Genomic DNA, 144,179 nt, shown 5'->3' with positions numbered 1-144,179 from the left:
TTTGATTTATCACTTGTACTGTCATCACACTAAACATTCAGCAACTTATACAATATCCACAAATTATTAATTTTTTTAAAATTATTAGTTAGGTTATCTTGACCATTTTCTTCATTGAGTGTTAAATAGTTTACCATAGCTTCACTCAACATTGCTGGTTTTTGTGTGATTTTCTGACATACATCAAGAAAGTTACTTAGCTAACACGTAATTTATCAATCAGCCTTCAAAATAGTTTATTAGAGTTCAACAGTTACTCTGGTCATAATAGTTTATTACAGTTCAACAGTTACTCTGGTCACAATAATTTATTACAGTTCAGCAGTTACTCTGGTCAAAATAGTTTATTACAGTTCAACAGTTACTCTGGTCAAAATAATTTATTACAATTCAACAGTTACTCTGGTCAGAATAATTTATTACAATTCAACAGTTACTCTGGTCACAATAATTTATTACAGTTCAACAGTTACTCTGGTCACAATAATTTATTACAGTTCAGCAGTTACTCTGGTCAAAATAGTTTATTACAGTTCAACAGTTACTCTGGTCAAAATAATTTATTACAATTCAACAGTTACTCTGGTCACAATAATTTATTACAGTTCAACAGTTACTCTGGTCAGAATAATTTATTACAGTTCAGCAGTTACTCTGGTCAAAATAGTTTATTACAGTTCAACAGTTACTCTGGTCAGAATAATTTATTACAGTTCAACAGTTACTGTGGTCACAATAATTTATTACAGTTCAGCAGTTACTCTGGTCAGAATAATTTATTACAGTTCAACAGTTACTCTGGTCACAATAATTTATTACAATTCAACAGTTACTCTGGTCAGAATAATTTATTACAGTTCAACAGTTACTCTGGTCACAATAATTTATTACAGTTCAGCAGTTACTCTGCTCAAAATAGTTTATTACAGTTCAACAGTTACTCTGGTCAAAATAATTTATTACAATTCAACAGTTACTCTGGTCACAATAATTTATTACAGTTCAACAGTTACTCTGGTCAAAATAATTTATTACAATTCAACAGTTACTCTGGTCAAAATAGTTTATTACAGTTCAACAGTTAATCTGGTCAAAATAATTTATTACAATTCAACAGTTACTCTGGTCACAATAATTTATTACAGTTCAACAGTTACTCTGGTCAAAATAATTTATTACAATTCAACAGTTACTCTGGTCAAAATACATGACAGTGGAACTGTCTCCTATTTTATTTCATTGATAAAAAAATATATATATGGCTGTATTAATACTGACCATCAAACTGGATGTTTTTCATTTCTGAAAAATGGTCATCTTAACCTTAAATCCTTCCAGCAACAACCAATCCTTTTCTGAATTTCCTGTTGTGTTATCTCCAGGATTAACCTGAGCAGATTATATCAGATCACTAAAGGCATTTTTTGTTTGTTTGTTTTGTTTTTGTTTTTGTTGTTGTTTTACTTTAATGCACACATGTCCTCTGTGAACTGCAACCCAAATTAACCACATGCTCATACAACGTTACCATTCAGCACACCGAGCTGAGTGCTGCAGGAAATGTCAAAGAGGTTCATGGTGATATTAAGGGTAAAGCAGGTTATTAATGATAAATGTTGACAAGAAAAATAAAATATAGCATACTGATACAGCATGGAGTGGTGGACTTACCTGTTAGTGGACTGCTGGCAGTTGTAAGGGACAGAACTGCCCCCTCGGAGGGCATAGGTCTCTTTTATTCCCTGACACTTCTTACGTCATCATCACTGGGCATGTTGATGTTGTGTGTAGTGCACACACACACACACACACACACACAGAGTCTGTATAAGCACTTGTTCACCCTCTTTCTTTCAAGATTTATTTTATGTTGAAATAGAGAGATTCCACATTGCTGAATGACAAGTCTGCACAAATATAGTTTGACAGAATTGTCATCCCACAATGAGCGTCAAATTGAATTTCTGATCAAGTCAAATACGTACATGCCGTTTATGAGTGGGTGTCCAATGAAAGTCAAGTGGATTTAAGAATAGAGCAAACAAATTCCTAAAAATATATACTCATGTAGTGGGGATGTAATCTGCGATGAGCTGAAGTCCTGTCTGTCAGGATACTTTAGCTGGGATGGCTGGAGACAAATGCGAGACTGGACACAGAAGTTCTGGTTCAATAAGACATTTACTGAAGTAATCAGTGGGGTCCGGTACACAAAGAGGCAGTCCAAGAATAGCAAACAGATCAAAATCATCAGGCGAGTAGCGTGGTCGAGAAAAACAGGCAGAGGATCAAAAACACACATGGCAACAGGACTTGAACAATACAAAGAACAGAGCTGGAAGCGAGGGCACAAGGCGCAACGATCAGGCAAATTATCAGTGCAACCAGTGAACCTTAAATACACCAAGTAGTGAGCTACAGATTAGGAACACCTGTGGAAAGAACCGGAGCAGGGTGTGGCCTAGACAGAGTGTGATGCCCCGCCACCAAGCACCAAGTGAGACAGACAAGAGAAATAGGGACAGAGAAGCCCAAGCAGGAAACACCCAGCAAGAGAAATCACACATACAGTACAAACCAATATCTCCCCAATCAGACCATAAAAACAATGCAGGAACTACACAGAAAAAGAAACAGAACCCCAATCAAGGCATGACCACACAGTACATGACAGTATCCACTAGGTGTCACACTCTCATCCACCTCCAGCCCAGTCTCACGTTTTTGTTTTATTGGTTTTTTTGTGCTCCTGTCACGAAATGAGTCAAATTTTTGTGAAGGAGCTTTTATAACTCACTATTCCTAACCCTACTCCCACCCCCCACCCTAACCTTAACCATAACCTCATACTGCTCCTTCCCCCAACCCTACCCATAACCACCCCCCCCACCCACCCCCCGCTTCACTTTTAATTTCATGCAGCCATCACGGAATGAATGAGAATGAATTTGTGCTGCCGTGACGAAAAGGAGACACTTATTTTTTTATTAGTTGTCACAGTCCTGTGACCTGTGTTGTGTGGGCCGCTGAAGAGGAGGTACTGCTGGCCCACCACCACCAGAGGGCACCCTGCCTGGAGTGCGGGCTCCAGGCACCAGAGGGCGCTGCCACCTCACAGGAGCAGCCGAGGTGACAGCTGTCACCTACGACAGCTGTTACCAATCATCTGATCCGCAGCGGTATATCTGCAAGACGTCATCTCTACTTCTTTGCCGAGATATCGCTCTACCGAGGAGGTAACGTATCCAGCCAATCATATTGTCTTTTGACCATAAATACTTTTTTGCCTTCACGCAGAGAGTGAGTAGAACAGCAGGAGACTGTATTGGACCCCTTTTGGATAAGTACTCACATTCCTGCACTAACAGTGTTTTCTTGACGAGAGGTGGAGGTGGTTTTTCCACCATACGTGTTGCTGGGTGCAGGCGCACCCACATCTGACTGTTTCTGTTCCTCGCCAGCAGTACCAGATCCGACAAGCGGAGGCAGTGGCCACCTGGGAGTTCGGGACTTGGCGGCTCCAGTATTCCCGGGGTTCGGTGGCGGAGGAAATCGTGTGGTTCCGGTTCTGCTTGGGACAGACGTCTCCTATCTTCGAGCCTGCCCACATGACACCTTTGTGATTCGACTTTATTGTCTATTGTTGTAATCGGTTGTGTTTGTTGTGCTTATTTCACAACAGTAAAAGTGCTATTTGACTTCCTCCATTGTCCGTTCATTTGCGCCCCCTGTTGTGGGTCCGTGTACCTACACTTTCCCAACAGGATATCTCGGCCACGTCATGGATCCCGAGGGGCGTCAACCGGCTGTTGAACGGCCAATGGAAGAACAGGGCGCACAGGCGTCCGCAGGAGGAATGATCGGTGAGTTGCAGCGAATCCTCACCGCTTTCACGGCTCGGTTGGATCTAATGACCAAGCAGAACGTCCTCCTTAACCGCAGGGTGGAGGCTCTCGCCGCGCAGGTGGAAGCGTGCCCTCAGGGCGCTGCTGCGGCTCTCCCTCCTGTCGACCCTGTGCGTAACAGTGACATTCCACAGGTCGTTCAACGACCCCTCCCACCTTCCCCGGAAGCATACATAAGCCCTCCAGAGCCGTACGGAGGTTGTGTGGAGACGTGCGCGGACTTTCTTATGCAGTGTTCGCTCGTCTTCGCACAACGTCCCGTCATGTACGCGACTGATGCCAGCAAAACAGCCTATGTGATAAATCTGCTTCGTGGTGAGGCACGCGCTTGGGCTACAGCGCTCTGGGAGCAAAATTCACGGCTCCTTCAGACATATGATGGGTTTGTGAGGGAGTTCAGAACAGTGTTCGATCACCCAAATAGAGGAGAGACCGCTTCAGCCGTGCTGCTGTCAATGAGACAGGGGCGCCGGAGCGCAGCTGCTTATGCAGTCGACTTCTGCATCGCGGCGCCGCCTTCGTAAACGGACTGTCGTTGGTCCTAAAGGAGCACCTGGTGGCTAAGGACGAACCGCGGGATTTAGATGGGCTTATTGATCTCGTTATACGATTAGACAATCGGTTAGAAGAATGCCGTCGGGAAGGAGACGAAGGGCGTGGCCGAGCACGCGCCGTCCCTCTCCCTTCCAGCTCCGACCGAGCTCTGCCCTCCCCACACTCCACGGCCCCTACGCTCCGTGTGGTTACAGCTCCCCCTGCTGATGAAGCTATGGACACGAGCAGGGCCACATTTAGACCCCCGGATAGACAGAGGAGGCTGGTCCGCGGAGCGTGCTTTGTTTGTGGCTCGATAGAGCATCAGGTGAGGGACTGCCCCGAGCGGTTAAACACCAATGCCCGCCCCTAGAAACTGGGCTAGGGGTGGGCCAAGACATTCACGTGGGACACACCCATATTGCCACACGACTCCCGGTTACAATCCTTTATGAGGATTTAACCCTTCAGGCCCCAGCACTGGTGGACACGGGCTCTGAAGGGAATTTGCTAGACAACAAATGGGCCAGGGAGGCAGGGCTCCCTCTGGTGGCACTTACTTCTCCTGTGCAAGTACGGGCACTAGATGGCTCCCTACTCCCTTTAATCACACATAAGACACCTCCAGTAACTCTGGTGGTGTCAGGGAACCACCGGGAGGAGATCGAGTTTTTTGTGACTCCTGCCACCTCCCGCGTGATTCTCGGGTTCCCCGGGATGTTAAAACACAATCCCCGGATCGATTGGCCGTCCGGGGTAGTGGTTCAGTGGAGTGAGACCTGCCATCGGGTATGTTTAGGTTCCTCGGTTCCTCCCGGTTCCCAGGCTAAGGAGGAGGTCAGAGTCCCGCCCAATCTCGGGACAGTGCCGGTGGAGTACCATGACCTTGTGGACGTGTTCAGCAAGGATCTGGCGCTCACCCTTCCCCCGCACCGCCCGTACGATTGTGCCATTGATTTGGTTCCAGGCTTTGAGTTTCCGTCCAGCAGGCTGTACAACCTCTCACGACCTGAGCGCGAATCAATGGAGACCTACATCCAGGACTCTTTAGCTGCTGGGTTGATCCGGAATTCCACCTCCCCGATGGGTGCAGGTTTCTTTTTTGTGGGGAAAAAGGATGGCGGACTACATCCATGCATTGATTACAGGGGGCTGAACGAAATCACGGTTCGTAACCGATACCCATTGCCCTTGTTGGATTCAGTGTTCACGCCCCTGCATGGAGCCCAAATGTTCACTAAGCTAGATCTTAGAAATGCGTATCACCTGGTTCGGATCCGGAAGGGAGACGAGTGGAAGATGGCATTTAACACCCCCTTAGGTCACTTTGAGTACCTGGTCATGCCGTTCGGTCTTACAAACGCCCCTGCAACGTTCCAAGCATTGGTTAATGATGTCTTGCGGGATTTCCTGCACCGATTCGTCTTCGTATATCTGGACGATATACTCATCTTTTCTCCGGCTCCTGAGACCCATGTCCGGCATGTACGTCAGGTCCTGCAGCGGTTGTTGGAGAACCGGCTGTTTGTGAAGGGCGAGAAGTGCGAGTTCCACCGCACTTCTTTGTCCTTCCTGGGGTTTATCATCTCCCCTAACTCCGTCGCTCCTGATCCGGCCAACGTCATGGCGGTGAGAGACTGGCCCCAACCCACCAGCCGTAGGAAGCTGCAACAGTTCCTCGGCTTTGCTAATTTCTACAGGAGGTTCATTAAGGGCTACAGTCAGGTAGTTAGCCCCCTGACAGCCCTGACCTCACCAAAAGTCCCCTTCACCTGGTCGGATCGTTGCGATGCCGCGTTCAAGGAGTTGAAACGGCGCTTCTCGTCTGCACCCGTTCTGGTGCAGCCCGATCCTAGTCGCCAGTTAGTGGTTGAAGTGGACGCCTCGGACTCAGGGATAGGAGCTGTGCTTTCCCAGAGCGGGAAGACCGATAAGGTCCTTCACCCGTGTGCCTATTTTTCCCACAGGTTGACCCCGGCCGAACAGAACTATGACGTCGGCAATCGAGAACTCCTTGCGGTGAAAGAGGCTCTTGAAGAGTGGAGACATCTGTTGGAGGGAACGTCCGTGCCATTCACGGTTTTCACTGACCACCGGAACCTGGAGTATATCAGGACCGCCAAGCGGCTGAAGCCCAGGCAAGCCCGCTGGTCACTGTTCTTCGGCCGTTTTGACTTCCGGATCACCTACTGTCCCGGGACCAAAAACCAGAGATCGGATGCCTTGACCCGGGTACATGAAGATGAAGTCAAAGCGGAGTTGTCGGATCCACCGGAACCCATCATCCCGGAGTCCGCTATCGTGGCCACCCTCACCTGGGACGTAGAGAGAACCGTCCGGGAGGCCCTGGCACGAAGCCCGGACCCCGGAACTGGGCCGAAGAACAGACTCTACGTCCCACCAATCAATCAATCAATTTTTTTATATAGCGCCAAATCACAACAAACAGTTGCCCCAAGGCGCTTTATATTGTAAGGCAAGGCCATACAATAATTATGTAAAACCCCAACGGTCAAAACGACCCCCTGTGAGCAAGCACTTGGCTACAGTGGGAAGGAAAAACTCCCTTTTAACAGGAAGAAACCTCCAGCAGAACCAGGCTCAGGGAGGGGCAGTCTTCTGCTGGGACTGGTTGGGGCTGAGGGAGAGAACCAGGAAAAAGACATGCTGTGGAGGGGAGCAGAGATCGATCACTAATGATTAAATGCAGAGTGGTGCATACAGAGCAAAAAGAGAAAGAAACAGTGCATCATGGGAACCCCCCAGCAGTCTACATCTATAGCAGCATAACTAAGGGATGGTTCAGGGTCACCTGATCCAGCCCTAACTATAAGCTTTAGCAAAAAGGAAAGTTTTAAGCCTAATCTTAAAAGTAGAGAGGGTGTCTGTCTCCCTGATCTGAATTGGGAGCTGGTTCCACAGGAGAGGAGCCTGAAAGCTGAAGGCTCTGCCTCCCATTCTACTCTTACAAACCCTAGGAACTACAAGTAAGCCTGCAGTCTGAGAGCGAAGCGCTCTATTGGGGTGATATGGTACTACGAGGTCCCTAAGACAAGATGGGACCTGATTATTCAAAACCTTATAAGTAAGAAGAAGAATTTTAAATTCTATTCTAGAATTAACAGGAAGCCAATGAAGAGAGGCCAATATGGGTGAGATATGCTCTCTCCTTCTAGTCCCCGTCAGTACTCTAGCTGCAGCATTTTGAATTAACTGAAGGCTTTTTAGGGAACTTTTAGGACAACCTGATAATAATGAATTACAATAGTCCAGCCTAGAGGAAATAAATGCATGAATTAGTTTTTCAGCATCACTCTGAGACAAGACCTTTCTGATTTTAGAGATATTGCGTAAATGCAAAAAAGCAGTCCTACATATTTGTTTAATATGCGCTTTGAATGACATATCCTGATCAAAGATGACTCCAAGATTTCTCACAGTATTACTAGAGGTCAGGGTAATGCCATCCAGAGTAAGGATCTGGTTAGACACCATGTTTCTAAGATTTGTGAGGCCAAGTACAATAACTTCAGTTTTATCTGAGTTTAAAAGCAGGAAATTAGAGGTCATCCATGTCTTTATGTCTGTAGGACAATCCTGCAGTTTAGCTAATTGGTGTGTGTCCTCTGGCTTCATGGATAGATAAAGCTGGGTATCATCTGCATAACAATGAAAATTTAAGCAATACCGTCTAATAATACTGCCTAAGGGAAGCATGTATAAAGTGAATAAAATTGGTCCTAGCACAGAACCTTGTGGAACTCCATAATTAACTTTAGTCTGTGAAGAAGATTCCCCATTTACATGAACAAATTGTAATCTATTAGACAAATATGATTCAAACCACCGCAGCGCAGTGCCTTTAATACCTATGGCATGCTCTAATCTCTGTAATAAAATTTTATGGTCAACAGTATCAAAAGCAGCACTGAGGTCTAACAGAACAAGCACAGAGATGAGTCCACTGTCCGAGGCCATAAGAAGATCATTTGTAACCTTCACTAATGCTGTTTCTGTACTATGATGAATTCTAAAACCTGACTGAAACTCTTCAAATAGACCATTCCTCTGCAGATGATCAGTTAGCTGTTAGGGCTGCAGTCCTGGACTTCTGTCACGGCTCCAAGCTCTCCTGTCATCCAGGGGTGCGAAGAACCGTGGCAGTTGTCTGGTGGGCGTCCCTAGAGGCCGACGTCCGGGATTATATCCAGGCCTGCACCACCTGCGCCAGGGGCAAGGCTGATCATCGCAGGGCTTCGGGACTGCTCCAGCCGCTGCCCGTGCCTCATCGCCCCTGGTCCCACATCGGCCTGGATTTTGTCACGGGCCTCCCGCCGTCCCGCCGATTCTCCAAGGCGGCCCACTTTGTGGCCCTCCCGAAGCTCCCGACGGCCCAGGAGACAGCGGACCTCCTGGTCCACCACGTCGTCCGGCTGCATGGGATTCCAACAGACATCGTCTCCGATCGCGGTCCCCAGTTCTCCTCGCAAGTCTGGAGGAGCTTCTGCCGGGAACTGGGGGCCACGGTGAGTCTCTCATCCGGGTATCATCCCCAGACCAACGGGCAAGCAGAACGGGCCAATCAGGAGGTGGAACAGGCCCTGTGTTGCGTGACGGCCGCGTACCCGGCAGCCTGGAGTACCCATTTGGCCTGGATCGAGTATGCCCATAACAGCCAGGTGTCGTCAGCCACCGGCCTCTCCCCTTTTGAGGTGTGTCTGGGGTACCAGCCTCCTTTGTTTCCGGTGGTTGAGGGAGAGGTCAGTGTGCCCTCGGTCCAGGCCCACCTGCGGAAGTGCCGTCGGGTGTGGCGTGCCGCCCGTTCTGCTTTACTGAGGGCCCGGATGAGGACGACAGCCCATGCAGACCGTCGGCGGACCCCGGCTCCTACGTATCGGCCAGGGCAGGAGGTGTGGTTGTCAACAAAGGACATTCCCCTCCAAGTGGTCTCACCTAAACTGCAGGATCGGTACATCGGTCCATTTAAAATCCTCAAGGTCATCAGTCCAGCCGCGGTGAGGCTTCAGCTTCCGGCCTCACTGCGGATCCATCCCGTTTTCCATGTGTCCCGGATTAAGCCACATCACACCTCACCCCTCTGTACTCCGGGTCCGGCACCACCTCCTGCCCGGATCATCGATGGCGAGCCGGCTTGGACTGTGCGCCGGCTCTTGGATGTCCGTAGGATGGGCCGGGGCTTCCAGTATTTGGTGGACTGGGAGGGGTACGGCCCCGAAGAACGCTCCTGGGTGAAGAGGAGCTTCATCCTGGACCTGGCCCTCCTGGCCGATTTCTACCGCCGCCACCCGGACAAGCCTGGTCGGGCGCCAGGAGGCGCCCGTTGAGGGGGGGGTCCTGTTGTGTGGGCCGCTGAAGAGGAGGTACTGCTGGCCCACCACCACCAGAGGGCACCCTGCCTGGAGTGCGGGCTCCAGGCACCAGAGGGCGCTGCCACCTCACAGGAGCAGCCGGGGTGACAGCTGTCACCTACGACAGCTGTTACCAATCATCTGATCCGCAGCGGTATATCTGCAAGACGTCATCTCCACTTCTTTGCCGAGATATCGCTCTACCGAGGAGGTAACGTATCCAGCCAATCATATTGTCTTTTGACCATAAATACTTTTTTGCCTTCACGCAGAGAGTGAGTAGAACAGCAGGAGACTGTATTGGACCCCTTTTGGATAAGTACTCACATTCCTGCACTAACAGTGTTTTCTTGACGAGAGGTGGAGGTGGTTTTTTCCACCATACGTGTTGCTGGGTGCAGGCGCACCCACATCTGACTGTTTCTGTTCCTCGCCAGCAGTACCAGATCCGACAAGCGGAGGCAGTGGCCACCTGGGAGTTCGGGACTTGGCGGCTCCAGTATTCCCGGGGTTTGGTGGCGGAGGAAATCGTGTGGTTCCGGTTCTGCTTGGGACAGACGTCTCCTATCTTCGAGCCTGCCCACATGACACCTTTGTGATTCGACTTTATTGTCTATTGTTGTAATCGGTTGTGTTTGTTGTGCTTATTTCACAACAGTAAAAGTGCTATTTGACTTCCTCCATTGTCCGTTCATTTGCGCCCCCTGTTGTGGGTCCGTGTACCTACACTTTCCCAACAACCTGCAGAAGTTTCCAGATGCTCACTTTATAGTCGCCTTTCTTGACTTCAGTGAACATAAATACATTGTTTAAAGATGTAACGATTAAATAACTAAGTAATGCGTTACCAGTATCACTGATCGGCAGTGGCCAGGAGGCTGACTACAGGAGTGAGGTGGACAGGTTTGTGGAGTGGTGTGGACTCAGCCACTTGCAGCTTAATGTATCTAAGACGAAGGAGCCGGTGGTGGACTTCAGAAGATGGAAGATCCGTCTGAACCCAGTTACCATCAATGGAACAGAAGTGGACATTGTGGACTACTACAGGTGTCTGGGTGTCCACATAGACAACAAACTAGACTGGACTGTAAACACAGATGCTGTGTATAAGAAAGGTCAGAGATGACTGTACTTCCTCAGGAGGCTCAGATGTTTCAATGTCTGCAGAAATATGTTGCAGATGTTTTATCTGTCGGTGGTCTCCAGCGTCACTGTCTACGCTGTGTGTAGTGTGTTGGGGCAGCAGGCTGAAGGCAGCTGACACAAACAGACTCAATAAGCTCACCAGGAGAGCTGGCTCTGTCCTGGGGGTGGAGCTGTCAGAGAGGAGGATGCTGAGGAAGCTGCTCAGCATCCTGGACAACACCTCCCACATTGCGTGCACGTTGACCTCCTGTCAGAGCTCCTTCAGTCGTAGACCACCAAGTTGCACCACAGAACACCACAGGAGGTCTTTCCTACCTGTGGCAATCAGACTGTATAATTCCTCCCCCTTATTCAGAGTTATGTGCAATATTGTCAAACATCTTGTGCGATATATCTTCCAATCATTTTGAATAAATTTGTTGTACTTATTGTAAAAAAAAAAGAAAAATTGATTGATTGATTTCTATTTAATACTAACACTTTCTGTAATTGTATATTTAACTAATCATTATTTATTATTTACCGTTTCTGTACTAATAATTTCCTTTGGGATAAATAAAGTTGATTTTTATCTTTACTTGGTCTCTTTGGATCCTTGGATATCACTGGGATGATTTTGCCAAATAAATGGAATCTAAACACATTTTTGTTCAGGGAACCTTTTTGTGTATGCATGATTTTTTTTTTTTTTCTACTCTGCAGAGTAGATAACACACAAGCTAAAGAGTGGAGATGAACTGCGCCTCAGTCAGATTTTCATGACGGAACAATTTGAGGCCATCCACAAGCCGGAATGACCATATGATTGACATGCCGAAGCAGCTAACTGCAGAGGAGAAGCAACTGCACCAGGAAGTCCCACAGCTGCTCATTCTGCTCAGCTGATTCACACTTGTCTGACCAAACAGAACACTCCCGTGATTCCTCAGTGTTTTGGTTTGCCCCCCGCCAGTGCCCCATTAAGTATCATTATATTCAGTATGTGTTCTCTTTTATGGCCCCTTCACACATAACATGAATGTGGCTAAATCAGGCCAAATTAGGCCAAATCAGGCTGAATGAGCCACACCCGAAAAAGTCAAGCCTCATTCGGGAGGGACAGATAGTGTTGAGGAAAAACAACCTTTTCTTAAAACACAGAAAATCTCAGGTTTCCCCCTGTGAGTCAGTAGGCAGTGCAAGAGAACACAGAACAACAATAATTTGAATTCAACTTAATCCTACCAGGTTTATTAAAACAGCAGAGCAGATCATTCATCAAAAATCATTCATCTTTGTGCAAAAATGGGTTCGGAATGCATACACGTTTAATAATGCCACAAAACCAATACCCACAGCATTGTGCAGCAAAATGAACAATCTTCTTTTCAAAAACAGAGTTTTTAAACTTGCAGTCCAGAAATCTGTCCAGGTGGGGCTCCCAGTCCCACACATCCTCGGTCTGAGCACAAACATGTAATAATGTAACTCCATGGTAGAAATGCAATCCATAATGCAGGCATTGTTGTTAATCCTTAATCGTCCAATGTCGTGATAGAAACTGATCTGATAATCACCCTGGGTGCAGAGGTTGCCAGCACATACACCCCCACTCTGTCTTCGCAGCGAGTGTAACTAATTAATTAATGTAGATTAGTTGTTAAAGAATCACTCTCTTCTTGTTACTTTCAGCTTTGTATGAGAACAGGTACACGAGTTCAGTTCACAACCAAGTTATTGTATTCTCCAGACACTTTCAAGGTTGGCTTCTGATAAGAAATAACCCAGTCATTGTTTTCCCTCTGGAAGCAAAATTCTTTCACACAGTCAAAATATGAAATCAGTCACATTTTACAGAATACAGAAGCAGCAATTAATTTTGAACAGTACAATCATTCAACTGTACATTATTGATCAGCATCCAGGGTTTTCACGCATCCCATAATCCCTCACGCGCCAGAGAGGCAATTGTAGCGCCGCACTCAAGCTAACATGGAATCTGCACCAGATGTGCTGGTAAGTTCACACAGTTTACAGCCTCATAACTGTTTTTGTTTGTTTGTTTGTTTGTTTGTTTTTGTGAAACTAACCAATTGTGTAATGTATGAATTTTGTGTCTAACACATCTGTCAAACCACGGAAGTGTACAATTACTCTGTACACGGATTTCAGGCATATTTTGCACTGGTTGTTTGTGTTGCAAACATTGATCACTGACATTGGCAGTTTGTTGTGTCATTTGTGATTGCATGATGAATGCAAGAGCCAATGTACATGAACATGTTCGACTTATGTTTTGTTAAGATTATTTTGAAATTCTGAAACCCTTGACCTACCCAAGGATGTTGCAAGCTGTCAAGTTCAGACCAGTTCAACTTAGAAATTTCTTAGATAATAATGTGTATATTCTCCATGTCACACAAGTTCACGCCTTTCACAGTGCCACTTGAAGGAATAGTCCTTCAACCACAATCAGTGTCAATGTCTGCCCTAGACCCCTGTTTTGCACAATAGCTATACAAGTAAACATAAACTTAAAATGCCATAGATACTGTAAATATAAATGTAAGATGTTTAATGGTGTATCTGTATGATGTTCATTAATCAGCTTTTCTTATGCTTTTCTTCAGGCGAAGAAGAGGTACAATGGCTCATTTTGCATTGTGCCAGAATGCAGTAACAGTGTTGGGAAGGACAAGGAGACGGGAGTCAAGAGCTTACTTCACCTTCCCCCAGAATGACACACGCTGAAAGCGATCTTGGCTCAACTCCATACCAAGAGACAAGTGGGTCCCCAGTGCCTACAGTAGGATCTGCTCAGATCATTTTGTTGGAGGTGTGGTTTTCACCTTAATGGCTGTTACTAATTGATCACACACTGACTAATTCATGTTTTTTCACCTGTTTGCTGGCTTATCTTGCTTCCATTGTGACAACTTGTTGCATTGTTATCATGGTTATCATCATCATCATCAAACTTTATTTCAGACACAAGGTCCATAGTAACACAAAAGAACATGCAAAAAAAAAAAAACAAACAAACAACAACAATAAAAAGACTAATTTCATCCATGGCCATATAAACTGATACGCCAATGTTTCCACAGCCTAGAAGAAAACCTGACCGAGCTCTGTACAGGACTGGTCAGGATATGAATGATACTGTTTACACAATCTGTAAATCTGCACATACAGCTGTACATGAAGTTTCTGAGCACAGCAGCACAAGTTGGAACACTAACATTTACAAACATCTGACTGGCACTACTCCATCTCGGCACCTTAAGCAGTATTCTCATGCCATCATTGTATGCAACCTGAAGTTTGTGCATACTGCTTTGTTTGAAATGCCGCCACAAATGGGCAGTGTACATTGAAGTGCAATATGCTTTAAAGAGTTAAATTTTAACAGATACAGAGCACATAGAGAACTTACGAGCAAGCATATTTGCTTGTGCATATTGAATACACCGCTGCCTGTACATATCTCTATCATCAGACAGGTCAGCAGTTATGTAATGTCCCAAGTATTTTACTTAATCACACACTTGGAGAATGCTGCCTGACAGAAAGAAAGCAGGAAAACACGATTTCGAGTCCTCCTTACTTCTGACAATCATGATGTCAGAAGTAAGGAACCTCTGGTTATGTTCTGACTGTAGAACAATTCTGTTTCAGGTGTGAAGACCAGCATGCCAGGAAGTGCTGGGTACATACCCACACTCTTCCCAAACAAAAAGTCGCACCACGAACGAGTAGGACAGCAGCAGAAACTGGCAAGCTGGTACTACATGAAAAATCCAGGAAGAGGCCAAAAAAGACAAGTGGTCAAGAGAAGCCAGCACCAGGACGGCCAAAGATAGTCAAGCCAGCAGATGACTGCAGGGACTACAAGAACCCAGTGTAGTTCTCTGACCATGACTATGTCAAGACAATGTCCTTGGCTGGCCCATCCACCGAACTGGATTTGCTTAGGCAGGAGTGCAGACTGCTGGAGGAGAAGATCAGGTCACTGGAGGGGAGGATCCTCAGTGTCAAGTCCTTGGAGAGCCATGAATTTCCCCTCTGGACTGGCCTTGATAACAAGGATGTCTTCATGTGCCTGTCACTCTACTTGGAAAGGAGGGGAGTAGACAAGGTAATGCAGTTGGTAGCTTGAAAAATGACGCATATTCATGAAATATCTGTGATTTGTCATCAATGATAGTAAAACATGAGATGTGCATTATATGTGTATAATGGTTGCAGGTACAAGTGTGGAAGGGACCAAATACGCCTCTGACAGAAGTTGACGTGGATCACAAACGAGGACCAGAACGATTGCTGAGCAGCAGGGAGGAGTTGTTCCTGGTTCTCTTGACGCTGAGGACAGGCTTCAGCAGCCTGGAGCTGGAGCGTTTGTTCCAGGTCAGCGACACCTACATCAGTAGAGTATTCACAAAGTATGTGACTGTCCTGGCAATTGAGCTCCGCCTATTCTCAGTACTTCAAGTGCAGCCAGACCAGGGCATCCCAGAATGCCTTAAGAACTACCCTGATCTCTTCATAGTCCTGGACTGTACTGAACTCTGGGTGGAGCAGGCAGCAAACTTACAAGCACGTAAGGAGATGTTCTCTCATTATAAAGGGTGTGAAACCCTAAAATTCCTGGTTGGCCTGTCACTGTACCAGACAGTGAGCTATGTCTCTAATGCGTGGGGTGGCCATGCCTCTGATAAACTGATAACACTAGCCTCTGAGGATCTGATGAAGTCACTGCCAAGTGGCTCATCTGTCATGACTGATAGAGGATTCAGCATTTCGGAGGAGCTGAAGGAGCTGGGTGTTGAACTCATTATACCAGTGTTCAAGGGCAGAGGCAGACCACAGCTGTCACAAGAAGTGCTGCTACATTCTGAGCAAGTTGCAATATGGAGAGGATAATCAGGAGGATCCACACCTTCAAGATACTGGACAGCAGGGTGAAGCTTTCAATGCAGGACATTTTAGAACAGATTTTCATTAGTTGTGCTTACCTTGTCAATTTGGCGTACGGATTGATGATCCTCCACCTGTTGTGAGAAGCTGCTCATTTACATAAAGCTTAAATTCAGACCTGAATGTGTTGCTGATAGTGTGTGCCTCTGAAGGATATTTGTTGTAGCTCTGTTGACTTACCTCACCTTTTCCATCCTTCACAGAGTCAGTTTGTCGTATCCACCTGGGGGGTGTTCGGCGGTGAGTCTGGGTCCAGAAGCGCCGAGCTTTGATCCATTTGGGCGCTGGAGAGCGCGCCGTCCTTCACCTCGCCAGACAACTGCACATTTATGTTGTACACAAATTATTGCACAGGAGGGAATAAAATGTGTTTTGTTTCTGGAACCGCTTTCTGGTTATTTAGCGCTGGGTTCAGTCAGACGCTGGTCCGCTCCTCAACCCGCGTCTGCACATAACAGTAGTTCCCGGCCATTCCAAAATGGACCCAGCGGCAGAAGCGGTTCCTTTTGCTGAAAAAGTTCAAGAATACTTGGAGAAGATATGGGAGCAATTATGGCCTCTCGCAAATCAAATTAAACAAACAGATGCTCGCATTATGGAGCTTGCAGCGCAAGCCGTTCTGCTTCCTGCTGCTCCAGCTGCGGCACTATCGATACCGGTGCAGATAAGTGCGGCGGATTATTTCGTGGATTTCCGAATTTTTTCTGCTCAGTCTGGTTGGGATGCCGCAGCTTTGAGAGGAGTGTTTGTGGATGGTTTGAACGATTCATTAAAAGACGAGCTAGCAGTCCATGAAGAACCAACAGATTTAGATGAGCTGATATCTTTGGCTATTCGTCTAGATGATCGGATAAAGGAGCGTGGACGCGAGAGAGGGCGGACATCAGAGCGGGTCTTTTCGTCTCTGGGTTTTCCCCGACACAGATCAGGGCTGCTTCTTCTTCGCCCCACTGAGACTCCTCCGACGGGACCTCTGGCTCCTCTTGCGGATGAGCCCATGCAGCTCAGACGAGCTGAAGCCGCCATATTGCCCCGGTCACATAAGCGTCAAGAAAGAGAACAATGACGTATCTCCAGGTGTTCTTAGACAGGCATAATAATGGACACAAAAAAAAGGGGCAGATCTTTGGTTGCTTAGTTATTTGGGTTGTTTTTGTTTTCATGTAAGGGGTTATAAATTTTTTGGGGACTTGGCAGTTCGGAGCTCGGCTGGACTCAGGTGATCATAGGTTTTCATTTTTTGGACTTAGGTAATTTCTGTTTAAGGATTGGGTCGTTTTGTTTTGTTGTGTTTTATTTCCCTGCTTCCCTAACCCCAACCTCACATGCTCTAAGACCAATTGTCTTGTGGGTTGTGGGGTGGTGCAGGTTGGTTACGCTGAGCGTATCTCAGAAAACCTCTGCACCTAGGGGGGGGGGGGGGGTGTCAGGGGCGTTTTTTTGGATTTGGTTGATGCCCGGTTCCACTCCAGCCCCGGTGGGCCTTTGACCGTTCGTCATTGGTGTTACCGGGGTGTGGTGCAGCGGGAACGTACCTCAGTCGGAGTGGTGGGCCGATCTGTGCCGTTCGCCATTTCGGTAGTTCCACCCCTCCCGATGGGCTGGTGGTATGGTCGGTTTGGGGCACCGGATGTATTTCCGGTTTTCCGCTGCGCTTAGGGGATGGGACTGGGTTAGTTTTTCCTGTTTCCTTCCCCAGCTTGGTAGTTTTGTGCCATTCGCCAAAATTGAGCTGACGGTAGGCTCTGGGAGTGATCTGGGGTCTTTCGGTGTGCTGGGGGGGGGGTAACAGGGTTTGCCGGTTGTTTTATTTGCCCCCGGGGTGGTTTAATAAAGTCCGCCGGGGGTTGGATTTTTGTTTTTTTTATGTTTCCTTCCAGGTTCCACCTCCAGGGTTGATGGGACGGTCCTCTGCGGGGGAATTGGCTTGTGGGGCCGACTAGCCAAGTGTGGCCGGGTCTGGGGTTCCTGGGTTGTGGGGAGGGTGCCTCCTGGGGTTGATGGTACGGTCCTCTGGGTGGCGCTTTTGCTCCATGAATACCTGGGGACCTCTGTGGGATTCCGGCTTTGGCTGTTACTCCTGGAACTGGCGGTAAAGGTCTTCTGGGGGGTGTTGGGCTCTGCACGTCGTTCTGGGGGGGTTGTTTGTTATTTTTCTTTGTGAATTTATGTTGGTATTGTGTTGTTGGGGCTATGTTGGGTTATTGGATTTGGGAGTTTTTCTTTTCTTCCCGGGGTTGGATGGGACGGTCCCCTGGGGAGGGTTTGGGTGGGTTTTGTGTTTTTTCTTGTATGATGGGTTGTATATGGGACTTTTTGGGGTTTTTTGTTGATGCCAGCCGGCCTTCCAGCCACGGTGCCCTGTCCTGCTGTCTGCAATAGACCTTGGGAGCGTTACGCCATCTGCTTCCTGACGAGGACCCCGGAGGGAGGTGCTGTTCTCGGGCCTGGTCTGTTCGGTCGCCAGGAGGCTTCCCGTTGATGGGGGGTACTGTTGTGTGTTGGGGGGTTTGGCTGGACATTTTGGTGTTGTTTTCTTTTCTTTGCTCTTCAGGTGGTATGCAAACTGTTTTTTTGTCTGTGGAGAAGGTGCTGGCAGAAGAGTCCTTCACCCTCATCAGCATTATTAGCAGCACCTGTGGATGATGCTCACGTGCAAACTTAAAGACTTTCAGCTGAAGCAGATAATGAGATGGCATTCTGCATTTAAGCCATGAGTGATTCGAGCAGAATTGCCAGGAACTCGACCTTGTGACATTCGTTTGTGAGACGCTGAGGACCGCGCCTGGGTTTGACACATTGTGCCTGTGAAGGAGGACAGGTGAGGGACACATGCTGTCAGCACACATCAGAGGTGATGATTGTCTGAATAAGTGTTAACAGTAATTTGGTATTTTGTTACGCAGTATATTTGAACATTGATGAGAATTGTGCAGTTTGCTTCTCACTGCCGTGGCGTACGGATTGATGATCCTCCACCTGTTGTGAGAAGCTGCTCATTTACATAAAGCTTAAATTCAGACCTGAATGTGTTGCTGATAGTGTGTGCCTCTGAAGGATATTTGTTGTAGCTCTGTTGACTTACCTCACCTTTTCCATCCTTCACAGACTCAGTTTGTTGTATCCACCTGGGGGGTGTTCGGCGGTGAGTCTGGGTCCAGAAGCACCGAGCTTTGATCCATTTGGGCGCTGGAGAGCGCGCCGTCCTTCACCTCGCCAGACAACCGCACATTTATGTTGTACACAAATTATTGCACAGGAGGGAATAAAATTTGTTTTGTTTCTGGAACCGCTTTCTGGTTATGTAGCGCTGGGTTCAGTCAGACGCTGGTCTGCTCCTCAACCTGCGTCTGCACATAACAGTTCTGTGTACAAAAGTACAGACAACTTGAACTATTTTGCAAATAATAGCTACATTATAATTAATAAAACAAATTTTACAATGAAATATGCACATAGCAAGGCAGTTGCTACTATGCCCATGACAGTATGGGCATAGTAGCAGTATATAGTGCACAGTGACCATAAAAGTTTATATAAGAGAACACGCAGAAAGTACTGATATTCAGGTCATTATCTGCAATTACTGTGGAGTTGGCTACAAGCTTCAAAACTGTTCCACATAAAGAGTTATTAATACATACAACAAATTACAGTTATAGTTCTTGAAATATTACATTTTTCTAGAAATAACATTCATGAAGGCTTCTACACTTTATTTGTCAGACTCTAGCATCAGAAATTACACGAGTTGGGCATAGCGAGCAAACATTACAATTGTCCATGAAAATGTCCATGAACAACTTCCAAGTGTCATACACCACTCACGTTTGCTGATATGAAACCATGTTTGGCCTACATGACACCTTCTTTATGGCACTGCTGCACTGGTCATAGTTCCAAAAGTTCAGTGACATTTCTTAGCACACAACGAACAGATGAATGACAGTGTACTGGACAGTGGAACACATGAAGCACAGTACCACTTGGGACAGTCACAATGACGTGCAGGGAATGGCTTGGACTGTGTCATGCTTGGAGAAATCTCTGCGGCACTTCCTCTCAGAACAGAAAGATGCTTTTGGAAGGGTCTTTTTCTTAGCTTGGCTTGTACGTGTCTTCTGCAAATGAAATAACATAGAAGCAATGGTCAGGTGGAAACAGAGACCTGGAATGGACGTCACATGACTAGCGGCGTGCTGCACGGTGGCCATTACTAAGGGTGGAGAGAGCACCTTGAGCCTGTTAAACAGAAGCGAAATGCGGAGAAAAAAGGCAGCCAGTGCTTCACCATCAACTGCACCAACTACAAAAACAAATTCTCCAATACTAAAATGAACTGTACAAGAGCCTTAATGTAATTATGTAAAACAAATTATTTTAAAGTCGTTATGTTGCAATCTAATATCGATATACTGAGACTATAACTCAACGCCATATGTTCTTTTCAATAAGTTGCATTCACATGCATACAAATACAGAAACAAAAATGTTTATATATATATATATATATATATATATATATATATATATATATACTTGCAGTTGTTGTTTAATATGATATGAAAATTCAGTAAGGTATATCTTATATATTATATTCCAATTGTAAGGTGGAACTATGCTAGTATATAAAGGTATATCTAAATATCTAAAAAGGAAGAGTAAAATAGGAGAGTAGAAAAGAGTAGAGCAGAGCCACTTCGGTGCCTGCTCTTGAGAACCAGGGATGGTGAATGGCTTTATATCTACTTGTAATAAAATGCTAGTAAAAATCATATATATGTTGTTGTCATTAAAAGACTAGCAGTAATATTACTGTGGAAAAAACAGCAAGGTAAAGGACCACAATGGCAAGGCATACTTAAGAGTTATATTTTAATACATAAGGATTTTTTTAATCCGAGCTTTTAATCATCTTGAGTACAATTTACAAGGCTTCATTTATAAAAAATCCTGTGAGAAATACTGTGAGAAATCTTGGAGTCATTTTTGATCAGGATATGTCATTCAGTGCGCATATTAAGCAAATATGTAGGACTGCTTTTTTGCATTTGCGCAATATCTCTAAAATTAGAAAGGTCTTGTCTCAGAGTGATGCTGAAAAACTAATTCATGCATTTATTTCCTCTAGGCTGGACTATTGTAATTCATTATTATCAGGTTGTCCTAAAAGTTCCCACAGTTAATTCAAAATGCTGCAGCTAGAGTACTGACGGGGACTAGAAGGAGAGAGCATATCTCACCCATATTGGCTTCCTGTTAATTCTAGAATAGAATTTAAAATTCTTCTTCTTACTTATGAGGTTTTGAATAATCAGTTCCAGTTCTTATCTTAGGGACCTCATACCATATCACCCCAATAGAGCGCTTCGCTCTCAGACTGCAGGCTTACTTGTAGTTCCTAGGGTTTTTAAGAGTAGAATGGGAGGCAGAGCCTTCAGCTTTCAGGCTCCTCTCCTGTGGAACCAGCTCCCAATTCGGATCAGGGAGACAGACACCCTCTCTACTTTTAAGATTAGGCTTAAAACTTTCCTTTTTGCTAAAGCTTATAGTTAGGGCTGGATCAGGTGACCCTGAACAATCTCTTAGTTATGCTGCTATAGACTTAGACTGCTGGGGGCTTCCCATGATGCACTGAGTGTTTCTTTCTCTTTTTGCTCTGTATGCACCACTCTGCATTTAATCATTAGTGATTGATCTCTGCTCCCCTCCACAGCATGTCTTTTTCCTGGTTCTCTCCCTCAGCCCCAACCAGTCCCAGCAGAAGACTTGATCAAACTTGATCTGAGGAATTCCTCCTACCTCAACATCCATGTTTGCTTCCTGCCGAGCTGATGCTTGCGTGGGACCCAAGATTGCTGGACGGATGTCACCTCTGAAGAAGGAGCAGAGGAAGTCTCGCACCTGTATCCAGTACTGTTCGTCAAAGGGCACAACCGCAGTAGCATCATCCAGTGGTGACCATACATAAAAGTCACAGGACTTGAGTCCAGTGATCGCCATTGTCATTTGAACTTGAGTGTAATAACCTCTCTGAGTCTTTGAGAGGGACCATGTCCCATCCTGGAGCTTTTCTAAATAGTCAATTGACCTAGCATCAACCGCATCTTGAATGTTCAGATGTTCTGCAGAACTAGGACATTTTATCTCCAGGAGACGGGGTGGATAGCAGGAGCAATGGAGCATACCATCAGGACCCGCTCGTAGAAATGCTGCTTCTGGGGAAACACAAAGACCAGTTGTCTGCACAATGGCATTGTCATGTGTCTCTTGCATCTGCTTCTCGTATTGTTCCTTGGTGCGTGGCTCATTCTCAATGCCATACTTTAGGGAAGCAGCAGTTACCTTTGGTGGTTCTGTCAGTGCGGCATATTCCCTACCCAATCATTTCCTTATCAGTCTGTCTCTGGAGGCCTTGCTCTGGCAGTGGTACAAACGGAAGATGTCATGGGCACCAGAAGCAGTGATGCAGCCCATCCTCTGATGGAACCACTTGATGTTGCTAGATTGACCTTGGGTTGCTTTTTCGATCAGCCAACAATCTTCTGAAGCCAAAGTGAGGTTCATCATCACTCTTGCCGCAAGACTGGGTTGCTAATCTTGATTTCTGAATTCCTTAGTTTAGGTAGAAGGAGAACTGGAGGAGGTGGTCTGGTGTCCACTTCTACCCGGGCACAGGGAACCAGAACCTCATCAAGTTCCATCGCAGAGGCTGGCAAGTCCTCTCTCCCAACAACATTTGGAGCTTCACGAAATCTTGATGCCTGAGCCATGTAAAGTCCACAGGGGATGGCTGGCACATCAAGCACTCTACGTACTGCCCGTAGTCATCTAGTGTTCTCCTGTGCTGTGCTGTTTCTTTTCTGATCTGGATGTTCGACAGCTTCTGTGGTTCTACTGCTGATCCTGAAATGATAACATCATAACCAAGTTTAGTTGTAGGTACATACTAGCCAAGATGCGATCTCAATTAATTTTGATGTGTCTTTGTTACCTTTGGGCTCTGCCCGGTAGCACGGCTGCTCTGTCACTGTGGGAGCACAGCTCCTGAAGCAATGCTATCAACTAGAAAGAACAAGAGAGCCCCGACGTGTCCACATGATTGCCATTGCCTGAAATGTATCCATCCATCCATCCATCCATCCATCCATCCATCCATTTTCTTCCGCTTTATCCGGAGTCGGGTCGCGGGGGCAGCAGCTCAAGCAAAGCTGCCCAGACCTCCTGATCCACACACACCTCTCCCAGCTCCTCCAGGGGAACCCTAAGGCGTTCCCAAGCCAGCCGATTGATGTAGTCCCTCCAGCATGTCCTGGGTCTTCCCCGGGGCCTCCTCCCAATGGGACGTGCCCGGAACACCTCTCCAGCGAGGCGTCCAGGGGACATCCGGAAAAGATGCCCAAGCCACCTCAACTGACTCCTTTCGATGTGGAGGAGCAGCAGCTCGATTCCGAGCTCCTCCCGAGTGACCGAGCTCCTCACCCTATCTCTAAGGGAGCGCCCAGCCACCCTGCGGAGGAAACTCATTTCGGCTGCTTGTACTCGCGATCTCGTTCTTTCGGCCATGAGCCAAATCTCATGACCATAGGTGAGGATCGGAACATAGATCGATCGGTAAATCAAGAGCTTTGCCGCCTGAAATATAATTCACCAAAAAACATTTCTTATTCATCTATACAAAAAACTGCTTTAACACTACAATTAAAATCACCACTATGTAAATTTCAGCATTAGGGCAAGTAATTAGAAAAAAAGCATACATTAAATCATTATTACCTAACCATAGCAAACTGAATTTCTGTGGACTGGACACCAGTCCACAGAATCAAAAGCATTCCCTGCAAGCATAGTGATGGTTATGCGAAAATCAGCAGGCATGACAGCAGCAAGCATAGGTGCACCAGTAAATATACAAAATTTTATGTACCCAACCACCATATATGTCATTATTCAGAATATATATAGTTTTTAGGGTTACATATTATAGTTTGGGAGTTTATCCCAGACAGACAGACAGACAGACATAGCCCTTTATGTATATAGATGGATAGTGCACTAGTTTTACTGACTGCATCTTTGTTGTAATAATATGTTAAATGTTTATTCTCTGGGTTTTAACTTACTGTTCACCCCTGTGTTTTGAACTTGTGTGCTTTTAACTGGGTCCTAGTCCCTTCATTAGGTGGCATTGTCTGCAGGATTTAAATCTATTTTTTCCCTTTGCTCTTAATTATTCTTAATACCTCACTCAGCCACAAGGTGACTAAATGTGTACGCAGGTGGGCAGGCCTTATTTAAGGGGAGGACAGCTGTAGGTTTAAGCCAGGTTTCACATAACCCAATCATATCTAAATGATGATCCATAATTAGATCATTACTCATGACAGGGTTTTTCTCTATATTGTCAATATATGTATTATCAAATATTAATGTCTTCACTTTGATGTACTCTCTGTAATCATATATTTGATTCTGTTCTCTATTTTTCAAATATACGTATATGCATGTGTGAAAGTTCATGTACCATTATTCCTTTAAATAATTACTTAGTGTCAAAAGCAATCATATACGCTGAATGGTTCAAGTGATCATTAAGACTGTCAAATGAGAAAAGAGAGCAGATGATTTTTGACCATTCAATGTGCAGATTGTTTTACCAGAATGTCAAACTGGTTGGCTAGGGTCATGTTTGGCTAATCGCAAATGTGTACTTTTGATAAATGGTTCAGCCTTGAAGAAGAGCATTGTAACTGGAACACGGTTCTATGGCTGGACATTGTTATGGAAAGCTTAGGAGACTGAGGGCTCAAAAGCCATAACAGTTTTCATATCAATGTGAGACCAGACTTTGTGTCTTTCCATTGTTTTGTGATATTGTCACTCCTATATGCTGTATGTAACAATTTTCAATAAAAGGAGAAGCAAATGGGCGGGACCTTTAGGACGGACGACAGTTCTTTCTGAAGGAGCTTCTCGTTGGTCCTCTCCTGTACAGGACAAAGAAATTCAGTGTCTCTTGCGTGATCATTTCTGTGTGTAAACAGTTGTTCTCTTCAGGTCCAACTCTGAACAACTCTGACATCTTGGTCCTTCGAACCGGGTGCCAACAGACCGGAAACTCATCGGCCCGTGACGGAGAATGCCCGTGGAGTCTGCGGCCGCAGCGCGGGAACCAGTTCCTGCAGACCCTTTCTGGGTGATGGCTCTCCTCCCTAATGGGTCGACGCTTACCGGGGTGAAGGCATACGGACTGCAGCAGTGGTGACGGAGTGTGATCACGGGTGACACTGTTTTTCTTTACATGTGCGTGAGCGCGTGTGGCTGGGACCATCGCAGAGGAAAAAACCCTGTAATGTCTTTCTTGATTCGTCTCTTGGCTTAAACACTGTAAGGTGTGAGGCTAAGGCCTGGTTGTAAAGCGTTAAATTTTACTCTCTGATAAAAGTCAGGTGGCGCAGCTGTTAAAGACCATCTGTTACGGAGCCGTGTGCACGCGCTGCATTTCCCGCTGTATCAGACACCTGATGTGGATGTTGGCTCCAGACTGAGCCGCAGCGGTTACAATTGGCAATTAATAAAGCAAGAGACAACGGAAGACCACTTTCGTGTCCGGTATAGCGCATAAAAAAAACTGTACAGTATCGGGTCGGTGAAACCTTTGGTGAGTGGGCTGTAAAATTCTGATATATTATCTAAATATATTATATAAATTCTGATATAAAAACCGGTTGGAGCAGAAGTGTGATAACAGCGGAGCTAAAACGTGATAATAGCTGAAGAGCAGCGGTGTGAATGTGTTTGAATGTGTTTATGTTTTTATGACTGAGGACATACACAACTGAAGCACGGGGGCCTGTCACCAGTATTAACCCACTGGCAGAAACGAAGCCCTGTCTGTGAAGTAGGTTGGGTTGTAAGCATTCTATACGCACCACACCTGTTTGTGAAACTACGAGTCTGGAAAGAAGCCCTAAGCAAGGTCACCCACCTCCCAGAGGTCGAAGTGGTGACACTTTTCAGACTGATCGGTGACCAAACAGTGAAAAAAAGAACAGCCTGTTCGTTTAGATCTCCCTATGAGATAACCCCACGAACAGCTAAAATGGGTAACCGTTGTTGTTCTCACAGCCAACATGACACACAGTCAAATGATGTTAGGTACATGGAGACAAAAGATCCAGCATCACCTGAATACTTAAAAATGTGGAGAGAGACAGTTAATTTCTCTGGAAAATTACAGTTAAATTCCACAACAAAGTCATTTGACACCATAAACGAGAACACCAGTGATTTTACAAAAAGGCAAGAGAGACGTGGAGTGAAAAATACACTAGACCATGCTTTTGTACCAAACACAGCAGTTCTTAAACCTGCTGGAGCAGTCATAATGATGTGTGAGAAACAAGTGTATTTTGTAGGAAAGGGCAAAGGTCAGCGCTGCAGAGTTGCCAGAGGTAAATCCCGTGGCCGTGTGATAAAGAGGAATTTGACATGTTGGAAGTGTGGAAAGAAGGGACACTTTGCGCGTGAATGTACACACTCGCAAAGATAAGGAGTTCTCCGTTTTCAACATGAATTTTGTTTATGTACATAAGGTTGCAGATTTTTTTTTTCTAGCAGATTATAGTTGTCAGTTTTTCCTTACTTTTGTTCTGTTGTCGCTATATAGACAGATTGTGTGTAATTATTGTGAATTGTTTTAGATAAAACTGTCAAGGTCACAGTTGTTGGCGCTCCAACATTTTAAAGTGTGGAGTTAAGAAACTGAGAAATAAGTGCACATTAATCAATTTTGTACCTGTATATAAGTGTGAGTTGGTGTCCAGGGTAAAAGATAGAGTATTTTGAGGGACAATTCTGAAATAGATCTGTTGATGAAATAAAACTTTTCAGCTTGGGTTGATGATAACTCAAAGACAATAAATACTATCATCTTCCTACTTTCCATATTGAATGATCATGTAACTAGGATGAAGTGGTTAAAATATGGTTGATTTTTGTACACTGGATAAGGTGTAAAAGTTGATTAGTTTCACCTATAAGAAGCAGGATAAGAAAGATAAGAAGCAGACGTACTACAAGCTTGAAATAAGAGCACTGACGTGACCAGACCAGGAGAAAAGAAGCAGACGAAACTGTATCTTTGAGAATGGGAGACAATCCTGTTCTATTCCGGTGTACCTGTGTTTAAAGAAAACGTCAAGAACAGGGCACAGGACAGAGTACATGACACATTATTTTAATTCCACTTGCAACATGCTTTACACATACTGATGATAGTACAGATTTATGCACTACAGCTGAAGGGAACTAACATAAAAAGAGTTCCAGATTCCCTCAGTCTCTTGCTGAACAGAACTGAGACTGTGAACTGTCACCTTCAGCCCCTGAGCCCAGACAAACTGAACCTTTTGAACTGTCACCAAAGAAAGAAGACATCTTCAAGACCAGAACTGTTGTCTCTCTCTCTCTGTCCCTAGGAAAAAAAAGAGAAAACCTCATGATAGGGGGAGTGAGAGAGGCATAGCAATAGGTTATTCAAAATATTGTTTTAGCTATGGAGAGCTTTGCTGCCAGGCTGCAAATTACGCACCCTGATAATGATTTTGACAATTATTGCTGTGATTGTGGCATTTACTGTGTGGTGGTATGAAAAAATATATGAACCACGTTACAATTCAGACCAGAAGGAAGGGATACATTTATTCAAATTTGGTGACAAGTATCTTTACTAACTATATGCATATGTCTTCTCAAAAACAGCAGAAAAACTTTGCAATAACAGATTATTGTACAACGCAACCTGCTTAATGATAGTCAATATAGGTTAAGGGGCAATAGAAGCGATTAATAAACACAGAGTTTGTGTCATTTATGGAGTTCCTCAGGGTTCTGTGTAGGGACCAAAGTTATAAGTTATGCATATTGTATATCAGTGATTTATGTAAAGTCTCAGATCTGTTTAGAGTGAATTTGCAGATGATACAAACTTATTTTGTTCAGGAGATAATTCGTAACGATTATTAGATGATCTGGGGTCGAAGATGATACAGTTGAAGACTTGGTTCAATTCGATATGAACAAACTGTCACTAAGTTGGTCTAAAAAAACTAAAATAATGTTATTTGGAAACTATAAAAAGGATGAACAAATACAGTTAAACATACAGGGAGTAAATGTAGAACCTGTCAGAACAAGTCGTTAGCGGTGGTCATCGATGTCAGGATCAACTAGACAGCACATATCAAACATAGTCAAGAGAAAGCACTACATACTCTGTGTTGCACACTGATTGCACCTTACTTGACTTGTGGTGCTGAAGTATAAGGCAATAACTACAACACTGCAGTACAACCATTATTCAACCTTAGACAGAGAGAAAAAAAAGAAAGAGGATTAAGAATAATTCATAATGCAGGTTATTGGGATCATACCAATCCACTGTTTATTAATCAAAGATTTTAAAACTCATGACATGATTTAATTTAAGACTGTTCGATTGATGTATAAAGTAAAACATAAGCAAGTACCTTTCAGAATTAAAGGATATTTTATGCAAAGAGAAGGAATATGCAATTTAAGGGATTTGTATCATTTTAAAGTTGTGGGTGCAAGAACGACCATGAAATGCTTCTATGTCTCTGTCTGTGGCCTAAACAATTGGAATAACCTACCTGAGAAACTCCAATGATGTCCAAATATCAATCAGTTTAAATATTTATACAAACAAATGGTGTTCAACGGGTATGTATCTGATGGAAACCACTGAATTGACTTACTACGTGTTATGATTTGTTGTATGATTCCTCTTGCTTGATCAATGGCTCAACGGATGATTTCCACCACAGTTGATGGCTTATTGCTGGACCATTACTACACTCAACAAAAATATAAACGCAACACTTTTGGTTTTGCTCCCATTTTGTATGAGATGAACTCAAAGATCTAAAACTTTTTCCACATACACAATATCACCATTTCCCTCAAATATTGTTCACAAACCAGTCTAAATCTGTGATAGTGAGCACTTCTCCTTTGCTGAGATAATCCATCCCACCTCACAGGTGTGCCATACCAAGATGCTGATTAGACACCATGATTAGTGCACAGGTGTGCCTTAGACTGTCCACAATAAAAGGCCACTCTGAAAGTTGCAGTTTTATCACACAGCACAATGCCACAGATGTTGCAAGATTTGAGGGAGCGTGCAATTGGCATGCTGACAGCAGGAATGTCAACCAGAGCTGTTGCTCGTGTATTGAATGTTCATTTCTCTACCATAAGCCATCTCCAAAGGTGTTTCAGAGAATTTGGCAGTACATCCAACCAGCCTCACAACTGCAGACCACGTGTAACCACACCAGCCCAGGACCTCCACATCCAGCATGTTCACCTCCAAGATCGTCTGAGACCAGCCACTCGGACAGCTGCTGAAACAATCGGTTTGCATAACCAAAGAATTTCTGCACAAACTGTCAGAAACCGTCTCAGGGAAGCTCATCTGCATGCTCGTCGTCCTCATCGGGGTTTCGACCTGACGCCAGTTCGTCGTCGTAACCGACTTGAGTGGGCAAATGCTCACATTTGCTGGCATTTGACACGTTGGAGAGGTGTTCTCTTCACGGATGATGCGAAGGAGATGTGTTGCACTGCATGAGGCAAATGGTGGTCACACCAGATACTGACTGGTATCCCCCCAATAAAACAAAACTGCACCTTTCAGAGTGGCCTTTTATTGTGGGCAGTCTAAGGCACACCTGTGCACTAATCATGGTGTCTAATCAGCATCTTGGTATGGCACACCTGTGAGGTGGGTTGGATTATCTCAGCAAAGGAGAAGTGCTCACTATCACAGATTTAGACTGGTTTGTGAACAATATTTGAGGGAAATGGTGATATTGTGTATGTGGAAAAAGTTTTAGATCTTTGAGTTCATCTCATACAAAATGGGAGCAAAACCAAAAGTGTTGCGTTTATATTTTTGTTGAGTATATGTTGCATTATTGCTATCGGAGACTGAATTATGTCACCCCGTCCCGACAGGGAAAACTGGTGGTTAAGTACACTGTTTGTACGTTTTTGATATTTCTACAATGATAATGATAGACGTGTAGATATTAAATTCGATAAACAGGGGGGAAGAATGACAGGGTTTTTCTCTATATTGTCAATATATGTATTATCAAATATTAATGTCTTCACTTTGATGTACTCTCTGTAATCATGTCTCTATTTTTCATATATACATATATGCATGTGTGAAAGTTCATGTACCATTATTCCTTTAAATAATTACTCAGTGTCAAAAGCAATCATATATGCTGAATGGTTCAAGTGATCATTAAAGTTGTTCTAGAATTTCCCATGCTACTATGCAGCATATATAACTAGAATATGTGTTTAGAGATTTCCGGTGTTCATTTTGCCATGAAAATGTTAAATAGTCTGAAAAAAAACAGCTTTGAAATCACTCTTTGTAACAGCGGACGAGAAAACCCGATAGATGGCGCCAAAGTGCAGTTATGACGTACTGGGTTGACACAAGTCGACTCCGAACAATGTCCACGCCCACTTGGAGCACTGAGTTCAGTGATTCTGGGCAAGAATCAGAGCTTTCACAGTCATCTGAACAAGGTACATTTATATGTTTTGATCAGGCCTGTACAGAATAGTGAGTAGCTCTTTTAAATAGTGTGATGCGTGAGTGTCAAGCTCAATAAACAACGGTTGAAATACCTAAACGTGGTATCTGTATTTATTTACTTTACTTGGGCTAATGGTCACCAGTGTTGGGCAAATTACTTGAAAATTGTACAACAATCCATATTACCACAGTTACAACCTAAAAAATGTGTAATATTCAGAGGTATAATTGAAAAAAAAAACATATATCATATTACTGTGTAACATGTTACTGTAATTAGTTACTTTTATGAGTTACTCCCAACACTGATAGTCACTGTTACACTGCCTGTCATGCTATAAAGCTATCACTACTGAAATTTTTTGATGATCCTTATCTTATTTTTACTCTATAGGAAGTGACCACAGCCCTGTATCTGATTGCCAAAGTGATTCAGATTCTGAACATCAGCTTGATCCTTACTCATTTGAACCTCTAGCAACAACACAGTCACTTGATGGGAATAATGAAGAGAGTGATTCAGAAAATAGGGAAACTGAAAGAGTGGGAAACAACAACTGGTAATTTTAAAAACATTGATTTTTATGACAAAAATCATCAAAATCATCATGGTTGAATTGCAAAGTTTTGTCTTATATTTTACAATTGATGATGATGATATAAATGATGAGAAAAATATATCAAAATTTGATATCTTGAGCAGTCTATTGATATAATTTACAGGTGTCAATGCGGAAACTGTGCTATCATGGCTCAGGTTGAGGAGAGTTATTGCTGCCAGGAGAAACACCTAGTTTTTGCCAAGATGGAGCAATTCAACACAGAGAATGGACAGGACATCAATTGCATCACAGAGCATGAGGGGTTTGAGTCAATCTGTTTAAACCCATGGTCTTTGGAGATGGCGTATATGTACTTAAAAGCTGATGGGTACATTGAACCCAATATGCCAAATCAAGCGTAAGTAACCATTTTTGAGCATTTACGACTATATACATTTCTACAAATTGTGGCTTTTAGCTAATAGAGGATCCATTTTAAATTTCAGAAAATTCAGGTACACAGGGTATCGGAGATTTGTTCAGTGGTGCCATGGAATTTTGGGAAAAAAGAAGAGAGTACCATTACCATCGTGTGTTGTCAGCCGAATACGAAGTGCATATCCTGATGCAAGAGACACATGTTGGGGCTTTAAATTACCAACCCTAAATTAGGTCTTTTACATTATAACCAAGTAAAGAATAAGAAATACATTTTCATTTATTTTATAACATTTAAGCCTTTTCATCACTGTGAAAAACATTTTGTATTTCCTTCAATAATATCAGTGTGATATTATTACACAATGTTCATTAAAGTTTGAATCTTGTCTTGTGCTGTTTGATAGCGTCTTCATTGGTGACTTTGTTGGATCCACTGGTCAGAGGCAGTGGTTTTGACCTATCAGCTAAGTACTTCTTGCCAGCCAGTAAACACGTACATACACAGGCCATCAGGGGGTCGATGTAGTCTACAAGTAAAATAACAATATTTTCATGACTGAAACCATCTATAAGTACTAACTGGAGAATGTTGAAAACTTACTGTAAGTGGCTTCCTCAAATATTTTGCATAGAGTGTGGCTCCCTTTCTTGAATTTAGGGTAAACCAAATTGTATCTATCCTGCCCATCCTTAGTTTTTGCCTGACCTCTGCTTGCATTTTCATTTTCATGGTGCAAGATAGCCAGATGATACCTATGAAAAAGGTCAGAAGAAGGAATCACAATACTGATAATGATAATTGGTTGAGAAAACAATCAGAAACTGAGATCAGACTTTACCTTGCCTCAATACCATGGTAGCTGAAATGAAGCATCTTTGGGGCAAAGTGATTGAAGAGTGAGTGGAAGGATTCCACACCTGATGTGACACTATTGGGAGACAGCTGTCTTATATCCTTCATAACATGTTATTGAAGACTGTTTCTGTGAGTCTGTGAGTCTAGTGTAGTAGAGTATCCAATAATAGATCTTGTGCACAGCAGATTTTATGCACATCATGTGATTCAATCAAGAACTATTATGAAATATTTGTGTTCAATTACACTATGTAACAAATTTTTATTTTTGTTTTGTTCCTGGGTACACAGTGTGTTTTCCTAACCTGTTATGCCTTAAGTAAATAGAAAATAGCTGTTATTCCACAGAATCTTTGCTTCTGTGATCAGGACAATGATATTTTGAAATTTGTCTGTATTCAAGAATATTCTCGATTCGCCTTCACTACTACTGAGTAGTCTTCTAGAATATTCTTGAACTGCTAGAACTGTCCAGAATTTTCTAAAAGTTTCCAGAATTATCTAGAAATGTCAAGAAACTTTTAGAACTTTCTAGAATGTTAAAAAAAAATAAAATCAAAGTTTGTGCTGAATGTAGTCATTTTTCCATAGACTTTAGACATAAGCAGTTGAAATATAACACTTAGAAGCCAGGAACAAAAATTGTGTTACATAGTGTTATATATTAACATTGACCCACAGCCCTATACAGACCACACACAGACTATTAACAAATAGTTTACCATATTTTTTACTTGTCATCTGAAATGTACACAAACAATAGGATAATCACAATGGTCAAAATTTAAGATGGATATGTACACATTCATTTATATATACTTACGGCTTTGAAAATACTTTCTTTCCTCAATTTCACCGTGCAAACAAGTTGGAAACAGTGGGTTCTCATGTTTGTCGACACCTTTTATATGGTTTCCCAAACCTCTCCATATGGCTTCATTAACATCAGGATTACCATCACCTTTATTAGCACACCAATAGATGTGCTTTGAGATGGACTGTTTCCATTCATTCACAAGACCACAGTTTCTTTCTTTACTGACTGTAAGAAGCTTCTTTCCTAAACCTGTAAAAGTAAATTACACATGACTTAATTCTGCATAAAAATCTTATATGACTGATGACGTATGACACACCTTTGTCAAGATGCCAGACATCAATACTGTGCTTTATATCTGGCTTTGTTTCTCTCATCATTTTGCGAATTGATGAATGCCTATCTGTAACCAATTCCTTGATGGTAACATCATTTCTTTTGAGCTCATCTAATGCTCTGACTAAACCTTCTTTCTCCATCGCGGTGCTTGAGGTAACCTCGTTTGACTGAAAAACAATGCATAATTAAAATATTTCATATTAGACTTCATAGCGTTTGACACATGTATAATTATGAAATATAAGCTGTCACCTGTACAAGCTGGGAAGCAATTATTTTTTTGCTTTTTCTTTCTATGATTGTGTAGGTACCATATTTTGCAGAATGACCTAATTAAGTATGAAATGACATTGTAAAAAATCACATTATCCACAGACTATATACATACATACATACAATTACAGCATCATCAAATCATCTACTTGGACTGTCTGCTCTTCCATCACCACTTGCAATAATTCCACTCGGATTTGACATCTTCACCTTTTGCAAAAGTTCCTTTTCTTGATTAGTAAATACCTCATTGATAGATGGAATCAGATATTGAGCTTGGTGTTTCATAAATGTATCATAGCTGATGCATTGAACATTCATGTGATGAAGCATGCGACGTGCCTTTGCTGGGGCTAAGCCAGCAAATAGGATTGCTGCACTGAGGGAAACATTCCCAACTTTAGTTTGAGACAACTTGGGTTGGCTGTCCCATATTCTGCTAAACCTGCATAAGCCAGACTAGCATTCCTGCTTGATAGTAATTGCAGTTCTGATGACTGAATTTATAGAGCAGTCAGTTTCTGTTGAACACAGTGGGCACATCTTAAAAAGTGACATAAGGCAGCTCTCCTGTTGTGGCTGGCGTGCCTGGCTGGCTTTTGTGTGTCTTTTGTTTCTGTCTTTTGGTTTTCCTCCCAGGTGGTGCGCATTTGGGACTGAGTGGCTGTGTAGCTGAGTTTATCAGGACCTCACCCTGATCACCTGAGGCTGATCACCTGCGGCTCGTCAGGACTCACAGCTGTGGTGCATCTACATGGATTGGAACATGGTGGCATTTAAGACTGGAGTACACAGTGTGTATTTGCCAGAGACTCGACCTTGTGACCAGACGGGTGAGATCGTCGTCTCGAGAGCCATCTCATCATCAGTGGATGCAGAGAACATCCAGGTTTGATGCATGGTCTGTGAAAGAGGAGGGGGTGAGGTCTCACTCTCGTCAGCACACTTCCTGAGGTACGTTAGATTTTGTGACTAACATTTATACAGTCAGTAAATGTGGTGTCCCTCACACCTTATTGTATTGAGCTGTTATGTTGGTCGTTTTAATTAGCTTCCACTGCAGTGAGTTTGTGAACAGGATGTTCCATGCCTGCAGGGTGGGAAGCTGACTAGTAATTAAGCCAGGAAGTGTTTGCTGTTTGTACACCTTTCAGCGGTCTCTCTGTGTGTTGAGTGTGGACTCACAAGATGATTTCTTCATTCACAGACTCGGTTTGTCGCGGCCACCTGGGGGGTGTCGGCGGGGTCCTGGGGTCCGAACTGGTTCTGGCTCCGGACCGTTAGCGCTGCTGGAAGTGCACCGCAATCCACCACGCCAGACCGCGCACTTTTATATTTATCACATCACTGTTATGTTTATTAAACTCTGTTATCCTTTGTACCGTGCTCTGCTTATTTTATACTGGGTCCTTCAAACGCTGGTCGGTTCTCCGGGCTGCGTCCGAAACATAACAGTAGTCTCTGGCCAAACATCACGGACCCAGCGGTAGCAGAGACGGTAAGCAGACGTTCAGAAGTTATCCGGATCAGTTGCGGGTGCTCTCCGCCCGGATGGTGCGTGTTTGAGAACCCATTACTGAATACTGATTCGTGCTCTCTTGCAGCCGTGTTTCCTGTGTTTGTGCCTTATCCGTGGGTCGTGGTGGAGTGTGACTGGCGACGGCTTCGCGTCACGCTCCGACCGGATAAGAGGTTTAAACGGGAGCTGCAAGAGTGTGTCTGTAATGGGTGAACGCGCACGGCGGAGCTCTGTGGCACGGGTCGCTGAGCTTCCTGTGTTACAGTTGTAGCCCCGTTTCCCCGGGTAAAGATAGCTACTGCGTCTGTTGTTTAGCTCCGGTGTTATTTAGTTGAGCACGTTTTTGGTTGTGTGTTACACACAGCTGCTCACAGGAAAAGCAGCATGAATTATTTTCTGTCACCAAAGGGGGTTTTTCATTTTTAGCACTCTGGCTCCCTCTGTTGGTGACTGAGTCACATTACCGTTAAGCTCTTAAGTTGGAACAGGTGTGTTCCATTTGTTTGAGCTTAACGGTATACGTCACTTATTTGTTTTGTGTTGGTTCATTTTGTGTGGGTGTTTTTTGAGTTGGTTTTTGTGGGGGATTTTTTTTACACTATTAGTGTCTGGGGTCGTGACCCTGCAGTTCTGTTTGGAGCATGAAAAGGACCCAAGCAACTTTATGTTAGTCTGTTAGTCTTTCTTTTTATTTCTTTTGGTTTCACCTCCCAGGGTTTGATGGGACGGTCCCCTGGGGGGTGATGGGGGGGTAATTGGGTTGTTTTTTCTTTTTTCTTTTTTTTTGTTTTGTTTTTTGTTATGCCCTCTCTTCTCCTCTGACTCCAGCCGGGTGAGCCGTAGAGTCGGCGTTGCTGGAGTGGTGCAGTTTGGTTATGCTGGGCGTTTCCCAGGTAACCTCTGCACCTGGGAGGGGAGGGGGGGTTTGGGGTATTTTCTTTTTATTCCCTCTCTTCTCCTCTGGCTCCAGCCGTGTGAGCCATAGGTTGTCGGCGTTGCTGGAGTGGTGCAGTTTGGTTATGCTGGGCGTTTCCCAGATAACCTCTGCACCTGGGGGGGGGGGGGGGGTGTTTTTGTTTGTTGATTCCCTGTTCCACCTCCGGCTTCAGCGCGCCTTTGAGCCGTCTGCCATCGGCGTGGCTGAGGTTTGGGGCAGTGGGATATACCCGCAGCTGGTGGCTGGTTTGGAAGTCGGAGGAGTGGCGCCGTTTTGTGCCGTCTGCCATAACCGCTGTTCCCCTCCTACCGGTTGGCTTCTGGGGTATAGTCACGGTTGGTGATGCTGGACGTGCTTCCAGTTTCCACTGCGCCAAGGGGGTGGGGTTGGGGTTGTTTTGTTTGTATGTTTTTTTTTCTTTCCTTTTGTTTTTCCCCCCAGTTTCCGCCCTCAGGGTGTGACTGTGGTGTCCTCTGGGGGGGAAAGGGCTGTGGGCCCATCTAGCCATAGACGGCCAGGGCTGGGTCCGTTGGTCATGAGGGGAGGCGTCTCCTGGGGTTGATGGAATGGTCCTCTGGGAGGCGCTGGGAGTCCCCGTGGGTGACGTTGGATCCCAGAGGGACCTCGGCTGTGGTTATTACTCCTGGAGCTGGCGGGATGTCCTCTGGGGGGTGTTGGTCCCTACATGTTGTTAGGGGGGGGGGGGGGTTAGCATTTTTATTTGCAAGCTTAAGTTTGGGTTTTTCTTTTCTCCCCTTCCCGCGGTTTGATGGAACGGTCCTCTGGGGAGGGGGGGGGGTGTTAGCATTTTTATTTGCAAGCTTAAGTTTGGGTTGTTTTTCTTTTCTCCCCTTCCCCGGGGTTTGATGGAACGGTCCTCTGGGGAGGGGGGGGGGGTGTTAGTATTGTTATTTGCAAGCTTAAGTTTGGATTGTTTTTCTTTTCTCCCCTTCCCGGGGTTTGATGGGACGGTCCTCTGGGAGGGGGGGGTGGTTTGGTTGTTTGTGTTTATCTTTTTTGTTTTATGACTAATCAGACTGAACATGGTTGGACAAAGGCTGACCGCACAGGTTTAAGAACTCCTGGCCACACCTGTGCTAAGTGACTGACAGAAACAAAGGCAAAGATGCAGCCAGAGGAGAAGACATCAACCGTTCTGTTAAATGAAGATTCTGTTGGAAGACGAATGCAGATACGGTTTCCAGCCATGGTCCCTGGAGGGGGGTGTTTCTCCTGGGCCAGGTTTGTGTGGTCACCGGGAGGCTTCCCGTGAGGGTGGGGTGCTGTTGTGGCTGGCGTGCCTGGCTGGCTTTTGTGTGTCTTTTGTTTCTGTCTTTTGGTTTTCCTCCCAGGTGGTGCGCATTTGGGACTGAGTGGCTGTGTAGCTGAGTTTATCAGGACCTCACCCTGATCACCTGAGGCTGATCACCTGCGGCTCGTCAGGACTCACAGCTGTGGTGCATCTACATGGATTGGAACATGGTGGCATTTAAGACTGGAGTACACAGTGTGTATTTGCCAGAGACTCGACCTTGTGACCAGACGGGTGAGATCGTCGTCTCGAGAGCCATCTCATCATCAGTGGATGCAGAGAATGTCCAGGTTTGATGCATGGTCTGTGAAAGAGGAGGGGGTGAGGTCTCACGCTCGTCAGCACACTTCCTGAGGTACGTTAGATTTTGTGACTAACATTTATACAGTCAGTAAATGTGGTGTCCCTCACACCTTATTGTATTGAGCTGTTATGTTGGTCGTTTTAATTAGCTTCCACTGCAGTGAGTTTGTGAACAGGATGTTCCATGCCTGCAGGGTGGGAAGCTGATTAGTAATTAAGCCAGGAAGTGTTTGCTGTTTGTACACCTTTGAGCGGTCTCTCTGTGTGTTGAGTGTGGACTCACAAGATGATTTCTTCATTCACAGACTCGGTTTGTCGCGGCCACCTGGGGGGTGTCGGCGGGGTCCTGGGGTCTGAACTGGTTCTGGCTCCGGACTGTTAGCGCTGCTGGGAGCGCACCGCAATCCACCACGCCAGACCGCACTTTTATATTAATCACATCACTGTTATGTTTATTAAACTCTGTTATCCTTTGTACCATGCTCTGCTTATTTTATACTGGGTCCTTCAAACGCTGGTCGGTTCTCCGGGCTGCGTCCGAAACATAACATCTCCGACACCATGTAAAACTTTTCTCCGGGCTTCCACGATTCCGTCCTGAAAAAGATAAGTACGTTTATTGTGTCTTGACAGTTGGACGGTTTGGATTTAGGGGTGGTTCCAGAGTGGCATATATAAGATGCCTGGAAGTAGGTTTCAGTTTGAGACATTCCACGTGGGTTGTGGGTAGCAGACACAAAATATTTGATATTGCTTGAACAGCCACAGGCCATCCTCAATTTCATCCATCTGTCTGTGTTCAGCATAAGTCCAGTCCAGAGTCTTCAAATACACAGGGAACATTCTTGAGATACAGACCTTGGACAAGTTCAAAGATGGCTAAGCTTGACTAATTTTAAGAGGTTAAAAAGTCAGATTCTGTTTCAATTTGTTCTGTTTTTTGTTTTGAGTGGCAAGGGTGAGAGCCAATCAGAGTAGAGCAGTGCCAGAACATCAGCAGTGGCGGCACCAGGAAAATTTTTGTTGGGGGAGCCGAGGGGGGCCTGGGGTAAAAGTTGGAGGGGCTCCACAAAATGTCATTGAAATGAACAATATATAGTAAATTGCTTTATAAATACCAAGGTGTATGTTTTAGTCACCCGTGCTCCTCTAAAATGTGGTATCAGTGCACACACACATCACTTAGAATGATTGCAAGTTCAATAAACTTGGGTATAAATAAAGATAAGTGAAGTTTTAAGAGTGACCGTAATAAATATTTAGGAAACCTAAATTTTTGGAGTATGGAGTTAAATTTGTCTCATTAATACTTGCAAATGCACAGAGGGTGATTTACAAATATCCTTTGATTTGTACAAATTTCTGATTTGTAACTTGTGTGTGGGTTTTTACAAATAAATGTTTATTTGCAAAACTGAAACTTCTGTTTGTGAAGGGTGATTCAGCATTGGTGGATCACCGAACACACACATTCATCACTTTGCTCAGTTACGCAATATTGAGATATTCTCAGCGCAAAACTGCAGTTAAGATCCACAAATATGTCAGTCACTATTCACATTACTGGGGGGCTGAGGGGGGCTTGGCTCATTACTGGGTGGGCTTAAGTCCCCCAAGCCCCCTCTTGGCGCCACTGAACATCAGTGGCAGGTCTCTCAAAACAAATGCTTCATTTATGTGTTTATATAATGTTTCTCATATATTCTGTAAAAGCTAGCAAGAACTAAACACTTCTAAAGCTGAAACTGCTGTTTTTGGAACTTAATAACATCTCTGAAGTGATTTACAAGACATTTAGCAGGCGTTAGCGTGGTGACATCACAGGCTGGTAGCTAGCTGCAAACTCTGTTTCATTTGTGTGTAAATATAACTGCTTTATTATATATTATGTAGAAGCTAGGGAGAAATAAACACTTCTAAAACTGAAAATGCAGTTTTTGTAACCTGATAACACCTGATTTACAAGACATTTTGTGGACATCAGCATGCACGCTAACGTGCGCGAACTCAAAGCTAAATTCCACTCCTGTCAAAAGCTCATAAACGTAAAATATGGTTTATGATTGACTGACAGAGGAACTTTATTAAACATGTACAAATTGTAAGACAATTATTTATATACAGTGTGTATATATATATATATATATATATATATATATATATATATATATATATATATATATATATATATATATATATATATATATATATATATATATATATATATAATGGCTGAGCCTTTTGGGGATGCTCCTTTTATACCCAATCATGACACTCACCTGTTTCCAATTGCCCTGTTCACCTGTGGAATATTCCAAACAGGTGTTCTGTCCCAGCTTTTTGAAACATGTTGCAGGCATCCATTTCAAAATGAGCAAATATTTACACAAAAACAAAAACGTCTATCAGTTTGAACATTAAATATCTTGTCTTTGTGGTGTATTCAATTGAATATACAGTAGTGTTCAGAATAATAGTAGTGCTATGTGACTAAAAAGATTAATCCAGGTTTTGAGTATATTTCTTATTGTTACATGGGAAACAAGGTACCAGTAGATTCAGTAGATTCTCACAAATCCAACAAGACCAAGCATTCATGATATGCACACTCTTAAGGCTATGAAATTGGGCTATTAGTAAAAAAAAAGTAGAAAAGGGGGTGTTCACGATAATAGTAGTGTGGCATTCAGTCAGTGAGTTCATCAATTTTGTGGAACAAACAGGTGTGAATCAGGTGTCCCCTATTTAAGGATGAAGCCAGCACCTGTTGAACATGCTTTTCTCTTTGAAAGCCTGAGGAAAATGGGACATTCAAGACATTGTTCAGACGAACAGCGTAGTTTGATTAAAAAGTTGATTGGAGAGGGGAAAACTTATACGCTGGTGCAAAAAATTATAGGCTGTTCATCTACAATGATCTCCAATGCTTTAAAATGGACAAAAAAAAAACAGAGATGCGTGGAAGAAAACAGAAAACAACCATCATAATGGATAGAAGAATAATCAGAATGACAAAGGCTCACCCATTGATCAGCTCCAGGATGATCAAAGACAGTCTGGAGTTACCTGTAAGTGGTGTGACAGTTAGAAGACGCCTGTGTGAAGCTAATTTATTTGCAAGAATCCCGCGCAAAATCCCTCTGTTAAATAAAAGACATGTGCAGAAGAGGTTACAGTTTGCCAAAGAACACATCAACTGGCCTAAAGAGAAATGGAGGAATATTTTGTGGACTGATGAGAGTAAAATTGTTCTTTTTGGGTCCAAGGGCCGCAGACAGTTTGTGAGACAACCCCCAAACTCTGAATTCAAGCCACAGTTCACAGTGAAGACAGTGAAGCATGGTGGTGCAAGCATCATGATATGGGCATGTTTCTCCTACTATGGTGTTGGGCCTATATATCGCATACCAGGTATCATGGATCAGTTTGGATATGTCAAAATACTTGAAGAGGTCATGTTGCCTTGTGCTGAAGAGGACATGCCCTTGAAATGGGTGTTTCAACAAGACAATGACCCCAAGCACACTAGTAAATGAGCAAAATCTTGGTTCCAAACCAACAAAATTAATGTCTTGCAGATGTGAAGAAATCATGAAAAACTGAGTTTATACAACTAAATACTAGTTTAGTGATTCACAGGATTGCTAAAAAAAAAAAAAGCAGTTTGAACATAATAGTTTTGAGTTTGTAGCATCAACAGCAGATGCTACTATTATTGTGAACACCCCCTTTTCTACTTTTTTTACTAATAGCCCAATTTCATAGCCTTAAGAGTGTGCATATCATGAATGCTTGGTCTTGTTGGATTTGTGAGAACCTACTGAATCTACTGGTACCTTGTTTCCCATGTAACAATAAGAAATATATTCAAAACCTGGATTAATCTTTTTAGTCACATAGCACTACTATTATTCTGAACACTACTGTAGGTTGAAGAGGATTTGCAAATCACTGTATTCTGTTAGTATTTACATTTCACACAGCATCCCAACTTCATTGGAATTGGGGTTGTAATAGTGTGTATATGATTAGGGGAGGTGATGGTCTAGTGCAGGGGTGGCCAAGTTCGGTCCTCGAGAGCCACATTCCTGACACTCTTAGTTGTCTCCCCGCTCCAACACACCTGAACCCAATGAAAGACTCGTTAGCAGACTTTTAATGAGCCTTTCATTGGATTCAGGTGTGTTGGAGTGGGGAGACAACTAAGAGTGTCAGGAATGTGGCTCTCGAGGACCGAACTTGGCCACCCCTGGTCTAGTGGTTAAGAAGTTGGGGTTGAGACCAGAAGATCCTCAGTTCCAGCCTGACTGGAAAATCACTAAGGGCCCTGTGTGTAGCGAATACCTGGTATGGCAGCACTGTCACATTGGGGTGAATGTGAGGCATCATTTGTAAAGCACTTTGAGCGTCTGATGCAGATGGAAAAGCGCTATATAAATGCAGTCCATTTACCATTTTATCCAATCTAGATCCTATGGATCCCCATGGACAACACACCTATTATGTAAATAAATGTGTAAATATTATGCCAGTGGTTTTCTTGTGACCAGTTGAAGACAGTTGTTTGGTCAATTGTATCTAGAATTTGTGACATTCAGATCACAAACTGATTAATATTGATTAACCTGATGTCCTGCATGTCTGATAAATATGTAGGTGCCAGGTTTTCATGGTTTAATTAAATTTCACATTTAATTAAATATTGCTTAACATATTATCTACAATAGTTCATTGTGCGCGCATTGAGGGTGACTCAACAGTGATTGCATTCCATTTTCTTACATATATTTTGGTGCACCGTGTGAGGCTACCCAATATTAAAATTGTTAATTATTAAATTCTTTACATTTTATGGAGTCCAGTGTGGTGCAAATGCAATATAAATGTATTTAATATTCGCCACATTTAATGGTGCTTCAGTGTGAGGCATATTAACGGTTAATACTAATATTTGTGATGGCTTGACCCAAACAGAGATGGTGGACAGAAATGCAGGGAGCACAAAGGAATGAATGCATGAACAGATTTATTGTACAACAGAAAATATTGCAAATCTGCGAACAGGATTTGGAAATAGTTAGGAAGCCTGGAGTGTGAAGATGCAGCCCGTGCTGCCCTGGAGACAGGGAGCCGCAGTCCCACTGAACCAGAACCAGGATGACAGTTGGATGTGAAAACCAGAACCAGGAATCAAAGAGGTGGAGTGATGTGGACCAGAGTCAGATGGCCGCCTGTGGAGCTGTTGAGGAGGTTTGCTGTAGACAGGGAACAACAGGTGAGTTGGCGTGCTGGGGCAAGCAACAGAAATGAGCAGTGGAATGGTCACAATCAACACTGACTACAAGTGTAGGAATACTGGCAGGTGCAGTAGAAAAACACAAGGCAAAAACTCAAAATGAGGTGTAGGAATGCACAAAACTCTGACTTAGGAGAAACAGAGAGGCCAGGTTATCAGGTAGGAATAAATGTGTTTCTGGTGAAAATGGAAGGTGCAATGGTGTGTCACTTAGCTCCGCGGTGCACCACCTAGAAACACAGGAAAAAGAAAGGCAGAACTAGGCTGGGACCAAGGCAGCTCACAACAAATATTAATAATGTTTAAATTCGCTACATAACCATCAGAATCTAATTTATTGGTAAGTAAGTTCTCACATACAAGGAATCTGATCTGGTGTCATTGGTGCACAAACAACAATAAAAAGAAAGTGAAAAATATTCCTGTAAGAAGTGAAGGAGTCAAATAGACAAATGGGTAAAACTATGTTCACTGTCAAATGAATATAGTGGAATGGGGCTGTGCAAAGGCGTGCAGATGTACAGTACCTTTCAGTGCAGGATGATCAATCTATACTTATTGTGTGTGTGTGTGGGGGGGGGGGGGTAAATGGGGGTCTCTGAAATGATTTGTAATGCCATTATCTATAACCCCATAACCTCACAGTGCTCTCATCATTAAACACCAAATTTTGTCTGTGTGTGCCCTATTTTCTTCCCTATTGATAAAAAAAAAAGATATTGCATCGCCAAACCCCTCTGTCCGGTGACATCATGACTCTATGAACTCTTCGCAGGTGCCGCTTGTTCTTTCAGGCCGATGACCCAGAGACATGTCTGTCTCTGCTGAGGTAAGTGAATTTCCCTACAAGTTCAACACATTCACCACATGCAGATATGCAGATGAGTCCAGGAAGCAAAAGCCTGAATCTTCATCTTGATCCTGGATCATCTCAAACTCAGACACTCTGATTCCTCACTCAGCTTCTCAAGTGCTGCAATCAGAGTATCAATTGATTCCACAACGATCACAGCATCGTCCATGAAGTCAAGAATTTCCTTGCCAGCAAAAGCACCCAAGTCACTGGTTTCCACATCCCTACCCAACACCCAGTCCATTGAAGCACTGGACAGTGAGAGAATCCTTTGTCAGAAATCATGAATACCATGAATACCATGAACTGAATTGTGGTGATAACATATTTGACATGTCAATGACACGAGCAGCATCAGGTGAACAGAACAAGCTGACAGAGTGAAAGACAAACAGTACTCTGCTTTGGCAACTGTTCGAAAATGTTCAAAGAGTTGGCAGCTGCACTCTTCAGCCCTGAATCTGGGCAGCGGCACACGTGCTTTTCTAGTTCAACAAAATGAAGAAGGAGAAAACTAAGGTGTGTACCAGAGAGTCGACCACGGTGATCTGTCTCCAGGTGCTGCCTTCTTACCTGCTGGCCGGTCTGGGCATGGTGACAGCCGGCATGCTGCTGGACCAGGTGCAGGTCAGTCCCATAGTTCTGCTTTACCAGCACAGAGGACACAATGTGTCACTGAAGTTCCAGTAGGTTTGAGTTTATCTGACTAGTACAAACATCACATACAAAAGCAAACATGGGGACAACTTAATTTACTATGATAATCTCAACACATGGATTCTTTTAAAAAAAGGTTCAGAAAGGCTTATAAGTACAGTACCTGGAAACCTGGTCTGAGAAGATAAATACATGTATTCCACCATGCTGTCTCCATTTATTCATATCAGTGTTTCTGCACATCTCTCTGAGGGGAGGGGAGCTGTGAGTGTGTAGTGTGTGTCACTGTGGAGGTCACAGTGACACAGTGCTTCTGATAAAGTTTTTTTTTCACTATGAAACTATGTAAATTACAAATAAAACTGTTCCAGCTGCTTTTAAACATGCTGCTTTTAAACATGCTGTGGTTCGACCTCTTCTTAAAAAAACCTCACCTGGACTCATCAGTTTTATCCAATTTTAGACCTGTGTCTCATCTGCCATTTCTATCTAAGGTTTTAGAAAAGGTTGTCTTTTTACAGTTACAATCATTTTTAGAAGACAATCTCATCCTTGAAAAATTCCAGTCTGGGTTTAGATCGCGACACAGCACTGAGTCAGCACTTTTAAAAGTTCATAATGATATTACTCTGTCGGTGGATGCAGGGAATCCTGCTGTGCTGGTTCTGGTGGACCTCACAGCAGCCTTTGATACTGTGGATCACACAGTACTTGTTTCTCGGTTGGAACATTTTATTGGCATTCATGGTACTGCACTTAAGTGGTTTAGATCATATTTGGCTGAAAGGAGCTTTTCTGTCATGATTGGGGACCTTTCCTCATCAACTGCTCCTCTGTGCTGTGGAGTGCCGCAGGGATCTGTCCTTGGGCTGATTCTATTTTCTTTGTACATTCTGCCATTGGGGTCAATTATAACCCAGCACAACCTGTCCTTTCATTGTTATGCAGATGATCTGCAAATCTATCTGCCTGTGAGGACTAATGGGAGTGATGCTTTGTCATCATTATTTAATTGTATTCGTGATGTAAAGCAGAGGCTGTCCCAAAACTTCCTTTACCTGAATGATGGTAAAACTGAGATCATGGTGTTTGAGCGCACTGGCATACCAAATGTGGTAACACCAAATTTTGGTGCTTTGGCTAACTATGTAAAACCAGCTGTCAAGAATTTGGGAGTGATATTTGACAGCTGTTTGAGGTTCGATCAACAGATAAATTCTGTTGTCAAAGCTAGTTTTTTCCAACTTCGCCTTTTGGCTAAAATAAAGCACTTTCTCAGTAGACGTGATCTTGAGACGGCCATTCATGCTTTCATCAGCTCCAGACTTGATTATTGTAATGCACTTTATTCGGGCATTAATCAGTCGTCTCTTGCACGTCTCCAGTTGGTGCAGAATGCTGCTGCTCGTCTTTTGACAAACACTTTTAGACGTTGTTGGGAAAGTGTAAGTACACGGACCCACAACAGGGGGCGCAAATGAACGGACAATGGAATAGGTCAAATAACAACACTTTACTGTTGCGAACGTGCACAACAAACACAACAGATTACACAATAGATCAGAGGTCAAATTACAAGGTGTCGTGTGGGCAGGCTCGAAGATAGGAGACGCCTGTCCAAAGCAGAACCGGAACCACACGATTTCCTCCGCCACCAGACCCCGGGAATACTGGAGCCGCCAAGTCCCGAACTCCCAGGTGGCCACTGCCTCCGCGTGTCGGACCTGGTACTGCTGGCGAGGAACAAAAACACAATTAAACGTGGGTGCGTCTGCACCCAGCAATCTGCACGGCAGGGAAGCTACCTCCACCTCTCGTTGGAGAAAAAGTCTGTTATCACTCACAAAAATCACAAAAAGGGCTTTCTATCAAGCAGTCAGGCTGAGGATATTACCTTTCAGGTAGAACGATATCTCGGCAAAGAGGTGGAGATGACGTCTTGCTGATATACCGATGCAGATCAGATGAGTGGTGACAGCTGTCACAGGTGATGAGTGTCAGCTGTCACCCAGGCTGCTCCTGTGAGGCGGCAGCGCCCTCTGGTGCCTGGAGCCCACACTCCAGGCAGGGTGCCCTCTGGTGGTGGTGGGCCAGCAGTACCTCCTCTTCAGCGGCCCACACTACAGGACCCCCCCCTCAACGGGCGCCTCCTGGCGCCCGACCAGGCTTGTCCGGGTGGCGGCGGTAGAAATCGGCCAGGAGGGCCGGGTCCAGAATGAAGCTCCTCTTCACCCAGGAGCGTTCTTCAGGTCCGTACCCCTCCCAGTCCACCAAATACTGGAAGCCCCGGCCCATCCTACGGACATCCAAAAGCCGGCGCACAGTCCAAGCCGGCTCGCCATCGATGATCCGCGCAGGAGGCGGTGCCGGACCCGGAGTACAGAGGGGTGAGGTATGATGTGGTTTGATTCGGGACACGTGAAATACAGGATGGATCCGCAGTGAGGCCGGCAGCTGAAGCCTCACTGCGGCTGGACTGATGACCTTCTGGATTTTGAAGGGACCGATGTAACGGTCCTGTAACTTGGGGGAGTCCACTTTGAGGGGGATGTCCTTTGTCAACAACCACACCTCCTGCCCTGGCCGATACGCAGGGGCCGGGGTCCGCCGACGGTCTGCATGGGCCTTTGACCTCATCCGGGCCCTCAGCAAGGCAGAACGGGCGGCACGCCACACCCGACGGCACTTCCGTAGGTGGGCCTGGACCGAGGGCACACCGACCTCTCCCTCAACCACTGGAAACAAAGGCGGTTGGTACCCCAGACATACCTCGAAAGGGGAGAGGCCGGTGGCTGACGACACCTGGCTGTTATGGGCATACTCGATCCAGGCCAGATGGGTACTCCAGGCCGCCGGGTGCGCGGCTGTCACGCAACGCAGGGCCTGCTCCATCTCCTGATTGGCCCGTTCTGCTTGCCCGTTGGTCTGGGGATGGTACCCGGATGAGAGACTCACCGTGGCCCCCAGTTCCCGGCAGAAGCTCCTCCAGATGTGCGAGAAGAACTGGGGACCGCGATCTGAGACAATGTCTGTTGGGATCCCATGCAGCCGGACGACGTGGTGAACCAGGAGGTCCGCTGTCTCCTGGGCCGTCGGGAGCTTCGGGAGGGCCACGAAGTGGGCCGCCTTGGAGAATCGGTCCACTATCATGAAGATGGTGGTGTTGCCCTGGGACGGCGGGAGACCCGTGACAAAATCCAGGCCGATGTGGGACCAGGGGCGATGGGGCACGGGCAGCGGCTGGAGCAGACCCGAAGCCCTACGATGGTCAGCCTTGCCCCTGGCGCAGGTGGTGCAGGCCTGGATATAATCCCGGACGTCGGCCTCTAGGGACGCCCACCAGAAGCGCTGCCGGACAACTGCCACGGTTCTTCGCACCCCTGGATGACAGGAGAGCTTAGAGCCGTGACAGAATTCCAGGACTGCAGCCCTAGCTTCTGGTGGGACGTAAAGTCTGTTCTTCGGCCCAGTTCCGGGGTCCGGGCTTCGTGCCAGGGCCTCCCGGATGGTTCTCTCTACGTCCCAGGTGAGGGTGGCCACGATAGTGGACTCCGGGATGATGGGTTCCGGTGGATCCGACAACTCCGTTTTGACTTCATCTTCATGTACCCGGGACAAGGCATCCGATCTCTGGTTCTTGGTCCCGGGACGGTAGGTGATCCGGAAGTCAAAATGGCCGAAGAACAGTGACCAGCGGGCTTGCCTGGGATTCAGCCGCTTGGCGGTCCTGATATACTCCAGGTTCCGGTGGTCAGTGAAAACCGTGAATGGCACGGACGTTCCCTCCAACAGATGTCTCCACTCTTCAAGAGCCTCTTTCACCGCAAGGAGTTCTCGATTGCCGACGTCATAGTTCCGTTCGGCCGGGGTCAACCTGCGGGAAAAATAGGCACACGGGTGAAGGACCTTATCGGTCTTCCCGCTCTGGGAAAGCACAGCTCCTATCCCTGAGTCCGAGGCGTCCACTTCAACCACTAACTGGCGACTAGGATCGGGCTGCACCAGAACGGGTGCAGACGAGAAGCGCCGTTTCAACTCCTTGAACGCGGCATCGCAACGATCCGACCAGGTGAAGGGAACTTTTGGTGAGGTCAGGGCTGTCAGGGGGCTAACTACCTGACTGTAGCCCTTAATGAACCTCCTGTAGAAATTAGCAAAGCCGAGGAACTGTTGCAGCTTCCTACGGCTAGTGGGTTGGGGCCAGTCTCTCACCGCCGCAACCTTGGCCGGATCAGGAGCGACGGAGTTGGGGGAGATGATAAACCCCAGGAAGGACAAAGAGGTGCGGTGGAACTCACACTTCTCGCCCTTCACAAACAGTCGGTTCTCCAACAACCGCTGCAGGACCTGACGTACATGCCGGACATGAGTCTCAGGATCCGGAGAAAAGATGAGTATATCGTCTAGATATACGAAGACGAATCGGTGCAGGAAATCCCGCAAGACATCATTAACTAATGCTTGGAACGTCGCGGGGGCGTTTGTGAGGCCGAACGGCATGACCAGGTACTCAAAGTGACCTAATGGGTGTTGAATGCCGTCTTCCATTCGTCTCCCTTCCGGATCCGAACCAGGTGATACGCATTTCTAAGATCCAGTTTAGTAAAGATTTTGGCTCCATGCAGGGGGGTGAACACGGAATCTAATAATGGCAATGGGTATCGGTTGCGAACCGTAATCTCATTCAGCCCCCTGTAATCAATACATGGACGAAGTCCACCATCTTTCTTGCCCACAAAAAAGAAACCTGTCCCCATCGGGGAGGTGGAGTTCCGGATCAGCCCGGCAGCTAATGAGTCCCGGATGTAGGTCTCCATTGATTCGCGCTCAGGTCGTGAGAGGTTGTACAGCCTGCTGGATGGGAACTCAGCGCCTGGAACCAAATCAATGGCACAATCGTACGGACGGTGCGGGGGAAGGGTGAGTGCCAGATCCTTGCTGAAGACGTCAGAAAGATCATGGTACTCAACCGGCACTGCCGTCAGATTGGGCGGGACTTTGACCTCCTCCTTAGCAGGGGAACCGGGAGGAACCGAGGATCCTAAACACACCCGATGGCAGGTTTCGCTCCACTGAACCACCACCCCAGACGGCCAATCGATCCGGGGATTGTGCTTTAACATCCATGGGATGCCCAAAATCACGCGGGAGGTGGCAGGAGTTACAAAAAACTCAATCTCCTCCCGGTGGTTTCCAGACACCACCAGAGTTACTGGTGGTGTCTTGTGTGTGAGTAAAGGGAGGAGGGTGCCATCTAGTGCCCGCACCTGCAATGGCGTAGGAAGCGCCACCAGAGGGAGCCCTACCTCCTTTGCCCATCTGCTGTCTAGCAGATTCCCTTCTGACCCCGTGTCCACCAGTGCTCGGGCTTGAAGGGTTAAATCCCCGCTCAGGATTGTGACTGGGAGTCGTGTGGCAATTTGTGTGTGTCTCACTTGAATGTCTTGACCCCCCCTTAGCCCAGTCTCTAAGGGCGAGTGTTGACGTTTTGGCCGTTTGGGGCAGTCTCTCTGTGTGTGCTCTGTTGAGCTGCAGAGAAAACACTCTCCACGGATCAGCCTTCCCATTTTGGCCCTGTGCGTCTCCCTAACAACGTCAACAGGGGGAGCTGTTGCCACACAAAGCGCTGCGGCTGTGGAGCGTGGGGAGGGCGGCCCCTTTTCGAACCCGGAAGGGAGAGGGGCGGCGCGTATCCGGTCACGTCCTTCGCCTCGCTCCCGACGGCGTTCCTCTAACCGATTGTCTAATCGTATAACGAGATCAATAAGCCCGTCTAAATCCCGCGGTTCGTCCTTAGCCACCAGGAGCTCCTTTAGGACCAACGACATATTACGCCCATCCTGTACTCACTCCACTGGCTTCCAGTTCGTTTTAGAATTGATTTTAAAATTTTAATGTTTGTTTTTAAAGCTATTTATGGCCTTGCACCTCCCTACTTGTCTCAAATTTTAACTTTGCGCACCTACAGTAGGACATTAAGGGCGTCTGGCCAGCTTCACTTAGATGTTCCAAGGTCAAGATATAAACACTGGGGTGGTCATGCTTTCGCGGTAGCTGGCCCCAGACTGTGGAATGAGCTACCTCTTGAGTTACGTACTATTCCTGACCTAGCACTTTTTAAATCTAAGTTAAAGACTTATTTATTTAAACTGGCTTTTAACACTTAGTGGGGAGGTGACATGTTCTGTTATTTTTATGTTCTTTTTTTATGTGTTGTTTTAAAATTTTATTTTATATGTGTTTTATTTTTGTAAATTTGTGTTTTTAATGTTAAGCACTTTGGACACCAGTCGGTGCTGTAAAGCGCTTTATAAATAAATGTTGATTGATTGATTGATTGATTGATAAAACTGGAAGGGTACCCAGAGTGCATACCTCCATCATGGACCAACAACAGTGCTCCATTCACATTATCTGTAATATTTTAATCTTTGATCCTGAAAAATTAGCTTTGATGCTAATCACTAATCTTTGATCCTGATTACTGAGTTTTGATCACGTTTACTGACCTTTGATCCTGATCATCAGCCTTTGATACTATTTGTTGACCTTTGATCCTGATCACTGAGCTTTGATACTCTTTACTGACCTTTGATCCAGATTATCACACTTTGATCTTGACCACTCATCTTTGATCATATGGAGGTTATGTTTTCCTACAAGATCTTTGATTGACCAGTTATGGTATGTCTTTGGCAAAGCACTGAATGTTGGTGAGATCAAAAAGACTGTCAGTATGTATGAATATTAGCAATATTTCTTTACAGCCTATGTTGGTTTTTGCATCGTGTTTAATGTTCTTGTTGAGGCTGCACTCTGGAACACCCTAACAATTTTCAAAATCCTCAACAATTGCTGGAGAACATATCCAGTCAATATACAGGTACTGTGAGTGTTGAGGGGACTTGGGGCAGAATCTATGATTTTTCCATCACTCATGTACTGTACAGTGGACTGACTGGGTGTTGAGTACATTTGCAGAAAACAGTTGCTTTGGTACTTTTATTGGCACCTCGACTTTGCGCACAGTGCTGTAATACTTGCTGAATTAATGGATAGCACTTGAGAAGCTGAGTGGGGAATTTGAGTGTCTTGGTTTGCGATTTTCCTGGAACAAGACTAAAGTTCAGAGTTTCAATTACTTCCTGGACCTAGCCATCAGAAGTGTATCTGGATGGAGTGAAAGTGTCAAATTTTTAGAGACATTTGATTACTTCATTGGTGACTTTTATGTCTCTGGGTCAAAAGACTGAGCGATGTCTGGGTAGGCCCAACAGCAGCAGGCCTTAATCATAGTGTAAGCTCTGGATTGTCATGTTCACTGCACACATGGTAACTGATAAATGGACTGCATTTCTAAAGTCCTTTTCCATCTGAAGCAGACACCCTTTACCATGATGAGTCATATTAATACCCCGTCACACGAGATCTGGAATGAGCTGGAAAGCCGTCTGGATGACAATTCGTCACATATTCCGGAACAAAGTGCATTCCAAAACCTCTGCATTCTGAGTGCATTCCAAACATTCAGAGCCATTCCGGACATCAAGGAGAGCTTCTTTTGCCATCTACTGCCAGTAGAAGGCTGTTTTTATGGCAGTGTGAGCAGCCACACATTTGCTAAAATTGATGAAGGACTTAAACAGAATTTTCAGTTTTCAAATTGCATTTTTTCCTTTTACAAATGAAAAAAAAAAGATATATTTACAAATACAGATTTATTTGTAAAACCCACCACAAGTTTCAGTAACTGTGTTATACCGACCAGCCAACCACTGACGTCAGGAAACTAATGTACCCATAATGCAATGTGGCATGTGTGTCTAAATACTAAAACCTTCAAAATTAGTACTTTAAAACTAAAACATATAGCTGGTATTTTCACTTTGTAAAACGACAGACGTGACATTAATTTCAATAACTTGTCTGCAATTAGTTTGTTTAAAATTATAACCATAAGTCAAAACTGTCTACCTGTGCAAGACTCCAGTGAAATAACTGGCAGGTCTGTATGGTGTGAAGAGAAATGATCTTTTTTTGTTTTTAACTCCTCTTCCTTTCGCTCAGATAGTCAGTGCTCTCCTGCCTACAGAGGATAGAGCTCTACCATTCATAGCTGTCTGTCTGCTACAAACCATGTAACAGATAGGCGCTAAAATATTTGATTTCAGACTTTACAAATGTTTTTAACTGTTAAGCTTTATTCATTATGCCTGCAAAAATATGTTAGCGGTCTAAAAGTTAGCAGAACTAAATTTAGCGGAAACGAATTGGTCTGCTGATGGTTTTCAAAGGTATCTGGAAAGCTAATCTGCTAATGAAAACGTGAGCTTTGATAATTACCAATTAGCGGAACTGTGCCCACCACTGCTTGTGTGTACTCATGATGCACCATCCCACAGAAGTAAAAAGAAAATGGCCAACGTGACTGACATTGGTGCTTTCTTTGGCCTCGGTGATGTTGGATGTTTCCATTGCAATAACTAAAATTTGGTTTCTGGGTCATACCCATAAACCCCTGTCTCACCACCAGTAATGATGATGCTCAGGAATTCTGGGTCACTGTTTGCACATTCCAGCATGTTGTGCGATACGTCCAGAGGCAGTTGCAGTTGAATGCAGTTGCTTCTGAAATAATTAATGTTATCATTACCTGACAAAATACACTTGCTAAATAACTGAAGGTTTGTGGTGTTTTCCCCGTTATTTTAAATCTACAAGGCAATTAGATGCAATTAGACATTCGGTTTTCTTGTGAGTCTCAAGATATTTAAAATGGGACAACACATGATACACATATCCACAATAATACACACACACACACACACACACACACACACACACACACACACACACACACACACACACACACACACACACACACACACACACACACACACACACACATACATGTCAGGGACTGGGCCAGGTCAGGGCGCTGAGCCCTTGTTTTTCCCCTTTTCATGGTCTCCCATCTGCTGCGGCCTTGATTTATTAGTAATTATTTTCATCATGTTTTTTCTGCCATGTTTTGTTGTCACTTTGTTCTTGTTACGATTCACTAGTTATATTATTTTCATCGTGGTGTTTATTTCTACGTTTTAATTTTGCTTTGTCACTTTCTTTCCTTGTTACTTTTATATTCTGACCATGTCTCAGTTCCATTCTATTAATCTGTGTTTTCATGGTTGATCATTTAGTTATTGTTTGCCTATTTTTTGCTGTTCTCTTTTCTGTCTGCACTTTGTCAGATTTTGTTTCTTTTCTACTTAGAGCTTATGTCTGCCTGTTCCAGTTTAGTTTTGTCATGGTGTTTAATTTCTTATTATTCTCTGAGCAGTTTTATCTAGTTTAACTCCGGTCTGCTTTTCTGTCCTGTTAAGTCCATCTCGCCAGTTCATGTTTAGTCTAGTTCTCATGTTCATGTCTGATTTCTGTTCTCAGTAATATTATTCAGTTGTAGCTCAGTTTTGTTTTTGCCTCTTGTTCCCACTCCACATCCTGCACCTGCTTTCATGTCCTCCCTCATCTCACGCCCAGTAATTTATGTTCACTTCACGTCCTACACCTGCCATGTTTTTCTCTTTCTTTAAGTCTGTCTGCTTTGTGTTTTTCTCTCACTCACGCTCTGTGCACCTGTTCACATATCTTTGTCTTTTCTTCACTCTACCTTGTGTTGTCCTCCCTCATTGTCTTGCACAATGTAGTATCTTCGTTCACTAGCCACGCCCCCTTCCTGATTGTTCCTCACTTGCACCTTGTTAACTCCTGTCTTATTTAATCTCCACCGAGCCATCACACCCTTGCTCATTTGTTGTCCTTGTACACTAACCAGTGCTTTGTCTAGTGCTGTTTTTGCCATGTATCCAGATCCTGCTTTGTGTTTTTTGACTGCACCTTTTGCCTCGCCCATGATGTCTGTGTCTGCTCGTGCCTTTGAACCCTGCTTGCCCATGACTGCGATTTTGCCTGACCCTGTTTGTGCTTCTGCCTCGCCGACTAATCACCTGTGTACTGAACCAGAGCCTGAATTAAAGACCATGATTTCTTCTACATCCAAGCCTGGTCCGAGAGTTTGCATTTTGGGTCCAAACACCTCGGGTGCCTGGCACCCGCCGTGCCTGATACATATATATATATATATATATGGTGTGTGTGTGTGTGTGTGTGTGTGTGTGTGTGTGTGTGTGTGTGTGTGTGTGTGTGTGTGTGTGTGTTAGAATTGTTATTATTATGGTTTCACTACTATGATACTACCCTTAGTTCATGTTGTGCTCTTAGAAAGTTTATTTTGAAAATGTTAACTTTGTGAAGTAAGTATATGTCACCAAATGGATTTTTTTTAATGTTCTTGGAATTTCTGTGAATTATGGGTTTATACACAAATCTGTATTTCAAACATTTGCCTTCTGCTTTGAGTTGTTTTTACAATCCAATTTACAACCACCATCAGAAGGGGCGCTGCAGAGAAGAGATCAGTCTCCTGTTTCAGGTCACGCTCAGCTCAGTCTGTGTTTACGTCTCTGAGTGGACACTAATTCTTCTTTACAGGTTTATGTGGTTACAGTATATTTATTATGTGCAGTCTGAGTGAGACGGACAGGCAGAAACCAAAGACGAGGAAAGTTAAAGTGCTGTGATTTTTATCACTGCGCCAAACATGTGCGTTAGATTATATTTGATAATGACGCATGACTGACAATGAAAAAGTTAGAGGGCGCACAGTGACCTGAGTGTTTCCTCCCCTTGTGGAGGATACACTGTCCATGTGTAGGTGACACCTGCTGCTGCTGTGGCTCAGAGAGCGCCACCTACAGTGAGAACGTGAACGAGCAGAAAATGTGCCGTGGAAGTGGCAGAACTGCAGTGTTACATACAAAGAAACCAGGAGCAGGGAGGCAGAGTGGCCACAGACACCTGCATCACTGGCTGTTCCCCCTCCATGGCCACACACACCACACACACACACACACACACACACAACACACACACACACACACACCCGAGCCTCCCTGTCGTCACTCCCTCCACCACAGATATCTGTCTGGAATCAGAGAAGCAGTGACACAGCAGCTCCTTCAGAAGGGTCATCACTGCCATCGTCCACGCACAGCTCACAGCCTGGACACACACCCAGGTAGTCCCCTGATCAAAATGAGGAAGGTGAGCCAGAGAGGTCATGACCTCTCAGGAGCTCAACACAGCGAGGAGGAGAAGAAGGATGAAGAGGAGATGAAAGAGCAGGAGCAGTGCCACCACAGAAAGGCTGAGAAGAAGCTTCTGGATGTCCTTGTCCCACAGGACCTGCACTTTCATCAGATCCTGCAATAAACCAGGCTTTCAGCGTTCCGCCTCAGCCACCCGCCTGCTGAAGAGTGAGGCGTAATGAGTGTGTGTGTGTGAGTGTGTGTGTGTGTGTGTGTGTCCATTCAAGCAGATGAGAGCAGCTGGTTCCTTTGCTCCATCGCGCATCTCATTTGTAAAACTTGTGTGTTGCGGGTGGGACAGGTGAAGGACAAAATAAGCTTCTTGAAGGTTCCATTAGTGGAGAACTGTTTTCAGAAGTAGATGGTCACGTGTCTGATTTGTTTTGCTTTGAGTGACGCAAGGACTATGTGGAAACCAACAACGTAGGAAATATTCCTCTCTGACTGTCTGGTGTCCTTCAGTCGAGCTGGAATGTGACATCTTTTTCAGATCACACTGATCTGACTGACCCAGATCTGCCTGACCGACAGCTTGGACCTGACTCACTTCTGTCAGGTGATGAATCTGGCAAAGTTCAGGACCAACATCTTCTCCCAAACCTGATCTTACTTTAATAAACTGAGCACAAAGCTTGTCTCGCCTCTACATCCCAACTTTCCAGGCAGAAGATGTCCAGGCAGGAATGGATTAAAGACCATTCATGGTGGTCATGGTGGTGATGCATCTAGTTTTGGAGCTCTGTTTCACTAGCAGACTGATCCAGTCAGTCCACAGCATTTCCCAGAGAGCTCATGGATCATCACAGCTCAGGTTCTGCTGCCGTACCTGGGCTGGGCATGGTGGTGGTGGTGGCAGTGATTGTGATGCTACAGTGCAAGTATTCAGAAAAGTGTGTATGTGCAAACAGGGTGTGAGTGTGATGGAGTGTTTGTTTTCCTAATCTCTACGTAGCTTTGACAAATGAGTCTTTTGCCAGAGTTTCTTCCATACAGTGCATCTGGAAAGTATTCACAGCACTTCATTTTATCCACATTTTGTTATGTTACAGCCTTATTCCAGAATGGATAAAATTATTTTTCGTATACCTAGCATATTAGCATATTATGTTACTATGCTTTTTACTTTTTTACTGTTTTACTGTGCTTTTTAAAATCTTTTAATTCATTTTACATTGTTTCTTGAATTGTTTTGTGTGAAGCATGGGGGGGTATCCCAGCAGTCATAGGGCGTAAGGCAGTGTACACCCTAGACAGGACTCCAGTCTATCACAGGGCCACATATGGACACACAAACCCACTCACATCTACCACCAATTTAAAGTTTCCAATTCACCTAGTGTGCATGTCTTTGGAAGTGGGAGAAGCCCGAGCAAATAGAACACAAACAAGGGGAGAACATCCAAACTCCACACAGAAAGGCCCCAAGTGGGAAGTGATCCCACAACCTTCTTGCTGTGAGGCAACAATTCCAACCATGAAGCCACCCTGCTGCCAAATTATTATGAAATTAACTTTAAGAACTGCAGTTGTTTCTGATAAAAGTACGTGGGCTGTCCGTAAAGTATCAGTCCTTTTTATTTTTTTTAAACTATATGGATTTCATTCATATGTTTTTACGTCAGGCAAGTTTGAACCCTCGTGCGCATGCGTGAGGTTTTCCATGCCTGTCGGTGACGTCATTTGCCTGTGAGCACGCCTTGGGAAGGAGTGGTCCCGCCCCCTCATCGGAATTTTATTGTCTGGAAATGGCGGAATGAAAAGGAGTTTTTTTCCATCAGAATTTTTTCAGAAGCTGTTAGAGACTGGCACCTGGAGGCCACAGGTGGCCACAGGTGGGAATTGATCCCATGACCTTCTTGCTGTGAGGCAACAGTGCAAACCACTAAGCCACTGTGCTGCCCCTATTGAAAGTGCATTTCTGACTAATTATTAACTGTAAATCTGCATTTTTGTAGGTCATATTGTAGAATAATGCATGTTGTGATTATCTAGAGTTGGCTCATATGATGGAGAGGAGAAAGGCAGACATACTGAGCCTGATTTAAGGCCCCCTGGCACTTCCACAACTTTGATGCACGCACTTGCACGCCCTGTGTCATGCAGGAGAGTAAACTTGTGCTTAATGGGTGTAGATTCAATGTGAGAGGGGTGCCAGTGCTTGCAATTGCGCAAAGAGAATATTGAAATGTTCAAAAAATCTTTCATGCATAAATGTCATGCAACGTTGCACAATCTACTTGCCAACACTTCATGCAGCTCGTCAAGTTGAGTAAACAAGAAGTGAACAGTGTAAGTGGTTGCGTCAGCGCACCACATCACAACGCAGCTCCTCTGAATGATTTTAACAAGATGTTAAATCTATCACAAACATACTTTTACAGCTGCAAACAAGAAGGAAAGAACATGCAACTGTTTTACCAAGCCATCACAATGTAAACATGACAAATACTTACCTTTTAAGATGGCTCCAAATGCTTTCTCCACGTCGTTCTGCGCACGTGAGTATAGCTGCAGCTGGAGGTCCTCTGTGATTCAAGAAGAGATTAGAGTCGTTTTCAACAGCCAACTCACAGAGAAAATGATTAATCCGCTACAAAATAATTATTTTATATATGCAGCATCCAGCGCACAATGCGTGGCAGCCAGTGGAACAAAGCACGACATCCAGCTGGGAACACATCTGGTGGGATCATCACGACCAGAGCCGGCCCAAGGCATACACCAACTATGCGGTCGCTTAGGGCCTCCACGCCACCAGGGGGCCCCGAGAGCACCGAGACGTTGTGATAAAAAAGTAAATATATACATGAAATTAAATAATATTGAATAATTTAAACAAATTGTATTACACCAGAAAAAAATAATTCATTTTGCAAAATACCAATACTAGGTTAATTGATGCCTCTTGTTGGCTGCTGCCACCGTTGGGCAAATTTAGATGCATCGCTTGGGTCAGGTGGTGGATGACTGTTCGTGAGGAATGAAGTGAGTGCAAGTCACGTCTCAGAAAAGAAATTATCCCTCTGGAGCGGAGAAAAGAAAAAAGAAGAAGTTGGAAGACGAGAAAAAAAACAAGACAAAGGTGGGTTTGCATGTCCAATATTACAATTTTTGTTATTATTTGCGAAATGCTCCGTTCGTTTAGTGTAAAGTGCTTTAGGTGTCTTAAAGTCAGAGGCGATTGCTCTAAGACTGCAAGGGAAGCTCAGCTTCCCTTAAAATGTCAAAAAATAAGTGATCAAATATATACTGTTGTGTGTACATGTCACTGACTAAATATGCGCTACAACGCGCTCAACTTTTGTTCAGAATCAGCTTCTTATCACTGTAACGAGCGGGCTTTCCTCTCACTCACACTCGCAGCTTCACAGTGCTGGGAGAGGGGGGATCATTCACAACGTTTGGCGAGGAGTTGTCGAATGGAGTAAGACATAATCATGGATAGGAAACGATCAAAGCCATCAGTGCCCATTCGAAAGAAAAAAGAAAGAAGACGGAGAAACGAGCAAAGGAAAAAGATATGTATTGATTTATGTATTCCGCAGCTTCACAGTGTTTTTAAACAGTGTGGACGCTCAGCGTCCACAGACTTCAATAGCGACACAAAGCAGCAGCGAAACGAGACGAGTCATTGGATAAATACTGGGCTTTGTCCCGCCCATCGGATGCTCAGCGTGTCTGGGGGTCTATGGGGCAGTGGGCTGGCCCGGACACTCAGCTTCTGCATGATGATTGGATGATCTGTCTTAGGCTGATCCCTTTTGATTGACAGCGAAATGAGCGAATCAGCGATCTTTTGGTGTAAACATCCGTGGGAACCATTTTTTAATTTTCATTCTAGGTAGCAAGCTGCACATAATGGCAGGACAATTTGAATGTTGTGGGCCGGATTTTGGCAAAGCCATTTGATAGTCTCCTTACGAAGAAAAACTTAGAGTTAAACAGCAGACAGATCAACTCCTCAGATTAATTTGGTTGCCAAAAGGTGGGGAAAAGTAGCTCAGCTCTCAATGGTTTGCAGGCCAAAGTTAAAGCAATAACCCCCAGTGCAATGTTTGTGCATTGCTATGCACCCACATTGCTGTTTAGTTGTGGATTTCTATGTTCATTTTGGAGATTAAGTATTGTATTATTATTTAAGTATTAATTTTGATCTACAACTTTATTTTTTCTGTAAGATAATGTGAATGTCATTTGATTCTATTTTGTATTTGGATATTGAACATTTTGCACACCATTGCACATCTGAAAGAAATTAAACTATTTAACGTGTTTACTATAAATGCAGTCCTCCTGCCTGCTGATGTTACTTTCAAATAGTTAAATTAATGAGCCATACTTATACATCACTCTGTATGTAGAAGTTAATTAAAACATGAGTTATTATCCTCTTAAGGTTAAAAACAAGAATGACACCTGTATGATGTAAGATAATTACAAATAATGCTAATGATTGTGGGTAGTACACACATAACAGTGTAGCCTATGGAATAATGAGGACTCTGGTGCTGAGGTGATGGTAGGGGGCCCCCAAATGAAATTCTGCTTAAGGCCCCATAAAGGCTTGGGCCGGCCCTGATCACGACAATGTGCGTGCAAGTGCGTGCATCCAAGTCGTGCAAGTGTCAGTGGCCTTTACTTAGATCCCAGATAATGAGTACTAAATTATGTGGGCAATCCAATCTTTTGCATGTTGGAGTGGAGACAGTTTTGCTGGCGATTTACGAGTAAATGCACAACTGATAGAGGGTGGTAATGTGATGTAGACAGCACTATGTAAATGAGGATTTTCATTGTGTAAAGGATCTTACCGCATGGGCTCAGGAACACTTCAGAAAACCATTGACAGTTAACACAGTTCATCGTTACATCTACAAGTGCAAGTTAAAACTATACCATGCAAAGCGAAAGCCATACATCAACAACATCCAGAAACGCCGCCACCTTTTCTGGGCCCGAGCTCATTTGAAATGGACAGATGCAAAGTGGAAAAGTGTGCTGTCTGATGAGTCCACATTACAAATGTTTTTAGAAATCATGGACGTCATGTTCTCCAGAGAAAAGAGGAAAGAGACCATGCAGATTGTTACTAGCGCAAAGTTCAAAAGCCAGCATCTGTGATGGTATGGGGATGTGTTAGTGCCCACGACATGGGCAACTTACACATCTGTGATGGCACCATCAATGCTGAAAGGTACATCCAGGTTTTGGCGCAACACATGCTGTCATCCAAGCAACGTCTTTTTCAGGGATGTCCCTGCTTATTTCAGCAAGACAATGCCAAGCCACATTCTGCACGTGTTATAACAGCGTGGCTTCATAGTAAAAGAGTGCGGGTACTAGAATGACCTGCCTGCAGTCCAGATCTGTTGCCCATTGAAACTGTGTGGCGCATTATGAAGCGCAAAATATGACAATGGAGACCCTGGACTGTTGAACAACTGAAGTCATACATCAAGCAAGAGGAAAGAATTCCACCTACAAACCTTCAATAATTAGTGTCCTCAGTTCCCAAACACTTATTGAGTGTTGTTAGAAGGAAAGGTGATGTAACAAAGTGGTAAACATACCACTGTCCCAGCTTTTTTGAAACGTGTTGCAGGCATCCATTTCAAAATGAGCAAATATTTGCACAAAACAATAAAGTTTATCAGTTTGAATATTAAATATCTTGTCTTTGTGGTGTATTCAATTGAATATAGGTTGAAGAAGATTTGCAAATCATTGTATTCTGTTTTTATTTACATTTTACACAACGTCCCAACTTCATTGAAATTGGGGTTATACTACATCCTCTGGCAAGCTGTTCCATGTATCTTCCACTCTTACTGTGAATGAGAATTTCCTCAAGTCCAGACATGATCTTTGAAATTTTACAGTGGATATTGTGGCCATTTTTGATAGGAAACAAGAGCAATCAGAGATTTCTGATGTCCACTAATCCAGATCCGGATCACCTTGAAAATTCAGTGGAGTCTTCCATGCCCTAAAATCTATGTGAGGTGCAAATCTGGTGAGAATCTGTGAAGTAGTTTTGAAGTAATCCTTCAAAGCCCATATAAAGGGAAATCTTGATCTAGAATCTGGATCCAGTTGTGGATCACCTCCAAAATTCATTTGAGTCTTCCATGGCCTCATATCTATCTGTGGTGCAAATTTGGTGAGAATCTGTGAAGCAGTTTTGACATAATCCTTCAAAGCCTATATAAAGTGAAATCTTGATCCAGAATTCCAATCTGGAGCACCTCCAAAATTTAGTGGAGTCTTCCATGTCCTAATATGTATCTGTGGTGAAAAGTTGGTCAAAATCCGTGCAGTAGTTTAGATGTAATCCTGCTATCAGTTGGACAGACAAATAAATAAACGCCGATGATTTTATTACATCCTTGGCAAATGTAATTATGGGAAATGAAAATTTAAATACTTTAGTCATCCTTGGCATAGAATCCCAAACAAACCCCAAATCATCTCTATCTGATTATGAAAATTGTTTTGTTAAATTCACTTTATCATAGATTGTGATGTATGTTTCATGTGCCATGTTTTCTATTACAACCAGGTTTCTCAACAACCGCTTGTGCCTTTTGTGATGAATACTGTAAACTTGCTGCTCACCACTGGCAGTGTTCTTGCCTCCCTTATGACTGCCATGATGAGACACTAGGTCTAATGTCCACGTCCATTTCACATGATGGATGCGTGCCACATACGTGTTGCATGACAACATTTCCTTTGCGCTCCCTAAATGGGATCCATTGGACATGCATGTCCAACTTAACTATAGAAATCTTGTGGCGTTAACGCAGTTGAAAGTTGAAATAACTTAGCTGAAATAACTTTAAAAAAATCTATGCAAATTGTTCTATCAGATTTTCTGGTTAAGACAGTGGTTCATTTTATAGTGTATGAACTGGCATCCAAAGTGGCAACCCACCAGCATTTGGAGCAGTCTGATCATGTAGGCACGTCTCAATTGTGCCCCCAATAAGCTGACTCCCCCCCCCACATCCTATTCAGTGCACAAAGGAAATATTGTAATGTGCAAAGTCCACACTCTAAAAAGTGAACTGCTGTCTCAATGAGAAAAAAGTGATGTACAATTGCATAGATTTTTTTTTTTTTTTTTAGCTTCGTTGACCAGTTGAAATAACTAAGTTGAAATAACTTGAACAAAATCTATTCAAATTGTTACATCAATTTTTTCACTGAGAACAGCGGTTCCTTTTTTTGTGTGTGGAATGCAATCATAAATACACAGTATGTCACAGTGAGTCACACGTTCCCGTGACAAGTTGATGTGCACTGCGGCTGCGTCGACCGGGTCTAACAGCCATGTTAACATGATAATTCAGATGAATCCTCTGACGCATGAGGTGGACTGTCAATGGATGTATGATTACATGCTCATTCTGGACGTCATAGACTCCCGCTCCTGTCAGTCCGGCTGGGTTGACAGCTGATCACAGCATTGTGTGCAAATGTGCCTGATTCATCCACGCATCACATCTGCTCGCTTCACGGCTGGTGTGTAGACCCACCTGGCCAGCACGACCGACGGCCGCTCTACACAGCTGAGAGAGAGAGGGAGAGAGAGAGAGAGAGAGAGAGTCTTTAAACTAAATGTAAACATCCAAATAGCTGTGCTATTCCTGACCAGTGCATCAAAAGACATACAGGCCAGGAAATCTAAACATTCAACCACAAATCACATTATTAATGGCCTAAATTACATTTTCCCCCCTAGATGGGAGGAGACACAGAATGAATGCAGCTCTATTATATGCACATACATTCTCAGCGTTTCATGGGACCGGGTGGGAGTGTAACACACACGTTGTGGTGCGGACCGTGACAGTCCGATATTCAGCAGGAGCGGCCGGGATCCACACAGGGCTGTGGTGCTGCAGCACTCAGTCTGCCACGCTCCCGGCAAACAGTTGATTTCCAGAGAGGGGGAGAGAGTACAAGACAGAGAGAGAGAGAGAGAGACAGTGGGGGGTGGTGGGCAACTGGGGGGGATCCAACCCAGGAACTGTCTATACACAGTGCTCAGCCTGCCACATTTGATGCCAAAAGGCTCTTACTCACTGAGCCCTATATGAGTTCTAGAGTCCGCAGTCACACTGAGACGCATGCTGGAAAGGAGGTGTGGTCACCATTTTCTAACTGGGCAACTCAGTGGCTAGCGCGCATCAACATTCATAGATTTTGTTAAGAACAGCTGGAAAATGCCGGAAAGCTGCCACAACCGGAGGAAGAAGGGAGACCTTTCCTTCCATAAGTAAGTAGTTGTGGTTATTCTTTTTCCTTTTTGTGAGACGTTTGAGCGATAAACTGGTGTGTCTTGCAGAGCGTCGTGTCTGTGCTTTGCATGAATATGATGCTGTATACCATGTATATACGATATTGCCTGGCAGATGGACTGTTTCAAGTTTAGCGCACATAAACAATATCAGATGTATATGTGTTGTTTTTAATTCTGATGTGTGCCATTATTACATTCAACTAGTAATAATTGTGGATTGATTGCTGTATTTTTGTCTGAGGTAATTGCGTGTGAAGATAATTTCATTGCACTTGTTGTAATGACAATAAAGAAATCGTCGTCATCATCAGTGACTGGAATCACATGTGACTCATGAATGATCATCTGCAAAAGAATTGATAATTGGATTTTTCCTGTAACTTTTGAAGGGCCTGTACCCAATTTTAGGATTTAGAAAACACCTGGAATGGAATTTTACTCAAAGATGAATTAATTCAGTATGACACAAAAATGGATTTACCATGTGGAATTATATAATGTGGCTTGTGTGGCCAGTCTGGATTGTTTGTATCGCGATATTGTACCTTGTTATGTCTGCAGAATTCGGAAGCTGGAACATATCAGATCTGTGTAAAATCTTAACACTAAAGCCACGTTGACACTTGCATGAATTTGATCCCTGCACTGCTGCGCAATTTTTCGTGACAATGCAACCCGTTTTTGTCCCGCTTGATGCCACGATATATAAAATAAAAGAATCATTTCATAGCTCATGTACTCCTGCACGATGGCAACCAAAGTGTGTGTAGACAACAGTTTAGATTTGCTCTCAGAACTTGGCTGATGAAAATCTGTCACGAAAATTCAACTCATTTCATGACGGGAGCACAAAACAAATGTGAGACTGGGCTGATATATATATATATATATATATATATATATATATATATATATATATATATACCTAATACAAACTCATACAACAAGTACAAAAGGAACAAAGCAAGATCATTTGAGATTAATCAATGAATGGAATTTTGTCATCACAACATAATCAATAATAATGCACACTTCAAAAGAAATAATAACAAATCAATAAACTTAACTGTCTTAAATGTCTTTTAAAGCTGACTAGAATACCGCATAAGTTAATATGTTCATGACAGAGAGGCCAAGGCTGCCTACAAGGAAAAGATAGAGGAGCACTTTGCTGTAAATGACCCCAGAAGAATGTGGCAGAGAATAAATCATATAACCAACTACAGAAGCAGCAACCCAGGAAATGCTAGGTTTGATGCCTCGCTGGCAGAGGAGCTGAACCGCTTCTTTGCCCGCTTCGAAGCAGACAGACCAGCAGCAACTCCACACCCACCACCCTCCAGCACTAGCATGCTAACACTTCAGGAACACGAAGTGAGACGTGTGCTTTAGGTGGTGAACCCCAGGAAGGCAGCCGGCCCTGATGGTGTACCTGGAAAGGTACTCAAAGCGTGAGCAGACCAACTGGCTGAAGTTTTCACCTGCATCTTCAACCTGTCCCTGTCGCAGGCCACCATTCCACCATGCCTCAAATCCTCCACCATCATTCCAGTCCCAAAGACGTCAGCAGTGGAGAGCATAAGTGGCTACAGGCCTGTTGCACTTACGCCTGTGGTCATGAAGTGCTTTGAAAGACTGGTCTCTCAGCACATCAGAGCCTGTCTGCCTCCCACTCTGGACCCCCACCATTTTGCCTACAGGGCAAACTGCTCCACAGAGGACGCTATCACCACAGCTCTCCACACCGCGCTGAGCCACCTGGAGCACCAGGGAAGCTATGTAGGATGCTCTTCCTGGACTTCAGTTCAGCTTTCAACCACATCATCCCGGAGATCCTGGTCCAGAAACTGACACATCTGGGCATCTCCACCCCATCTGCCAGTGGATCAAGGACTTCCTCACAAACCGCCTACAGACCGTGAAACTTGGCCCTCACCTTTCCTCCACCATCACACTCAGCACCGGTTCCCCTCAAGGCTGTGTACTGAGCCCCCTCCTGTTCACCCTTTACATACACGACTGCTCTCCGACCCATCCCACAAACACCATCATAAAGTTTGCGGATGATACCACCGTGATTGGGCTCATCTTGGGGGGATGAGACCGACTACAGAGAAGAGGTAAATCGACTGACAGCATGGTGTTCAGCTAACAACCTGCCGCTGAACACCACAAAAACAAAGAAATAATCCTGGACTTCAGGAAGAACAGAGCTGACCCAGCCCCGCTCCACATCCAAGGGGACTGTGTGGAAAGGGTCAGCTCCATCAGGTTCCTGGGAGTGCAGCTCTCTGACAACCTCTCCTGGACTGCCAACACCACAGTGGTGGTGAAGAAAGCCCAGCAGCGACTCCACTTCCTGAGGGTGCTCAGGAGAAACAATCTGGAGGAGAAGCTGCTGGTGTTGTTCTACAGAGCCACCATCGAGAGCATCTTGATGTACTAAATCACAGCGTGGTACGGGGTGCACAGCAGCAGACAGGAGAACGCTGCAGAGGGTGATCAAAACGGCCCAGGGGATCACTGGTTGCCCTCTGCCCAGCCTGGAAGACATTGCCACCTCTCGCTACCTCAGCAGAGCTGCCAGCATCTGCAAAGACACATCCCACCCCAGCAACCACCTGTTTGACCTACTACCCTCTGGCCAACGGTATAGGTCAATCAAAACTGGGACAAACAGACTCAGGGACAGCTTTCTCCCCAGAGCGATCACTGCTCTGAACAAAAACAAATCACTCTAATCTGCACCTTTCAAGTTTCTTGTGCAATATCTGAACCATATGCAATTTTCCCGTGCAGTATGATTCCACAGTTGTGTATATAATTCTTGTTTTACATTCTACTTGGTCCACATTTCATTTTATTTTATTTTATTTTACCTTATGTTTATATTAGTTGTTCATATACTCTGAATAATTTACTGTTACATTTCATTATCTTTTATTTGGCTAAAAATTACTTGCACCACGGAAAGCACCTTTTTGGAGTCGCACTCAAATCTCATTGTAATGCAAATTACAATGACAATAAAGGTGATTCTGATTCTTCTGATTCTGACAGATGTTCCAAATCTTTACACCTTTTACAGAAACACTGACATTTTCCAGTAGTTTGAGTCTTTAATTTATCAAATAATAATGTTCCTCTCAAATTGTACTGTAACTGGAGTCCTTCATTTTAAATAGATTTTGGACATGTTGAGGTAGAAGTTTGTTTTTTGCTTTATTCATGGTTTGTATTGTAATATAATCAACTAAGCCCTTGGATTTCAGAATATTTAAACAAATAAATAGGGGGGAGCATATCCTAGTATATCTTGGGGGGGGGGGGTGTATCAAGGGGGGGAAAATATACTGTTACAGTTTCCCCTTTCAGTTGAGGTCTGTTTTCCTTGCCTGCGCCTGTCAGTGAGCTTATCTACCTACATTCCTTCACAGCAGCAGTCAGACACAGGAATCATCATCTCTTCTACACTGTAAAATTATCAGGTTGATTCAACTTAAAACTTAAGTTCATTTGCTGCCTTAGAAAATAAGTAATTCATTTTCAAGAAGAGCCGACTACCATTTGAAAATGCACATTATTAAGTTATGCTGGTGTCATGATTGGAGTTTGTATGTAGTGTCTTTTTTGTTTTTCTTTATTTTGTTGGGCCAGTTTTTAATCACTGTCATGTTTGCTTGGGGTTTGGTGGAGGGATCTTTCTTGTCTGTTGTCTTCTGCTTGGTGTTGGGCATTTCCCTGTGATCCTCTCTCCTGCTGGCCACACCCCTTTCCAGATCCTTTCACACACACCTGTCCTGCAGTTCCTCTTAATCACTCCCTCTATTTTAGTCACACCTTTCACTCTGTCTGGTTGTGAGATTGTTGAGCCTTGAGCTACTTTTGAGCACTTATTCCTCTGAGCATTTTTTTTTTTTTTTTTTTTTTTTTGCTACCTGTGTTTTTGACCTGCCTGCCTGTTTCTGACGTCGTCTCTGCCTAATGTTTCGGATCCTGTTGCTTATCTTGGCCTACCTACCTGTGTACCAAATCCTGGGGAGGTGATGGTCTAGTGGTTAAGCGTTGGGCTTTGGGCCAAAGCATTCTCGGTTCAAATCCCTGCCTGACCGGAAAATCACTAATGGCCCTTGGGCAAGGTCCTCAATCTCCTAGTCGCTCCCGGTGTGTAGTGGGCACCTTGTATGGCAGCAGCCTCACATCGGGGTGAATGTGAGGCATTATTGTAAAGCGCTTTGAGCATCTGATGGAGATGGAAAAGTGCTATATAAATACAGTCCATTTACCATTTATTTTATTTACCTGCCTTTTATTAAACCCTGTTTTACTGACATGTGAATCTGTGTCCAGCCACGCTGTTCCAGTTAGCCTGACAGCTGGCACATGTACCATTCACTGAACTGGCTTACAACCTGGAGTTGAAACACCGATAACTCCTAAGGTTAAGGTGAAATTTAAGTTAGGGTAACCATGCTAACTGGAAGTAAAGTATAAAAACAAGTTATATCATCTAACTGAGCTCATCATGTTTACAGTGTAGCCCCGTTTCCAGTAGAATCTGTCTGTGTTTTCTCTTCTCTAGACCTCTGCTTATCAAAAGGAAAATCCTGAAAATCGCTATTCCACAAACAGCCCAGATTCCACATTTCTCTGCATATTTCTGCATTTTCCACCTTCGTCTACACAAACTTACACTTTCCATCTTTCTAACGTTCTAACTCTTACTTGCTCTTGCATGTTCACTCTCTTCACATATCATGCTTGAAAAATGATACACATAGTTCCAGCCTTTCATTCTGACACTGACCCCGTCAGAGTTGAAGGTCCGTAAACATTCTCATATCTCTTAGTCAGCTTTCTGACTTCCTCTGTTTTCTGCAGCCGCTGTATTTCCATTTTCCACATGAACATCCTCCTCCTTGATGGATTTCTCCTTCTCTGTCTTTATTAGTTTCAACATTGCTGTTCACATTGAACACACACTCGCTGTTACACACACAAAAACAAACAATCCACTTCAATAATTCCCACATCATCTGAAAACATTTACTATCCTTAAATTTCACCAGTGACCACACAGTTTGAAGGGCCGAGTAAATAAATCTGCAGCTTATTTCACTCATAATAGGCGCCAAAGTTTCTGTGCCAGAAGCAAAACAGAAACCAACTCTCCCCACTTGCATGTACTCATTGGACAGATCTTAAGAGAAATAAGAATTTTTCATCTCACCCCCAGAAGTTCCCCTCATGCTAACCTCACTTCAGACTCTTGTATTCATGCGGCCATCTATTAGTTGCGCAGTTCGCGTAGCTCCCCTCACCCAACTTCATCAGGCTTCATCATCTGATCTTTGTCAGACTCATCTGACTTTCAGACATGGGCTCAGAGACCGGCTGCGTCACCACACACCTGGTTTCGCCGACTGAACGGTCCTCCCTAAAAATCGGTCCACTTTTACATCTGAGCATGCGTCATTAGCTGCGGTTCACAGATTAAAACCTTGTTTCTGCTTCAGACTGCACTCCAGTGGAGAAATGTTTATAGCAACATGGACAACATGGACAAATGTCATTATGGGGTATTGTGTGTAGAATTTGAGGGAAAAGGTGAATTACATCGATTTTGAAATCAGCTTGCAAGATAAAATGTGCTGTCATTCTTGTCATATATACGAGGTCTGTTAGAAAAGTATTGGACCTTTTTATTTTTTCAAAAACCATATGGATTTGAATCACGTGTGATTGCATCAGCCAAGCTTGAACCTTCGTGCGCATGCGTGAGTTTTTTCACGACTGTCGGTTGCGTCATTCGCCTGTGAGCAGGCTTTGTGTGAGCACTGGTCCACCCCTCTCGTCGTTTTTTCATTGTCTGTAGGACTGCCGTTTGTTGCATCAAAATTTTTTCAGAAACTCTGCCAGACAACCAGCTGGAAACCATTTCGAAGATTCGGTTGGCTTTCGGTGAAAATTTATGGACTTCAGAGAGATTAAGGAGTGTTACTGCCGCTTTAAGGACGGCCCACAGCATCCTTCATTTTTATAATGAAAGACGTGCGGATGGATTCGCGGCGTCAGGACGCAGCCGCTCATCGTGCGGTGGGACAAAAAAACACCTCCGTGTTGGAAACCATTCGTAAGATTCAGACGGCTTTCGATCGCTTTCAATCGAGTGAGTATCCAAGAAATTGTTTAACAGCTGGGCATGTTCCAACTTGTCCTGTAAGGCTTCCAACACGGAGGTGTTTGTTGTCGAGCGCCAAGAGCGGCTGCATCCCGACGCGCGAATCCGTCCGCACGTCTTTCATTACAAAATCTCCTTTAACAGTGGAATGTGCCGATAAAGTGCTGATCCCGACCTTTTATGAAACTTCTCTGCTAGTTACATGATGTCCTGCATCAACAGAGCCTTAAATTTGGAAGTGATCAGCTCGTTTCAGCCTGTCGATCACGGCTCGGAGCGCGGCAGCCTCCGGCGCTGTGGGGCCACCCTTAAAGCGGCAATAACACACGAAAGCCAACCGAATCTTTGAAATGGTTTCCAGCTGGTTGTCTGGCAGAGTTTCTGAAAAAATTTTAATGCAACAAAACGGCAGTCCTTCAGACATTCTTCTGACAATGAATAAACGAAGGAGGGGTGGACCACTGCTCACACAAAGCCTGCTCACAGGTGAATGACGCAACCGACAGGCATGAAAAAACTCACGCATGCGCACGAAGGTTCAAGTTTGGCTGATGCAATCACACGTGATTCAAACCCATATGGTTTTTGAAAAAATAAAAAGGTCCGATACTTTTCTAACAGACCTCGTATATACTAGCTGGGGTACCCAGCGTTGCCCAGGTTAACCTGTTTAAGATATAATCTACAAAATATTCCAAAGTTTATATTTTGTCATAATTGTAGATATCTTATAACATTTGCAACATTTACACCATTAAAGATGGAATGCCTCAAAGTGTGCAAAAAGAAACCACTACTTTTGCTGATAATGTGGCTGGCCTGAATATGGCAGAACCTGCGATCTTCCACAGTTAGTTAGTCAGATGCTCCAGAGTTGGTAACCCCAATCAGCTGTATATCCACTTCCTGACAGAAGGACAAGGAACATTGTCTACCAAGAGGCTCTCCAGAACTATTGGTCAGTAAAAGCTACATTTAAATATATATTCAACATCTCAAATCCAAAATTAACATTTGCTTAAAAGCCATTTTATTTTGTAGCATTCTTATAAACTAGATTTGCAATGTATCAACAAGTATAAAGGTCATAACATCAATTCTGATTAATGATTATGAGCATACTTGATCTGCAATATAAAGTCTGAAGAACTTCATTGTTGTTTCTTGCATGCAGCAAAATTCAGTTTTCTCTCTTGGTTTGGGGATTCCACCTATTTGGGTTTTATTTCAAACCTTTGCCGATTCAGACTACATATATACTTATAAGATATCTACAATTATGACAAATATAAACTTTGGAATATTTGGTAGATTATATCTTAAACAGGTTAACCTGGGCAATGCCGCGTACCCAGCTAGTTGTTAATATTGTTGTCTTAATATTAATTTTTTTGTTTGAAAATAGTACCAGATTGTAGTCCATGTCGTGGTGGTTCAGAATATGTAACTTTGGGGAGTTCACCTTTTGTAATTTTAGAGCCTATTCCGGACAGACAGAAAGACAAAAGTAGCCATTTATGTATATAGATATATGTTGTGTGCTGCCCTGTTGTTTGTCTGGTCCTGTCTTTCTCTTCCTCTCTGTCTTAAAGGTGGCGTGCCGTGGAGCTGATCACCACACCTGCATATAAACCCAGGTTCAACACTCTTCATCTTCGCTGGAAACTCAGTTGTCACAGTTTGGTAACCAGCCCCTCTCTGTTTGATTCTTTTTTGCATTCCTATGCAAACCCATTTTGCTCAGCGCGTTCCTACACCTCTGTTGGAGCTTCAGGTTTTTTTGAGTGTTCCTACACATACTATTGTGTGTGTGCACTTGGGCATTCTTCTACGCCACCACTTACCTGTTCCTTCTGCTCCCCCACAGTGACTCCACATCCTATCAGCTCCGTGGGCTGCCACCTGGCATCGGACTTCAGCTACCACTCCTCCCTCGGGCTCCAGTTTCCACACCATCATCCATCCTGGTCTGCTGCCATTCTCCATCCTGCTCTGGTTTCCTCAGGCTGTGGCTCCCGGTTTCCACTACAGCCCACTCTGGCTCTCCATGCTCCAGGCCTCCTTACGCATTTCCAAATTTGTTGCACATTTATCTGCTGTTCAATAAATCCTATTCATTTTTGGTTCATTCCAGTCTCCCCATTTTGGGTCCTTCAATCTATTTGGTTTCAGACTGTACCTTTTATTTTTTTATATGTGTGTGTGTGTGTGTGTGGGTGGTTCAATTTTTCAAACACAGATGAAAAACTGTTAATCATGCATTGCTGTTAACGAATGACATATGGTTCGGCCCTGTACCAGGATCTGGATTTCTTTGCTAGTTAATTAAACAGAAAACAGCAATGCAGTTTAAACCTAAAGCCAAATGTGATGATTCTTCTACCTTGTTGCAGGATTTGAAGGGTTCGTACTATGATATTTTGGTCTTTTTCAGCACTGGGATGTGTTCAGAGAGATCACAGAGGTGTTTATCTTGGTACCAGCTCTGGTGGGACTAAAGGGTAATCTGGAGATGACGCTGGCATCCAGACTATCAACAGCAGTGAGTGGAAATCCTGCACTTATTGAAATCTTTTTGTGTTTCCTTTGCAGAGCTTGTTGTATCTGTCAGTGGCTTTCGTTCTACATCTTTGGCGCTACAATTTGCTCACGTACAGATTCTAATGTGCTGTTATATTTATGGCACATTGGTGAATAAAATGTGATGTACCATCCGTAGATTAAAATTTTATAATAAGTAAATGTTTATCATGCCAGTGCCACAAAAACAGTCATACTTGGAATCATGAATTCCAAGAAATAAGGAGTGAATTAATCCAGTAGCTGATGATCACTGGGTGCTGCAGACCCCTTCAACATGCAGTGTATTTTTTTGTCTTTAAATCAAGGTTGTGCCAACTGCTATATGAGGTATTCAAGTGCAGCTCAGATTTTTCACAAGTGCCATTCAAGTCCTCCTTTGTGCGCCATTCGGCCTCAATCATGTAATGTGTGAAAGGGCCTTTAAATTTTGACGAGCCCATCATAGAGTGCACATATGCTGTCGCGCTGCATCTCTTCTCAACAAGGAGGCAAAACAGAATAATTTAACATTATTTTATTTTTGTCTTGGTGGATTATGGGATTTATTTTCATCATGTGCAGAATGCTGATGAGTCGACTGATGGCTGTAGTAAACGTTGATGTGAATGATTGAGGCACTGTGAACTTTTTCAACTATTAAAGCACAGGCCATTGTCTGATCAGTCTCCCCATGCAGTCTGATTGGGCTCCCGACTCCCCCAGTCTGACTTATCAGACGGGGTGATCGATCAGACTGTGGCACAGCTATCCTCAGGCTGAGAAATGTACCTGGAGCAGAGAAACCACCGAGGGACTTGCTTTAAAACGCTACATTTTTTTTTCAGCCACAACAAGGAATTAAAGTATTTTCAGAGGTTATTTTCCAAAATGAGGACGTTTTTTGTAGAAAAGTTTTTGTCAGCCTGTGATGATGAATCCAACTGAAACGAACAGATAAAATTTACTCCGTGTGAATGGTTTTAATATTTGAACGTCTGTTTGCATTTGGACTGCAGCTTTAAGTCAGTCAATGAACAGCATTAAGGGCCCCTTCACACATAACATGAAGTTGGGCAAATGAGTCTGAAACTGGCCGAAAAAGGCCAAATTGGTAAACCTCAAAAAATTCCAGCCACTGTTGGGAGGGACATGCTCGTGTGCACGCGCACAAACACAGTGTGACCACGTGAGAGGTGTGATAATACATCACACTTACACAGCAGTGGAAGCAATTAAATTTTGTACAAATGTATATAAATTGACGAAAATGTGTGAGGACCAAATAATGGGAGAGCACAGAACATTAAAAGAACAATGAATGTACAGTTTAAATGTAAGACAATCATGTTACTGGTAATGTGTAATTGATTCTTGATGACTTGACAGTATGTGTTGGAATTGAGGAAACATATTGATTTTGTTTTGTCTGTTAAAATGTTTAAATCCTGTTATAAAGAGTAGACAGTACAAGAATTATCGACCTCTTGTTTCTTTATGTTCATGAACCATGACCATGGATATAAACAAGGAATTAATGAACTGACGTGAATGAATTGATGTGCTCACACCATGCAGCCACAGAGGGTCCACACGTCCAGATGTCTCACACGGTGTCCTTCGGCGCACCGTGTCATGTAGAGTATAACTCACATGTTGGACGTGACATTTGCCTCGCCAGTTAGCTGTTCACATGATCAGACGGACTTTTTCACATGGGGCAGCCTGTCTGATGGTGTCTGCAGTGCAGCTGTTCCAAAGGTGATGTGTGTGTTTATTTTTCACCATGTCATGAGAGCATGCCGACACATGTGCATCGCGGTGGCATGTTGAGAGGTGATGTTCTTCATGGCACGATATGTGTTCTCCAGCTGTGAGTAGTAATGGGCCAGTGGTCAACTGCGACATGATGACCGCCTGGCCGGTGACACGCCCACCTGGCATACTACACATGCTTCAGCGTGCTCTTAACTTATGCAAAACTTATCCATAAGCTATTAGACATGCCAGCATTTTTTATACGGTCGGCATTCACTAAATCATCAAGGTGTGACAGGGGTGTAAGGAAAAAATAATCCATACATTTCAAAATATCCTTTAGTAAAGTACATTTCTGGCAGCACACATGGCTCACAGCAAGTAGTCAGCGACTGCAACATTACTTTGCATGCCCCCACGGTAACTGCACTCGCACCAAACAGGATTTCTCAAAGTTTTTGACAACTGTTAGTAATTTCCACAGATATGTTGAGCAACTGTTTTTGCACCTGATAAACATGAGAATCTTTGTCTGCAGGCTAACACAGGGCAGATGGATGAACATCAGCAGCAGTGGAGGCTGGTTTGCTGTAACCTTGCTCTTATTCAGGTAATGTCACTTTGAAAAGATGAAAGCTCTGGTTTAGCTTTCTTTTCTTTTTTTTTTTTTTAAGCCATAATCATATTAAAACTATGATTGCTCATCTCTGACATGTGACAGAAATCCTGTTTTCCACAAACTGCTTATTCAAATTAAGGACTGGGGGGGGGGGGGGGTCTGGAGCCTATTCCAGGGGTCACTGGGCAAGAGGCATACCTATGGTCAGTTGTTTCAAAGTTGCATGTCTTTGGACGTGGGAGGCAGCAAAACACTACCACAGGTAGAACATGAAAACACCACACAGAAAGGACCAGGTAGGAAGTGATCCCAGAACCTTCTCACTGTGAGGCAACAGCACCTTGTCACCCGTGTGTCACAAATTGCTGGAAAAAAAAAAATCCATCAGCATCAAATATTTAAAGCTTTACTGCAGACGCACTAATCTCAAAAGGTGTGTTGCTGAATGTTAAAATTAAATAGTGCAGCTACAACCCCAATTCCAATAAAGTTGGGATGTTGTGTAAAATGTAAATAAAAACAGAATACAATGATTTTCAAATCCTCTTCAACCTATATTCAGCTGAATACACCACAAAGACAAGATATTTAATGTTCAAACTGATAGAGTTTGTTGTTTGTTTTTGTGCAAATATTGCTCATTTTGAAATGGATGCCTGCAACACGTTTCAAAAGCTGGGGACAGTGGTATGTTTACCACTGTATGTGACACCGCGCTGCCTGGTTGCTGAACAGAGGTGAAACAGCAGTTCTCCTCACAAGTGTGCCAATAGTGGGGCGACATAGCAAAAATTGTTCATTTTGTGATAAATGCATGGAATTGGCAGGACATATTCTAAATTAACTAATGTTTATTTTCAAATATGGAGCCATCCTGTAGCTGACCTCTAATGAGCTACAGGGGTCCATAAAGTATTACACAGGGGTCAAATTTTAAAAGCTCCAATCATGTTGAAAACTATACCACATTATTCATCTGATCATAACAATTCAAAAAGGTATGGTTTGGACTATCTATGACTGAATGTCATAGATAGTTATGGGGTAAAAACAGAAAAAATGGTGACAAAGGTCAGTTTCAGTTTGTACAGGTTCAACAGCTAGGGCTCCTTCACACATAGTGCGAAGTTTGGTCTAATACGGGAAAAGGCGCCGACGGGCAGGCATGCACAATGCTGGTGTGACGGTTTGTGTACGCAGGAACACAGTGCCACCAGCTGCACGATGTGGTTACACATCGTGCAGCTGCTGTGAAGAAAACAATAAATAAAAAATAACAAAAAATACATGCTGCGCCGGTTCAGTGCATGCGGAACACAGCAGCTTTTCCCAGCAGCTTTTGCCAGCACATTGTGCAGCTAAAAAAAAAAAAAAAATGCATGTCACCCACAGGATTTGAACCCATGCCTTCCAAAAGCTCTGATTGCCAGGTGAAAACTTTACCAGTGAGCTACCATCGCTGTCCTGTGACAGTTGCTGGAAACTGCCTCATATCAGGAAGCACATGGATGTATTTAAAAAAAAAAAATAGAAATGACGCACCATATAAAAACATTGCATTGTATTAAATCCCTCTCATCAAGCGGACAATACAAATATGATCAATCTGTTCCTCTGTAGATGACCCATGGTCACTGACATGCAGTCGGAAATGACATGAATGAGAAGCACTTCGCTCATCTCATTCATGTCCACATCTGCTGGCGCGTGTCCTGCCAGCCCACATGCATGTCTTGTGTAAGGTGCGCCAGAGGACACGGCCTCATGTGGAACAGATCTCACATGGGTGACGTCACAGTCAGATCACCTGCTGCGTGTTATGATCGGACAGTCCGTTTCAACCTGGGGGCAGCCTGTCTATGTGCATGCCGTGCGCACGCTGCAGCCTGTCACCACAGTGATATATGTTTTTATTTATGTCCACTTGATGACAGCAAACAGACACACGCATGTCACAATGGTCAGTTGTTAGTCCATGTCTGTCCAAATACAGTACTGTCCAACTGGGATGTCCAGAATGACAGATCTCCACAGCTGCTTCAGTGGGCGGCCACACCTCCTGCCAGTTTGTAGCGCACACACACCAAAGCCACACTCGTGGGGCACTTAGACAAATTTCACTGCCAGTCAGTATGATGATGATTGTCTGCAGTCTGTTGTCGTGCCAAGAATGCGAATGGCCACACATTTTCTAAGTGCCATGTGAACAGTGTTAGCTGTTCGTGTGTGTCACCTGGAACTTGGCTGACACCTGCCGCAAGAAGGTTCAATGGGCTCGCACAGCGCACACTCTGTCAGCCACTGGTGTGCGCAAATAGCTGTAGCAACAGGTGTACAAGGTGTTGGAAGCGGCTACGAAATTACACAGTTTACACACGATTCCTGCTTTATCTGCAATTAATGCGCAATTCAACCAAATTTGCACTATGTATGAAGGGGCCCTTAAAGTTGCTCCAATTTTGGTATAAAGTGATAGAAATTATTGTGGGTGTGCAGCACAGCACAGAAAATCTACATCCAGGGTTAAACTAAAGATTTGAGGATTGGTTTTCATGGCAACACCAACACAGACACAGTCCTTGAAGACCAGGGGAGACAGCATTCGAGGTGGTGGCACCTAAAATATGGAATGCATTGGATTTGGACCTCCACTCTGGGGACCTCTCTTGAAAGGTTTAAAGTGAAGCTCAAGACCCATTCAACTCAAGACTCAAGCCCAACGCATTAACCACTGGACCATCACCTCCCCTGCACCCAAACACACAAACAGAGCAGCAGTCATCCCGATTTTTCAAAGTAAAAAAAAAAAAAGTACCATATAGCTGTTGTGGCCATATGATCTATGGGTCATCAACACTAAAAAACAGCTTTGTTCAGGAAAACACCACATCTGTATTGTTAAGTGATGGTCCCTCATGATGCAAGTATTATGTGTGCAACATCGCTGCTTGTTGGACACAAGCCCACTCCAGCATTACCGAAGCGCACATCACAGAGACCTCGGATAAATGTTTTCATTTCATGGATGGACCTGACAGAATGGAAACTTGAAATGATAAATGCTCTATGCTGTCCTCTATGCTCAGGTCAGGCTACAGTTGTGGGCTTCCTGGCAGCAGTTGCAGCTATTGTACTCGGGGTTCTGATGAGAGGGAGCATAGATGTGACCCAAGCAGCTATACTCTGTGCGAGCAGCATCACAACTGCTTTCATCGCTGCGTTGTCTCTCGGTCAGTCAGTATCACATGCTGCAGAGCTCACAGTGTGTTTGTACCTTCTGTGACACGTCTGTATGTGGTGATTGTTAGGCCTGGTGATGGTTGCAGTGATCATTAGCTCCAAGAAAGTCGGCATCAACCCGGATAACGTGGCCACACCCATCGCCGCCAGCCTCGGAGATCTCACCACTACTGTCTCTGCTGGCTGGGATCAGCAGTTTTCTTCTTCACGTACAGAGATCATATCAGGACAGAATTAATTTGTTGAAAGTTAGACCAGAAAACGACAGCAACGTCAACTGGTTAATTTGTACACATTGGATTTTTTCTGTGATCTGCATGTTGTTTCTCAGACATGTGGTATCTGCCTCCTGCGGTTTTGTCTCCTCTTTGTGGCACTTATCCCAGCATGGGTCTCCATTGCCAGTGGCTCCCATCGACCAGAGAGATGCTGAATCTGGCTGGCAGCCAGTCATTTGGCAATGTCAATCAGCAGGTAAGCCAATAATATTGCCCCTTTCCTTTCTTTGATCCCATGCTTGAAGGGAGCATTAAAGCACTGGTTGCCATATTTTCCAGGGTATAAGTCATGTATTTGTTTACTGGGTTGGGAGGTCCTATGGGTTTTATGTGCAATTTATATATAGAAAATTTCACACATTCATTTTTATTAATCATAATTATAACTAATTACATTGGGTTTTCCCATGAATCAAAGCACTAAATAAAAAGTGGGTCGCATTGGCATGATGAATTGTGCAGCAGTGCGGGGGTTAAATGCGTGCAAGTATCAAGGTACCTTAAGACTGTTAGCAGTCACTGCTCCCCGGACCTGGAGTATTTGACTGTTAAATGTAGGCTCATTTACCATCCAAGGGGGTTTGTTGTTATGATTACTGCCATCTATATACCCCCGGATGCTACTGGTATCTCAGCTCTTGGTTTTGCATGACAACATTAATGGTCAACACAGATGTATTCTGAGGCAGTACACATCATAGCAGAGGAGTTTAACCAGGCTCATTTAAAAACAGTGCTCCCTGAATTCCATCAGCATGTTAACTGTGCCACCAGGGAAGCAAACACACTGGATAAGGTCTTCTCCAACATCAAGCTGGGCTTAGAGCTAAAGGCACCTTGACCATTTGACAAATTTGATCTCACACTGGCACGCAATCTGGCATGTCAATGAGTAAACACACTAAACTATGCATGAACTGTGCGCAGCTGTGTGCCAGGGCGAAAAGAACATTTTGAAATGTTCAAAATGTCTGGCACACAATTTCATGAACTAGTCATGACCATTGCGCAAAAACTATTCAAAACATTGCGTGTCAATCTGTGTCATAGCACATAGGGACAGCGGAACGATTATGATGAGATGCTACAACTATAATAAACATCATTTTACAGATACATTATCTAGCTCATGACAAAGAAGGAAAATGCAACTGTTTTTACCAGTCCTGTTAGGAAATGTGAATGCACAGACCCACGTTAGGGGGCGTAAAATGAGCGGTCAATAGAAATTCCAATAAATAACAATTTAATATGCAAAAGTGCAAACAGATTATGATATGCTGATTACAATTAATAACAAAATGGTGACATGTGGGCAGGCCAGAGGGTAGGAGACGCCTAAACCAGAGAAGAGCCGGAACCCACGAAGTCCCACCGCCAGCCGGAGTCCTGCAATACACCAGAGCGGCCATGTCCTGGTCCCCCAGGTGGCTACCGCTCGAGGCTGTCGGATCGGTACTGCTGGCAGGAGCAAAAACAGATTACGTGGGTGTGTGTACACCCAGCAAACAGTCGCAAATCACAGAAATCCTCCTGAAGGAATAATCCAGATACTCCCAGAGTGCAGAGGAAAACTGGAGAACGTGCAGTGTCAATGGTTATACTCAGTAAGTCAGAAGTTAGGAAGTGGAGACGCCAGCTCCTCCCAAACTTCCCACAAACTCGGCTACAAACTGCAAGTATAAGTCACAACTGCAAAGATTTCAGTAACAATGAATGTTGCGTACGGCACAAACGGCTGGAGTAGGTTTACCTGGGTGGTAAGCGATAACTGCAGCCAGAGTTATGGTGTCCTTCCCAGGCTTTTATGGATGGGTGGTGATGAATGATGACAATCAGCTGACAGCCAACGAGCGCACCTGGTGACGTCAGAGAGGCTAAACCGGCCTGTGCGCCCTCTAGGTGCCAAAAAAGTGCCAGTGTGGCAGGGCTCCATCTGGTGGTGGGCCAGCAAGTACCTCCTCTTCAGCGGCCCACATAACAAGTCCATTACTATATATATATATATATATATAATATATATATATATATATACACTATACGAGGTCTGTTAGAAAAGTATCCGACCTTACTTTTTTTCAAAAACCATATGGATTTGAATCACGTGTGATTGCGTCAGACAAGCTTGAACCCTCGTGCGCATGTGTGAGGTTTTCCACCCTTTCGGTTGCGTCCTTCACCTGGGAGCAGGCTTTGAGTGAGGAGTGGTCCACCCCCCTCGGCGGATTTTCATTGTCAGGAAATGGCGGAATGAGTTGGGCTTTTTTCCATCAGAATTTTTCAGAAAACTGGCAGCTGAAACCATTAGAAAAATTTATCTGGCTTTCGGTGAAAATGTTACTGGCTTGGTAGAGAATAAGAGTGTTTACTGTCGCTTGAAGGATGGGCCCCCAGCGGCTGTGGGGCGCTCCGAAGCCGCCATTGACAGGCTGAATGACCATTTCATTTCTAACGGATGGCTGTCGGGATCCGTGGTACCATCGTGTGCCATTTCTCTCTCCTCTCTCTCTCTCTCTCTCTCTCTCTGAGAGAGAGAGAGATAGATATTACAAATTACTACCTTTGAGACAAGATTCCAAATGTGTTCTCCACTGCATGACATGCACAAGACAAGCTGCAGCTGTAGATAATTTCTCTGTGATTCTGGGAGCGATGAGAGAATGGTTTCATCAGCCAGGTTCTGAGAGCAAATGTGTCATCAGCTATGAAATTATTATTTTATATAGCGAGGCGTCAAGTGGCACAAAGCGTGGCATCCTGCAGGACAAAGCGGGACACATTGGCATGACGAATTGCACTGCACTGCACTGCAGGGATCAAATTTGTGCAAGTTTCAAGGTGCCTTAAGCCACGACCACACCTGAACCAGTCAGAGCATCTGTCCGTGCTCCTACTCACAGCAAACACCCCCTCAGGAAGAGTGTCTTTATCACATCCAGAACTGTCAGAACATGGCCTGAAAGTGCCCTTCGGCAGCTGCAGGACTGCTTTGAGTCAACAAAGTGGGATGTTTTTGAACATTGGACTTAGGAGCAGTACACAACGGCTACATCACGCACTGAATGGACACAGTTACTGTGAACAAGAGCATTCAGGTATATTCTAGCAAAAAGCTCTGGATGACCAGAGAAGTGTAGCGTTTTCTCCCGAAGAGGAACACCATATTCAGGTCTGGAAATGGAGAACTACAGTGCTGCCAGAGCCAACCTGAAGAGAGGCAGCAGAGAGATGTAGGCTGCCTACAGGAGGAGGATCAAGGACTGCTTCAACAGCAATGACAGGCAGGTGTGGTAAGAGGACCAGCATATTACCAACTACAGATCCAGCAACCTCCTGAATGTTGATGTGAGTGAGCCCTCTCACAGCAGAGGACCTGAACAGCTTCCTTGTACACTCTGAGGTGAAGTCACAGAACCTCCATTCGCAGCTGGATCTTCATGGTGAAGGAGCATGAGGTGCGTGACATGCTGAGGGCTGTGTATCCAAGGAAAGCCATGGGACCTGATCTAGGGATGGGTATCGAGAACCGGTTCCTTTCGGGTATCGTTAAGAAATGATTCGATCCACCGACATCAATAAGCTTTGTGCTTAACGATTCTGTTATCGGTCCTTCAGAGTGGCCGTTGTTTTGGCGGGTGTTTGTCAGGAAAATGATCATTTCTCTACACTGATTACAGGACCCTGCAGCAGGTCCTTAATCAACTTTCTGCAGCGCGGCTTTGCTTTGAACCTTGAACCAATCGAAGCGTGGTTCGCAGATTGAAGCAATGCTTCGGTCGATTGCTTCGTTTATTTCTTTCTTTCGCTTAATTTTCCCCTGCTAAAACCCTAAAGAGCATACGTCTGTGAGTATTATTTACCTTTTCTATGTTAAACCGACCTGTTATGGTCTTCTGAAACAGTTGATAGATGTATTTTATAACTTAAAAACGGGAGCGATGCTAACGCGTTAGCCTGTCTATGGTATTTTCAATGTTAAAAGTTAGCATTTAGTAATTGCAGCCGTCATCACGTTCGGGTGCATTTGTTTTCAAATTGTAATATTCCTTAAATTTATTTTTGCTTATATGTTAATAATCTAATGATTATTATATACAATTTTAGAGAAAGAGACAAAAAGAAACTGAATAGAAATGCAACAGAAAATATATAATATCAACTAACATAAATAAATAAATACATACAGAAATAAATGTTTCCTGTGAACAACGAGTGACTCTCACACCTCCATTTAATCCCTGTCTTATTTAAGTTTAATGACAGTTTGTTTCGGTCAAACCATATTTTCAGTTTAATTTCTTCAGTGATTTCCTCCAGAACTGCTGCATCCTAGTAAGAGCAGAATGAATTTGAATAAGGAAAGTTGTATTTTTTTTTTCTCTCTCACCTAAATGGATACTCCAGTTTATTGTCTGGAATAGTCCCAGATTACATTTCAGAGCTTCTAGAATTGAAACATTTTCGTGCAGGTGGTGGTGTTGGGGGGTAATTTTGGGTTTCAGCTTTTTTTGTTTTTCACCACTTTCATCCCTGAATATGAGTTGTGATTCACTTTTGTGCAGATTAAAGTTACTAACTGGGACTCCTGTCTTGTTGCAAGAAAGAAACGAGAATCATCCTCCTTTCTGTTCACACAGCTCCAAACGTTGTGCGGCTCTCTGACAAGTCAAGATAGAACGATAGAATTCAGTCTGAATTAATAACTTCAAAGCAAAACACTGTTTTGTTTATTTTTATTTATGTCCAGAGATCAAGAATACAGTGACTAATTTCATATTTATTTACTTTAAGACTCAAGGAAATACATAGAAAACCTGTAAAGCCTACTGTTAGTACAAAATTTAGTACAAAACGAAGTATCGATAAGGGAATTGATAAGGAATCGGATTGATAAGCAGAATCGATAATGGCATCGATATCGATAAAACCTTATCAATACCCATCCCTACTGATGACATATCTGGAGGGGTGCTTCAGAACTGTGCAGAACAGCTAGCTAGAGTCTTTCCCAAAATTATTAACCAATCCATGTCCCACCCTCCTTGAAGTCGTCCATCATCGGAATTCCCCCTAAAAGGTCCATCATTAGCAGTCTGAATGATTACCAAAATGCATATTCTGCATATTGCTGTTGTGTCCTTGGGCAAGACACTTAACCCACCTTGCCTGTGTATGAATGAGGAGGTGGTCAGAGGCGCAGAATGGCAGCCACGCTTTCGGCACTTTGCCCCAGGGCAGCTGTGGCTACACTAGTAGCTTACCACCACCAATGCGAGTGAATGAATAATGCAACTTGTAAAGCGCTTTGGGTGTCTTGAAAAGTGCTCTATAAATCCAAGTCATCATCATCATTACTATTCAGTAGCACTTGCATTGGTCATCATGAAGTGCTTTGAAAAACTGGTCTGCAGACACATTATTTCAAGACTCCCAGCTGGATTTACCCCTCATCAGTTTATCTACAGAGCAAATAGGTCAACAGAAGACACCAAAGTCATGTATCTCCACACTGCTCTGACCCACCTGGATCAGAAGAACTATGGAACTATAGAAGAACTAAGACTGTTTTTTGTGTATTTTAGCTCTACTTAAATGAGCCCTTAAATGAGGCCTGCCCACCAGCATATACATTTAGTCACGTCCCTCGTGATGCGAAGCAAGGCGGGGGTGTAGCTCTTATTTATAAATCTAGGTTTAGCTTATTAGCGGTTGGGGGTCACAAATATAACTCGGTTGAACATCTGATTTTCCACTCCGCTCAGGATATTACGCATTGCCAAGGTCAGAAGAATAAAAATCAGCCGTATTACTTTGTTACTGTATATAGGCCTCCTGGCCCATATTCTGAATTCTTAGATGAATTTGGTGCGTTCATTTCTAACTTGTCAACGAGAGCAGATAACATTCTGATCATTGGTGACTTTAACGTTCATATAAATAAGCCTTCTGATCCCCTCTGCAAATCATTTATGGACATTATGGATGCATTAGGATTTCGGCAATGCATTCGGGATTCGACGCACATTAGTGGAAATACCCTGGATCTGGTTCTCGCACATGGTATTGCTGTCACGAATATTGACATCATGCCTCTTACATCAGTGGTCTCTGATCACTCATTTATTAAGTTTACAGTTTCACTGCCGTGTTTAGTAGATCAACAACCTTATTTATCATTACGGCAATGCATCAACTCCTCAACTAAGACTGAACTAGAAGCTAGATTGCCTGATGTCTTAGCTTCACTTCTGACAAATACCCAGTCAGTAGACAGACTTGTGGATAGTTTAAACTCAGTGCTCAAAATGACACTCGACATGATTGCACCACCTGTGTTGAAACCACGCTCCCCCAAATCGCAGTCACCTTGGTTCAGTGATTACCTGCGTGACCTCAAGCATAAGGCAAGAGGTCTAGAACGAAATGGCGTCGTTCAAAATTAGAAGTATTCCACCTTGCATAGGCGTGATCTATCTTAGACTATAAGCATGCACTATTGGCTACGAAGTGGACCTATTACTCTGATTTGATCAACAAAAACAAGCATAACTCCGAGTTCTTGTTACACCGTCGGCAACACTTATTCATGGACAACCACCTGTAGTTCACTCTCCTTTTACAGCACAAGATTTCCTGGATTACTTTGAGAAGAAATAGATAACATTAGGTTGAAACATATCCCAGCATGCCTTAAACCCAGCCACTACACCCTGCTATTGAGGTGGGCGTCACTACTGAGGTATTACCTAGATTACAGAATTTGATGGTATCTCTCTAGACATGCTAACGAAACTCATAATGTCAACAAAAAAACACAACCTGTTGACTTGATCCTATACAACAAAACTGTTTAAGGACTTGTGGCCCACTCTTGGCCGATTGTGCTGGAAATTATTAATCTTTCTTTAACTTCTGGATCTGTTCCTAAACTTCAAATATGCAGTAATTAAACCATTACTTAAGAAACCTAATCTTGACCCTAGTGTATTGAAAAACTATCGGCCGATATCACATCTATCATTTTGCTCTAAAATTCTGGAAAAAAGTGGTGTCACGGCAGCTTGTAGACTATCTTACTGAGAATAATCTCTTTGAGCCACTGCAGTCCTGCTTTTAACAAACATATCATTTCCACAGAAAACGGCTCTCACTAAGTAGTGAAATGATCTTCTGCTTACAATGGATTCGGACAACCACTACGGTTCTGTTGCTGTTCGATCTCAGTGCTGCATTGATACAGTGGATCATCAATTCTACTGATAGGCTGGAAAATCATTTTGGGATTACTGGGAGTGCCCTTGGCATGGCTGACTGCATACTTTACCAGTCGTTCTCACTGTGTTTTGTTCAGTAACACTACCGCTAACCTTAGTGACATGAAATTTGGGTTCCTCAGGGGTCGGTCTTAGGCCCCTGCTTTTCTCCCCTTTACATAGCACCCCTTGGGCACTATTGCAGCATTTTGGGATTACCTTTCACTGCTATGCAGATGATACTCAGTTATATATGCGATAACTGCTAGTAATCTCGTTCACATAAAATCCTAGAAGAATGCCTTGCATCAGTGAGAAGTTGGATGTCTAGAAACTTCCTACTTTTAAACTCTGAAAAGACTGAAATGATGGTTCTTGGTCCAGTGAGACATCGGCATCAATTTGACCAGTTAACACTCAGCCTAGGCTCGTGTGTCATACATCACACTGACAAAGTGAGGAACCTTTGGGTAATTTTTGATCCTTCGTTGTCCTTTGGTCTCCATATTAGAAATATTACTAGGACTGCTTTCTTCCACCTGCGAAAATATAGCGAAGATTCATCCCATCCTGTCTATGGCTGATGCTGAGACCCTGATCCATGCGTTCATCTCTTCTAGATTGGACTACTGCAATGTTCTATCTTTCGGTTTACCGCAGTCTAGCATTAGGAGTCTCCAATTGGTTCAGAATGCTGCAGCCAGACTTTGACACGAAGCAGAAAGTTTGACCACATTACACCCATTTTGGCGTCTCTTCACTGGCTTCCTGTCCCAGTGAGATCAGATTTTAAGGTTCTGCTACGAACCTATAAAATTATTCATGGACTGGCACCTCCCTACCTAGCTGACCTAATTAAACCTACGTACCGGCCCGGGCTTTACGTTCCCAGGGTGCAGGACTACTTTGTGTCCCTAAGGTGAATAAGAAGTCTGCGGGTCACAGAGCTTTCTCTTATTGTGCCCCTGTTCTGTGGAATGATCTCCCTGCGTCAATAAAACAATCAGATTCTGTGGAGACTTTCAAGTCCAGACTTAAGACACACTTATTTTCCCTTTCATATGGCTAGCATACTGGTGCAGTTTTGTTTTACGCTTATTACTCTTTTAATTCATGTTATTAGTAATTGAAGTGGGCCGCGGCCTCAACTTCACCTAAATTCTGGGTCTTTTAGTGAAGCTTAGGGCTAGCGGCTGGCGATCACCTTAGTATTTCTTCTGTTTTTCTTGTTGATTAATGCTGGCAATTTATACAGTATTTTTGTCTTTGATGCCTGATTCTGTGTTTTGTCTGTTTAAGGTGCAGCTCCATCCAGAGATGGGAGTTGTGTTTGTGTTGGCGATCCTCTTGTCCTGTGCACCAACAGCATTCTTGTATATTCGTGCGAGAATTGTTCTGTGAATTGTTCTGTGAATTATTTCGTAATTTATGTTTGTAGCATGGCCAAGCAGAGGGGCCACCCCTTTGAGTCTGGCTGCTTGAGGTTTCTTCCTCAGAAGGAGTTTTTCCTTACCACTGTTGCTGTGGGGGTTGGTAAGGTTAGACCTTACCTGTGTGAAGAACCTTGAGGCAACTCTGTTGTGATTTGGCGCTATATAAAGGAATAAATAATTGAAATTGCTTTTAAAACCATGCTAACAACCGAGACTATCAGGCTTGATGGTAGGAATGGCTGGGATACATGCAAGACTCAGACAAATCTCTGTAGTTCAAAACGGTTTAGTGACAAACTTTGCAGAGGTCGATACACGTGAAGGCAGTCCAAAAGAAGCAGCAGTACAAAAATAATCAGGCTAAGGCATGGTCAGGTAAACAGGCAGGTGATCAAAAAAACATGACGAGGCAAGCAGGACTTGGAAAACATACGAACAGAGATGGAAAGAAGGTACAAGGTGCATTGATCTGGCAAGGAACTAGTGCAACCAGTGAAGCTTATATACACCCAGGTGATGAGCTACAGATTAGGAACATGTGTGTGGAAAGCACCAGAACAAGGGTGTGGTCAGACAGAGTGCAACGCCCATCACCAAACACCAAGAGACAGTTAAGAGAGATAGGGACAGAAAAAACCCATGCAGGTAAAAGACTTGCAAGATAACACACAACTAACTAAACCAATCAAACAAAATAACTAACAGAACAGAGCAGACCAAATATAATGCAATAATTCAAACCCTGACACAGACTGGTCTCCAAACTGTCAGACCTGGGAGTGTCTCACTGCATCTGGATCAAGGATTCCTGTCTAAGTACTCCCAAAGGGTGAAAGTAGGGCCCCAACAGTTCCTCAGCTTTCAGCCTCAGCAATCTAACGCTGTGTGCTGAGCCTCCTGCTCTACACCCTGTACACTCTGCACACTGCACACCCGTTCACCTCCAGCCAACAGCATCATCAAGCTTGCTGATGACACTGCTGTGTTGGTGGGCTCATCTTGGTGGGGGGGCGCTGCATACCAGGATGAGGTAGAATGACTTGCTTCTGAACACAACTAAAACCAAGGAGCTGGTCATCGACTACAGGATGAAAGAAGACGGACATTCAGCCTCTTCTCATCATTGGGGACTTGGTGAAGAGGGCCCCAGACTTCTAGTTTCTGGACATCCACAACAAGGAGGACTTGACCTAGAGCACCAACATCACTGCTTTCGTTAAGAAGCCAGAGCAGAGACTACACTTCCTGGGAATACTCAAGAATTACCATCTGACACAAAAACTACTCCTGCTCTTTTTATGGTGCTCTATAGAGAGTATCCTGACCTACTGCCATCTGTCTATGGTTTAAACAGCTGCACAGATGCTGAGAGAAAGATGCTCCAGGTGATCATTAACACCACCTGGAAAATCAGCGGTTGCCCTCTCCCCTCTCTAGATGATCTACACAGTTCCTGCTCCCTCAGAGGGGCCCACAACATTCTACAAGATTAAACTCATCCTGGACACTAACTGTTTGAACTGCTGCTGTCGGGCAAATGGTTCAAGACAATAAAAACCCAGGCAAATAGATTAAAAATAGTCTCTATCCCAAACAATAATAGCTCTAGATGCATAAACTTGACTACTATGTGCAATACCATACAATTAAGTAGGGCCAGCTGAATGTAAACTAGTATACTACTGTACATACAGCATACACCAATACTGCAATAATGAGATTTTATTCAATACTTTTATGTAAAAATATATATTTTTACTTTTATTGTTTTACATTAAATACAAAATATATAAGAATAAATTAATTAATATTATGAGATTTTCTAAGAAAAGATATTATAGTGAGTTACTGGGTATAAATAGAAACAACATCAAAAACACATGGAATATTATAAATGAAATAATAAGGGTAAAAATGTTAGAGATTATCCTTCATTTTTTCATTTAAATAGTAACAATATGATTAATGACAACAAGTCTATTGCTAATCACTTTAATGAATATTTTGTTAATGTTGGGAAAAATCTTGCTAGTAGTATTGACTCATCGAATAACAACTTCTGGGTCAATAATACATCATTTAATAAATCTATGTCAATGTTTATTGGTGGCACTGATGAGGGAGAAATAATTGATTTGGTATATGGTTCCAAAAGTAAGAAATCGACTGATTTTAACAGTTTGGATATGGCTTTATTGAAAAAATTGATTGTATAGTAAAACCTTTCAATTACATTTGCAATTTATCACTGATCACTGGTACATTTCCCTCTCAAATGAAAATAGCCAAAGTAATACCTCTGTTTAAATCCGGCGATAAACACACCTTTTCTAATTATATAGACCAATTTCACATTTGCCACAATTTTCAAAAATTTTAGAAAAAAATTTTTGCTAAGACACTGCAGGACTATTTATCAAAATATGAGATACTCTGCGAAGAACAATACTGATTCAGAAAGTCTCGGACTACATCACTTGCTGTGATGGATTTGTTGGAAAATATAGCGACTGCAATTGATAATAAACAATACACAGTAAGCATTTTCTTTGATTTAAAGAAAGCATTTGACACAGTTAATCATGGAATACTATTATCTAAATTGCAGCAATACGGAGTCAGAGGTCTTGCATATGATTGGATTAATAGTTATTTACATGGTAGATTTCAGTATGTTCATTTTAACAATATCGATTCTGAACTCCGGGAAATTACATGCAGTGTGCCACAGGGATCAGTATTGGGTCCATTGTTATTTTTACCGTTTATTAATGATATAAGCTGGGTGTCGAGATCACTGAGGTGTGCCCTCTTTGCTGATGACACAACTGTGTTTTGCAGTGGTGATAATGTCAGACAGCTTCTGGACATGGTGGAGAATGAATTGGGGAAGTTCAAGGCTTGGTTTGATGCCAATAAATTGTCACTCCACCTTGGGAAAACTAAATGTATTATATTTAGAAATAAACAATTACCTAAATTTAAAAATTTGACTATAAACAATACGGAAATAGAGGTAGTAACAGAGAATAAATTCCTTGGTGTTATAATTGACAGTAAACCAAGTTGGAAAGTACATATAAACTATATTAAATCAAAAATGTCCAAATCTATCGCCATTTTGTATAAAGCCAAAGATATACTATCAGGGGAAGGGTTACTTACCTTATACCATTCATTAATAGCACCATATATGACATATTGCATTGAGTTGTGGGGAAATACTTATAAATCAAACACTAAACAAATATTCCTTCTACAAAAACGAGCCATATGTATCATCTGCAAGTATGTAATGTTTGCTGTGTGTAAGTATGTATGCTTAGGTATATGTGGGTATGTCCTGTAATATGACTGGGAAGCGTATGTGATGGTATATGTATTGTACAAGTATTTGTGTGTGTATATATGTGTGTATAGATATATATGTGTGTATGTGTATATAATATGGATGTGTGTGTGTGTATATACATATGTGTTTGCATACGTGTGTGTGTGTGAATATAATTAGTAGTGAGTGTATTTATTGATTTCGTGGAATAAGGGGTGGGTCTTGATAAGTTATGCTTCTACCCACCCCCTTTCGGTCACATGGGTTTTGATTTTGGTCAGTTTTGGATTGTTGTGTTTTGTTTTCTGTTTTGCTGTATTGTTTTGTGTTTGTAAATATTGTATTTTTTTTTTTTTATTCAACCATGTGTGTTGAAATAAAATAATTCAATTCAGTACATTCATTTGGTAGCACTAAGGGACATGTGCAATTTCACTGTATCTGCTATACAATGACAATAAAGTCTGAATTTAATTGAATAATTTAGATAATAATAATACAGGAAAATATGTGTGACTTACACTCTGGAAAACACAATATGTAGTAGCTCTATTTTATACACAGGCATACTTCAGTCAGTTTTTGTACTTTTTCCAGTGTCGGGGGCCTGATTTTGGATAAAACAGTAAGCAATCCAAACTTTGAAGGTATGGCAGTGTTCACACCAGTCATCAATGGTGAGTAAACGCAAAAACATCCTCACCCTGTTTTATTTATTTTCCATGGGTTTGCCATTAGCCTCATCACGAGGCTATTTTAATCTGTCCTGCCTGTCTGCAGAGACATCTTCAAAACACAAAGGGCATTTTCAGTCAAACTTAGTGGAAAAACTCAGTGGACCGTGTCAAGGTCATAGGTCTCAGGACCAGTCATATCAGAGATCATCATCTAATATACAAATAATGAATGTTCATGACTTCAATGGTATGAATATTTAATTCGGTGAAAGCTGGAACATGGTATGTTCCATCTTTCACCAAATTAAATATTTGTTCCATTCGAAATAATGTAAAAACATGCATTATTTGTTTTATATAACGGCTAAAATACGAGGGCTGTCAATAAAGTTACGGTCCTTTTTATTTTTTTCAAAAACTATATGGATTTCATTCATATGTTTTTACGTCAGACATGCTTGAACCCTCGTGCGCATGCGTGAGTTTTTCCACGCCTGTCGGTGACGTCATTCGCCTGTGAGCACTCCTTGTGGGAGGAGTCGTCCAGCCCCTCGTCGGAATTCCTTTGTCTGAGAAGTTGCTGAGAGACTGGCGCTTTGTTTGATCAAAATTTTTTCTAAACCTGTGAGACACATCGAAGTGGACACGGTTCGAAAAATTAAGCTGGTTTTCAGTGAAAATTTTAACGACTGATGAGAGATTTTGAGGTGATTCTGTCGCTTTAAGGACTTTTCACGGTGCGAGACGTCGTGCAGCGCTCTCAGGCAGCGTCATCAGCCTGTTCAAGCTGAAAACCTCCACATTTCAGGCTCTATTGATCCAGGACGTCGTGAGAGAACAGAGAAGTTTCAGAAGAAGTCGGTTTCAGCATTTTATCCGGATATTCCACTGTTAGAGGAGATTTTTTTAATGAAAGACGTGCGGATGGGTCCGCGCGTCGGGACGCAGCCGCCGCGACGCTCCGCCACAGGAAAAACACCTCTGTTGAAAGCCTTAGGACAAGTTGGAACATGTCCTGCCTGTTAAACAATTTCTCATATACTCACTCCACTGAAAGCCATCAAAAGCTGCCTGGATTTTACAAATGGTTATCAACACGGAGGTGTTTTTCCTGTGCCGCCGCACCGCGTCGGCTGCGTCCCGACGCGCGGATCCGTCCGCACGTCTTTCATTAAAAAAATCTCCTTTAACAGTGGAATATCCGGATAAAATGCTGAACCGACTTCTTCTGAAACTTCTCTGTTCTCTCACGACGTCCTGGATGAATAGAGCCTGAAATGTGGAGGTTTTCAGCTTGAACAGGCTGATGACGCCGCCTGAGCGCGCTGCACGACGTCTCGCACCGTGAAAAGTCCTTAAAGCGACAGAATCACCTCAAAATCTCTCATCAGCTGTTAAAATTTTCACTGAAAACCAGCTTAATTTTTCTAACCGTGTCCACTTCGATGTGTCTCACAGGTTTAGAAAAAATTTTGATCAAACAACGCTCCAGTCTCTCAGCAACTTCTCAGACAAAGGAATTCCGACGAGGGGCTGGACGACTCCTCCCACAAGGAGTGCTCACAGGCGAATGACGTCACCGACAGGCGTGGAAAAACTCACGCATGTGCACGAGGGTTCAAGCATGTCTGACGTAAAAACATATGAATGAAATCCATATAGTTTTTGAAAAAAATAAAAAGGACCGTTACTTTATTGACAGCCCTCGTAGATCCTTGTCATTAGATGTATTAATTTACACACAATCAAAAAGGGACTTGCATTTTGGTGCATCACTGTTGCTATGACATCAACAATCCAAAACAAACTTTAAATAGGAGTCCGTGATGCCATGCACAGGCTTTGTGTACTTCCCAAAAAAAAAAAAAAAAAGACTGTGTACGTCCTCAGTGCAGCGAAAAATTCAAATCAGAAATTAGTCCAGCTTTTCATTCTACCTTCCTCCTAACAGTTCTTCGTGCCTCCAGACGGCTTACAGCATAGATTTGTTTGTTTGTGTGTGTGTGTGTGTGTGTGTGTGTGTGTGTGTGTGTGTGTGTGCGCGTGTTAGAAGAATTAGCACCATCAATTAGCTCCTTCAAATCCATCGTCCGTCAGCAAAACAAACTCTGCATGTTTAGCTAAACGCTGCCCCCACTAGTGGGTGGGGTTCGCAGCGTGCAATGGTACAAAAGGTATGGAATGGAGGTATGGACTGGATAGTTATCAAATTAGCTGGTTGTGGTGAGCCACTGCATTTCACTATGTTATGTTCTTCCTTTTAATATGAAATGTAGCAGCTAATAATGTACTGATAATGTAATAACCAGAGCCTGATGACATATGTCTATTGGCCAATGATACTGGCCAATATGAGCCTTTCTCCAGAATATCAAGTCAAGTCACGTCTGGGAGCATGCTCTGGTGCTGCGCTTCACCACATCCATGACACCACGGAACTGACTTCTAGTGATGTTATGCTCGAAGCAGACAGCTCGAAACAGTATTGATCTTTCAAAGCAGAAGTGTTGCTGCATGATGTTTCGATGCCTCGCTTCATCTTGTGAAAAATCATGTGACTCCCTGAATGAAGCTTTGTTACATCACACGCGTAATCAGCGACGTGTGAAACTAATTTGAATTCAGGGTGGGAGTTATCAAACCCTCGTAGTGCGTATAAACGGGCACAGTCACTCCATACATCATGGTTTTTTTGAGAGGAGGAGAGTTTTGGTGTGCATTATTACCATAGTTTCATCAATTGAGAACCAGAGAGAGAGAGAGAGAGAGAGAGAGATTTAGGTCAGATTAGTATTAAATGAAATAAACCATCATGCATTTATACACTCACATTGTAACATAGATATTCAGACACTATACACACTGATTTACACACTTACATACACAGACATTAAATACACATCCAGAGAGAGATGAATTGGTTATTTAGCGAGTAAGTGTAAAGTGAGTGTGAAAATTTAGAAAGTGTTTGTGTGATTCTGTGCAGTGAGTGTTTGAGAGTGTGAGGAAAGGAGAGATGGGCAGAATGAATGCAGCTGTTTATCCAAGTCTTTACAAGCTGGAGAAAATCTTTCTTCGTATGTCAGCAGTTTCTGTGTTGTGTGGATGGGTGTTCTCCAAAACTGGAAAAGTAGTAACAAAGATGAATAACAGACTCAAGCCTCACACCGCTGACTTCCAGCAGAGGAGCAGCACAGTCACATCCAGCCAAACCACACTGCCAGATGAGCTGAACAAGTTCTATGCTCGCTTTGATGCCCAAGATACTGATCAACAGGGTTTGCAGATGCCAAGCTCAGCTGCAAACTCAGGGTTTGCAGATGTGTTTGCTGACATATTCAATCTGTCCCTTACACAAGCCTCTGTACCCACCTGGTTAAGTCCACCACCATAGTGCCCATCCCCAAGAGAAGCACTGTCACCTGCTTAAATGACTATCGTCCCATAGCACTCACTCCAGTCATAATGAAATGCTTTGACAGGATACTCATGAGCCACATTAAAAAGACCATCCCAGACACACAGACCCCCTACAGTTTGCATATTGCCAGAACTGATCCACTGATGATGCAGTTAACACCACTATCCACACAGTCCTCACACACATAGAGGGCATGGACACATATGTTAGAATACTGTTCATCGACTACAGCTCAGCATTCAAAACAGTCATCCCCACAAACTCACAGATAAGCTCTTCACACTCAGACTGACACCCTCCCTCTGTAACTGGGTGCTGAATTTTCTAACAGGCAGACCCCAGTCAGTTAAAGTTCATAACCGCACATCAAGCATAAGATGTGTGAGCACAGGACACCAGAGGGCTGTGTACTGAGTCCCCTGCTCTACACACTCTTCATGTATGACTGTGTAGCCTTCCTTAACAACATCGGCATCATTAAATTTGCAGATGACACTACAGTCATCGTTCTGATCACTGGTGTGGATGAGACAGCATACAGAAGAGAGGTGGCAGATCTGGGATCCTGTTGTTGCAACAATAATCTTAACTCAATGCAGACTAGACCAAAAGAAATGGTTATTGATCCAAGGAGGAGTGGGAAGCTGCACACAACCACTATACATTGATGAGACAGAGGTGGAGACGGTGAAAACCTTCAAATTCCTCTGCACTCACATCAGTGATGATCTCACCTGGTCACCGAGAGATCATCAAGAAGTCCTAACAGAGACTGTACTTTCTGAGAAGACTGAGAAAATTTGGTAGTGTCCTCACCACTGCCATCAATGTGTGGTATGATAATTGTATAGTCCAACACAGGAAGGCTCTCCACCATGTGATCAAGACCTCACAGTACATCTCTGGGGCAGCCTTCCCCTCACTGCAGGACATTACCAAGCCAGAGTCCTGTGTAGGATACACAACCTCATTAGGAACAGTACACACCCCCCAACACTCTCTCTTCACAAATACCATCAGGCAGACGCTACAGGAGTCTGACATCCAGGACTACTAGGCTGGTGAACAGCTTCTACCCACAGGCCATGAGGCTTCTCAATAACTCCTCACACACTTCCCCACCACCACCTGAGTGACTGTTATTCAAGTGAATGACTGTTCACTGTCATTCTTTTCCTCATCATTATTACTATCATCCTTTAAGTATTTATTATAATAGCCTGTTCACTAATTGTGCATCCATGCATGTTATGACTCCTGCACTGCAGGAATGCTGCTTAAAACTCCACAATATTGCACAAAATTGTCAATACTGCATAAACTGCACATCTACACATCCTCTAAACTGTACATCAATTAATGTATATAATACATTCATCAGTCTAATAATGTGCAGTTTATAATGTGTTTGTCAATAATCGATGTGAACTTTCTACATGCACTTTCAGCGGAGAATAAACAGAGTAAGAATTTCATTGTGTGGTAAAACTGCCTGTTTTTAATGTGCACACGACAATAAAAAAAAACTCTTAACTCTAACTCTTAACTGAAATGATATTGTTTTTAAATAAAAACAAATAATGTACTACAAAGAATGTAGTCCACCTATGTGCACCTTCTTCCACTTTTATGTCACCCTGTTCTTGTCCCTTTTCTTAAAGTAGGTATTCACCACAGCCATTTCCAACTTTTTTGCAAAATCAACTACCATCGGCCCTTCCACATTCCTGTCCTTGATACCATATCTACCCATTATTTCCTCATCACACCTCTGTTTCACTTGCCAACATGCCCACTGAAGCTGCTCCTATCACACCACTCTTTCATGCTTGGGCACATTCTCCACCACTCGTCTAACTCGCATCCAAAAATCTTCTTCCTTCCACATCTTGCAACCTACCTGTGGGGCATATGCACGGATAATATTCATCATCACCCCTTTAGTTTCTGACTTCACACTCATCACCCTGTTGGACACTCACTTAACCTCAACACTCTCTTAACCAGGGGCACCAACAGGGGGAGAATACGAAGAAAGATTCTAGGGGATCGTGATTGACAGGGACCCAGAGAGGCCCCAATACCATTATAATACTGACAATATAATATGACACAATATAATAAACTTACAATCACACATATATTTTATTTACAATGTATTGGTGACAATGAGTTTATTTGTTTTGGAAACATTTCTCAAAGCACACCCCCCCAACCTCTCTATTTATGTAAAATGGCTCAGTCCACTTGCTCTGTTAGACAGCTGCAGAGCACAACAACTTTTCACAGACAGCCAGTGCAGGCAGAGATGGCAGGATGCCTAGGAACTCAGGAAGCAAAAAAGAAAAGAGAAAAAGCTCAGGCAGCAGAAACGCGACAGTATGTCACCCAGCTCTTTCACAGGCACGGTGGGTCTGTTAGTGGTTCATGTGATATAAAGGTCTGGAACATTAATTAGCCTGCTGTCTGTTCCTAACTTTGTCCATAGTTTATAAGATGGCTCACTTTTCTCCCCATATTAGCTCATATTTCTGAAGAAAACTCTGATTTATACATTTTCCTGTTGCTTTAGTTAAATAATCAATGCAGGCATATGTTTAGCAAGCTGTTCTGCTCAAAAAAATTATGCATGTTCTGAACAGACACGTAGGGAGCAGGAGCACGTCTGTCAGTCCCCACCTGAACACGCCCAAGTTCCCCTGAGGAAGGAGGTGAGCAGCTTGTGTGTTGAATTAATTGATTATTATGATGAAACATTAAAGAATAAAAAAATCATTCTAAAATAAAAAAAGCCTATAGTCTGTATTTATTTCAGATGATTTTAATGGTCTAAAAAGCATCACTATCACTGAAATATAACTGTTTGGTCAGTAGTTTGGGACTCTCATCCCCCTGCTTTACAGGAGGAATAGAGAACGGCGATATTTGAGCGTATATGGGGTGTACGCCAAAACGGCTGCGCTACTTGGCATTTATCAATGTGGTCGTTGGCGTACGCTGCGCTGAAAATATACACCAGGTCGAGAGGTGGAGTAAATTATACTCCAAAATGAACCAGCGCTGGAATCCACATAAAATGAGATGATCAACATGATAAACAGTGCCATTATACAAATCAATGCATATGTTACATAAATAACACTTTCCTGATTATACTACATAATAATTAATACAAATCCCACTTTTGCGGGATTGTTATGGAGCACGATCCGTGGTCACAGCGCTGACTGCAAAAAAAGCGCTGCTCGCTTTTTTCTCCAGACTTCGTGCCTGGAGCCAGAGCAGCGCTGAGCTTAACTTCATGTGGTGTGATCGTTTTAGACAATGAATTTCATAATAACAACTGTAGTTTCGTCATTCCCTTAATTCGCCCGTGCTGCAACCAGGTTTTGTCGTCTCCATTCGGTTGTCACAATAAAATAAATACAGAAATACATTTAAAAAATAAAGAAATCTGACAGATTAGGCGTGTCTTATTAATTGAGTGAGCAAATATCCACGTCAAGAATTATTGACATGTGAAAAGAGAATACAGTGGAACAAACAGGTGTGAATCAGGTGTCCTCTATTTAAGGATGAAGCCAGCACCTGTTGAACATGCTTTTCTCTTTGAAAGCTTGAGGAAAATGGGACGTTCAAGACATTGTTCAGAAGAACAGCGTACTTTGATTAAAAAGTTGATTGGAGAGGGGAAAACTTATACGCAGGTGCAAACAATTATAGGCTGTTCATCTTAATAACATTTACATTTACTCTGATGGACCACCCAGCAGTGGGGAATAAGTTTCATTACACTAGAAGTCTTTCAGAAAGCGCTGTAACTAGGTTTAAGGATATGATTCCTTCTTTATGTTCTCTAATGCCATATACCAACACAGTGCAGAGTAGCTACCTAAACTCTGTAAGTGAGATAGAGTATCTCGTCAATAGTTTTACATCCTCATTGAAGACAACTGTAGCTCCTCTAAAAAAGAGAGCTTTAAATCAGAAGTGCCTGACTCCGTGGTATAACTCACAAACTCGTAGCTTAAAGCAGATAACCCGTAAGTTGGAGAGGAAATGGCGTCTCACTAATTTAGAAGATCTTCACTTAGCCTGGAAAAAGAGTCTGTTGCTCTATAAAAAAGCCCTCCGTAAAGCTAGGACATCTTTCTACTCATCACTAATTGAAGAAAATAAGAACAACCCCAGGTTTCTTTTCAGCACTGTAGCCAGGCTGACAAAGAGTCAGAGCTCTATTGAGCTGAGTATTCCATTAACTTTAACTAGTAATGACTTCATGACTTTCTTTGCTAACAAAATTTTAACTATTAGAGAAAAAATTACTCATAACCATCCCAAAGACGTATCGTTATCTTTGGCTGCTTTCAGTGATGCCGGTATTTGGTTAGACTCTTTCTCTCCGATTGTTCTGTCTGAGTTATTTTCATTAGTTACTTCATCCAAACCATCAACATGTTTATTAGACCCCATTCCTACCAGGCTGCTCAAGGAAGCCCTACCATTATTTAATGCTTCGATCTTAAATATGATCAATCTATCTTTGTTAGTTGGCTATGTACCACAGGCTTTTAAGGTGGCAGTAATTAAACCATTACTTAAAAAGCCATCACTTGACCCAGCTATCTTAGCTAATTATAGGCCAATCTCCAACCTTCCTTTTCTCTCAAAAATTCTTGAAAGGGTAGTTGTAAAACAGCTAACTGATCATCTGCAGAGGAAGGGTCTATTTGAAGAGTTTCAGTCCGGTTTTAGAATTCATCATAGTACAGAACAGCATTAGTGAAGGTTACAATGATCTTCTTATGGCCTCGGACAGTGGACTCATCTCTGTGCTTGTTCTGTTAGACCTCAGTGCTGCTTTTGATACTGTTGACCATAAAATTTATTACAGAGATTAGAGCATGCCATAGGTATTAAAGGCACTGCGCTGCGGGTGGTTTGAATCATATTTGTCTAATAGATTACAATTTTGTTCATGTAATGGGGAATCTTCTTCACAGACTAAAGTTAATTATGGCGTTCCACAAGGTTCTGTGCTAGGACCAATTTTATTCACTTTATACATGCTTCCCTTAGGCAGTATATTAGACGGTATTGCTTAAATTTTCATTGTTACGCAGATGATACCCAGCTTTATCTATCCATGAAGCCAGAGGACACACACCATTAGCTAAACTGCAGGATTGTCTTACAGACATAAAGACATGGATGACCTCTAATTTCCTGCTTTTAAACTCAGATAAAACTGAAGTTATTGTACTTGGCCCCACAAATCTTAGAAACATGTGTCTAACCAGATCCTTACTGTGGATGGCATTACCCTGACCTCTAGTAATACTGTGAGAAATCTTGGAGTCATTTTTGATCAGGATATGTCATTCAAAGCGCATATTAAACAAATATGTAGGACTGCTTTTTTGCATTACGCAATATCTCTAAAAATCAGAAAGGTCTTGTCTCAGAGTGATGCTGAAAAACTATTCATGCATTTATTTCCTCTAGGCTGGACTATTGTAATTCATTATTATCAGGTTGTCCTAAAAGTTCCCTGAAAGCCTTCAGTTAATTCAAAATGCTGCAGCTAGAGTACTGACGGGGACTAGAGGAGAGAGCATATCTCACCCATATGGCCTCTCTTCATTGGCTTCCTGTTAATTCTAGAATAGAATTTAAAATTCTTCTTCTTACTTATAAGGTTTTGAATAATCAGGTCCCATCTTATCTTAGGGACCTCGTAGTACCATATCACCCCAATAGAGCGCTTCGCTCTCAGACTGCAGGCTTACTTGTAGTTCCTAGGGTTTGTAAGAGTAGAATGGGAGGCAGAGCCTTCAGCTTTCAGGCTCCTCTCCTGTGGAACCAGCTCCCAATTCAGATCAGGGAGACAGACACCCTCTCTACTTTTAAGATTAGGCTTAAAACTTTCCTTTTTGCTAAAGCTTATAGTTAGGGCTGGATCAGGTGACCCTGAACCATCCCTTAGTTATGCTGCTATAGACTAGACTGCTGGGGGTTCCCATGATGCACTGTTTCTTCTCATTTTTGCTCTGTATGCACCACTCTGCATTTAATCATTAGTGATCGATCTCTGCTCCCCTCCACAGCATGATCTTTTTCCTGGTTCTCATCCCTCAGCCCCAACCAGTCCCAGCAGAAGACTGCCCCTCCCTGAGCCTGGTTCTGCTGGAGGTTCTTCCTGTTAAAAGGGAGTTTTCCTTCCCACTGTAGCCAAGTGCTTGCTCACAGGGGGTCGTTTTGACCGTTGGGGTTTACATAATTATTGTATGGCCTTGCCTTACAATATAAAGCGCCTTGGGGCAACTGTTTGTTGTGATTTGGCGCTATATAAAAAAAATTGATTGATTTGATTGATTGATTGATCTACAATGATCTCCAATGCTTTAAAATGGACAAAAAAAAACAGAGATGTGTGGAAGAAAACAGAAAATAACCATCATAATGGATAGAAAAATAACCAGAATGGCAAAGACTCACCCATTGATCAGCTCCAGGATGATCAAAGACAATCTGGAGTTACCTGTAAGTGCTGTGACAGTTAGAAGACGTCTGTGTGAAGCTAATTTATTTGTAAGAATCCCCCGCAAAGTCCCTCTGTTAAATAAAAGACGTGCAGAAGAGGTTCCAATTTGCCAAAGAACACATCAACCGGCCTAAAGAGAAATAGAGGAATATTTTGTGGACTGATGAGAGTAAAATTGTTCTTTTTGAGTCCAAGGGCCGCAGGCAGTTTGTGAGATGACCCCCAACTCTGAATTCAAGCCACAGTTCACAGTGAAGACAGTGAAGCATGGTGGTGCAAGCATCATGATATGGGCATGTTTCTCCTACTATGGTGTTGGGCCTATATATCGCATACCAGGTATCATGGATCAGTTTGGATATGTCAAAATACTTGAAGAGGTCATGTTGCCTTGTGCTGAAGAGGACATGCCCTTGAAATGGGTGTTTCAACAAGACAATGACCCCAAGCACACTAGTAAACGAGCAAAATCTTGGTTCAAAACCAACAAAATTTATGCCTCGCAGATGTGAAGAAATCATGAAAAACTGTGGTTATACAACTAAATACTAGTTTAGTGATTCACAGGATTGCTTAAAAAAGTAGTTTGAACATAATAGTTTTGAGTTTGTAGCGTCAACAGCAGATGCTACTATTATTGTGAACACCCCCTTTTCTACTTTTTTTTTTACTAATAGCCCAATTTCATAGCCTTAAGACTGTGCATATCATGAATGCTTGGTCTTGTTGGATTTGTGAGACTTTACTGAATCTACTGGTACCTTTTTTCCCATGTAACAATAAGAAATATACTCAAAACCTGGATTAATCTTTTTAGTCACATAGCACTACTATTATTCTGAACACTACTGTAAGTATTCACAGCTTTTACCATGAAGCTCAAAATTGAGCTCATGTGCATCCTGTTTCCACTGATCATTCTTGAGATGTTTCTACAGCTTCACCCCACCTGGGGTGAATTCAGTTTTGGGCATCATTCAGCATGATGTGGAAAGGTACACACCTTTCTACATATAAGGTGTCACAGTTGACAGTGCTTGCCAGAGCACAAACCAAGCATGAAGTCAAAGGAATTGTCTGTAGATTTCAGAGACAGGATTGTCTCAAGGCATCAATCTGGGGAACAGTACAGAAACATTTCTGCTTTGAAGGTTCCAATGAGTACAGTGGCCTTCATCATTCATAAATGGTAGAAGTTCAGATCCACCAGGACTCTTCCTCGAGCTAACCGCCTGTCTAAACTAAGCGATCGGGGGAGAAGGTCCTTAGTCAGGAAGGTGACCAAGAACCTGATGGTCAGTCTGTCAGAGCTCCAGAATTTCCTCTGTGGAGAGAGGAGAACCTTCCAGTAGAACAGCCATCTCTGCAGCAATCCACCAATCAGGCCTGTATCGTAGAGTGTACGGAAGCCACTCCTTAGTAAAAGGCATATGGCAGTCCACCTGGATTTTGATAAAAGGCACCTGAAGAACTCTCAGACCATGAGAAACAAAATTCTCTGGTCTGATGAGACAAAGATTAAACTCTTTGGTGTGAATGCCGGGTGTCATGTTTGGAGGAAACCAGGCACCATGGCTACAGTGAAGCATGGTGGTGGCAGCATCATGCTGTGGGGATGTTTTTCAGCCACAGGAACTGGGAGACTATGCAAGACTGAGGGAAAGATGAATGCAGCAATGTACAGAGACATCCTGGATGAAAACCTGCTCCAGAGCACTCTTGACCTCAGTCTGGGGTGACGGTTCATCTTTCAGCAGGACAATGACCCTAAACACACAGCCAAGATATCACAGGAGTGGCTTCAGGACAACTCTGTGAATGTCCTTGAGTGGTCCAGCCAGAGCCCAGACCTGAATCTGATTGAACATCTCTGGAGAGATTTGAAAATGGCCTTTGCACCGATGCTCCCCATCCAACCTGGTGGACCTTGAAAGGTGCTGCAAAGAGGAATGGGCAAAACTGCCCAAAGATAGGTGAACCAGCTTGTGGCATCATATTCAAGAAGACTTGAGGCTGTAATTAACGCCAAAGGTGCATCAACAAAGTATTGAGTTGTTGTTGGTGTCCTTTCGGCTGGTTCCATTTTGTTCAGGGTTGCCACAACCAGATCCACATTGGTATTTGGCACAAGTTTTACACCGGATGCCCTTCCTGACACAACTCCAGTTTCTCCTGGAGAAACATACAAAGCTGTTGGTGTTCCAAAGTGAGATCTGATGGAACACACAAAATGCTTTGACACACTGAACTATTTCAACACAACTGTTTCATATTGATTCAAAAAGCTTTGGATTCTCCATCACTCCTGCCTTGGGTCCTGCATGACAACCACCCAGATAGACAACTACTCCATGTTCACATCGATAAAATAACCGTGTATCTACTGCAGACAAGTCAAACATGGATGTCCCCTTGTCCTTCCCCAGCAGCTGGGGTCCTTAGCACTCAGACACCTGTGTGCTGGAAAATGCACAAATGTTTCACATGGCCAAAATATCAAAATTGATACTCCCTCACAATGCAAGTGTGAGGGCGTCATCTTAGTCTCTCTTAGTAACTGCTTATTTAATACAAAGTCATTCCAGTGTTATCTTCAAAGAGACCTAGTTCCAAAGACACCCAGGTGCCACCTTAGGACACTGGTTTGCATCCAAGTCTCACAACTATAGAGTAAGACAGGTAGCACCAGGATCCTAAATACCTTTGTTCATCTGCAAAGATATCAGCATTGCCAAACACCTCTGTCCAGTGACCTCATGACTCCATAAGCTCTTCCCAGGCAGCTCTTGTAGACAAGGAGTTTCATCTCATGTCATCATGCCAACCCTGCTGTACGGATCTGAGACCTGGACCATCTACCGCCGGCTCCTGAAGCCCCTCCTGCAATTCTACCAATTTTGCCTGAGGAAAATCCTCTGCATCATCTACCATACCAATATCAGCATCCTGGCTGAAGCCAAGCTATAGACCATAAAGTGTGTCATGATCCAGAACCAGCTCGTGATGGGTGGGTCACATCGACAGGATGGATGACAGCCAACTTCCGAAGCAGATCTTCTATTCCCAGCTGAGTGAAGGAAAACAGTCCAGAGGAGGGCAGAGTCCAAAGATCCAAACACAGCACCTCAGCCACACAGAGCTCCACAGCCATCACACTGGCTGAGAATTTCAAGATAATGTTCATTCTTCATGATGCAATTTTTATTTTTTAAAGTGTGCACTAGCAAAATGTCTTCTGTACACTTCATCCTGAGCAATGTAACATCTACAATGATTCCACTATTCTCATAGTTTTGTACAGTAGAACGTATATTTGCTCGTGGTGCCTTCAATGTTTTAGAGAAGGCTTTTAAAGAAGAACCTGTCTTATGGAGTTCCACAGTGTTTTCTGAATGGTTTGGTTTAATTGTTGTACTTTTTTCCATGATCGTAAAGGAGGAACTGGGTGTGCAGGTAGAATAAGTGACAGGTATGTCTGGAAACATGAATGTAGATTTGGGGAAAATTCAATTATGATGGTATTTAGCCAACGTGTATGTAAACGTGGCTTGAACTATACACCACCACAAGGCCTTAGCAGACGTTGGTGGCCCATGATGCAAAATGCTAAGTAGTGAAGGATAAACAACAGTCTATACATGAAGCACAAGCCTGATCAGAATGGCAACTGTGCAGGCACTGGTTCCAGTTTCTGCAGTGTCCCTGCCAGGTTCAGTGCCACACAGGCTCCTGTGTGGACTACCGTACTGTACAGGAAGTCCATCTGTATTCTGATCCTGTCTGGCTGGACACTGCTCATGTGCCCAAATGATCCATGCTGTTCAGAGCTGTGCAGAAGGGGTTTGTTCTGCTCATAATGAGTCCAGCCTGAGGCCAGTGCGGTGTTATTAGGACTACAGCTCAGCACAGAAAACTCCACTGGGAAACACTTCAACAAGATTAATGTTCCCTCTTTGTCCTTTGGCTGAAATGATTTGTCAAGACTGACACAATAGTGGAATGATGCTGCTGTTGTTTTTGATGAATACTACGTGTGGAGCTTTGTTAGACTGATTGCACAGGGGAAATGTTCTAAGCTTTGCACTCCCAGTTCTTCCGAAATTTAAATTATACTTCAGAAATGTTAAAATTCTATTGCTGAAAACATAGATTGTTTTTATGGATTGTATGTATACATTTTTGCATTTTGTAAATGGGTTAACACAAAAACAGCAAGAAGCAAGACGACAGAACAAATGCACATAAACAAGTATAGTATTTGTATTGGGAATGTACACATGTACAGTATTCATCTGCTTAATTCAAACATTGGACAATGGTGAGCTGTGTTTAAAATAATAGTAACATCAAAACAAGAGGAACATACAACATACACCCTTCACCAAAAACTCCAAAATGTTACATGATTTAGATATATTGCCCCAGAGAGAGACAGATGCTGTATTTTTTTCTACTTCCAATCTTGACCCTAAATATTGCGATCAGAGAAGTTATACGGCCATCCCTTGTTCAAGTGCTTTTTAGCACTGGGGAAGTGTGATAGTGATAGCTGTTTGACATTATATAACGGCTGAGTGGATCCTTGTCATTTGATTGGTGCTTTGTATGTCACATGACATGGATGAATTTGTCCCATTTGTGTTGCATTGCATTTAGAGTGCAGTTTGGTTCCATATGTTTGGTACCATTGCACTCTGCACACATGCCAACATGCGCGCATGCACACACAAAACAAATCCACTGCATTGTCTGGAGGCTGTTAGCAGGAAGAAAGAATGAAAAGATGGACTAATTTCTGATGTGAATTTTTTTGGTGCACTGAGGATGTACACTAGGGTTATGACAAATCTCAAATTTATTAGCCTGGGGTTATAAATGATGAACTTTTACCTAAAACTCACAAAAATGACTTTGGTTTTGCCAGACCTTGAAAAAAAACTCCCGCACCTAAGACAGCTTCATATTTCACATTAAATCACTGAGCGGCTCAAACACTCTTTATTATAATACTTCAGTTTTACATACAATACACATGAGGAATACATGAAAATGAGTACATATAGCATTTGTCGTGTTTTTAATAGTGTTTCAGATTTGTGTATTAGTGTTAATAAATTTGCTGCTAAGATATTTGTCTGTTTTGCAAGTAGAACAAACCTCCTCCATCAACCTTACAGCTGTCTCAGCTACTATGAGTAGAGAAGCATTTCACAGCTTTGGGACACTTACGTTTGGATATTGATGACAGCAGGTCTTCATAATCTGTCTCTGAATAGTGTTGGTTAGAAAACCAGGCCCGTGACCATGTAGTTGCAATGAAATCGCAAGTTACCCTCAGCTGATCTCGCCACTTTGCAAGAAGATAAAATGCAATAAGTGCTAAAATTCCTCGTGAGTTCCACCTGGCACTGTGAAGTGTTGGCAGCTTGTACCATTTGATGTGAGGCCATTTTTCCTCCATTTTGTAAAACTTGTATGCTTCACAAAGCTCAAAAAGGAATTTAAAATCATCTCTCCAGCCAAGGTTCTCATATTCCGGTATCACTTCTGTGCCCATGTGTGCATTTTGCAAATCATCATACTGTTCCAAAATCTCATCAATAAACTCGTAGTTAATGTTAGGTGACCGTGACCGTATAGGAAAAAAGAAGTCCAACACATGTCGCAGAACAAGATCAAGAATGTGGTGCTGGCAGCCGATGTATTGAGATTCATCGAATCCCTTGTGTCGAAATGTTCTCTGAAGCCTGGGTACAACACCATTTTTGTGACCACTATTGACTGCTGTTGTGTCAGAGATGATCATCTGAATACTGTTCCATGCATTGTACTCATCAAGCAGGTCCTATAGTGGTATATAGATGTCTGCAGTGGTTCTACTGTCACAAGCCAAAATGCCAAGTTGTAATGTTCTTCTGTCATTTTTTAAGTACACAACTTGGTACTCCTTATTGTCAATTTTCTTACCATCAAAATGCAAACAAAATTTCTCTTCAGAGATCAGTTACATGAGGCGGTTCTTAACTTGTTCTGCATCTCTGATTGTTTGACGCCATACAACAGACTGTGATGGTGTTGGGACACAAAGAGTGTTTAGACACCAGTTTGGCAGCAGACTTTGAGTGGCATGTTCATGTTTATCTATAAATGGACTGCATTTATATAGTGTTTTTCCATCTGCATCAGACACTCAAAGCACTTTACAATTATGCCTCACATTCACCCCAATGTCAGGGTGCTGCCATACAAGGCGCTCACTACACACCGGTAGCAATAGGGGATTAAAGGCCTTGCCCAAGGGCCCTTAGTGATTTTTCCAGTCAGGTGGGGATTTGAAACCATGATCTTAACCACTAGACCATCACCTCCCCCATCATCTATTTTACCTTTATTTTTTATTTCTTTTAATTATTGTTTAATAATGTATTTTAGCAATATTTATTTGTATATATTTTCTTGTTATTAATTGATACTTGTTAATTCTTTTCTTGTTACGTTATTTTTAAATAGTATTGTGTAAACTCGTGTATTTTTAAAAGTGATGTGGTGCTAGGTGCGGGAGGTTTTTTCATGATCCAGTGAAATAAACTTCAAAAAAGTGATCTATAGGTAAAAGTTCATCAAATGCAACATCAGGAAAATGAAAGGTTTGTAGTCATAACCCTAATGTATACAGTCTTTTTTTTTTTTTGGTAGTACACGTGGACACAAGCGGCGACCTGGTTGCGTGTGTGCACATGCACGGGGACAACGACTCTACCGAGACAATGATTTGATTAAGCTAACTGACACTGCTAATTCTTGTAACAAATATACACACACACACACACAAAAAAATAAAATAATAATCCACTAAGCTGTAAGCCGTCTGGATGCATGAAGAGCTGTTCAGATGAAAAGCGGATGTGATTTTTGGCTGCACTGAGGAACTACAGTCTTTTTTTTTTTTTTTTTTTTTTTTTGGATGTCCGAAGTCAGTGCACAGCATCACTGGACTACACATTACAATTTGGACTTTAGCAGCAGTGGAACACCAAAATGTAAGTCCCTTTTCTGTTGTTCATAAATTAATAAAATATCAAATGACAAGGATATATTTTAACTGTTATATAAAACAAATAATGAATGTTTTTTACATTCTTTCAATGGAACAAATATTTAATTTGCCCCATTGAATGGGATGTTCCAGCTTTCACCTCATAAAATATTCCTACCATTAAACTCATAAACATTCATTATTTGTATAGTACTACACTCAACAAAAATATAAATGCAACACTTTCAGTTTTGCTCCCATTTTGTATGAGATGAACTCAAAGATCTAAAACTTTTTCCACATACACAATATCACCATTTCCCTCAAACATTGTTCACAAACCAGTCTAAATCGTGATAGTGAGCACTTCTCCTTTGCTGAGATAATCCATCCCACCTCACAGGTGTGCCATATCAAGATGCTGATTAGACACCATGATTAGTGCACAGGTGTGCCTTAGACTGTCCACAATAAAAGGCCACTTTGAAAGGTGCAGTTTTATCACACAGCACAATGCTACAGATGTCGCAAGATTTGAGGGAGCGTGCAATTGGCATGCTGACAGCAGGAATGTCAACCAGAGCTGTTGCTCGTGTATTGAATGTTCATTTCTCTACCATAAGCCGTCTCCAAAGGCATTTCAGAGAATTTGGCAGTACATCCAACCAGCCTTACAACTGCAGACCACGTGTAACCACACCAGCCCAGGACCTCCACATCCAGCATGTTCACCTCCAAGATCGTCTGACACCAGCCACTCGGACAGCTGCTGAAACAATCGGTTTGCATAACCAAAGAATTTCTCCACAAACTGTCAGAAACCGTCTCAGGGAAGCTCATCTGCATGCTCGTCGTCCTCATCGGGGTCTCGACCTGACTCCAGTTCGTCGTCGTAACCGACTTGAGTGGGCAAATGCTCACATTCGCTGGCGTTTGGCACGTTGGAGAGGTGTTCTCTTCACAGATGAATCCCGGTTCACACTGTTCAGGGCAGACGGCAGACAGCGTGTGTGGCGTTGTGTGGGTGAGCGGTTTTCTGATGTCAATGTTGTGGATCGAGTGGCCCATGGTGGCGGTGGGGTTATGGTATGGGCAGGCGTCTGTTATGGACGAAGAACACAGGTGCATTTTATTGATGGCATTTTGAATGCACAGAGATACCGTGACGAGATCCTGAGGCCCATTGTTGCGCCATACATCCATGAACATCACCTCATGTTGCAGCAGGATAATGCACAGCCCCATGTTGCAAGGATCTGTACACAATTCTTGGAAGCTGAAAATGTCCCAGTTCTTGCATGGCCGGCATACTCACCGGACATGTCACCCATTGAGCATGTTTGGGAAGGTCTGGACCGGCGTATACGACAGCGTGTACCAGTTCCTGCCAATATCCAGCAACTTCGCACAGCCATTGAAGAGGAGTGGACCAACATTCCACAGGCCACAATTGACAACCTGATCAACTCTATGCGAAGGAGATGTGTTGCACTGCATGAGGCAAATGGTGGTCACACCAGATAGTGACTGGTATCCCCCCCCAATAAAACAAAACTGCACCTTTCAGAGTGGCCTTTTATTGTGGACAGTCTAAGGCACACCTGTGCACTAATCATGGTGTCTAATCAGCATCTTGATATGGCACACCTGTGAGGTGGGATGGATTATCTCAGCAAAGGAGAAGTGCTCACTATCACAGATTTAGACTGGTTTGTGAACAATATTTGAGGGAAATGGTGATATTGTGTATGTGGAAAAAGTTTTAGATCTTTGAGTTCATCTCATACAAAATGGGAGCAAAACTAAAAGTGTTGCGTTTATATTTTTGTTGAGTGTATATATGAAGTTTACATGCATATGAATCCTAAAGCCCCCATCACACGTAGCAAGAATGTGCAGGAACCAGGTCGAAACAGCATCGGACACAATAAATGGACTGCATTTATATAGCGCTTTTCCATCTGCATCAGATGCTCAAAGCGCTTTATTATTATTCAGGGTGCTGCCATACAAGGCGCTCACTACACACCGGGAGCAATGGGGGATTAAAGACCTTGCCCAAGGGCCCTTAGTGATTTTCCAGTCAGGTGGGGATTTGAATCGAGGATCTTCTGGTCTCAAGCCCAACACCTTAACCACTAGACCATCACCTCCCCCCAATTAGGAGGAAAAGAGGCATCGTCAGTAGTGTCAGAATGCATCCAAATTACCTCGTCCACACCTGCATGATGGCATCCAAAGAGTGTGTAGACAACAGTTTAGATGACACAGACTGCTGTCAGACTGCCATAAAAGGCACTGAAGACTGCCCGATGTCCAAATAAACACGGGACCTGAGTGGGAGGCAGTGCTGTGTTCCTCACACACACATGCGTGTGTCTGTACTTTCTTTTAGTGTTTTGACACTTTCTTCCCTTCTATTCTCAATTACTCATATCTCACTGGGACAAATAATCAGTTCTAAAAATTATGATTCTTTAATTAAAGTTTATACAAGTGTTGTGTAATCATCAGTAAGCTTATCGATTATAGTGTTTTTATACAGATCAGTGACCAGCACCAAACCTCAAAGCCTATATAGGATTTAATCTACAGATTTCACTACCACCGTTTGTGTTGACCAACATGCCAACGCATTTCTTGCCGACAACGTAGGCAGAGATTTTCCTTATTGATGGGCTGAAGTGTGTGAAAAATGTGACACAAAGTGGAAATATGTGTAAGACTGTCCACAACAAGTTGGGTCGTGTATTTTTTCCAACTGGCCCTGCCCCAGTCACTGCCGACCTTCTGTGAGGTGTGCTTAGCCAATCAGGAGCTAGGGAATACCAGACTTAATGAAACTGCTGTGGTTGCAGCAGGAAGATATGGAAAGCATGCAGAGCAGCTGCCCTCAAGGACCTATGTTGGTGACTACTGGTCTATAACATGAAGGTCCATTTATGTCTGAGACAAAGCCTCATAAAGGAGAGGCAGGATTCTGCAGATAGTCTACACATGCTGCTCTTTAATGATTCTCCTTGATCATTCTGCAGTCTAATTCTTCCTGTCTATGCAGGTGTAGGGGGAAATCTGGTGGCCATCCAAGCAAGCAGGATGTCTACATACCTGCACTTCTGGAGCGTTCCTGGAGTTCTTCCATGTAAGATGGCTGTGAGCTGTCCTGGACCTGCTGCTACATTCTGCTCCACAGGTGTGTGCACAAACTACAGGTTTTCTGGAAGGAATTATTTCCAGGTTTGTAACTTGCTGCGCTTTTAAACAAAAGTAGGTGATGTCAGTCATGTACCAGGTCTGGGCTCTGGCTGGAACACTCAAGGACATTTATAGAGTTGTCCTGAAGCCACTCCTTTGATATCTTAGCTGTTTGTTTAGAGTCATTGTCCTGCTGAAAGATGAACTGTCACCCCAGTCTGAGGTCAAGAGCACTCTGGAGCAGATTTTCATCTGGGATTTCTCTGTACTTTAATGCATTCTTCTTTCCCTCAATCCTGACTAGTGTCCCAGTTGCTGCTGCTGAAAAACATCCCCACAGCATGATGCTGCCACCACCATGCTTCACTGTAGGGATGGTGCCTGGTTTCCTCCAAACATGACACCTGGCATTCACACCAAAGAGTTCAATCTTTGTCTCATCAGACCAGAGAATTTTGTTTCTCATAGTCTGAGAGTCCTTCAGGTGCCTTTTGGCAAACTCCAGGCAGGCTGCCATGTGCCTTTTACTAAGGCGTGGCTTCTGTCTGGCCACTCTACCATACAGGCCTGATTGGTGGATTGCTGCAGAGATGTTTGTCCTTCTGGAAGGTTCTCTTCTCTCCACAGAGGAATTTCTGAAGCTCTGACAGAGTGACTATCGGGTTCTTGGTCACCTCCCTGACTAAGGTCCTTCTCCCTGTTGCTGAGTTTAGGCAGGCGACCAGCCTAAGCTCAATTTTGATCTTCATGGCAAAGGCTGTGAATGCTTACAGTGTGTGTGTATATATATATATATATATATATATATATATATATATAGAGAGAGAGAGAGAGAGAGAGAGAGAGAGAGAGAGAGAGAGAGAGAAACGAGAACACCTGCCAGACCAGAAGTATTTTGTTAGTACGTAATGTCAAAAAATATGACCAAATAAGCATAAATTTGGATGTGAACAATAATTTCAGTGCAGCCGCCTGAATTTTACAAATGGTTTTCAACACGGAGGTGTTTTTCCTGTCTCGGCGCACACAGATTCGACGAGTCGTCACGGAAACGACTCGGCGAATTTGCGCGCACGTCTTTCATTAAAAAATGTCCTTAAACAGTGGAATGTCCGCATAAAGTCCTCATGCCGGCCTGTTCTGAATCTTCTCTGTTCTCTCACAACATCCTGGGTGAATTAAGCCTTAAATTAGAATGTTTTCAGGTCGAAACAGGCCGACGACGGCGCCTAGAAGGGCTGCGCGACGTCCCGCTCCGTGGGAAGTCCTTACAGCGACAGAAACACCCCATAATCTCTCATCAGCCGTTAAACTTTTCACCGAAAAGCAGCTTAATTTCTCGAATAGTGTCCACTCGGATATTCCTCACAGGTCCAGAAAAAATGTTGATAAAGCAACGCGCGCCGTCCGCAGCGGCTATTCAGACAAAGAGATTCCGACGGGCGGGGTGGAGCACTCCTCACTCAAGGCCTGCCCACAGGCGAATGACGTCACCGACGCGTGAAAAAACTCACGCATGCACGAGGGTTCAAGCTTGTCTGATGTAAAAACATATGAATTAAATCCATTTATTTTTTGAAAAAAATAAAAAGGACCGCTTTTTTCATCACAGACCTCGTATATGGTAGATCATGCATAGAGAAATTTGTCACATGGCCAAAATATCAAAGTTGATGCATCCTCATAATGCAGGTGATACTCCTGATCTTAGTGTTCTTAAGTAACCTTTCATTTGAAATAGTCATTCCAGCGCTACCTAGGTGAATCCAAAAAGACAAGTCATTGCCTGAGATCACTGGTTTGTGTCCACATCTTAGAACCATACAGTAAGAAGCAGTGAGGCAAATAAGTATTTAATCCACTGTCGATTTTGCAGATTTTTCCAACTACAAAGAATGGAGAGGTCTGTAATTTTTATCATAGCTACACTTCAACTGTGAGAGACAGAATGTAAAAAAAAAAAAAAAAAAAAATCAGAAAATCACATTGTGTGATTTTTAAATAATTAATTTGCATTTTATTTCATGAAATAAGTATTTGATCACCTACCAACCAGCGAGAATTCTGGCTCTCACAGACCTGTTAGTTTTTCTTTAAGAAGCCCTCTTATTCTGCACTCTTTACCTGTATTAATTGCACCTGTCTGAACTTGTTACCTGTATAAAAGACACCTGTTCACACACTCAATCAGTCACACTCCAACCTGTCCACCATAGCCAAGACCAAAGAGCTGTCTAAGGACACAATGGGAAAAAAATGTAGACCTGCACAAAGCTGGGATGGGCTACAGGACAACAGGCAAGCAGCTTGGTGAGAAGGCAACAACTGTTGGCAGAATTATTAGAAAATGGAAGAAACAAGATGACTGTCAATCTTCCTCAGTCTGGGACTTCATGCAAGATCTCACCTTGTGGGGTAAGGATGATTCTGAGAGAGCCCAAAACTATATGGCAGGACCTGGTCAATGACCTGAAAAGAGCTGGAACCACAGTCACAAATGTTACATTAGTAACACACTACACTGTCAAAATCCTGCAGGGCACGCAAGGTCCCCCTGCTCACGCCAGCACATGTCCAGGCCCATTTGAAATTTGTCAGTGACCATCTGGATGATCCAGAGGAGGCATGGGAGAAGGTCATGTGGTCAGATGAGACCAAAAAGAGCTTTTTGGTATCAACTCCACTCCCCATGTTTAGAGGATGAGAACAACCCCAAGAACACCATCCCAACCGCTGGGATGGTGCAAAGGGGACAGGACGACTGCATTGTATTGAAGGAAGGATGGAAGGGGTCATGTATTGTGAGATTTTGGCAAACAACCTCCTTCCCTCAGTAAGATCATTGAAGATGGGTCATGACTGGGTTTTCCAGCATGACAATGACCCAAAACACACAGCCAGGGCAACTGGTTCTGTAAGAAGCATTTCAAGGTCCTGGAGTGGCCTATCCAGTCTCCAGACCTGAACTCAATAGAAAATCTTTGGAAGGAGCTGAAACTCGAAACCTGAAAGATCTGGAGAAGATCTGTATGGAGGAGTGGACCAAAATCCCTGTTGCAGTGTGTAAACTTGGTCAAGAACTACAGGAAACATCTGACCTCTAATTGCAGACAAAGGTTTCTGTACCAAATATTAAGATTAAGACTGTTTTTGTTACCACGGCTTGAGGTGAGCAAAAATGGGCAAAAAAAAAAAAAGGTACATGGTTAGGCAGTCCAAAATAAGCAACAGTATCAGAAACATAGGGCTTGGGCATGGTCAAAAAATGAGCAGGAAGTCAAAAACACAGCAAGCAAAAAAACGTGTCAAGAACAGAACACGGAAAGGAGCTGGAAGCGAAGGCACAAGGATCTGGCGGGGAAGCGAGGGAACCAAGTGGCTTAAATACAGGAGCTGATGAGTGGTGATTGAGAACAGGTATGCAGTAAAGTTTCAGAGAGGGGCAGGGCAACAGGCAAAGCACCGCCCACCAAAGACCCATGTGAAAGACGAGAGAGAGTCACCAGAACCCAAGCAAAAAAAATAAATAAATAACTAAACCACAGAAAGACAAAGAGAACAGATAAAAAGAGAACAAAATAAGAAAACAAAACAAAACAATACAGTACATGACTAAACCAAAACACTACCTAACCAAGCCCCACAATCCTGACATTTTGTTGTATCAAATACTTATTTCATGCAATAAAATACAAATTAATCATTTAAAATCATACAATGTGACCTTCTGATTTTTTTGTTTGTTTGTTTTTAGATTCTGTCTCTCACAGTTGAAGTGTACTTATGATAAAAATTACAGGCCTCTCCATTCTTTGTAGGTGAGAAAACTTACAAAATTGACAGTGGATCAAACACTTATTTGCCTCACTGTAGGCTGCACCAGGACCCTAAAGACTTTGACCTTCGTTCTCCCGCAAAGACATTAGTATTGCCAAACAATGCTGTCCAGTGACCTAATGACTCCATAAGCTCTTCGCAGGTGTCTCTCGATCTCACAGACCGAGAATATAGAGACATGAATGTCACTGCCTAGAGTGGATGTGTCACTGTTTCAGAAAGCAACTGGCTGGACACAAAGGCAGGACTCTGACACAAAAAAATATGTTCAAAAGGCTTTACTCGTTTACCAGGCAGGGTTCAGTACCCAGGATAGTAAACGGTGATTCGCAAAAGTGTCCAAAACATAAGGCAATAGTCAAAAAGCGAGCAAAAATGGTACATCAGGACATAAAAAGGACAACTTTAACACTGAATTAAGGCCAGAAACGCTGGCATGGAGCACAAACAATCTGGCAGAGACTGGAGAGAAACAAAAAGCTTAAGTGCAGGTGGTAATTAGCGGAAATGAGATATACGTTATGGATATGCGATGAGTGAATTCCAAATCATTTGGTAAAATCTGTGGAGATCAATCTGATCCTTTATCTGTCAGAAAGTCCTGGAAAAATATGTCAGTGAGCGCTGCTGTGTTCCAGTCGCTCTGTGCTGCGAGAACGCAGAAGTCGATTGCGTAATCAGAGTTCATAAATTCAAAATGTAGTTCACACTGTGTGATTAAAAGGTCTTACTTACATCACCAGACTCTCCAGAAAAAAAAACGTTCTGGTCAGGAGAGCTGGCCGCAAAAAGAACTGTCCACCATGGGAGGCATAACTCTTAAGGAGGTAAATGTCAGCCGACTGGAGGAGGGTTCAGAACTTAGGGTAGAGGGGGTACCCTGTGATTCAAGAACGGCCACTAGTTCATCCTGGCTTCTGGCCAACTGAGTCCTGCACACCTTATCTTCTTTTTGCGATAATTACTGACCTTGAGTACGCCGTGTCAATTGCAACAGCCCAGAGTCCACTATGTCCATGTTCAGGCCAGATCGTCCGTCACAGTTTCAGACATAAACTGGCTGGACACAAAGTCTGACACAAAAAGGTACGTTCAAAAGGATTTTCTCATTTACCAGGCAGGGATTGGTACACAGGTTAGCAAATGGTGATTAGCAAAAGTGTCCAAAATGTAAGGCAATAGACGAGGTCAAAAAGTGAGCAGAAAAAACGGTACACAGCAGGACATAAACAAGAAAACATGGGCACTGTGAATTAAGGCTGGAAACGCTGGTAGCACAAACAATCTGGCAGAGACTGAAAAGAAACAAGAGGCAGAGGAAATGAGCAACAGGTGAGAAGGAAGAACATCAGCAAGGCGTGGAAGCAAAGATGAGAGGAAGAGACAGCCGTACCCAACACCCAGTCCATGCAACCATTGAACAGTGTTGAAGCCAGAACACGTCTGAGAAATGCTAGTTTTCAGTGGGGAAAACCTCAGTCTCTGCCTCCACTCTGCATAGCACTGACAGTGTCTATATACAGGCTGGAGGTGATGTCCACTAACTTCTTGGGGATCCCACTAGTTCTCAGAATGTCCCAAAGAGCAGTCCGATCAACAGAACCAACCGCTTTACAAAATCAACTCAGGCTGCAAAGAAGTACTTACATTCTGTCAGTACTCACCTAACTAGAATGGCTGACATCAACCATCAAAGTAAAGCAGCACAAAATATCATGCAGACCACCAAAAATTAGTATTTTTCTGTCTGCATTTTTTCACTTTTTCTTTATAATTCATTTTCACTGTTCTGAGTGATGATGAGGATAAATGTGAATGTTTACCCTCATCATCATTCATTACGCATTTCCACTCACACTTTCATCGCTGTGAGTGTAAACCAGAGGGTGCCCCAGGATATTAACTTGTCTATTTGAACTGTGATTGACTGTAGAACAGGTTTTTGGTGGTGTGTGATAAAACCACTACTTCCTGCCACCTCATGAAAACAATGCATTGGCACTGCACCTGACCACACTTAATTTTACACAGTAAAATCACCAATGTTAAATTAACACTGCCAGGGTGCTGCCATACAAGGCGCTCACTACATACTGGGAGCAATAGGGGATTAAAGGCCTTGCCCAACGGCCCTTAGTGATTTTCCAGTCAGGCGGGGATTTGAACTCATGATCTTCTGGACTCAAGCCCAACACCTTAACCACTAGACCATCACCTGTGTAAAATGTAAATAAAAACAGAATACAATGATTTGCAAATCCTCTTCAACCTATATTCAATTGAATACACCACAAAGACAAGATATTTGTTCACACTGATGAACTTTATTGTTTTTGTGCAAATATTTGCTCATTTTGAAATGGATGTCTGCAACACATTTCAAAAAAGTTGGGATGGGCAAACAAAAGACTGGTAAAATTGAAAAATGCTCAAAGAACACCTGTTTGGAAACAGGTGAGTGTCATGATTGGGTATAAAAGTAACATCCCCAAATAGCTCAGCCTTTCACAAGCAAAGATGGGGCGAGGATCACCACTTTGTGAACAACTGCGTGAAAAAAATAGTCCAAAAGTTTAAGAACAATGTTTCTCAACATTCAGTTGCAAGATATTTAGGGATTCCATCATCTACAGTCCATAATATAATCAGAAGATTCAGAGAATCTGGAGAAACTTTGTACACATAAGCGGCAAAGCCGAAAACCAATATTGAATGCCGTGACCTTCGATCCCTCAGGCGGCACTGCATTAAAAACCGACATCATTGTGTAAAGGATCTTGCACGTGGACTCAGGAACACTTCAGGAAACCATTGTCAGTTAACACAGTTTGTCACTATATCAACAAGTGCAAGTTAAAACTCTACCGTGCAAAGCGAAAGCCATACATCAACAACATCCAGAAATGCCGCCGCCTTCTCTGGGCCCGAGCTCATTTGAAATGGACAGACACAAAGTGGAAAAGTGTGCTGTGGTCTGATGAGTCCACATTTCAAATTGTTTTTGGAAATGATGGACGTCGTGTCCTCTGGGCAAAAGAGGAAAAAGTCCATCCAGATTGTTACCAGTGCAAAGTTCAAAAGCCAGCATCTGTGATGGTATGGGGGTGTGTTACTGCCCATGGCATGGGCAACTTATACATCTGTGATGGCACCGTCAATGCTGAAAGGTACATCCAGATTTTGGAGCAACACATGCTGCTATTCAACGTCTTTTTCAGGGATGTCCCTGCTTATTTCAGTAAGACAATGCCAAGCCACATTCTGCACGTGTTACAACAGCATGGCTTCATAGTAAAAGAGTGTGGGTACTAGACTGACTTGCCTGCAGTCCAGACCTGTGTGGCGCATTATGAAGTGCAAAATACAACAACAGAGACCCCGGACTGTTGAACAACTTAAGTCCTACATCAAGCAAGAATGGAAAGAATTCCACCTACAAAACTTCAGCAATTAGTGTCCTCAGTTCCCAAACTCTTATTGAGTGTTGTTAGAAGGAAAGGTGATGTAACACAGTGGTAAACATACCACATAAACGTTTTGCAGGCATCCATTTCAAAATGAGCAAATATTTGCACAATAACAATAAAGTTTATCAGTTTAAACATTAAATATGTTGTCTTTGTGGTGTATTCAATTGAATACAGGTTGAAGAGGATTTGCAAATCATTGTATTCTGTTTTTATTTACATTTTACACAACGTCCCAACTTCATTGGAATTGGGTTTGTAAGAAACAAAATATTTGGAACACACTCTTCATTACAAGTGTTCTGTCACTGTTTATCCAGATACGAACTCTAAATCAGCACAGGTCTTGGTCATCCTTGTGGTCCCAGGTCACCTCTTCTTCCTGTACACCATCCACGTCCTGCAGGGCGGCCACATGGCTATGACGCCAATGTTCATCATCTGCTACCTGTCTGCAGCTCTACTTCAGGTCAGATCTCATGATTTATTTTTGTACTAATGCAGGCAAAATGTAAAAACAAAGCAACAAACAAACAAAAACTCAATTTATATCAAATTACAGCCAAAATGGTAGAATAGTTATTTGGGCTAAAAATAAATTGTCCTTTGAGTTGAATTCTACATTACTTGTTTGTTTTTTTTTGTTTGTTTTTTTTAAGAATAGTTGACCAAACACTTTCCCAAAATGGCACACGGACTAAAAGTCTTTTAATCTGACCTGTTGTGTGATGCATCATCACAGATGAAAACTTCTCCACACGACACCGTTTTTTTTTTGGAAGATGACGTCTGGAAATGCGTTAATTCCTAATGATGGAAATTACTTGTTCAGAGTTTTTTAAGAAGCCCCTCAGTGTTTGTAAGCTCTCAATGCGTTTCTCAGACTGAGCGGTGAGGACGCCGGCGCTTTGTCCCACTCACTCATCTTCAACCGCTTTTCCGTGTTTGGGTTGCAGGGGCAACAGCTCCAGCAGGGGACCCCGACTTCCCTTCCCGTGCCACATTGGCCACGTCTGACTGGGGGATAATGAGGCATTCCCAGGCCAGTGTGGAGATATAATCTCTCCACCTAGTCCTGGGTCTTCCCTGGGGGGTCCTCCCAGATGGACATGCCTGGAACACCTCCCTAGGAGGCACCTAGGAGGCATCCTTACCAGATACCCGAACCACCTCAGCTGGCTCCTTTCAATGCGAAGGAGCAGCGACTCTACTCCGAGCTCCCCCGGATGATCAAACTTCCACTCTATCTCTAAGGGAGACACCAGCCACCCTCCTGAGAAGCCCATTTCGGCCACTTGTACCCACAATCTAATTCTTTCAGTCATGACCCAACCCTCATGACCATAGGTGAGAGTAGGAACGAAGACTGACCAGTAGATCGAGAGCTTCACCTTCTGGCTGAGCTCATGTTACAGAGGCGGGTGATGACATCATCCTTTCAGTTTTCCACAGTAAGACACTTCTGGTGTTTTCAGATTTATGTGATGAGATAAATATTTCACAGAACTGATTGTTTACACAAAATGAGTGTAACGTGATGTTCAATGACATCACGTTCGATGATGTCATGATGACGTTGTACTGCAGTGAGTGTAGTTTCAAGTTTGCTGAAATGGTTCAGTTCTTACTGCCCAAACATCCAGTGAAGTCTTGGTCCCCTAAGGTAAGGAGGAACAGCAGTAGGCACAGACAAACCAGTGACCCGGTGTCACTTCTGGCGTTTAACCCCCTAAGAGAACACGGGCTTCGGACAGGAATCAAATCATTGATGCTTTTGCTCGTAACCATGACAGGTGCATTGTGCTATTATGAAGACATCAATGGTAGGTTAAAGATTTTCTCTCTGCCTGCCTTTGAATTTTTCTCCTGAGGCTATAGGCCACATGTGTAGGTCTGTGAATATTTGTACTGGACAGTAGCCTAAATGGTAAATGGACTGCATTTATATAGCGCTTTTCCATCTGAATCAGACGCTCAGAGTGCTTTACATTATGCCTCATATTCACCCCGATGTCAGGGTGCTGCCATACAAGGTGCTCACTACACACGGGAGCAATAGGGGATTAAGGCCTTGCCCAAGGGCCCTTAGTGATTTTCCAGTCAGGTGGGGATTTGAACCCATGATCTTCTGGACTCAAGCCCAACACCTTAGCCACTAGACCATCAGCCTAGGTTTGTGTGTGTGATTTTTGGTCATTCTGTATGTCATTAGTGACTGTCGCAGATCAGAATGTGGTTATGTGGATGCATGCCTGTGAATGTGACAGAAGTGTAGCAGAGAGCCGTCGTGACACACGAGCCCATAGCGCCCTCATAAAAATGCCAAGCTCTCCCATAGCAGTAGCAGAAAAAAATGTCTGGAGCTGCCACTGTTTTTTCCAGTCATAGAGGCTCTTTGGTGTCAGAATTGAGGAAAATGATCAAAAAACGCAAACGGTTTTTGGTTATAACTTAGCTCATAGCTTCTAAAATAATAAATCTTATTGGAAAGTGGCCATTTACAAATGAATAAAAGTCACTTTCAAGCCCATTGCAGTCTACATTATTTATAGAGCAGGTAGCTCGGTGGTCAGTGACCTGGGATAACATGTAGACCTGGGTTTGCTTCCCACTCATGATACCTGTCTGTGCCAGAAGAAAAGATTGATTTCTCAAAGGCTTGCAAGTGTAAAAACAAACACCACAGCTCCAGCAAAAAAGTGCATGCTGATTTGCTAACAGTGCATACTGAAAATTCCATCTTTCCAATATGCAAAATAGCACATACTGTCCCATTAAGGCATTTGCCTTGCGTGAATTTCCTACTGAAACATGGTGTACACTAAAACCCAAAAACTGTCGTACAGAAAATAAGTCATCCATACCCAAAGTGTGGGTGTGGATGGATCCAAGCACATTCCTTCTGTACATCTCATCAACGTGGATTTGAGTGTACATGCAGAAGTATCAAAGTCCTCCCTCTCCAGGCCTCCATTTTAAATATGCAAATTTAATTCAATAGGCTTAGGATCTGGTCCTCCCCTCTCTGTCTGATTATTCAACATAAACAAAGATAGAAATTCGACCAAGTGTGAGCTACAGACGAATGGAAATGGCATGGAGACATGCAGGGATATTTTATTTGGTACTCTGTCAACTAGAATAAACATGGAACAGAAAACAAGGGAGTGGGAGCATGTGTGAGGCTGTAAACGCTGTGGGCTCAGAGCAACCAGCGCACACACTGAAGTTAAAACAAATGAGGTACACCGTGGCCGATAGTGTGCGACATTCACAACTTTACCCACGTGTTGATTAACAAATATTGAACACAGCTGTTAAGAAGCTCTGCAGCTCTATTTTCACCATCAAGAAACAAACAACAAACAACAAAATATAATAATAAAAAAAAAACTATTTGAATGTGCACATGCCCAAATGTGCACATTCAACCACATTCTGGTTCTCATTTGGGACAATTAAACAAATGAACTGTTTACTCACCCAAGAAGCCACCATGCCAGCCTCTAGCCTGTTCCCAACCACGCTGTTAGTAGAATGACTGAGTCATGCATGAACCAGGCCACGTAGCCACAGTGTTAGTTAGATGCATTTGTGTATCACATATGATTTGAACATTGATGGAATAAAAATGTTCCCTATTCACAAAAAACAAATTCATCATGTGATGGCGTCTTTATAGCAATATGTGTGCAGTTAATAGCTCTGTTTAAATTAGTGTTGGAATGTGATGTACCTGGATTGCATTTAGGTGATTGCATTCCACCAGCTTGCGTGGCTCGGCTCAAGGTTGACTGGCACACTCCTGACCGATCAGCCAGCTCCCACTGGATGCCCCTGTTGCCAGGAATGCCAGTGTGGTCGGCATCTGTGTGGACACAGACAACCCCTGGCTCCTCACCGTATTGCGCTCTGGGCCAACCACAGTGTTACGCACAACTCCAGTAACAGTGGTCTTGGTAAACAAAATTGGCAGTTACCGTCATTTGCAGTAAGCCCCACGTTCCCTGAATACACTGTCATGTCAGATTGCACCATTTGCAAGGGCCGCTAACAATGCCAGCGTGGCCATAACAGGTGAACCATAGTGCTGCACTTTTTGTACTGAACACAAAGAACATTTTGGTGTGACTCTCATCATTATTGTCACTAATGTACACCTGAAGTCTTTCAGGAAAACTAGTATAATAATTTGTGTCTCTAATGGTGAATTGCATTAGTTTTGTGGTGCAAATTTCATTTCATTAATTTTGTACTGTCACACTTTGTCTACAACAAAAACACACACTGAAACTCACATGGATATCTGTCTGTCTCATGAGTCTGTGTGCGTTGATCACAGCTGATGTGATCCATTCTGTGTGTGTAAACGCAAAGAGAACCGTTCTGTGCGCACATTTCTCTGTTCGTTAGACCAGTAGAACACAACATAAGTATTCACAAGTTTGCTTAAATACCGCGTGAATAGGCTAGTTATGTGGCAGAGCACAAGGTGCATGCATACCTGCAAATGGCTGACTGAGTTTTATTTTGTTCTTAAAACCAGTAACACCCATTCATCATGTTACCATCCATTGTCATCTGGACAAATATTCTTATTAAACTTTGACTTTGAGCCCAATGTGTAAAAATTTGGAAAACCCACGCACTTCTCCCTACCACATACTCGTATACTTACTTACATGCCGGTTCCTTTGTAACCTATGCTGTATTCTGAAGGCTAGTACTAGCATATCTTCCAAAAAAAAAAAAAAAAAGAAATACGTCTGAATAAAACTGGATAAGTACAAACAAATTAGTGATAAATACATCCCCTAAAACACAAGCACATCCTGCTGATTTCACTTCTCCTGTTTTACGTACGACACAGCAGCTTTGTCAATATACTACTGGTGTCTCGTGCTGCTCATGGCTTCATATGTAAAGGAAGTCATTGTTCCCTTTGATATTTCCAAGTTGTACGAGTTCCACATGATGGTCAATAAACATCCAATAGCCATTGTCACATCTGTCTTTCCTGATTCTTTCATTTGTCCGTCAACAGTCAATAAGGTTTGACATTGCTAATATGAATGGCTGGTAGCCATTTTACATCCCATGTCCATGTCACAGCTCTCCCATTGACATCGCAAACAGAGCCGTCCACCGTTGTGACCCGCCGTCACTTTCTCTCCGACTTTTTCTGGTGTTCCCTGCAGTCAAACACCACTTACAGTAAGATTTTTTTTTTCAGCTGTGCAACTGTCATATTCCTGAAATTTTCATGCTCCTTCATGATGACAGACTTGGAGATAATGCATGTAAAAGTAAGAGTACACAAGCACTACAAATAATTACAAAATAAAGTACATTATTGAGGTGATGCTAAGTCTAAATCATCACAGTGTTAGTGCATAGATGGGCTAAAAAAATTAATGTTGATGATGCAATGTATTCTGGGTCGATTTTCCTATATATACACTGAACAAAACTATAAACGCAACACTTTTGCTTGTGCTCCCAGTTTTCTTGAGCTGAACTCAAAGATCTAAACATTTTCTATATATACAAAAGACCAATTTCTCTCAAATATTGTTCACAAATCTGTGTAAATTTGTTAGTGAGCACTTCTCCTTTGCCGAGATAATACATCACACCTCACAGATGTGGCATAATTAGTGCAGATGTGTGCCTTAGGCTGGCCACAATAAAAGGCCTCTCCGAAATGTACAGTTTTCCTTTCTTGGGGTGGGGTCAGACAACTAGTCAGTATCCGAGGTGATTCAGATCCAGATCCTGGTTCAGGATTTCACTTTATATAGGCTTTGATGGATTGCGTCAAAACTACTTCACGGATTTTCACCAAATTTTGACCACACATTGGTGTTAGGCATTGGAAGACTCCATTAAATTTTGGAGGTGATCTGGATCATGATTTCACGTTGTAGGCTTTTAAGGTTTACATCAAAACTACTGCATGGCTTTTACTAAATATTCACCACAGATAGAAATTAGGCCATGGAAAATTCCACAAAATTTTGGAGGTGGTCTGGATCCGGATTCTGGATCAAGATTTGACTTTCTATAGACTTTGAAGGACATTCAAACGTTAAAACTACTTCACGTATTCTCACGAAATTTGCAACAAAGATAGATATTAGGGCATGAAAGACTCCTGAATTTTGGACGTGATCTGAATCTGGATTCTGGCTGAGGATTTATTGGGAGTGATCCAGTTCAATATGCAGGTTCTGCAACAGAAAGATACGACATCACGATGTAAAACATAGATCAGGAAGACACTATTTTGTTTCAGCTTGTGAATTAAATATCAGATTTCAACATCATGATTTTTCAGACCATTCTGGATCAGTATGCAATTATTGCATTGTGTTGTGGAATCCGGATCCAGGTAAAGTCCGGGTCACGATGTGAATCACGTTTTATTTTGCGTTCTCGTCAACCCTTGACAGATGACAGATCTGAGATCTGTCATCTCAGATTGCTCATTTCTTTATGCAGTCTTCTGCAGTAGAATCATGAAATTTTGCATAATTAACACTTTGGAAAATGTTATTAAAGACTCAAGATTCAAGATTTAATTTATTAAATGTCACTGTGCAGGTGATGATTCTGCTGTACGTGGCGAGCATCATGATTTGGTGGCTGTGGCAGAGGGGACTCGACCCAGACAACTTCTCCATCCCCTATCTCACAGCTCTGGGTGACCTGTTGGGAACTGGCTTCCTGGCTCTGAGCTTCAGACTGATTCTGATGGCCAGTCCCACCAGAGCTGGACTTTGACCAGAACATGGACAGGTCTACCCTAACATGTGCTGACTGAACATACAGAATACACTGTTACACACATGGAAGGATGAAGTGCATTAAAGGAGGAGTGAAGAAAGAAGCTGAGGAGACATCTACAGAATTGAGACAGGAAAGACACCCAGAGAATACATTCCTGTGGTTCCTCCACCAGCTGACTGAAGAGAGTAGTCAGAATTTTATTTTTATTCTCAGTAGATCTTTATGACATCATAAGGCACAACAGCCAAAGAATGAGAAAAAAGAAAACAAAGGAAAGATTCAGATGCCCCCAAACCTTGATCAAATATTCATTAATTTAAAGGCCATTTGTCGCCATAAAATTTCATCATAAATCATAAACTATTTTTGTTTGTTTGTTTTAGTGTTTGCAAAGCACATAACCTCTGCCCTCATGTCGGTTGACAGAAGTAAGTGTTGTGGAGACTTTGGACAGAGTCCTTGATCACCAGCTGTGTTCAATTACTCAAAAAGAGTTCCTTAACCCCTTAACGCCTATTGTAGCATATATGTGACAATATTTGACTCAATATGCAACATACCAAATTGACCAGTATGCCTGTTGTCGCAAATTTGCAACATACCATTATTATTATTATAACATTATAACATAAATTCATTACCAAAATACCAAAATTACTATTTATTTTTTGTGCAAAAGTGAAATTAATAATGTCAACATTATTTACCATCTACTTAAAGGCAAAAACACACACAAAACATTTTTTATATACAGCTATATAAATTCAGGTGTTAAGGGGTTAAAAGTGTCTAGAAAAGTCAGAAAAAGATCAAAGTCTCAATACAAGTTTATTTTGCTGGCAAAGGAAGAAAAATTCAGTCATCAAGAACACAGAACAGCTTCGATTTACACTCTAAGTAAGCAAAGTTTATTTGTACAGCACCTTTCAAGATAAAATCACAGTGATATGCTGTAATTTGAGAAACACAGAAATAAAAAAAAACAAACTAAAAGCAGCAATAACATAAAACTAGTTAAAAGCAGGCCTGTGCAAATGGGTCTTGAATTTCTCCTTAAAAGTTCCAACAGACTCCATAGAACATAGGTGCAGTGGCAGTGCAGTCCACGGTTTGCACTGCGTTCATCTTAAATACAGTAAAGAGTGCAATCGCTCCTTTCAAAATATATCAAGTCTTACACCAATTCAGTACTTTAACATCTCCCATAATCCCCTGCGCTTCCCAGAATGCATCGCGGTGCCAGTAGATTTCCAGCATTTCAAAGCTATGTAAACAATGGTTAGCGAGGACGTGGATGTCATCGATTCAGTGAGTTCACGAGTGATTATGACACATTCTCTCAAGTTGGGGGGGCTATCTAGAGGAGGTGTAGCACCTGTGATGGACTTCTGCTCTGCCCTGACGTTGTCTTGTTGTCCATACTTCATGTTTACATTGTGCCCTAAACCAGAACTCTGCTGAAACCGACCTCCTCGCTTGAGTCACGGACCGTGAGATGCCGCGAGATTCACCACTGTGAAACACCAAATAAAACACCTGTGGATGATAGCATTTTTTGGAAGTATCCATGTTTGCCCAGGTCTTGTGACTTCCACTCTGGGTCATGGAAATTCACCATTCAGGGCTCAGCAGGTGCAGGCCTTTTTTTTTTATTATTATTTTTTCCTGCTTCGACCCTCTGTTAGAGCTTTCTTTGATCCAATCTTTTTTTAAAAAAAAAAAAAAAAGCAAAATCATCATCATTTTCCACTGGTATGTTTGATTTAACTACATTTTCCCTTTTGTAAAAATAAAGTTCTTTAAATTTCACTCTTAGCAGGGGTGGTGGCCAAGTGGTTCGTGTGCATTCTTTCACTGCAGAAGGTTCCCGGTTCAAACCTCATCCCTGTAATGTGGAGTTGTGTGAGGATGGGCATCTGGCATGAAACTTGAGCCAAATTAACATGCAGATCCACCTCGGCTCTACTGTGGTGAACCCGAGGGAAAACAAAGGAGCAGCTGAAGGGGTTTTCCTTTTCTTTTTGTTTTGTTTTTTTTGTTACTTCAATTTTCACATTTTTGCACACAACATTTTATATATCATGACATTTTATTTGCGCAGCGCAGAAACATTGAATCCAGCCTGTTGTACTCACATGTACCAAACAGATGGAATTTGATCCCTGTATTGAGTACAGGTGTTTTTTCATCTACCAGTAATTTAAGATTCATCCCTCCTCTCGCCTTTATCAGTTGATTGATATCTTTCAGAAAGACACACATGTTGCCAGATGTACGGTGAGGAAAATAAGTATTGAACACCCTGCGATTTTGCAAGTTCTCCCACTTAGAAATCATGGAGGGGTCTGAAATTTTCATCTTAGGTGCATGTCCACTGTGAGAGACATAGTCTAGAAAAAAAGAAAAAAAAATCTGGAAATCACAATATATGATTTTTTAATAATTTATTTGTATGTTACTGCTGCAAATAAGTATTTGAACACCTGTCAAAATCAATGTTAATATTTGGTACAGTAGCCTTTGTTTGCAATTACAGAGGTCAAACGTTTCCTGTAGTTTTTCACCAGGTTTGCACACAATGCAGCAGGGATTTTGGTCCATTCCTCCACACCGGTCCTCCACACAGATCAGCCAGGTTACTGGGCTTTTGCTGAGAAACACGGACTTTGAGCTCCCGCCAAAGATTTTCTATTGGGTTCAGGTCTGGAGACTGGCTAGGCCACTCCAGAACCTTGATATGCTTCTTATGGAGCCACTCCTTGGTTATCCTGGCTGTGTGCTTCGGGTCATTGTCATGTTAGAAGACCCATTCACGACCCATCTTCAATGTTCTAACTGAGGGAAGGAGGTTGTTCCCCAAAATCTCGCAATACATGGCCCCAGTCATCCTCTCCTTTATACAGTGCAGTCGTCCTGTCCCATGTGCAGAAAAACACCCCCAAAGCATGATGCTTCCACCCCCATGCTTCACAGTAGGGAAGGTGCTTTTGGGATGGTACTCAGCATTCTTCTTCCTCCAAACACAGTGAGTGGAATTAAGACCAAAAAGTTCTATTTTGGTCTCATCTGACCACATAACTTTCTCCCATGACTCCTCTGGATCATCCAAATGGTCATGGGTAAACTTAAGACGGGCCTGGACGTGTGCTGATTTAAGCAGGAGAACCTTCTGTGCCATGCATGATTTTAACCCATGACGTCTTAGTGTATTACCCAGAGTAACCCTTGGAAACTGGTGCCAGCTCTCTTCAGGTCATTGACCAGCTCCTCCCGTGCAGTTCTGGGCTGATTCCTCACCTTTCTTAGGATCACTGATACGCCACGAGGTGGATCTTGCATGGAGCCCCAGTCCGAGGGAGATTGACAGTCATGTTTAGCTTCTTCCATTTTCTAATAATTGCTCCAACAGTTGATCTTTTTTCACCAAGCTGCTTGGCAATTGCCCTGTAGCCCTTTCCAGCCTTGTGGAGGTCTACAGTTTTGTCTCTGGTGTCTTTGGACAGCTCTTTGGTCTTAGCCATGTTAGTAGTTGGAGTCTTACCGATTGGGTGGGTGGATAGGTGCCTTTATCCAGCTAATGACCTCAAATAGGTGCTTCTAATTTGGAATAAGTGGAGTGGAGGTGGACTTTTTAAACGCAGACTACCAGGTCTTTGAGGGCCAGAATTTCTGCTGATTGGCAGGTGTTGAAATACTTATTTGCAGCAGGAACATGCACATAAATTATTATTTTTTTAAAAATCATACATTGTGATTTCTGGATTTTTTTTTTTTTTAGATTATGTCTCTCACAGTGGACATGCACCTAAGATGAAAATTTCAGACCCCTCCATGATTTCTAAGTGGGAGAACTTGCAAAATCACAGGGTGTTCAAATACTTATTTTCCTCAATGTAGCCTCCACCATCAGCAATAATCCTCTTTGTACACAGACATCGAGCTTGACTGGACAGTAGTTATCTTTATTATATGGCTATGATGCTACGTTCGCTCTGATTGGCTGATTTCTGGTCCGATATTTTCCCACATCAGACCGTTACCATGACAATCCGCCTGGATCGCGTATCACATTTGCAACTTTATTTACAGTTTTCACAACGCGAAATGCAAAATAAAGACCAACAAGATGAAAACACAGCTCCAAACAGCCATATAATAAAGAAATTATTTTATTTAGGATTATTAACCTCGCTTGCTCGGTTAATAATCCTTTAGCATCACACATAAAATCTGAGATAAGACTGTGTCTTTCGTCAGGAACATAAATAATTTGTCAAATCAGAAAAAAATGGAGATGATGTGGAAAATGCAGTTTTACTTTGATTTCATTGCAGACAGTATAAGCCAAGATATTTCATGTTTTGTGTGGTCAACTTCATTTCATTTGTTAATATGCATCATTCCTCCATTTCAGGGCCTGACCATATTCCACAGTTGGGATGAGAACACTTTAGGGATAGTAGTGAGATAACATGAATAAATAATGTTATTTCAAAGGTGGAGTCACAGGTGATTGTAACCATAATTTGGAACAAAAGCAGTATCTATGACAGGCTTTGAGGAGCAAGATAGGTAGAGGTTCTCCAGTGTCAAAAGCGTGAGAAAATTATTGAAATGGATCATAGGTTTGGGAGGAATTGACATATTTCTCCCTTTACAGTGTATAATAATGTGCATATGTCGCAGACATGAACTAGCGAAGCTCTTCAGTATCTCACCATGTCATTTTGGTCCTTCAGACTTTTTTGGAGGGGGGAGCAAATGCTTCAGGGGAGCATTAGCATGGCTAAAACCTTTCAGCTTCTGGAGGGCTCCCCCACCACCCCTAATTACAGCCCTCTTAACCCCGTGCCACTTTAAGCATTTAAAAAAATTTTTTTAACCTTCCCATCCACTGGGAAGACTGGGAAAAACCGCTCCGAACCTCTCTCCTCCTCTCCACGTCTCCTTTTAGGTTACAAACAAGTTATTATAAAGACCATGAGTAGTCGACCTTGCAGATAAAACTTGAAGAACTCTCCAGCACACACTGATTGACTCTCCTCTCCGGACCACAGCATGTGTGTTTAAAAAAAAAAAAAAAGGACACTGGCTCACACTTGTTCTGCACCCTGCTCAGCGTGCCGCTCTCGTTGGCACAATGTCTCTGCTATTTTGGCATTGTGGGATAGCTCACCGGGCAATACCGGGAATTTTGGTATTGATCCGATACCAAGTAAATACAGGCCCAGTATCGCCAATATCGATACCAATACTGATACTTTTTCATATTTAAGCTTCATAGACCCAAAGGATCCAAACGACCTAGGATAGAATTTCGCCAAACATTGTACGTGACAACAAAATACTTTATCACAATCAACATTTTTGTTTAAAAAAAATATCACTCAACACAACTTAAAACAAAATCTCCTTTGGTAGAGGGCTGACAAACCACAATACAAGGATGCGCTGCTCCGTGTTGTGTAACACAGTGCAACACAGTGCAGCGCTGCTCTTACAGAGACTTTGATGAATATGCGTGTGCAGCAGTCAGTGCGTGCAGGAGAGAAAAAAAGCTTGAATATCAATCTTTTTACATGAGGATTGTTCAATATCAATACCAGCGTTGGTATTAATATTATCAATATTAGGCTTGATCCGCCCACTTCTACTCGCCGGACTACATTCGCCTGACCCCGCGCTGAATTTGCAGACATGAGAAGATGCTGCTGGATGAGTGAGAGTCCTGACTTAACGATCATTTAGGCGTAAAAACACACGAGATACACAAGTTCTTGTGCCAAATATACTCCTGATGTTTTTGTTATCCATGAAAACGCGCTGTCATCGCAGGTCTGGGAACTACTTTTTGCACAGGAATTCATCAAGCACATCGGCTGCGGTCGCGTACTGGACGTCATGTGCTCTGAAATATTTTACATCAGTGATGGCAGCATTAATGCAGAAAAGTAGATTTTTGAGATTTTAGAGCAACATAAGCTTCTTTCAATAAGCCACTGTAAAACTACATTTTGCATACAAAGATATGGCTGCCAAAGGAGAGGGTACAGGTACTGCACTGGCCTGCCTACAACCATGGCCTGTCACCAATAGAGAATGTGTGGAGAAATTTAAATGAAAATGCAACAATGACAACCATGTACAGTTTCACACCTTAAGACATGCTTACCAAAAGAATGGGGGAAAAATAACACCTGAAAATTGCTTGATATCTTATATATATATATATATATATCTATATATATATAGATATATATATATATATAGATATATATATCTATATATATATATATCATGAGCGGAGGCTTCGCCGCGGCGCGCTCCTCTTTCCATGACAAAAACTCCTGTAACAGTGGAATGTGCCGTTCATTTCCAAACTGGACGCTGTGTTTTATCCGGGACGTCGTCTGACTAGCACAGGAATGTGAAGACGTGGACATCAGCACTTTTTTCGGCACATTGAGACAGACGTGCGGAGGAATTCCGCGTGTCGCAGTGGTGACGCATGGCGCAAAGCAACGCCGTGATGATGCCTCACAGGACATGTTCTGGCATGTCCAGGCACATCCACAATTTCTCGGATAATCACTCGATGGAAAAACCACCGACAGCTGTCTGAACGCCATCTCAAAGCCGTCCTGTGAGACCAAAACGGAGGTGGTTTTGTCTCGCTCCAGTAGCGAATCCATCGCTAGGCTTTCCATGACAAAATCTCTTGTTATAAGTGAAATCTGCCGGAAAATGGTTGATGTCCAGCTCTTGTGATAACCAGAGAAATGGCACACGATGGTCACGGATCCAGACAGCCATCCGTTTAGAAATGAAATGGTCGTTCAGCCCCACAGCCGCTGGGGGCCGTCCTTAAAGCGACAGTAACACTCCTTATTCTCTACCAATTTTCACCAAAAGCCAGATAAATTTTTCTAATAGTTTCCAGCTGCCAGATGGAAAAAAAGCCCAAATCATTCCGCCATTTCCTGACAATGAAACAACGACGAGGGGGCTGGACCACTCCTCACTCAAAGCCTGCTCACAGGCGAATGACGCAACCAACAGGCGTGGAAAAACTCACGCATGCGCACGAGGGTTCAAGCTTGTCTGACGCAATCACACGTGATTCAAATCCATATGGTTTTTGAAAAAAATAATAAGGTCGGATACTTTTCTAATAGACCTCGTATATACGAGGTCTATTAGATAATAAACCGACCCTTTTATTTTTTTAACTATATGGATTTGAATGACGTGCGATTACACCAATCATGCTTGAACCCTCGTGCGCATGCCTGCGTTTTTTCACGTGTGTCGGTGACGTCATTTCCCTGTGGGCAGGCCTTGAGTGAGATGTGGTCCCGCCCTCTCGGCTGAATTCCTTTGTTTCACATGCTGCTCGAGACGGCGCGCGTTGCTTTATCAAAATTTTTTCTGGACCTGTGAGGAATATCCGAGTGGACACTATTCGAGAAATTTAGCTGGTTTTGGGTGAAAAGTTTAACGGCTGATGAGAGATTATGGGGTGTTTCTGTTGCTGTAAGGACTTCCCACGCAGCGGGACGTCGTTCAGCGCTTCCAGGCGCCGTCGTCAGCCTGTTTTCGACCTGAAAACATCCTAATTTAAGGCTTAATTCACCCAGGACATCGTGAGAGAACAGAGAAGATTCAGAAGAGGCCGGCATGAGGACTTTATGCGGACGTTCCACTGTTTAAGGACATTTTGTAATGAAATACGTGCGCGCAAATTCGCCGCGTCGTTTCCGTGACGACTCGGCAAATCTGTGTGCGCCACAACAGGAAAAACACCTCCGTGTTGAAAACCATTTATAAAATTCAGGCAGCTTTTGATGGCTTTCAACAAGTGAGTAACTGAGAAATTGTTTAACAGCTTGGGCATGTTCCAACTTGCCCGTTAAGGTTTCCAACGGAGGTGTTTTTACTGTCGCGACCCCCTGCGGTCGGGTCCAGCCCGACATGCGACTCTGCCCGCACGTTCTTTCATTACAAAATGTCCGTTAACAATGGAATGTCCCAATAAACTCCTCATGCCGACTTCTTCTGAAAGTTCTCTGTTCTCTGACGACTTCCTGGGTCAACAGAGCCTGAAATGTGGAAGTTTTCAACTTGAAACGGTGAGACGCTGCCGCCTCGAAGCGCAGATCGCCATCAGGCGCCATGGGCCGTCCTTACGGTGACACTACCAGACCAAAATCTCTCATCAGCCGTTAAAATTTTTACCGAAAACCAGCTGAATTTATCAAATGGTGTCCACTCAGTTGTGCCTTACAGATTTGAAAATTTGATCAAACAAAGCAGCAGTCTCTGAGCCATTCCTAAACAATGAAAAAATCGACGAGAGAGTGGGCCACTCCTCACTCAAAGACTGCCCACAGGCAAATGACGTAACCGACAGGCGTGAAAAAACTCTTGCATGCCCACGAGGGTTCAAGCATGTCTGATGTAATCACACGTGATTCAAATCCATATGGTTTTTGAAAAAAATAATAAGGTCAGATACTTTTCTAATAGACCTCGTATATTTATATTTCAGTTTAAATACTTTAGTTTATGGATTTCCGTTTACAGCTCAGTTACTACAGGAAATCTTGATTGCAAACCCCATCACTGCTTGTGGTGTCAAGCGCCCGGTCCCACTGGATGTGTCCCGCTCCAGGGACAGTGCCAGGTGAGGAGTTTGACTGGGACAGTCCACCTGTCAAACTCACAGGACAGAAACCTCCCCCTCCGGTAAACGGCTCAATAATCTTGAGAGAAATGTTGTTGAAAAACAAACAATACTAGTTTCTAACCTCAGGAAGGTAGACAATGAGCGACCTTATTTTTTATCCATACGAGCCGTCCTCTGAGCTGGAAATAATAATACTGATCTGAACGAGCAGGCGGCAGGGAAACGGAAGCTTAGGGACCGTCTACAAAGTGCAATATATTATAGTACTGTTTATGGGAGGAAGAGGTTTCTGTCCCCTGTTAATTTGACAGCCCCCCACCCCCAACAAATAATCTTAACTGAAACGTGGATATAAAAAAATGCTCAATTTTACATATACAGTGAGGAAAATAAGTATTTGAACACCCTGCGATTTTGCAAGTTCTCCCACTTAGAAATCATGGAGGGGTCTGACATTTTCATCTTAGGTGCATGTCCACTGTGAGAGACATAATCTAAAAAGAAAAATCCAGAAATCACAATGTATGATTTTTTTTAAATAATTTATTTGTATGTTACTGCTGCAAATAAGTATTTGAACACCTGTGAAAATCAATGTTAATATTTGGTACAGTAGCCTTTGTTTGCCATTACAGAGGTCAGACGTTTCGTGTAGTTCTTGACCAAGTTTTCACACACTGCAGCAGGGATTTTGGTCCACTCCTCCATACAGATCTTCTCCAAATCTTTCAGGTTTGGAGTTTCAGCTCCCTCCAAAGATTTTCTATTGAGTTCAGGTCTGGAGACTGGCCAGGCCACTCCAGGACCTTGAAATGCTTCTTACGGAGCCCCTCCTTAGTTGCCCTGGCTGTGTGTTTGGGGTCATTGTCATGCTGGAAGATCCAGCCATGTCCCATCTTCAATGCTCTGACTGAGGGAAGGAGGTTGTTTGCCAAACTCTCGCAATACATGACCCCATCCATCCACCCTTCAATACTGTGCAGTCGTCCTGTCCCCTTTGCAGAAGAGCACCCCCAGAGTATGATGTTTCCACCCCCATGCTTCACAGTTGGGATGGTTTTCTTGGGGTTATTCTCATCCTCTAAACATGATAAGTGGAGTTGATTCCAAAAAGCTCTATTCTGGTCTCATTTGACCACATGACCTTCTCCCATGCCTCCTCTGGATCATCCAGATGGTCACTGGTGAACTTCAAACGGGCATGGACATGTGCTGGCTTGAGCAGGGGGACCTTGTTGCCCTGAAGGATTTTAAACCATGACAGCATCATGTGTTACTAATGTAATCTTTGTGCCTGTGGTCTCAGCTCTCTTCAGGCCATTGACCAGGTCCTCCTGTGTAGTTCTGAGCTTTCTCAGAATCATCCTTACCCTACAAAGTGAGATCTTGCATGGATCCCAGACCGAGGGAGATTGACAGTCATCTTGTGTTTCAACAACTTTCTAATAAATAATCATAACAGTTGTTGTGTTGGGAAGGTGTCGTAGCACGGACCCACAACAGGGGGCGCAAATGAACGGACAATGAATAAGCCAAAAAGGTAACAATTTAATGTTGCGATAATACACAACGAAACGTACTATAATCTGCACAGTCAATTTAACACCAGGTGACGTGTGGGCAGGCTCGAAGATAGAAGACCCCCGACGAGAGAGAAGCTGCGTCCCACACGGCTTCCACCACCAACGGTCTGAAGAACACCGGAGCCGCCAAGTCCCGAGTCCCCAGGTGGCCTCTGTCTTCGGCTGTCGACCCTGGTACTGCTGGCAGAAAGCAGAAATATGATGAGTGAGTGTGAGTCCGCACACTCAGTAAATCCACAGTTAGCGAGGGAGGAAGCGCCTCCACCTCCAAGCACACACTCGTGCAGCTCCTGTTTGAGCACTTATCTGGGTGGGAGGTGTTGCGAAGCCGTCGCTGAACACCTCAAACGCCACCTCCACAGACGAGTCTCACCGACAGGAAACGGCTGCAAAGAAGAGTTTAGACAGATATACAGTCTTAAGTTCACAGAGAAATTACCTTGATAATGGTAGTCGATTCTCGGCGGGGAGGTGGAGTTGCAGTCCGGCTTTTATGGTGGTGATGATGAACGAGTGGACAGCTGGTGCAGGGATGAGTGACAGCTGTCACTTCTTCTGGGTCTGGCGCCCTCTCATGCTTGGAGCCCGCACTCCAAGCAGGGCGCCCTCTGGTGGTGGTGGGCCAGCAGTACCTCCTCTTCAGCGGCCCACACAACAGGACCCCCCCCTCAACGGGCGCCTCCTGGCGTCCGACCAGGCTTGTCTGGATGTCTTGCGTAGAAATCGGCCAGGAGGGCCGGGTCCAGGATGAAGCTCCTCTTCACCCAGGAGCGTTCTTCAGGTCCATACCCCTCCCAGTCCACCAGATATTGGAAACCCCGGCCCTTACGACGGACGTCCAGGAGCCTGCGGACTGTCCAGGCAGGCTCCCCGTCAATGAGCCGGGCAGGTGGCGGCGTAGGTCCCGGAGTACAGAGGGGCGAGGTGTGGTGTGGTTTGAGACGGGAAACATGAAAGACAGGGTGAATCCGCAGTGAAGCCGGGAGTTGAAGCTTCACTGCGGCCGGGTTGATGATCTTGAGGATTTTGAAGGTCCAACGAATCTGTCTTTCAGCTTTGGGGAATCGACACACTCGTCCGGGCCTTTAACAGGGCAGAGCGGGCGGCCCGCCACAACCCGGCGGCACCCTCCTGAGGTGGGCCTGGACCGAGGGCACACCCGACCTCCTCCCTCCACCAGTGGGAACAATGGGGGCTGGTACCCCAAACATGCCTCAAAAGGGGAGAGGCCGGTAGCAGACGAAACTTGGCTGTGTGGGCCATACTCGATCCAGGCCAGATGGTGACTCCAGGCCGCCGGATGCGCGGAGGTGACACACGAAGGGCCTGCTCAACCTCCTGGTTGGCCCGCTCTGCCTGGCCGTTGGTCTGGGGGTGGTACCCGGACGAGAGACTCACGGTGGCCCCCAGCTCCTTGTGAAACTCTTCCACACCTGTGAAGAGAACTGGGGACCACGATCTGATCAACGTCCGATTGGTATCCCATGCAGCCGCATGACGGGTGGACCAGGAGGTCTGCCGTCTCCTGGGACGTCGGGAGCTTCGGGAGGGCCACGAAGTGGGCCGCCTTGGAGAACCGATCCACTATCATGAGAATCACGGTGTTGCCCTGGGACGGCGGGAGGGCCGTGATGAATCCAGGCCGATGTGAGACCAGGGGCGATGAGGCACTGGCAGGGGTTGGGAGGAGGCCCGTCGTCCTCCGATGGTCTGCCTTGCCCCTGGCGCAGATGGTAAAGGCCTGGACGTAGTCCCGGACGTCGGTTTCCAGGGACGCCACCAGAAGCGCTGCATGGACTACTGCCACGGTCCTGATGCACTCCGGGATGACAGGACAGCTTGGACCCGTGACAGAAGTCCAATACGGCAGCTCTTGCCTCTGTGGGACGTACAGTCGGTTCTTGGGGCCAGTCCCCGGGTCCGGGCTCCTTGTCAGGGCCTCCCGGACGGTCTTCTCCACGTCCCAGGGAGGGTGGCCACGACAGTGACTTGGGGATGATGGTCTCGGTGGGGTTCGACAGCCCCGCTTTGGCTTCTTCTTCGTGCACCCGGGACAATGCATCTGGTTTTTGGTTCTGGTCCCGGGGCGATACGTGATCTGGAAGTCAAGCGCCCGAAGAACAGAGACCAGCGGGCTTGCCTGGGGTTCAGCCGCTTGGCGGTCCGGATGTACTCCAGGTTCCGATGGTCCGTGAAAACCGTGAAGGGCACGATCCCCTCCAGCAGGTGTCTCCACTCTTCAGAGCCTCCTTCACCGCAAGAAGTTCCCGATTGCTGATGTCATAGTTCTGTTCAAGCGGGGGTCAACCTCGGGAATAAAAGGCACAAGGATGGAGAACCTTATCAGCCTCCACGCTCTGGGACAGCACGGCTCCTATCCCTGAGTCAGAGGCATCCACTTCTACTATGTACTGGCGATCAGGATCAGGCTGCACCAGAACTGGTGCAGTCGAGAACCGGCGTTTCAACTCCTGGAACGCGGCTTTGCACCGATCCAACCAGGCGAAGGGGACCTTGGTGGAGGTCAGGGCAGTCAGGGGGCTAACTACCTGACTGTAACCTTTAATGAACCTCCTGTAGAAATTTGCAAAGCCTAGGAACTGCTGTAGTTTCCTGCGGCTTGTTGGTTGGGGCCAATCTCTCACCGCCGCAACCTTAGCCGGATCAGGGGCGACGGAGTTGGAGGAGATGATGAACCCCAGGAAGGACAAAGAAGTGCGGTGGAACTTGCACTTCTCGCCCTTCACAAACAGCCGGTTCTCCAACAACCGCTGTAGGACCTGATGTACATGCTGGACATGGGTCTCAGGGTCCGGGGAAAAGATGAGTATATCGTCCAGATATACGAAGATGAACCGATGCAGGAAGTCCCGCAAGACGTCATTTACCAAAGCTTGGAACGTCGCGGGGGCGTTAGTGAGGCCGAACGGCATGACCAGGTACTCAAAATGACCTAACGGGGTGTTGAATGCCGTCTTCCATTCGTCTCCCTTCCGGATCCGAACCAGGTGGTACGCGTTTCTAAGATCCAATTTAGTGAAAATTTGGGCTCCATGCAGGGGCGTGAACACTGAATCCAACAGAGGTAACGGGTATCGGTTGCGAACCGTGATCTCGTTCAGCCCTCTGTAATCAATGCATGGACGGAGTCCGCCGTCTTTTTTACCCACAAAAAAGAAACCAGCACCCATCGGGGAGGTGGAGTTCCGGATCAGCCCGGCAGCTAAGGAGTCCCGGATGTAGGTCTCCATTGATTCGCGTTCCGGACGTGAGAGGTTGTACAACCTACTGGACGGGTACTCAGCGCCCGGGACCAAATCGATGGCACAATCATACGGTCGGTGCGGGGGAAGAGTGAGCGCCAGATCCTTGCTGAAAACGTCAGCAAGATCATGGTACTCCTTTGGCACCGCCGATAGATTGGGGGGGACTTTGACCTCCTCATTAGCCGTAGTGCCGGGAGGGACCGAGGATCCTAAACACTCCCGGTGGCAGGTTTCGCTCCACTGCGTGACAACCCCGGACGGCCAATCTATCCGGGGATTGTGCTTCACCATCCATGGAAAGCCCAAAATCACTCGGAGGTAGAAGGTGTTACATGGAACACTATCTCCTCCCGTGATTCCCAGACACAACCAAAGTCACTGGTTGTGTCTGATGTGTGATTAATGGAAGCAGGGTGCCATCTAGTGCTCGCACCCGCAATGGTGTCGGCAGAGCCACCAGAGGGAGCCCTACTTCCTTTACCCATCTGCTGTCCAGCAGATTCCCTTCAGACCCCGTGTCTATCAGTGCTGGGGCGTGAAGGGTTAAATCCCCACAAAGGATTGTTACTGGGATTCGTGCAGATTTGCGGGGTTTTCCCGCATGCGTGTTATGGCCCACCCTTAGCCCAGTTTCTAAGGACGGGCGTTGTAGTTTGACCGTTTGGGGCAGTCCTCTGCATGTGCTCGCAAGAGCCGCAGACAAAACACTCCCTGCGGGCCAGCCTCCTTTGTCTGATATTTGATCTTAATTTGGCCCTGCTCGTGTCCATAGCCTCCTCAGCAGGGGGAGCTGTAGCCACACGGAGCTCTCTGGCAGTGAAGCGTGGGGACGACGTCACCTTGTCGGAAGGGGGAGGGACGGCTCGTGCCCGGTCACGCCCCCCGGCCTGCCCCAGACGATGCTCGTTTAAACGGTTGTCTAAGCATATAACTAAATCGACAAGCCCGTCAAAATCCTGCGGTTCCTCCTTAGCCAGTAGGTGCTCCTTAAGGACCGGGGACAGTCCGTTTACAAAGGCGGCGCGGAGCGCAACGTTATTCCAGCCGGACCTCGCTGCCGCGATGCGGAAGTCGACTGCATACTCGGCTGCGCTACGGCGCCCGTCTCATCGACAGCAGCACGTTCGAAGCGGTCTCGCCTCTGTTGGGATGATCAAACACTTATTTGAACTCCCGTACAAACCCAGCATAAGACGTTAGGAACCGTGAATTCTGCTCCCAAAGCGCCGTAGCCCATGCGCGTGCCTCTCCTCGAAGCAAATTAATAACATAAGCCAGCCGGCTAGCGTCTGATGCGTACATGACAGGGTGCTGTGAAAAGACGAGCGAACACTGCATGAGGAAGTCCGCGCACGTCTCGACACAGCCCCCGTACGGTTCCGGAGGGCTTATGTATGCTTCAGGGGACGGTGGGGGGGTTCGTTGAACGACCAGTGGAACGTCTGATACAGGCCCAGGACCAGCCAGAGGAGTGGCTGCAGCAGCGCCCTGGTCGCGCGCTTCCACCCTGGCGGTGAGAGCCTCCACCCTCCGATTAAGGAGGCATTCTGCTGCGGTCACTAAATCTAACCGAGCCGTGAAGGCGGTTAAGATCTGCTGCAGCTCACTCACACGCCTCCCGCTGACGCCTGCACTCCTGGCTCTTCCATTGGCCGTTCAAGGTCGGGTTGACGCCCCTTGGAATCCATGACGATGGCCGAGAAATCCTGTTGAGAAGGTGTCGTAGCACGGACCCACAACAGGGGCGCAAATGAACGGACAATGATAAGCCAAAAGGTAACAATTTAATGTTGCGATAATACACAACGAAACGTACTATAATCTGCACAGTCAATTTAACACCCGGTGACGTGTGGGCAGGCTCGAAGATAGAAGACCCCCGACGAGAGAGAAGCTGCGTCCCACACGGCTTCCACCACCAACGGTCTGAAGAACACCGGAGCCGCCAAGTCCCGAGTCCCCAGGTGGCCTCTGTCTTCGGCTGTCGACCCTGGTACTGCTGGCAGAAAGCAGAAATATGATGAGTGAGTGTGAGTCCGCACACTCAGTAAATCCACAGTTAGCGAGGGAGGAAGCGCCTCCACCTCCAAGCACACACTCGTGCAGCTCCTGTTTGAGCACTTATCTGGGTGGGAGGTGTTGCGAAGCCGTCGCTGAACACCTCAAACGCCACCTCCACAACGAGTCTCACCGACAGGAAAACGGCTGCAAAGAAGAGTTTAGACAGATATACAGTCTTAAGTTCACAGAGAAATTACCTTGATAATGGTAGTCGATTTCTCGGCGGGGAGGTGGAGTTGCAGTCCGGCTTTTATGGTGGTGATGATGAACGAGTGACAGCTGGTGCAGGGGATGAGTGACAGCTGTCACTTCTTCTGGGTCTGGCGCCCTCTCGTGCTTGGAGCCCGCACTCCAAGCAGGGCGCCCTCTGGTGGTGGTGGGCCAGCAGTACCTCCTCTTCAGCGGCCCACACAACATGTTGTCTTCTAACCATGCTTGCCTGTTGTCCTGTAGTCCATCCCAGCCTTGTGCAGGTCTACAGTTTTGTCCTTGGTGTCCTTAGACAGCTCTTGGTCTTGGCTATGGTGGACAGGTTGGAGTGTGACTGATTGAGTGTGTGAGCAGGTGTCTTTTATACAGGTAACAAGTTCAAACAGGTGCAATTAATACAGGTAAAGAGTGCAGAATAAGAGGGCTTCTTAAAGAAAAATTAACAGGTCTGTGTGAGCCAGAATTCTTGCTGGTTGGTTGGTGTTAAAATACTTATTTGCAGCAGTGACATACAAATAAATTATAAAAAAAAAAAAAAAATCATATATTGTGACTTCTGGATTTTTCTTTTTAGATTATGTCTCTCACAGTGGACAAGATGAAAATTTCAGACCCCTCCATGATTTATATGGGAGAACTTGCAAAATCACAGGTGTTTCAAATACTTATTTTCCTCAGTGTAATGTCATAGATAAGGATCCAAAACCTGATCTGCACTAATTTTCCGCTTAATTTTCTGTCATGTGAAATTTATGACAATAGAATTGTGGTATCTGGAAGGTTCTAAAGGTGCAGTAACTTGTGTTACCTGCAGGGGCGCTAAGTGCCACTTTATAAGGCTGTAGCTACGCAGAAGTAGGGTGACATTTTGATGGAGACCTGTTGGTGGTTTACGCTGTAAATAAAGTTCACTGTGTTCCTGTGCAAACTCGTCAGCTTCCTTGGTAATATTTAAACATCTGCGACACAACAAAATGTACAACTCATATCAATGCATTAAATTTTAATGAACGGTGATGTGTTAAAATACATAATCCAGAAAATTAAAAACAAGAAAGTTCCACAATCCAAATCTACATCCTGATCATCATCCATAATCTTTTGAAAGTACTAATGTTCCTGATCATTTTCTCTGACAGGACACAGGGTCTATGGTGATTTAAAATCAAGGACACAGAACATTTTCTTGAAGTCTGTAAGAGACGACGGCAGCAGTGAGGTGAAGGATGTGATGCAGCTAACTGACACGTGCAGTGTTTATTTGAAATGTGTGCGATCCAGTATATTTGGATTTTCAAGTCAGAAGTGACACAATAAATAAAAACATACTGTCAATATATCAAATATCTTGTTACAGTAGAAAAAGTCCATTATAAATGTCCTGGAGTCAAAAAAGAGAACATAAAACACCAACATTTAGAAATATTCACTGTCTGAATCTGTTTTTAAAAGGTTTTTTCTTCTGTTACCTTTGTCTCAACTGCAAACTTGAGCATCTGACAATTTACTTCTGAAGCAGCAGAACATGAGTTATCACACTTTACAGAACCATGTCAGCAACTACACATGATATTTATGAGCCTCACATCTAAACAGAAAGAGGATTTTCTTTTTTTTTTTAATTGAACTGTCTGTGTTTCTGTCTGATATCTTCAAAACACAAAGAGCAATTTCAATAAACATGGTGGCTAAACTCAGTGGCGCATCCTCTCGCAACACAGGTCATAAGTCTATGGTCAAGATCAAGGTCAAATCACAGGTCATTGTCTAAAATACAATAATGAGGTTAAGGTTTTGTTATTGACTTATAAAATTGTTCATGGACTGGCGCCGGCTTATCTGGCCGATCTGGTGGAACCCTACGTGCCGGCCTGGGCTTTGCGGTCGCAGGATGCGGGACTTCTCTGTGTTCCCAGGGTGAAGAAGAAGTCAGCGGGTCAAAGAGCTTTTTGTTATCATGCACCTGTACTGTGGAACAGTCTTCCTGCGACCGTGAAGCAGTCGGAGTCTGCAGACATTTTTAAATCAAGACTTAAAACCTATTTTTATTCTCTTTCTTATGAATAGTTTTCATTTTATCTGTTTCTTTTTTATTTCTGTTTTTAATTATGAATTTGAATTTTTATTTATTTATTTAAATTTTTATGTTGAACTGTTCTGTGTGAGGTGCCTTGAGATGGCTTTTGTTGTGATTTGGCGCTTTATAAGCTGATTAAATTGAAATTGATCTTGTCTCAGGAACAGCATGAGATATTGATATGTGGTTTTCTGTGTGGACTGGGCCTAACAAATGTATCAGACGACTGACATCACTAAGGTTATGTGACTGGGTGTCTTACTGCAACGGATTAACAAACCCTGACAATTTTCTGGAGAGGACAGGGGGTTTTTTTCCCCACATTTGTAAATTTGAAAGGACCCAGTCACATGGCACAGGGCGATTACTGAATGAAGGATAAAAAGTCACAAATCGTCGAGAAAAGATGGACGAATGATCCTGCGCCTTACCCATCACTGAAAAGCCTGCGAATCAAAAGCACAAAC

The 144,179-nt window shown here is 43.6% G+C and overlaps 1 pseudogene; it reads left to right on the top strand.

The window, feature by feature from the left end:
* Nucleotides 1–56,616: 56,616 nt before the first annotated feature.
* Nucleotides 56,617–126,073, top strand: LOC117507827 (annotated as a pseudogene).
* The last annotated feature ends 18,106 nt before the right edge of the window (nt 126,074–144,179 follow it).

This window comes from Thalassophryne amazonica, chromosome 3 (genome assembly GCF_902500255.1).
Source record: "Thalassophryne amazonica chromosome 3, fThaAma1.1, whole genome shotgun sequence".
In the NCBI taxonomy this organism is placed as follows: domain Eukaryota; kingdom Metazoa; phylum Chordata; class Actinopteri; order Batrachoidiformes; family Batrachoididae; genus Thalassophryne; species Thalassophryne amazonica.
This window is presented reverse-complemented; position numbering and strand designations above follow the sequence as displayed.